At 40.0% G+C, this 138904-nt stretch overlaps 4 protein-coding genes across 6 annotated transcripts in view; 1 reads left to right on the forward strand and 3 right to left on the reverse strand.

Moving 5' to 3' along the window:
- LOC104347696 (monocarboxylate transporter 13) overlaps positions 1 to 1548 on the reverse strand; it is an 8098-nt gene extending 6550 nt beyond the window's left edge. The window contains exon 1 of the mRNA XM_009952804.1: positions 1347 to 1548. Coding sequence (XP_009951106.1) covers positions 1347 to 1548 — 202 coding nt within the window. The remainder of the gene's footprint in view (positions 1 to 1346) is intronic.
- Positions 1549 to 18403: 16855 nt separating this feature from the next.
- ERMP1 (endoplasmic reticulum metallopeptidase 1) lies at positions 18404 to 41171 on the forward strand. Its single transcript, XM_086479831.1, has 15 exons — positions 18404 to 18708; positions 19667 to 19968; positions 23387 to 23514; positions 23873 to 23978; positions 24839 to 24985; positions 26352 to 26444; positions 27832 to 28044; positions 28972 to 29192; positions 33137 to 33311; positions 33933 to 34123; positions 35256 to 35408; positions 35947 to 36149; positions 36880 to 36995; positions 39711 to 39874; positions 41007 to 41171. The coding sequence occupies exons 1-15, from the start codon at positions 18404 to 18406 to the stop codon at positions 41169 to 41171; spliced, it is 2682 nt and encodes an 893-aa protein (XP_086335957.1).
- A 6130-nt stretch (positions 41172 to 47301) lies between these two features.
- Positions 47302 to 98392, reverse strand: RIC1 (RIC1 partner of RAB6A GEF complex). Of its 3 annotated transcripts, none has more exons than XM_086478956.1 (26): positions 98252 to 98392; positions 87317 to 87424; positions 84904 to 84980; positions 73477 to 73584; positions 71211 to 71353; positions 70835 to 70971; positions 69733 to 69824; positions 68598 to 68686; positions 67486 to 67630; positions 66897 to 66945; positions 65616 to 65768; positions 65030 to 65233; positions 63771 to 63809; positions 63391 to 63501; positions 61514 to 61603; positions 60764 to 60924; positions 59645 to 59783; positions 56892 to 57008; positions 55282 to 56010; positions 54804 to 54962; positions 54560 to 54693; positions 53254 to 53540; positions 52243 to 52437; positions 50156 to 50333; positions 49838 to 50026; positions 47302 to 49479 (listed from the first exon to the last, which is right to left on the reverse strand). In XM_086478956.1, the coding sequence occupies exons 1-26, from the start codon at positions 98390 to 98392 to the stop codon at positions 49194 to 49196; spliced, it is 4260 nt and encodes a 1419-aa protein (XP_086335082.1). In that variant the 3' UTR covers positions 47302 to 49193. The 3 variants fall into 3 exon arrangements, with proteins under 3 accessions (XP_086335082.1, XP_086335083.1, XP_086335084.1); XM_086478957.1 differs by having other exon boundaries at positions 50156 to 50345; XM_086478958.1 differs by lacking the exon at positions 63391 to 63501.
- Positions 98393 to 121799: 23407 nt separating this feature from the next.
- On the reverse strand, positions 121800 to 128631 carry LOC104349617 (programmed cell death 1 ligand 2). Its single transcript, XM_086480090.1, has 6 exons — positions 128577 to 128631; positions 126900 to 127262; positions 125531 to 125815; positions 124839 to 124979; positions 124048 to 124089; positions 121800 to 121896 (listed from the first exon to the last, which is right to left on the reverse strand). Exons 1-6 carry the CDS (start codon positions 128629 to 128631, stop codon positions 121814 to 121816), a joined length of 969 nt encoding a protein of 322 aa, XP_086336216.1. The 3' UTR covers positions 121800 to 121813.
- Between the last annotated feature and the right edge of the window lie 10273 nt (positions 128632 to 138904).

Raw genomic sequence — 138904 nt, forward strand, 5'->3', positions numbered from 1 at the left:
AAAATAAGATCACAACAGGTCAGTGATAAGTCTAATTTGTAAACCAAATCGATAGATTCCCATTTACTCATGTCTGTAATCCATGAAGTAGGTGGAAAAGCAGAACTTTCATTAATTTTTAAATTAATTATTTCTGTCAGAATTTAAAAAGCTCTAATATTGCAAATCAATCATGAAGGATAGTAGTTTATGGAAGTGATAAAATCTTTTCAACACGACTTGCTTTTTCTTTTTTACTTTGACTTTGAATTACTATTTTATTCTTCTGAATATATTTTTCAAAGAAATATCAGTTGCTCGTGATCTTCAGAAGTGCTGAAATTACAAGCAATAATATGGATAGGCATGGATTGAGTGGGATGCATATGATTTTACAGTGTCTATGCAATGAAGTGTCTTCACAAACAAAATTATGATAGCATTTATTATGTAAGGGTACTTACCTATGACAACTCTTTATCTATATGAGAATATGTACAGTGGATGTCACAAATTCTGTACAGTTCATGCCTGGAATCCTGAGCATAATGTTGAAGGATCATGCAGTTTACAAGGGCACAAAGGACACTCTAAACAAGTAAGAGTCAAATGCAGTATGTCTGATATTATTCCCTCCTTCATTTGGTGAGATGTGGTATTTGGCCTGATCCCATCACTCATTGCTTTTGACTGGGATAGTTCTCTCTCTCTTCCCTTACTCTCTGCTTGCATGATCTTGTCTTCCTTACGGCCTCTATGAGTGAATTGAGTTTTTTTCTTTTTAACTCAGAGAGTTTTCTGTTAGATCAATGACTTGGAATCATTCTAAGGGGGAAAAAGAAGAGCCAGAACTGGCAATGCATGGAAGGAAGGGGGAATCTTGGTGAAGACAAAAAGGAGAAGTGGGGGAAAGCAGGACTGAGAGTCACTATTTTGGTAGCAGATAGCTTATCTGCTACACAGGGTCACAGTCCCTGTCTTAAAGTACTGTTAAAAAGTCACAGTCGCTGTGAGATCAATGAACATGCACAAACTGGTTTAAGAGCTTGATCCAACAAGCTCTTCAGTTCTTTGGATTATCTCCAAGGAGTTTGATTCAAAGCCTGTCGGAAAATTGAATCATGAATCTAGGTACATGAAGTTCGTTAAGGCAATCAGATTCCTGTGTATATACATTCACCCGTTCCATATCTGAGGCATGGATTAATTTTTATAAGAGCGAGCAAATGCTAGTTTTCTGTAGACGGAAGAACAAAGTATTTTCCTTACATGTTTTGATTTTCTGGGGTTTTTTTAAGGAAGCTCTTCAAAAATTCTTGAGTGTTTAAGACATTAAAATAAAGTGCTAAAGGAGCACTTCTACCTACCTCCTAAATGAAAGATGGCAATAGTTACTGATGTGATCCAGGAAGTGGTGCTTGCAAGTTCATCAAAGTGCTGCTGGATTTCAACAAAGAACAGACCAAAAGTCTTGAGGACGGCAACAGTGAGGCCCATCACCATGAAGGCTGACACTACCACAACCCATCCATAGCCACCGTCTGGTGGACTGATGTCTTTGGCCTGCATCTTTTCTAATTCTTAGATCTTCTCTCAGGTTTTTTGCTGGGGTGGTAGTGATGGTGGTGAGGATTTTTAACAAATCTGCAAATCAGTAGAAGGCTCAGTGTCAAAGAAATTAATTAAAAGATTCTAGGAATGGCTTACACAAGTAATTACGAAGAGAAAATAGAATATGCGATTCAGTGGTTTGATCGAAAATATTACCTGGGAAACAGATGCCCTAGGTAATTATTACCAGGAGACAGAAGGCATAGTAGAAAGTAAAACAAAGAAAGTTTAAAAATGAAGAAAGGAAAAATATTCAGGTAGGGAAGGCAGAAAACAGAAGCATGCAGATGTGAAAATCAGAGGGAAGACAATGGAAAAGAGATGACAGAGACACCAAGACTTTCAAAGACAGGCTCAGGAACATACCCATTCTAGGAAGTCCAAGAACCTTATCCCACCTACTTTTCAAACCAATACATTACAGTATATAGTTAGAAAATCAAACGCTGGACAGGGTACCATACTTTCTAACACTCTCTGGGCATTGCAACAAACTTCACAAACAACTTCAAAGCCATCAAGGCAGTTGTTTGTACGCATCAGCCTCTCATCATAATTGTGAGTATGGGTAAAGCATAATTGTATTTGCTAAGTTGCTCCTGCGGGTGGTATCACTACTGTGATGGAATAAGAGGTAGAAAAAAAAAAAAAAAGAAAAGATTCCTAACCTTAAAAGGGCAGAAAATCTGTCAGTTTCAGTCTTCTGGGTATCCATGTGAATGGAAATAAATGGAAGCTACTTCACTTAATCTGGAAGTCTGAACCTAGTGAACTTTCCATTCCTGAAATGGCAGCCTCTCAAAGAAAGACTTCACCTTCTATTTGGCAAATACCAAAAGGACATTTATAAACAAAATAATTCAAGTTGAAGGTATTGGCTATGGGATCCTCTCAACCTTGATACTGTCTATTTAATCATTGCATAACTTCCAGGAATACTGCAAATCTGTTTTTCCTGTTTGTGTTTTGTCTCTAAAATCCCATGTGAAGTGGCCACTTTGACTAAAGGGTGGGAATGTATAAACTTATTATTAACTCTTGCTGTTGTTATAAGCAGTATTCTAATTCAGAACCATGACGATAATTTCTTAGTAATTCCAGTGGCAATAGGTCTTCTGCCTGTGTAAACAGTATGTGTGCAATCTTGAAAACAATATTCAGCATGAAACTAGTTGTTACTCTAGTCTCTGAGGAGTGTATTGGGGAACTAGTATTAGATATAGTACTGGGTGTCTGAACACTACCTGTGAAACTTTGGAGCTCCCTGCCACATCATACTATGGATACTAAAACTTTACATGGAAATATTAGATAAATCTGCGCTGTACAAAACTATTGAGAATTACCAAACGCTTAAAAATGGTCCCTGGCTCGGGAAGTCTCCAAGCTGCAAGCAGTCAGAATCTAGGAAGTATCACTGTATGCTCAGTCTATCCTTAATCTTAAACATCCCCTTTTGGCCTGAACCAATATATCCATTTTTCTAGTCTGAGTAACTTGCAAGGAACACTGCATAATTCTCAGCATTTGAGAATTTACAGACATTCATGTCTCCAGCACTGCAAAGCATTTTTGCCAAAATGGGTCACATGCTTCCTTGTGAAGGCACCGTAATAGTCAAGTACATCTTACTAAATGCCTAACTGAAAAGCATATTTCCCTTTAGAAGTTTCATGACAAACTTGGAGTAGTCACAGAGTGCATGGAGGACATAGGATCTGGTTGAGCGAGGGAAACAGTCCTACTTTTTTCTTGTTTCTTCATGGACACTAAATTCTGAACAGACATGTTGTACAAAATGCAGGAGACCAAAAAAGACATAGCACAGGAAGCAGTTTTGTTGTAAGAGGGAGAATGTGAGCTAAAGATGGCTAAAGATGTACTATACTTACATTTATCTTCCCTGTGTGCAGCTGGGGAAGATGAGGGTTAAGGGAATCCATACCACTAGAAGCCATCCAGTACAGAGCAGCAGTCACTAGTCCAGTGATTTGCTCCACTGAGGTACATGACCTCAGGAGGACCTAAAACACTGCAGGGTGGGGGAAAGAAGTTGTCAGAGCCTTGTAGGGATCAGAATCAAAATCATTCTGCTGCCATGTGTCTGGCTTAAACTTCAGACTAACATGTCGCTCTGGACACATTTGCATGGCAGACATAGCCAGACAGATTACTGAGTTGCACAAGGTCTCAGAAAACATCCTGAAAATCTTAAAACTCAGCTACAAGAGAGGGAGGAATGCCTTGTGCTTAAGGTCAATATGAAGGAATCTGATTTTCATCACCACAGTTTCTGGGTGACCTTGCGCAAGTTGTTTGATCTTTCTGTGCCTCTGTTTTCTCAGTTGTCAAATATGGTTAATACTTTCCAAGGTCCTGAATATTGTGAGGTTGAAAATGTTAATACTTGTATTAGCGCTCAGATACTATAAGAAAATACAGCAACTAGATCGAGCTGTGGCCATGTCTTCTGATATGGCTGGGCTCAAGTGGCATGATCATAATTTCTTTTGAAGCACTGAAGAACATAAAAAAGGATGCAACGCTCAGGCTAAATGAGCCTGCCTAGGCAGAGTGATATTGCACTCTGCATGGACATGCCTGGGCAAGGGACTGTGATTTCTGACACAAGACAGATAGAAGAAATCCTGCTACTGACCAGGCAGCACCCAGACTAAAACAGGCATGATAAAATCTACTACTTCCTGACAACACCCAGCACCCTTCACCTTCCTTAGGCAAACTCTGCCCTAGCAGGAGTATAAATCAGGCCCTACTTCTCACAAGACTTAAATGAACAGTCTTTTTCCTGACCATACATACATCTTTCATGTCACAGCTCAGAATTCAGCCTCCAGACTCTTTTAGTGATCACAGTTTTACATGCAACTCCAAAATGAAATTACAATTTCAGTTTCATGACTAATTAATGAGGTAGTTGTCTCCCAGGAGCCCTATAGATTTGAAAGCAGTGCAGCTACATACTGTAGGGGAATTGCTGGAATGCAGAGTAGAAGAAAGTGTAGATGTTGCAATGGGTGGACATGTTGTTTCTGACACTATGCTCTGCTTTCTTCTCTCCTTCACTTGCAAATGAAAGTTTACTACAAACGTATAATTGAGAAAAAACTAAGCTGGAAAAACCACCCACCCAGGATCTGTTTTTGCTCTTAGCTATTGAGTAATGCTAAATGGTAAGGTTTTACTGTCTCCACTTTCTCCTCTTGCCCCTGAAACTAACCTTTTAAAATAAAGGGGGAAAAACCTGTAGCAAAACTGCCCTTTCTGTTGTACTTGGCCACACACAAGATCCCTCAATGAATGTAAAGCTATGCCTGGAAACATTAGGATTTTGCCTAGCATCCCACTCCTCCTACCTCCAAGCTTTCCCCTGGCAGCTGGAATGGATGCCCTGTGAGACAGGGGCTTCAATCGGGAAAGCCACAATGCTGTCACCTGTGCTTGGCGTGTGCATCAGCAAGAGCAGACAGTTCTGCCAGTAGCGGCATTCCCTTTATGGTGAAATTCACCCGCAAGAACATGCAGGCAAAAGAGCCACCTTTATCTTTGCAGCTGGATAGCTACAAAGGCACTTTCTTGGCACTGGAGGTGTTCCTCTGTTCATGCTCTACAAGTTGTCCAAGCTATTTCTGCTTTGATTCATGCCAATGATTCAGAAGATTTATCAGACAATAATAATAAAAAAATATATAAAGCATGTCTGAGTGATGGATTTTGGTGTGCCAAATAAACTTGGGAAGACTGATCCTTGCATCACATGGTTATCTTGTGTTCCATATTCTGATTTGCTTTTTACAGAAGAGCAAATGAGTTGTAATATATTTGCTGCACATTGAAGAACTTGCTGGTGGAATCAAGAAAAGTCTGTTGTTGCCATGAATCCTAATCTTCTTGTTTTCATGCAACTTGTACTTAAATCTCCCCAAATAACTGTATTCACTGTCTCTTAGAGGTTGGGTGGACTCCTTGTGAGCTGGTGATACTTAGCACTTTGCAGAAACCCTTTCCCCAAGAAGACAAAAAAGGCAAGTATTAAGTTTTTCCATGCTTAGATGAAGAACCGTGGCTTGTTAGTGGGGGTTTGATTCAGGTTTCCACTACAAGCATGGTGCTTTACCTTGGATTTGGACTTACCAGAAAAAAAAAAAAAAAAAAAAAAAAAGAAGAAAAACACACTTGATACACTTGATATACACAAAAGCAAAACTAGTTTTACCAAAGACTGATACTGGGACAGGACCACCAAATAGACTCACCTTAAAGTAGGAGTTATTCAGCAAAATCGACTACATAAAATTAAATACAAAGTAGACCTTTAATGAATTGACAACAGATTAACTAATATAATCTTGTTTTAATTGTTGTATTAGAAGAAAGATGGAAGGAAACATGGAAATAAATTGTAATTTTTGCTGAAACTTCCTTCACACATATGCCTTCGTACACCGGCAGGGAATGGGTACTTACTACATTTGTCACACTCAGATACCTTCTGGTCTTCATCTAACACTCAGACTGGCTCTGCTGTTTCTCTCATGCTGCCACAGTTTTAAATACAATAGAGCCCTGCTAGTTATTGCTCTTCAGACATAAATTCAAGAGAATTTCTTAACAAAACTCTCCTTTCTAACTTCAAGAACACCATTTTATTAAAAGCCAGTCTAATGAATATGATCTATAACACAATTTACTGACAAAGCACATCAGGATGGAAAAGAGTGGCTGAATGAACTGAGCAGCCAGTTTGAAGTAAAAAAAACATATCACAAGGAAATTACCTTATTCAAGTAACCCAGGCTTGTATGGGATATGAAGCTCTTCCTTCACCTTCCAGTTGTATGTAAGTTCTTGAGTTGTGCGGCAAACCACCAGCTCATCTTGCTCATTGTTCCTTGTATGCAGTCTATCTGAATAAAGCAATCTGTCTTGTTTAGGATATGTAAGCCATCAGATTTTATAAGAATCCCTCCTCCCCTCCCCAAAAGACATTTGACTCCACCTACACTCAGAAAAACAAAGTTCTGTCCTGACTAGAGGTCAGAGAAAGCAAGATCAGGGATTGGTGGAGGGAATGAGAGAAGGAAGGAAAATTTTATAATATATCTGCACTGTACTTGTGCAGATATATTATACTTGCGAAGACTTGGGCTGCTGTCCACAGTTTTCATTGAACTCAACTATTGGGTCAACCAGAAAGTTCAGATGTGTCGGCCGACCTCAAACTCCCCAGTGTTCTGGGGCAGTTACTGCCAGCGTTTGTTCAAATATGCAATTCATTTGCGGCTTCTCTAAGATCGTGCTGTTGGGCAGATGTTGGCTACAGCTGAGCATCACGTGGCCTGCAGCAGCTACAGAAGTTGTAGGAACTTGAATGGGCTTTCCATGTCCTGAGCCTGCAGCATGGACGGTCAGAACCTTTCACCGTATCAGAGCAGCACACACCTTTGTTTTGTGATTTGTTTTTTTAAGGGCCCCCAATTACTTACACACTGCTGGATCTCATAATGCTTTTATCTCTCAGCTTTCACTGCTAGTTTATTGTAACTGATTCTGTGGTTCCTAACAATATGCTTTGCACTAAGCTCGTGGTGGCTGTAGAATGCTATTGGAATAGTTGGTGGGGGAGGGTGGGGTGTTGCAGTAGCATGTCGCTTTTTGTAATCCTTTTATTTGCATGCTTGTGTGCTTACCTTATGACTTGATCAGTCATTTGCGTAGTTTGTGTGTGCTAAGGTGAAGTATGAATGTACGGATTGGTCATCTGACTCGCATAACTAAGAAACAGATATATTTCATAATTTTTGCCATTTTTGAAGTGGGAAGTCAGCAAGCTTGTGTGGGGACATTCTAATTTTCTTTCACTGGGAGGATTCTCTAGGACTGTTTTGTAGGGCTGGAGAAGTCAAAAGCATGGCGAAGAAAAATTATGGGGTAGTTTTTGAGGTGTGTTTTAAGTGTGCACTGCTGACAGGAAAGTTGCTACCATCCCTTCTTCACCATCCTGCTACCATGTGGGCTTCTATGCAGTGAACCAGACTGGTGAACTGACCCAGCTGGGCAGAACACTACTCTGGGGCAGATCCTCAATTCGGAGAAATTAATTGTGTGGCTTCACAATGCAGAAGGCAGGAAGAAATGTCCAGGAATGAAACTTAGCATATGGGGCTGCTTAATCCAGATAAAAATCACATAGCAATTATAGCACAATTAGTATATTCACACAACCTGTGAAGCTATGAGCCTAGAAATTCTGCCTAGAAACTCTGACAAGGAAAGGTAAGTGACTAGTGGTGAGGAACAATAACTAACCTGTGGACTTACTTTAACACAAAGTTTCAGAGTAACTTTTCAGCAGTGACACTGCTCACGTCTCACTTCTTCCTTCCTCCCCACGCTGCAGGGAGTTATGTGCTATGCTGCTGCACAGCTTCTGTCTGAGAAACCTGGGAGGCTGTGAGACAAAAGATGATGATGAAAAGATCTTTTTATGCTTGATTTCCTTAGATCCTGATATATACAAACTGGATCAGTAGGTCTGGTTCTTTCACAGGCTCATTTTCCCTCCTAAGTCTGTAGGCCTGCATTACCTTCTGGTACCCCACTGTGAAAAAAATAAACTGTAGCAATTGTATCTGCATAGATGGATGACACTAAACTATATCGTCCAGACAGATATGCATATATCAGTGACAGTGATAAACAAGACTCCATTTCTTACATAGTTAGAGCTGTAAACCAGACAGAGACGAACAGCAATCCAAACAGATTTTGTTAACTCTCGCAGAGATGAAGTCTCTCTGGACAACCTGTGTGCCAGTATTGTAGCACTCTTATTCTGATTTTTCCACTGATATCTAATTTGAATTTTCCTTGCTTACGGTTTTGGCCTTTTGCCCTTTTCCAATGCCACTCAATGGAAAGCAAAAGACAATTCTTCATATGCCCACTGCAGGCCTACAGAGGGTTTTGAAGTCTGTTTTGCCAGTTGCACTGAACTTCCAAGTCCTTTAGGAAACATGGAAAAGTAGAAAATGAGGTATAGTGCATAGCCTATTGAATGAGGAAGAATAGCTGCTTGAAACTGCCAGGCCTAGGAACTACTAAATAGGGATATGCCATGTAATCAAAATTAGAAGTTTTCCATTAAGAGTTTGTATCCATTTTTTGGTATCTATTTTAAAAGCATGAGATGTGTTAGTACTTAGGAATCAGTAAGTCAGCAGTCAGAAGCCTTTAAAGATTAACAACCTCAAAGGCTTTTCTTATATCCAGTAAAATACATGGGACAAGAGCAGGATTCTTTGTAGTAAAGAGTCTTGGGAAAACTTCCTTCCCATTTTGAGTTTGTTATTTGCGAAGAATTTTTCATTATTCCAGTACTTTGTTAATTTGTAGTCATGGAGGTTCAAGTCTATAGACAAAATAATGATCTCTGGAATAGTTCATTGGCCAGTCAACCAGATTATTTTTTAATATTCTATTATTGGAGATTATGTGCAAAGGAATGTTGTCATGGCCTGTCATGACTGTGGCTTAAAAACAGAATAGTCTTACTCATAGTAGGCTGAATATTCACTTTCTACAGTCCTTCCTACTACATACATTTAATCTTTAGTCATATCGTTTAGCTTGGGTTATCCAGAACTACTATTATGAATTACCACCACAGCAGCTTTTGCTCAGCTGATCAGGCTAAAATATTATTTTCACAATTTTCTGTCAATATATGGAATCTTCATGCTATACCTGCAGCTTTGTACAGTACTTCTCCCTAGTCATTTACTGTTTTTCTCTTAATTTTACATTTCAAATTTAAATCTAAGATTCTCACAGTTCTCTTAAGAAATAAGAAAAAAATGTAGACTGCATTTCTAGCAATGTCACTTAGATTATTTCTTGTTTAGCATTTAAGTGTTTTACAATACTCTTAAGAGAGTTTTCAGGTTCCTATTCACACATTGGAGAAAAAACAGTTTATTCCAGGTGGCAAGAAGAGTCACTTCTGTTCAGATCTAGTTTGTCAGCTCAGCTTTCACCAAGTCCAAGGGCTAGCTTCCACTTTAAGTGCTTGAGTAAGCACAAAATATGTCCATAGGTAGATTGTTACATGAAATATTTGGTGTGAAGTGAAACGAGAATCTGCCTGGAACATCCGTACTTCAGAGAATAACAGTGATTCATGATTAGGAAGAGATTATGCTTAAATTCTGTCCAATCAAGTCATAAAGAATTATTTAACCATTCACGAGTTAGCTGTGCCTTGGCTTTTACTGTCAGGCTTGTAGAACAAAATTTGCAATGGTTTAAACAGAGGCTGGTTATACATGCTTTTTGAAATGCCGTTTTCTCAATAAACTCAAAAGTTAAATTAGTCACCGTGCTATCTGCTGCTGTAAATGATTTCAGCTCCAATGATTTTGAAGTTATTTCACCCCTTTCACCACCAGAGATCTTCTTCACTGATTTCTCAGTTGGAACTGGGCTGCGTTTGAAGGAGGTACAATGTATCTATCTAGTGGCTCTATATTACTCCTGTAGCATACAGAACATGTGGGAAACAAGTCTCTCGTTCTCTTGTTCTTATTTAAATAAACTGCACAAATGTAAAAGGACAGGCACCTGGCAAAGTCTCCTAGCAGTCAGTGTGCTCAGGTGGAAGAACAGACAGCTCATGAAACATGCCTCCGCATTCAGCAGTCCTTGGTGGAGATCATGCTTGTCCCTCTACCTGGACCAACCAGCTCTTACCACATACACACGCCTTTTTTACTGACCAATGCTTTCTGAGAGCATTATACAAACAGATAGCAAGCCAAGATAAAAAATGGCCAGGTCACATAATTTCTCAACAAAGAGAGTATTTATCAAAATGACTGTATCTTTGATTTGTGGTGTTAAATGATTGCTTATGTAATATGGGTAGCCTGAACACAAGTTGTCTGAGGCCTGTGCATAGGAGAGATGTCGGCATGGAAAAAGACTGGGAAACTGTTATGGAAGAAATAAACAGGCTGACATCACTGCCAAAGCAGCTGACATGGGATGCTGAACCAACTGGATAAGAAATGTAGAGAGATTTGAGATCTTGAAAGAAAAAAAGAGATTAATCTTGCTGTGATTAGGGAAGGAGAACCAGGGAGGTGGTTCAGTTGCATGTCATTAGGATGATGAAGGAGGTGATTTCTATGCTTGTGTTTTGTGAAGATAGCATAGCTGTCACGGTAGCTGGTAGACATGAGAGGGACTAAAGAGCAGAACGAGGAAGCAATCAACCAGCTGAATGTTTAGGGTTTGGCAAAAGCTGTCAGACTGTACAAGGGAAGATATTTAATAGATAAAGGAAGAATAAATGGCATATATTTGGACTGAGTTCCGGTTATCTTGTTATCAGCTTAACGAATTTTTCTTCGTTTAAGATTAAAGCTTTCCAGGCTTGGAGTGATAGAAGAGAAAGCCTTCTGTCCTGAAATCACAGCAGGAGGTGCTGACGAACTCCCCTCCCCTCTCTTCAGAGTAACACCAAGCCCTGGCCACCCATTAATAACAAAGGGAATGCTGAGCCCGCCTGCAAAAGGAGGCAGAGTATCCACAGGAAAGTGGGTGACATAGAGCCTGGATCGGCTGTGAAGGGAAGATATGTCTACCTGAAGAAAGGTTGTTTGTTTTGTTTTTCGACAAGCAGTAATCAGTTCATTTTCTCTATGTAATTATTGGTTGTGATTACAGCTCCCATTACAAAATAACAGGGTAAGAAAGAGAGGGAGCACAGAAAATGAGCACTGCTAAACAAGGAAGAGGGAAAAGCACTGCTTAAGCTTATCAAAACAAAATGGTTAAGAACAGTGCTCCTGCAAACAACAGTCTATCCGTGCCCTATCAATCTAGAACGTGTGGGTGGTTCCTTCACCTCCAGTTCTGAAATCAGTGACCAGGGCTTAACCATTCTGCTTTAATTACAGCATGATGGTGGAAATGCCCAATATTCTCTGGTATGTCTGAGGTGTTAATGAGGCATTTTCTGCCCTTGTATCTTGGGAAAGAGATGGATATGTTTGGCTAAATGAGCCCTAAATGTCCCCTGGTTGATGTCTGGGAAAGATCTTTACCAGGATTCAGCTAGGAGCACAGACGTTGAGGGATATAGGCTCATCAGACTCCCTGTGCCATACACAACTAGACTACCACACATAATGCCATCAACGGCTAGATGCTGTGTTGTAGAGTTACATGATAAAGCGAGGCAAAAAAGACTGAGAAGAAGAGATGCACATTTCCTTGACAACATGAAGTGTGCCTGCATAGAAGAGTTCTCAAAGTGAACAGCTGCTTGTATCTGAACTGAATACAGGCTACACAACACTGCCCTGTTTTTTTACAAGGGTGGATTCTTGCACCAAGTTCTTACAATATTCTTCCTAGTTTCATTTTTAAGATGAGGATAGCTACAGGTAATGAAGAACATCTGTTGATTCAGGGCAATACTGAAAGCAAACATTTTCAAGGTTGTAGTATAAAAAATCAGAGGTGGGCCATAGTTAAGGGATGGGGATCAGGCTGTGGGTAGTAATGATGAAAAAAACCCGCTCAAAGATAGGGTAGAAGATTGATTCAATATGATCTTGCAGTTACAACACTGTGGCTGTAAGAGTGAAGTGTCTGATGAGTATATGACCAAAGAGAGGATAAATCCAGTGCCTGAGGGAGGAAAGAAGATCCAGCTCCATTGCAGCAGGAGGGCTCAGATGCTCATTGGTCCAACGCTGGCTTCAACACAGGGAAGATATTTCTAAACCCACAGATGTCACTAGGAAAGGCTGACAGAGTAGGCCCTGGAAGCTCAGGGTGTAAAACCTCGTTTCTCCTCCTCACAGGGTTTCCTGCTTCCTGCTGAGTTCCAGTTTCACTGAAAGCTAGTGTGGAAGATCCTGCCTGTCAAAGAAGCTAGGGGACACTGAGTGCATGGCTGAAACACTCTGTAGTGACAGAAACAGATTCCCAAGACAGCTGGACAGAACTGACACTTCAAAACTGTGGCAGCATGCTTATGTTAAAGAAAACAGACAGATCTGCCTCCCTGCAGGGTAGCCATTATTTTACCTCTGTATTTGGCACTGGTGTAGGCAGTAGAATACTACTTCTTTTGGCTCAGCAATGCAGGAAAGTTACTGAAAAACTGGAAATCACCAGAGAATGGTTAGGAGGAGGATGAAAGGACTGGAAAAGTAGCAGTTTATATGCCTCAAGCTTGAAGACGAATGTAAAAGGAGTCTTGATCACGATGTATTAATACCTATGGTGGACCAGAAATCCCGTAATGAAGGTATTTTCAATTTATCAGGCAACGATATAAGAAGAACCAATGGATGGAAAACTGAAGCTAAGAAATTAGTACCACAAATAAGTCATGTTAGAATGAGAAAGAAGACTATGGGAACAATTTACCAATTATTTGATGGATGTTTCATCATTGTTTATTTTTAATCAAAAGTAAGTAAATGCTTTTCTGAGGACAGTGTTCTCTTATCCTAAATAGCTGATGGTCGCCTTAACCTATAAAACATTCATATTTGTATTTATTTCTTAAGCAAGAACGTTATCCTGACATCATTTAACTTGGTTTTCCTACTAAGTTAGAAAACAAAGCAGGCCCATAGTCCCCATGGATGAGAGACAGGATTTTTACTTCTTCTGCTTAAAACATAGTTTACAAGTATAATTTGTACTCAGTGAACAAGAGATTTCCCTCTGTTGTGGGCTGACAAAATGATGCAGCATGGATTGCAAGATACTAGGTTAAGCATCAGCCTTCTTGACATAAAGTCAAACCGAATCTATGCAGAATCATTTGTGTTGAAATTAGATCCAATTATCGTAAGTCGGTCATTCCAGACTAACAGAGCAAGGCACAAGGGCACTGTACTTGTTGATGTATTTGACCCTGACGTTCCAGTCATGTCAAAACGTGTATGTACTATACTTCTAGCTTAATTCACATCACACAGTGCTCTCCCAAATGCTGTGCTCAGAATATACAATAAAAAGGCTGTTGGTATTCCAAACATGAGAGGTCTTTCTTATCTAAAGCAGAAAATTGCTTCTGATTTTTGAATTGATAGTATATTAAAAATTGTTTTGACCTGTAGAGTATGACTGTCACCAAAATCAGTATCATCAGGGGATTTTCTTAACGGAGGGGTTTTTAATGTTCAAATGTTGCCCAAAGAATGAAAGGAAAAAAGACCACTAAGAAAAGGATGGAATTATTTTACAATTCTAATCCTCAAGTAAGCATAGAGCCAAAATAAATGAATGATGTGTAGCTCCTGTTTTCTCAAATTGTGTATTACCCTTCAGGTCAAAAATGTAGGGCCTGTTCTGACACTGTCAAATTGAAATGCAGCAAACTGTGTTGCTGGAGAGGAACCGACCCTGCACAAAGCTGCTTAGATGAGCTTTTCAGGAGTGATGGCCCCCAGTACTTTAGCACTGATGATATTTACATTAAATCAAAATAGAAGATGAAAGTCCATACTTGATTCCTTATTTGACTTCTCTACTCAATTTTAAGACCTACTTAGGAATTTCAAAGGAGAAATGCAGATCTACACTGAGTATCTGGCTGCATCTTTCTTTAAAATCACATTTTCTTATGTGTATCAGTAATACTACCTTACCATCATACAGGTTATCAATATGACATTTTCAAAGGGCAGCTTCCATTCCATCACATTTTGGGAGGCTTACATTTAGTTAGCTTTGGTTATTTGTGTTGCAAGCATTTCACTGAACTAATTATTCACTTGTATTTTTAAGGAAACATTTACATTGGAATTTTTCATAGTAGAGCTGTTTCTAATGTAAAAACTACCTTTGAGAACTAGAACTGGGGGTATATTTGTCCCTTGTGAAGAGGGAGGTAACACAGGTAAATGAAACAAAATCAGAAAAGAAGAAAAATGGAACAAAACGAAATAAAACAAAACTCTGAAAAAGTAAACAAAACAAAATAAAACAACAACAAGAAAAATATTTATAAAAATCATAAAATAAAATAAAAAATAAAACAACAAAATTGAACAAAACAAAGTAAAACAACAAAAAGAGAGCCAAGGAGAATCTCCATCCTTTATTGGATGCAGGGGGGAACATTGCCACCATGGATGAGGAAAAGGCTGAGGTACCCAGTGCCTTCTTTGCCTCAGCCTTTAATAGTCAGACCAGTTATCCTCAAGGTAATCAGCCCCCTGAGCTGGAAGACTGGGACAGAGAACAGAACAAACCTCCCACAATCCAGGAGGAAGCAGTTAATGACCTGCCACGCTACCTGGACACTCACAAGTCTATGGGGCCAGACGGGATCCACCCGAGAGTACTGAGGGAGCTGGCGAAGGAGCTGGCCAAACCACTCTCCATCATTTATCAGCCGTCCTGGTCAACAGGGGAGGTCCCAGACAACTGGAGGCTTGCCAATGTGATGCTCATCTACAAGAAGGGCTGAAAGGAGGATCCGGGGAACTACAGGCCCGTCAGCCTGACGTCGGTACCAGGGAAGATTATGGAGCAGTTCATCTTGAGCTGTGCTCACATGGCATGTGCAGGACAACCAGGGGATCAGGCCCAGGAAACATGAGTTCATGAAGGGCAGGTCCTACTTGACCAACCTGATCTCCTTCTATGACCAGGTGGCCCATCTAGTCAATGAGGGGAAGGCTGTGGATATCACCTGCCTGGACTTTAGTAAAGGCTTTGACACTGTCTCCCACAGCATTCTCCTAGGAAAGCTGGTGGCTCATGGCCTAGACAGGTACACTCTGTGCTGGGTCAAAAACTGGCTGGACAGCCAACCACAGAAAGTGGTGGTGAGTCCAGTTAGCAGCCAGTCACAGGTGGTGTTCCCCGGGGATCAGTATTGGGGCCGGTCTTGTTTAATATCTTTATTGATGATCTGGATGAGGGGATTGAGTGCTCCCTCAATAAGTTTGCAGATAACACCAAGCTTGGTGGGAGTGTTGATCTGCTTGAGGGTAGGAAGGCTCTGCAGAGGGATCTGGACAGGCTGCATCGAGGGGCCGAACTCAGTTGTATGAGGTTCAACAAGGCCAAGTGCTGGGTCCTGCACTTGGGTCACAACCACCCCATGCAGCACTACAGGCTTGGGGACGAGTGGCTGGAAAGCTGCCTGGCTGGAAAGGACCTGGGGGTGCTGGTCAACAGCCGGCTGAACATGAGCCAGCAGTGTGCCCAGGTGGCCAAGAAGGCCAACAGCATCCTGGCCTGTATCAGCAATAGTGTGGCCAGCAGGAGCAGGGAGGTGATCGTGGCCCTGTACTGGGCACTGGTGAGGCCGCACCTCGAATACTGTGTGCGGTTTTGGGCCCCTCACTACAAGAAGGACATTGAGGTGCTGGGGCATGTCCAGAGAAGGGCAGTGAAGCTGGTGAGGGGTCTGGAAAACATGTCTTATGAGGAGCAGCTGAGGGAACTGGGATTGTTTAGTCTAGTGAAGAGGAGGCTGAGGGGAGACCTTATCGCTCTCTAAATTACCTGAAAGGAGGTTGTAGTGAGGTGGGGGTGGGTCTCTTCTCCCAAGTAACAAGTGATAGGACAAGGGGAAATGGCCCCAAGTTGCACCAGGGGAGGTTTAGATTGGACATTAGGAAAAATTTCTTTACTGAAAGAGCAGTCAAACATTGGAACAGGCTGCCCAGGGAGGTGGTGGAGTCACCATCCCTGGAGGTGTTCAAAAGACCTGTTGATGTGGCCCTTGTAGACATGGTTTAGTGGGCATGGTGGTGTTAGGTCAACGGTTGGACTCGATCTCAGAGGTGTCTTCCAACCTTATCGACTCTATGATTCTCCATCTAGAACTATGTTTCTGGGTCTTAAATATAGTAGCACAATCTGTAGTTGTAATTCATAAATCATAAGCAATAATCTTGTCCATACTGACGGTGCAGCGAAGCAAATGAGAAAACTCACCAAGCCAGAATATGGAAATTTACTAAACACCTGAGGTGTGCAAAGAGCATAGTCACCCCATTTTAGTGCACCACTCCTTCAGACTTTTTTTATACCAACGGGTACTGCAGCTCCTGTTAGCTTCCATGTGGCAACACAGAGAGGGTAGAAAGCAGCAATGTTGAGTATTCATCTACGACACTGGACATATTGAAACAGCCATTTGTCTAGATCATGTCATTACATATTTTGCTTCCACATTATGTCACCGAGGACAAGAGACAGGTATGTGTTAGGATGTCTTCAGGAGCAGCCAGGTAGATGGCAAAGCAGTACGATGAAAGCAGGAAAAGTGACCGTCGCACAGCTCTGTCCCACGGCTCACAGGCCCCGCCAAGGCAGGCAGCAGCGTGCTCCGCCGGAGAGAGGCCAGAGGGGCGCCACAGCGGTGGCGGCCCGTGTCACAGCTCGGGGCTCTCCTTGGCACGGCTTCACGGGGAGCCGCTGGCACTGGCACCTCCAAGAGCTGCTGCAGCTCGCCCCGGGCTACCCAAGCTCCAGCCAGAACTGCACTACAGCTACGAAACGCCAAAAGCGTAATGCAGCAGGGGGAAAAACCCAGCAACCCCAAGCGGCACCCACGCCCGTGTGGCCTCAACACCCCCACCCCCCCCCTCCGGTCTCTGCTGTGGTGGCTTGTGGCCCTCCCCGCTGCGCCCACACTGTTGACGAAAGGTCGCAATCACAACCAACTTATCTACACAGTCGCAGATAAGCAGATATTTCTTTATTGCAGTGCTGGGAAGCACACAGGATAGCTCCACCTTACATGCTTCAAAGTTACATTAAAAAGTTCAGGATTTTATATTATTTTTCTGCAAAGTCATGGTCTTTAATATATTTTAATATAAGCATGCATGTTATGCCCACTATTAATTTTGACATTTACAATGATTGGTTCACCTATTAACTAACTTCATTAATATTCCTATACTAATATAATCATTGGTTATCTTACTGATCAAGATCTCTGATACACAAATTAGGATGGGGAGGAGGTGAGGGTCTTCACCTTAACATTCCTTAGTTTCTCTGGTTTCATCACATAAGATGACACGCCAAGAACGTGTACTTTCACTCCCTGTACCTGTCTCCCTGTTCTGTTCTGGACAATTTCACAATTAGCTGTAGCTTTAGCTTTGACCTTCTTCGTAAGGCCTGCATCTGTTGTTTCTCAGCATAAGTGAGATTTTGTATATTTCTTACAACAATGTAAACTAATATCATTAATACATAGTTAGTTATTCCTTAAAGCAATTAAGTCGTTCATTAAAAGCAATTAGTTATCAACGAAAAGTAATTATCTATTCAAAATCCAAAGCTGATTATAACAGCACTGGCACCACCGCCGCCACCCCTGCTTTAAACAGAACACCGCAAAGCAAGCCGCGGGAGCAGGAAGGCTGGTGAGGGAGGTGGTGCTGCTGTCCGCAGGGCATAGGCCGCCGCTCGCCCAGGCGCGGCGCCAGCACAGGGGCTCCGGCTCCGCCGCCGCCGCCGGGCCGCCGCCCGCCGACAGCCGCCGCCGAGAGCGCCACGGCCTCGCTCCTGCGGCGAGCGCACGCCTGGCCCCACCAGCCCGGTGCCGGACGCCACCGCGCGCGGCCCGTAACAGGCGCCTACGGCCGGCGCGCAGCAGGGCTCCGCCTCCCCGCGGCCACGCCCCCGGCCTCGCCGTACCGAGCCGGGGCTCGTTTTGACCCTCGTCCCGTTCCGTATCGCATCTGCCCGGCGCAGCTCGGGGCGGCGGCGGCCAGGGCTGAGCGCGCGGCCCATGGAGCGGAGCACGGCGGCGGCTGCGTGGCGGCTCCGCGCGGCCGGCGGCCACCGCCACCGCGACCGGCACCAGCACCAGCACCCGCCGCCGCCGCCGCGGGAGGGCGGCGACCGCGACACGGGCGGGAAGAAGCGGGGCGGGCCGCGGCGGCGGCTGGTGCTGCCGCTGCCCGAGTCGCGGGCGGCGCCGGTGGTGCTGCTGTACCTGCTGGGTTTGCGGGCGCTGGTGCACGTCTCGCACCGGCAGCTGCTGAGCCAGCCGTCCGCCGCCGGGCCCCGCGACTTCAGCGCCGCCCGCGCCAGGTACGGCGGGCCGGGTCCGGGGCTGGCCCTCCCGCCCGGGGCGGTGGCGGCGGAGGACGCGCCGGGCGGGCGGCGGAGAGGCGGGAGGCGCTTCCCTGCGGCGCTTCCCTGCGGCGCGGCCGCGGGGCAGAGTCCTCCCGGCGTGACCCGCGGGCGAGGCTAGCGGCGGTGGCCGTTTGCTCCCCGCAGGGGGCCCCGGCGGGAGGCTGGCGGCGGCGGCCCGGCGCTGCCTCCGAGCGGGCGGACGGACGGACGAGCCCGGCTCGTCCGCGTTCCGTTGGTAGCGTGGGTGCGGCGGGTGTGCGCTCCGGGCGTGCGGCCGGCCGGCGAAGCCGCCGGGATCTCTGCCCTTCGCAGCGTGCTCGCGTCGGTCCCTGCCCTGGCGGGGACCCGGAGCTCGCTCGGACGCTTGCAGAGATAGTGTAGGGGCTCCAGCGCGGGAGTGGGCTGCCTCTCGAAGGTGTTGCCCTGGGCTGATCGAACAGCAGCGCATCCTCCGTAGTTTAATTCTCGTGGTGTTACAGAGTACTTAGTGTCTCGGAAAGTTTCTTTGCAAACTCTTAGTTGGTGTAAATCTCACTGCTAAGGGTGTGCTTGTTCAGACATTCAGGGAAGAGCATGTATGCATATGCAGAACCTTGCCAGCGATAAAATCTTTAGCTTCTCCGTTCACCTTTTTGTTTCTTTTTGGATTGATATGTTCAAACCAGAAAAGCAGCAGTTTGGTTTAATATCGTGACCGGTAGGACAAGGAGCCCTGAGTAAAGATGAGTATAATGTGCCTATTACCATAACGATCTTTGGCATTGACTACCATAACTGTCTAATTGGCTTTAGTCTCCTGCACTTGCCTGTGAGTTTTGAAATAGAACAATGTACAAAAACGTTACAGTTCTAGATAAGTTACGTACTGAATGTTGAACATGTTGATGCTGAATGTGTGATTTATCTCTTACAGGGGATATCTTGACAACATAACAGCAATTGGGCCCAGAACAGTTGGAAGTCCAGAAAATGAAGTTCTTGCAGTTAACTACCTCTTAGAACAAATTAGGGCAATAGAAAGAGAAAGCACAAATGCTCATAAGATATCTGTAGACATACAGAGGCCCACAGGCTCCTTCAGCATTGACTTTTTAGGAGGCTTTACTAGTTACTACGCAAACATAACCAATGTTGTAGTGAAGCTGGAACCCCGAAATGGAGCTGAGCATGCAGTGTTGTCCAATTGTCACTTTGATTCCGTACCAAATACCCCGGGTAGGTCCACATGTTCATTCTGCATTTATATATATTACATGAGCCACAGAGCTTGGCTTGCTGTCTTTTCATACCAAGCAGTGTTACAGCCACATGCTAGAATACTGTGTGTGTCAACTGGTCTGCTAATTTCAGTGAGATTCTGTATTTAGAGTGACAGATTTGCCTTATTAAAGTCAAGATTTCACTCTCATTTTCTGGTAGGCAGCAAATTAAGAGATACTATATTTAAATTTCTAGAAAGTTCGGTCGTATCTGCCTTTCTTGTAATTCACTGCTTATGCATGTAGTTCATGTGCTGCTTCCACCTGTCATTCAGGTCTTTCCGTACTTCTGTATTCTGTACTAATTTAATCCTGGGTTTCCTTTCACAGGATGCTTTGTGCTAGAGACTGTTCCCACCTGCACTAGCCAGTCTGTGTTTTCCCCTCCCTTTGCTGGTATCATACTTTATCTGAATTTTTTTTAGTGTGATAGCCTTAAACTATGCCAATTTTTTTTTTTTTTCTTCTGTCCCAAAGACTGTAGTGGTGAAAGATTAAGATACTGTTGTGTTGGTAGTCCGTACATCTCTCTCGCTGCTACTTTCACTGTCAGGGTTGCATACTTTCTCATTCTTGTCTGTCTGCATTTTTATAAATCTAATCATGTTAAATAACTATTGCAGCAAGGGTGTAAACAGCTTCATAAATACATAGTTTCAATGGTGCCAGGAAGGTAGGGAACTGAAAACCGCATGAAAACATGTGTTGTCACACTGAGCCACAGGTGTGTGCCTGTTATTGCAGGTGAAAAATACCTGTGGTTTTAATCATGAACAGCATAGCTTTTACTGAAGTTTCTTCGTTTACACCCCACAAGATATTTTGGTTTGGGGGATAAACTTTGTGTTCTTTAGCACATGCAAGTTGTCTTCGTTATTGGGAGAACAGTTGAGTATTAGCTAGAGAGACAAAGCACTTGCCATACTCTGTGCCTTTTTTCTGTCAACAAATAGTATACAGAACTTCTCTTTCTCCTCAGTCATATTTAGGCAAGATGAGTTTCCAAATTAAGGTTAATAACTGCATGATTATTATACATGGTCTGTGACTTAGGAATTGCAGAGATGCTAATTACTGTATTTATAGTCTAAGTGTGGCTGCCTAGACTTAGAAAGAGTACTTCACAAGCATAGTAGAATGGTTATTGAAAGCTATCTTTAAATTCATGCCCTGTATAAACTGTGTTCACTTCTATGGGCTGTAACACAGGATTATGTCTGCATCGATTACTTTCTTTACAGTTACTCAGACAGTAAAATATTTCACCAATCTTGCATAGAGGTGCCAAAAATGTTAGTGATTTGTATAGGATTATACAGAAGTCTCTGGATGAGCTAGAAGTCAGCCGGTGTGCTTCCCTTTAATCACAAAGCTTAGCCCTTTACCGCAACAGTGAGGAACTGCTCTGTCTTTTGTTAGTGTGAAACTGTACGTAACCTGAGCAAGAGCCCTTTGTTTTTTGTTCTTCTGTATTTCTGTAAGTTACTTGCTTACAGCTTTTTTTCATTACCAAAACCATGTTATTTACCCAGAAGGAGCAGCACTCTGTGATCAATGATTAATATATTTGAAAATCAGATAATAAACCATAATCTGGTGTTGATGCTTGTGCATACAAAACGAGTAAAGCAAAACTCAGTAAACCATTATAGCTTCAATGTTAGAAAGCTTGAGTTCCTTGCGAAGGAAAAACATAAACTGTAAACTCCTAAAACGTATCTCTTGTCGTAATGGCACTAATTTTCAGTTTATATGTCCTATTTGATTCTTTTCTAATAAATCTGAAGGCGGAAACATCCTTGAAATTATAATCACAGACATAACTGATAACGTGGTTTTCTTAGGGTACTGATATTTGGCATAAAATCTGTTTTAACCTCCCATCAGTTTTGCTTACTGTGTATGAAGTTATTTGAGGATGATACTCTCTCTGTGACCTTGCATCATAGTCTATGGCTACATGGCTGCCTTAGTCAGGTGTAAGTCTGTGTGTCTGTTGAAACCAGTAACTTTTGTTTTTCTTAGCTTCGCAGTGAGGCACATGAGTGATTAATTTCACTGAAAACTATAACCACTTCTCTGCTGAGTTTTCAACACAGCATGTTAGGTAAAAGAACTCAGTGTGGCTAAGAGTAGACTACTAATAAATTTGAGTAGCAATATAATCAGGGCTTAGGTAATTAGATAATTTGAGGGGCTTTTTGGAAGGCTTTTGGCAGAACAAGGCATTAGTTTCTGAGAAATAGATTGGAGAACAGTATAATTGAAAGATTTGGGGGGGGTTATTTATTCTGAAGTACTTCTATACAGTAAGCTAAGGCTAAAATGTAGACCGAGATTTGTGTTTGTATCAGGAATATGCCCTTTTCATGGAAGGCGCAGATGTATCTACATTTTGCCTAGCTGCAAGCTTTGGAAAAGACGCTTTTTTTTTTTAATGTGTAAATTAAACAGTTTTAGCAGTCTGCCCTAATAACATGCTGAGGCCTGACCACACTGTTGTCATCACAATGCCCAGCAGCATCATATATGCACACCAGGCCTAAAGGAATGAGATTAAATTTCTCTCTTTGCTCCTAATTTTTATTGATTAGAATGGGGTAAGGAGATGCTATAGCTTGCACCAAAGTGAGGGAAATGGGGCAATGGCTAAAAGATGAATGCTTAATCAAGATAAAAAAATAGCAGGGCATGGGAGGAGGTATGAGGAAGTGAGAGTAAGTCTAGAACGGTGTTAGGTGAGGAACTCAAAAGGGAACAGACTACTGAGCTCAGAGCAAAAGGGGTTTTCTGCAAAGAAAGAAGGGTGATGGGAAATATCTAATCATGAAAATACTGTATTATAATGTATACTTTCATTTTAAGAATGTTTTAAATGTGTGAATTATGGTGTTTCCTTTGCTTTATTTTGCAGTCATGGCCTCATGTTACTTTGAGGTTTTGTCCAGTTGAATGCATTTTAACAGTATAGAATGCTTTAGGGTGACTTGTGTGGGAATGTTTATTTTTTAAAATCTGAGTATGCTGTAAGTGGAAAATTATGTCTGTTTATGCATATTGTTCTTAGAAAAATAGGTGGCAATCACTTTGCTTGCTTAGTAACCTGGTTAATCTACTTTTCTTGAGTCGTAGGATTGGATCTGGTATCTTGTACTTCACTTGCTGAGCTTCTGAATGTTATTTTTCTTTCCGCTGTTGCTTTTAACTAGTATAGACAGGGTACAAGCAGTAGCAGAAAATATAGTAAAGCTTGACATAGTTGCACCTCAGTTAGATTAAGTGACTGAGATAGCATAAAGCTTTTTTCTTCTGTGGTCTTTGTTGCAATTCCGTGTGTTTGTTGTAAGCTGTACTATTCTGCTGATTATTTTAAGGTGCCAGTGATGATGCTGTTAGCTGCGCAGTGATGCTTGAAATACTTAACACACTTGCAAAATCATCAGAGCCCCTGCAGCATGCTGTCATATTCTTATTTAATGGTGCAGAAGAAAATATTTTGCAGGTAAGAATATGCCAGAATTATAAAATATACATCTAGGCTGTGTATTAAGACTCTGACAAAGGAAAGGGTAACTGCAAATGCAGCTTATATTTAATCTGTTAAAGTATTAGTTAAATGCCACTCTTAACATTCTGAGGAAAATATATTTGATTTCAAAGGGAAAAATATACTTAGATTAAGAATATTGTCCGTATTAGTTTAATTCGAAGACCAGGATTTTCTGCCTCTGTTTGTGTTGTAAGTGATCTGGGTGCCTTGTGCAGTCTGAGTTATGATCATGCATGATGGAAAATAACATTTAGGCTGGTCTGGAAGATATTTGACCTATATTTTTGTTTTAATTTGTTTTCACATGAAGGGTAGTCACGGCTTCATTACACAACATGAGTGGGCCAAGTCAATTAGAGCTTTTATTAACCTGGAGGCAGCAGGTGTAGGAGGAAAAGAACTTGTTTTTCAAACAGGTATGAACTTGCATTGTTTCTACACTAGGATAATTTGATAATAAACAATGTAGACTTGAAGTACTGAAAGTGAGTCGTAAGCAAAAGACAGGAGAACCGCTGTGCCTCTTTGCCAACCCTGTGCAGCAAATAAGTTGCTCTCCATCTTCAGACACATGTAGGCTAAAGCATTGCCACAGAAGTTGCCTCACAGGTGGAAAGCCTGTGTATTACAGAAGTTGTATCTCCCTTTTACATCAAGGTAATAAGGAGAAAACCAGATTTGGCTATCTCGTATATCTTGCATACTCATACTTTAATATGCTTCATTTAATTTTCACAGCAGTTCTTTCAAAATCTTTGCAGGGAGGTGTTTGCATTAGAACTCCATCTGCTGCTCAGGAAGCACCAAAACTTTTGTGGTTTGTAGGCTACAGTGAAACTTCTGCTCCATCCTGTTTGGACTGCAGACTTCCCTCTGGTGCTGGAGCTGCTTAATTGTTTACTTGCATTGAATGTTTTAGTGGAGAGACTTTTCTCTAAACAACAGTTTTGAGGCATGATACATAGATGATAAATTGGAAACTCTGCTAAAGGTTGTGATGTCTTCATTAGTGCTGGGTCTTTTAAGGGAGATGGCTTATTTGCTCTGCCACTGAACACTCAAGGCACCAATGTGGGTTTTTTCCCCCCCAAGTGTAACTAATTCTTCCTCTCAAGTGTGAGTCATTCAGCCAACACAAATGCATTTGGTATATATCCTGTGGGGCAACAGCATTAAAACTAGTGAGTTCCTCTGCATTATTTATTTGTTACTACAAAGATACATAACTGAAGTTCAAAAAGTGTTTGTTGTGAACTTTCTGCTCATCTTTTGCTAGGACCTGAGAATCCTTGGTTGGTACAAGCGTATGTAGTTGCAGCCAAACATCCCTTTGCTTCTGTGGTGGCACAGGAGATATTTCAGAGTGGTATTATCCCAGCAGATACAGACTTCCGTATCTACAGGGACTTTGGCCATGTTCCAGGTGTGTTATAAGACATGTCAATGCACGTTATGCAACCATTTATCTTAAGTTTATAACAAGGAGACTGTTCTGCGGTTCACTGTGTGAAGGTCCTCAGATTTGGTTTGTCTTTCAGTTTGGAAGCAAATTTTCCTGCTTTTTTTCTGAGGCAAGAGCCTTTAGATTTGGGTTGTCATGTAGGTTAAGGAAGTTTTTTGGATACTGCTGTTTTCCTGTAAGAGATTACACAGTAGAAAAGTTTCTTGAAGTTCAGGAAAACACCCCAGGAATTAACAGTACGCTATTGAATATTCTATTTTGAAACATTTTCATAATGATTCTAATAACCTGCTTGTAGGAATTACATGTCTGTACCTAATGGACGAACCAAAATGATCTAGTAATTAAAGCATTTTCATTACTTTTTTTTGGTCATAATTAAGCACAGGACAGCAGGTTTTGGTTTTGCTAATCTGTTTACAATTTGCTACCCATTCTGCACTGAATGGCCAGTGGGAAAAAGTGTGAAACACACAGTGCAAACACAGTTCAAAGGAATGTAAACTTCTGTAAAATCCTTGCTGTCTGGCACAGGTTGGCATTGGAGTGTGCTGAAGGTTCAGAATTCAAACAGCGAGATTTTTGCATATGCAGCTAAGGGAATGTGGCTTTAGGATACACTGAATGTATAAAGAATCTTGCAGAAAACCTTTTTTTTTTTTTTGGTAAAATGCTTTTTGTTTATTTACACAAATTATTTGGACTTTTAAATTAAGAGTTTTCAGACTAGCTATTTGAAAAGCTGTTTACAAATTAGAAGTAAAAACACACCTAGTATTTTGAGAAGGTGTTTCTATAGTTCCACAGTGCTGCTTTTTATTACTTTTTCAGTGTGGCGCTCTTTGTTTTACTAGTAATGTTTGGAAAGTGCCTTGTACATCTTTTCTGAAGCTAAGATTAAGAATTTTCATGTGTTTCTCCAGTAGAGATCAGTTCGTGTACGGATGTCATGCAAATCAGTACATTAGACAGGACAGATCATATAGTCATAGAATGTATTGGGTTGGAAGGGACCTCTAAAGTCCATCTAGTCTAACCCCCCTCGCAATAAGCAGGGACATCACTAATTAGGTCAGGTTGCTCAGAGCCCCATCAAGTCTGACCAGATATCTTAAAATGCTTTTAAAATGTCCTTTTCTAAATACATATGGAATTCCAGTTAGTCTTCCTTCTACAAGCAGACTATTTTTTTCATCTTTAAGGATAGTGAGTGGACTGACTACAGAGTAGAGTCATGTTTTGTGTGAAATTTACTGGAGGCTTTCAGACGTTCATTTTGAGGTTTTAGGTTTACGTAATTTCAAACATGCTTTTTCTCTCTCTGTAGGAATTGATTTGGCTTTTATTGAAAATGGCTACATTTATCATACAGAATATGACACATCAGATAGAATTTTAACAGATTCCATTCAGAGAGCAGGTTGGTATTTCAAGAATTAAGTAATTAACGAAGAGTAGTGTTGCAGCTGCTTTTTCATTTTGTTGTTAAGACTACCATCACAAGAAGTTCATAATTTTAATTACATGTTTAGAACATGCTAGACATGTTCTAAAGAACAAAGAATTAACTGAATGTATGTCTTTAAAATACAAAGGAAATATGTTTGGTCAACTTGGGAGGATAAACTTTATCAGCATCCAGTGACAATTTAACAGTAACTGTGCAATCTAACTAAGGTTATAATCCCGTCTTTGATATCTGACTGTTCAGCATTCTGTGTTCCTTTTCTCTCAGTAAGTCCCCTTATTGATTAATGTTCATCACGAAATGTTTATGGTTAAGCTGGTGGCATAGAGACTGATCTGCCAACAGAGGTTTTTCTTTTAGAATGGATCTCAGTCAAACATACGTGGTAGCACACAGGCTGTGGATAAACACAATTTCTACTAACAGGTTGTGCTCATAGCAGGCTATTTGACAGACTGCAGTAAAGAAAATCACAGGAAGACCTTCAGTTTCCCAGGAAAAACTAACAACTCTTGAATGCCTCCAGGATTTTGACCGTTTCCCTCTTCAAGCTTACACAGAAGCCAACTTAGATGACCACCATGAATAAGAGTTTTACATACTTTGTTACGCCGCCGCAGTTGCAAGATGGAAAGTAACCCTTCTAAATTCCGTTTGAAAAGAGGATTTTACTGGTTATGGTGGTTACACAGAACATCTCTTGCTAAATGTATCACAGCTAAAAAAATAAGACAAACTTTTCATCCAATAAGCACTTTTATAGTAAAAAGCAAAATGAAAGTTGAGAACAGTTGTTCTCGTTTGATTACATGTGTTTTGGCTGTACTGTGGGAAAAGAAAAGGTGGTTGGTACCTGTAGGCTACAAAGGAAAATAGCCTCCTTGTCTCCTGTCTTACAGTCATGTGGGAAAAGGAAGGCAGGTAATTCACAGTCATTGAAACATGAAGGGATTACTAGTGGCAAGGAGAACAGAAGGAAGATTAGGAAAGCATAAGCTCTTCTGTGGGTTAGGCTTGGAAGTCCAATGCTTTAATATCAGACCTGAAGAAGGGCTTATGGTCTGAAAACTTGACTGATCCCTTCATTGCAAAAGTGTTTAAATATATGAAGCTTCCCAAGTATAGCTATTTTAGTAAGAGCTGTATAGATAATCTTGTGAAAATACTATCCTGTGTGTACCATCGAATACCTGTTTCAGAATAATCAGTTGTATATTCATGTCTTTGGGGATATTTCAATACAGTTTTATTTTTAAGAACACTTAACGTTTAAAAGAATGCTGTGTACTAATTCATCAACCTATGATGTGGCTATGTTGTGTATCTGCTTTTTTAATAGGTGACAATATTCTAGCTATCCTAAAATACCTAGCAACGTCAGATAAGTTGGCTAAATCTTTTGAGTATCGACATGGAAATGTTGTGTTCTTTGATGTACTTGGTTTGTTTGTCCTGGCTTATCCTGCTCGTCTTGGCACCATCGTGAACTATATTACAGCAGCAGTTGCTTTTCTTTATTTAAGCAATAAATTATTACAGCCCAAAACCAGAGGTAAGTTGAGTTCTTAAAGAAAAGTCAATCACATTACGCTTTGGTGAATATCAAATAGTAGATGAAGAAGTATTCAGGCAATTAAAGCATCTTTTTAGATAAACTTCAGAAATAAATTTTAGGTGTGCAGCATGTCGTAGGAGTTGCGTTGTGTTTAAATCCGTCAACTGTGAATAATTATAATGAAGAAAGGCTATGACAGGCCTAGATGTCTAGCAGTTATGATTGTCTCTTGTCCTTTCATGAAGATTGAACTTAAATCTTTTAAAGATCTGCAAATGGGGAAAAAAAATCAATTTTGCTTAGTATCTATGTGAACTCTTTGTTCCATTAGCACAGTTAGGGCTTCAGAATCATGTTTCTTTAACACTTGTCCATAGGCAGGAGGAAGTACAAAAACAACAAATGGGGAAACAGGTAACAAAGCTTAATAAAGAGTGTAAAGCAACTTAAATCTTCTAGTTAGACTTTTTCAGATAGGTGTAGGAACATACCTGTTAAAAACTAAACCAAAAAAAAAATATCCAGCAAATTTTTTGGAGTAAGAAAAAGATACAAGAAAAGGAACTCCAATTTGGTTTGTTTTGGGCTTTGTTTTTTTGGGGGGTTTGTTTGTTTTTAATTGCTTGAGAGTTTATAGATGGTAGAGTGGCTTCTCTGGTTCCCAAGAGATACTTTTACTATGGGGAACATCGTAATATGCAAAATACACTAGTACTCTGGGAGTAAACCTTGCAGTGGGGAAGACTTGCAAAGAAATAGGCGAAGTGATTTAGACCATGCTGTTAAGAAATCTTCAGACTGGGCTTCTCGTGCAGTTTTATTTTTGTCATTGAAGCAATTATACTGCAGGTAATTACAATCTTGATGATAGTCTGAAGTAGAATACATGACCATTGAACGAAACTTCTTTTTTCTTCTTCATAGCTATTCATAACCTGAAGAAATTCGTTACTGCATTCGGCTTAACACTGATAAGTTGGGTCTGCACACTGGTGACGGTCCTTACAGTGGCAGTGTTCATCTCTGTCATTGGACGGTCTCTTTCTTGGTACACTCATTTCTATGTTTCTGTGTTTCTGTATGGCACTGCAGCTGCAGCTGAGCTTATTCTTGTGCATACAGTAGCCAAGAAGTTCTTCTACAAGGTAAGCTTGACTTTGTTACTAATGTTGAAGGGTGATGTAGTATTTAGTCCGTGCAAGACTTAATTTTTGAGTTGATTAAAAAGATGCAAAAAGTTTAATGTATTGGACAGAAGTGTTATGTGTTAGCTTGTCCGAATAATTGACTGGACAGAGTTAGCTAAAATCCAATTCAAGTTTTATTAAATTCAAGCAAGCGATAGCAAGCAAACAGCGCTGGGCGGCCGGGGAGTCCTCGCTCCACCAACGGCTCGCGCCTTCCCCCCTGGAGTCCTTGGTTTTTATACTCTTCTACTTCCTTGTACCACGTATACTTCTGCTGCTTTCTGCGCCTGTGCATTGTGTTGCTAGGGGGTCTTTCTCTGCCTCCTGGTAGTCGTAAGGATGAAGGCTGAAGGTCTTCCTCGTTGCTCTGTGGGTGAACTTCTGCAAAAATGTGATTACTCAACTCCCCTCAGCTACGGGTCTTGTTTATTTTGCCGAATGTCCTTCGGTTAAGCTATCAAGCCTTGCGAGCACATAAATCTTCCATACATAAATTTTCCATACATAAATCATCCATACGCTCCCATACAGGTTTAATGAACAAAGCACAATATGTTACCTATTACAGAAGTATTTAAAATGTTGCTATAAAAATTAGTTCATTTAAGCATAGGGATTGCTCTGCTAAATCAGACTATTAAGAGCTTTGTGATTTAAAGCTTTCTATTTGCTAATGACCTTTAGGAGCTGCTTCAGGAAAAAAAGGCAAAAGCCTAATAGAATACAGTATAAGGTACTGTTTCTTTCCCTGTTTGCACCTTCCCTTCCTGCCATCACTTTGGTGATAAGACAGAAGAGCAACATCTGGAGAATTTAGGGGTTTTGATGCATTTCAGTGTTCTTGATAATTACAGAGTCTCCATATATACTCAAATGTTCTTTGAATCTTACCAGGTTCTTACCTCTGAATGTACTTGTGTCTTGGTTTGCAAGACAGGTGTCTGCAGAGGAAGGCAGGAGCCTCCCTTGAAATGGAAAATGCAACCCCCTTCCCTCCAAATTATTATAATTTTGAAATTAATGGGCCTTCAGGCAAAGATATGGGGAATAGGAATAACAGTTCTTTACTAATGTGTGTATATATATATATATGTAACACAAAGCAGGAAAAAAAAAACAACCCACTGGTTTACACTGACAGAGTCAGAAATACAACCTGACACCCTGTTAGGGTGGCAGTAGCAGTCCGATCAGATGCTGGCTGCAGTCCTCCTGAAGCGATGGATGTAGTTCTGTGGAAGCAGCGATCGGGTAAAAGGGTCTGGTCTTCCTCCGAAGGTCCAGTGGTAGGTAGGTAGCTCTTGTCCTCTGGAACTCCAGTGCAGGGTGAAAAACTCCTCTGGGAATCCAGTGGAAGAAGGCTGCTAGGGTGTTCGAAATCTCCGTTTTTATTTGGCATGGACTGCTTGGCTCCTTCCCCCCCCTCCCCGGGCGGAGCATCTCACAATGGGATGGGGAGTCGTGAGGCAGTTCCTTGATGGGCCATTAACAGGAGATAGCCCAGGAGCGAGTTATCGATGGGTCAGGCCATAAGGCCTTGTTGTGCCCAGTAACAGGAGATAGTCCAGAGGGGGGAGGCAGGGAGCACCGCCCCACCTGGTCTCAACAGCTCCTGAAGATGGTAATAGAATACTTTTTTTTTTTTTTTTCCCGGGCACATTTTACACTGTAACCTAGGACAACTTGTATGACAGGTTGCCTAAATTTAATCATTTATTTTGGTATGGTACCTCCTTATATATTTTTATTCTTTATTTAATCTAATTTATCATTTACATTTTGTTGTTAAACGTGGAATTCCAGTTCTCTCTGTTTTATTCTGTCTTTTTTACACGTGTTGCTTTGGTGATGTCATTTGTATTCATAACCTTACAATTTTTTTTTTTTCAGATGGTTCATATAAGAGCCTTTTTCTTACATCTATCAGAATTTCTAGTTCTGTCATGCCCTCTTCTAATACAGTAATCTGTGCTGTACAGAGGTTTCTAAAGGAAGCTGTTGTAAAAACTCGAATAGTCACCCTTCCCTGTATGATTATTCTGATTGTCAGTTGTTTTGATCACAGCTGGAGATGGAACAGAGCTCTTGATAGTCCATGTTCTTTTCTGCAACAGGTGAAGGTCCTTTAGGTCCCTGCAAGGCTTGGTGAGGTTTGGGTGTGTGTTACCTTTCTGTTGCTGTCATTTGTCATAATTACTGTCTATCTACCTTGTTTGCTTAGCGTTCTTTTTTGTGGACTAACCAACATGATTTAACCTGCGTAACAATGTCATAATTATAGCTCAGAACAATCCCGTATGTTTAGATAATAGTTTAATGATTTCGCATTAGAAAAATAGGGCCTTGAGGTGGTGCTTTGACGTATCTGACAGATGACACTCTTCCAGGGCGGAAGTAGACTACTTCAGCCTGTTAGGTGTAGGTTTTAGGCCCAGTAATATTTAGTCATTTAGCTTGCTGTTACTTCTCTTTTTGGCCATTTGTACAAGCTTTTGGGCAAGGCAATTTAGGAAACCTAAGTTGTCAGCTTTGTCCAAATATATGAAGAAGTTTTAAGAACTTACTGAAATTTGATTTATGGAAAAGTTCTGTGGACCCATCATGTCTTTATCTGGAAGTATTTTTTTTAATTGTTTGGGGAAGGGGGTGTTAACTGGTGTGTGTATATATATGCTAACAAATATATGTATGTGGTGGTGTCCTTTTGTGGAGAAGATGAGCCATTTACAAAATAGATACGAAGGCACTGTTTTCTAGTCTTTTGGAAGAGCTAATGTGAGAGTGTACTTCTGCTAACTGTTCAGCCGTTTCAGGCTCTGGGTCTGCTTCTTCCTTGTTGATTGACTGATCAGCAGATCAATCAACTCGCTATCATGAGTCTCTTAATTTTCTTGCATGCTGTAGTTTGCAGTACACCATACAGTTTATACTGCTTCTGTAACTTACATTGTACTTTAGAGTTGCATAAAAATTTTGGAGGCTAATCTCTTCCTTGGCTGTCGCAGCCAGTGCATAGGTGTTTTCTGTTAATGGCTCAAGAACATGTGAATTAATAAGGTTTTTGTTTTGCAATAGGTTTGGCAACTCATGTGGTTTTTTCCCCCACTTTTTTTTTTTTTCCTCTTCTCAGGCTGAAACTGAAATAGGTGCTTTCTGATAGCCATTGTTCACACAAACAGTCCTTCTTGCTACTAGCAGGATTTGCAGTTAAGAGTCTTGCACTACAAACACTGCAGCTTTGCCCATGTAACTTAAAAAAAACCCACCGAAACACATAAACAAAGCACATTTTTGATAGTTAACCTTCCTCCTTTTTGAAAACATATCTGATATTATCTGACCCTATACATGTCTTTTCTTCAAAACAAAAAAGCAGACTTCTGAAGTGACAGCTGTGGCATGACGTATAAAGGCACCAGTATAATAATAGTTGTGCAGTAACAACAGTGCTTGTATAAGAAGTGTGTTAACAGCTGCTGTTCAAAAACAGGTTTAGAATATCAGAAGATACATTTCATACGTAAGTACTACATAACGTTTTTATATGCCTCACAAATAGCAATTTTTTTTTTTTTATAAAAAGGCCCTATTTGCCTGTGAACCTGAAACATTAGCCTTCCATCTTCTTGGTATTGTCATTTGTACATTCCCTTCCTCCCTCCACCGCAGATCATGTAATCTTTTTTTTTAAGCTATATCAGGGCAGATTTGAAAAATAAAGTATCTATACTGTCATGGATAACTCTACATGGTAAGAGAATGGTGAGGCGATGCTTGTCAAAATTGTTTTGTCCAAGGAAAACAATTATATAAAAGAAATAAGGATTTTTCTATGTGTTCTCATGAGACATGATACATGGAATATGCTTAATAACGAGGGTATTTACTTTTTTTTCTTACAGAGTGTGAATGAGCAATACCTGGGAGATATTTTTTTTGATGCCTCATTGATGATTTGGTCTATAGCATTGGCCATGATTACTCAGATGGGCCTTTCTTCAGCATTCATTTGTACATTATGGGTTGCATTTCCTTTACTTGCTAAGCTGATGATTCATAAAGAATTCAGCCAAAAAGGTATGAACTTGGTGGTGGGGGGGGGGGTTGTATTTCAAAACCTCTGCCCCTACAATTGTATATTGAGTGTTTGCCTCCAGACTGTATTATTTAAGCAAAAGAAATCCCAAACTTGAATAGTCAGAGTAACCATGTGACATTTTTGTAACAGGAAAAAGTGGTCTTGAACTACAGACAGTTTGGGAGTATGGATAAGCTCTTAAAAAAACAAAAACAAAAACAAAAAAACAACAACAAAAACCTGAGAAACATCCTGTCTCTCGGGCAAAAAAGAACAATAATATGTGGGGTTATTAATAAGTGAACAAATACTTTGAAGGACAGTAAAGGTTGTTAAAAAATACTATAATATTTAAACAGTGTTTTGGACGGAACACCTGTTTTAATTCTTTTTTCTGTAATATAAGAATAGTTTTGTAGTGTTTTTGAAAGAATTATTTTGGTATTGGCTATGCAAAATGAGATCCCCATTCCCCATCCATGTCAGGGGTGAGGACTACTTTTGTGTATTGAGCCTTGCAGCAGGAGTATATGGATATGTTAGTAAAGCTGTGGGGTTTATGTCCTTTTAAGCTTTTACAGTCTTTTGTGGTTTGTTTTTTTTTTTTCTGTCCTCTGTAGGTACCACAGTGAAGTTTGTCATGATGTACATGCTGGGAATGTTTGTTCCCTATCTGTATATGATGTATCTTAGTTGGACTGTATTCGAAATGTTTACACCTATCATGGGACGAAGTGGTTCAGAAATTCTACCAGATGTGGTGTTGGCAGGGTTTATTGTGGTCATCACTATGATCCTGTCATCCTATTTTGTAAGTAAAATTTGTAAATGTTGTTTAAAACTTTTACATTTTCTCTAGAGTATAGAATAAATGTTTTTCAAAATTAATGCTTGAAGTTGATGATAATTTTACAGTGTCTTAAATGTTACAGGAAACTTCTAGGAAACATGTCAAAGGTTCTATGATTTGTGTTAGTAAAAGAAAATTCACTGAAACAGGGGTTACAAAAATATATCTGCTCTATGATGATGTAGTAAAGATTTTTATAAAATATCCAATTCAATGCTGGAGTTTGAACAGGCATTCATTTTAGGTGAACAATACATATACTGAACTTATAATACATATACTACACTTAAAAAATTCTCTCTATGGGTTTTTTTTTCTGCTGCCCTTGCTACAAAGGTTCTAGGTTTTTCTTGGCAGATGTTCTAAAAAATAGGAAAATTTTGAAAGCTCTAGGATGGTGAGGCCACACCTGGAGTACTGTGTCCCGTTCTGGACTACCTGGTTCAAGAAGGACAGGGAGCTGCTGGAGAGGGAACAGCAAAGGGCTACGAAGATAACAAGGGGGCTAGAACATCTCTCTTAGATGGGAGAGGGGCTCTTTAGCCTGGAGAAGAGAAGACTGAGGGGGGACCTTATCAACACTTACAAATATTTAAAGGGTGGGTGTCAAGAGGATGGGACCAGGCTCTTTTCAGTGGTGCCCAGTGACAGGACAAGGGGCAATGGGCACAAACTGGAACACAGGAAGTTCTGCCTCAACGTGAGGAAAAACTTCTTATATTAAGGGTGACAGAGCACTGGAACAGGCTGCCCAGGGAGGCTGTGGAGTCTCCTTCCCTGGAGATATTCAAAACCTACCTGGATGCAGTCCTGTTCTAGACAAACCTGCTTTAGCAGGGGAGTTGGACTAGATGATCTCCGGAGGTCCCTTCCAACTCCTGCCATGCTGTGGTTCTGTGATTCCTTTTGATTTTAAATACTGAGATTACAAAGAAGTGTCTCGTGTCAGGTAGTACTTGCAATGATATATGTAATCAAATACCATTTTAATTATGGTGCCTTCAGTTCCATAGTTGGATTTTAGCGTTAATATGAATAGTCTTATTTATTAAGTCTTGCAGTTTTATAACTGGACTGTCTTTTCATTCTCTAGATTAACTTCATTTACCTTGTCGAAAATACAAAAAAGACGCTAATAACTTTAACTGCTGTGTTTGTAGTCACTCTGATTCTCGTTTGTAGTGGAATCTTCTTTCCGTACAGTTCTGATGCAACTAATCCAAAGCCTAAGCGAGTCTTTCTCCAGGTAAGAAAAGCCTTGCATATCATGTTGCCTCTATTGGTTGCAAGAGTGTTTGGTCTTTTCAAAGCTTAACCCCACTCCACCGCAAAAAGAGTTACCTTCCCTTTCTTGCTTGATTTAAAAGCTCTAACGGTTATTCCTGGATTTGAAAGACTTGCTAATGTTTCCCTTGTTCAGTCTCTGTGTTCAGTTCATCTGTGTCAGAAGAGCAGGGTTTTTCAGGGGGTTTGAAGTGGGAGAGTTGAGTAAGCAATGATAATTTTAAAAGTGAACGTGATGGGAGATGAGAAAATGCTTATAGGCACAGTCATCTTCTGAATTTAGGTGGTGTTATGGTATATTTCTTTCATCTGAGTAATTCTACATATGTATTCATATGTATTCAGATACGTGTTCAGTGCATACTGAAAATGCAGTAGACCTTAAGGATTGACATGGAGGCTGTTTCAGAATCACATCACTTCTGATTCTTGTGAACTGCACAGGCTCAATCATCTTTCCACTTATCTCTTTTTGTTTTGTTTTGTTTTTCTTCTTCTAGCACACGAGCAGAAGATTTCATGATCTACATGGAAATGTGGTTAAAAGTGACTCTGGTATATGGATTAATGGATTTGATTATAATGGAATATCTCACATAACTCCCCATGTACCTGAAATCAATGACAGCATTAGAACTCCATGTGAGGAGCAGGCTCCATTCTGTGGCCTTCCTTGGATTCTGCCAGTGCATTTCATGTTCCGGTTGGTGTAAACACTGCTTCACTTGAGCACTTACCGCCAAAGCACAGGTCATTTATGCAGTCTCACTTATGTAAGGGAAGAAAAAGTAAGGTTCATCTTGGTCTAAAAGTAAATCATCCTTCCACTTCAGAAGACACTTCAACTTCTGTGTAGGTGCAGTGTCTTCTGCCAGAATCTCTGCAAGAGATTGCTGGGTCTGCTGCAGGAACTGTGGAAGTTGATGTGTGGAAAATCAGTGTCGGCACCAATGGACAAAAAGGTGAAGGGGTTCTTCTAAAGGGCAATTCAGAATAGGAGTATGTATGTTTCTTCCCTCCTTTTCTCCCTTCACCCCAGCTGACAGCAGAGGAAGTCCAGAGTAGGTGGTCTCCACAGAAGAAAACTATCTGCTGTGACTGTTTCTAATATCTCAAGAGCCTTGTGAGCAAAAGCATAGCAGTTTAAAGATGCAAATGTTCTTATTTATTTTATTGTTTTGTAAATTAAGGCAGATGAAGGTAATGAATGAACACACCAGTGACTATTTTTCTTTTTATATGCCCTTTAGCAGCTCATGGCCAGACAAGTATTTAATTTTACCTGCCTTCTGCTAGAATCAGTAGCTTTGCAGTATTTCATTTAGTAACAGCACAGTCAGTTATACTATATAAAAACTGTACCTGTTTTTATATAGTACCTCTGAGTGTTGCACTGAGAGTAAGTTAAAACTTTTTTTGTTGTTTTTTTACAGGAAAAACTGGTATCTTCCTGCTCCGGAAATTTTTCCAAGAAGCCCCATTCACTTTAAAGTTCTGTCCAAGGAGCTGATGCCTTGGAACTCTGTGAGGTTAAGCTTTGAAGTATCTGGTGAGTGACTGAAGCTTCTGGTTTGTGATTTGTGTTTGGTTTTATGCTCATGATAAATAAGGCTTTGACTCCAATACTGGAGATTCTAGTGCCATTCCAAAGATAAGTGAGCTTTGTGAGATTAGCATGAATAAACTCAGTTTCATAACACACTAGAAGCTGTGGGTGTTGTGTTGCAATTGTTATTTGGGGGACCTTGTCTATTTTGAGTAAGCCTTGGTCATCTTACAGCAAGTACTTTCTTGAAGTCCATTTTATAGATCTGTGGCTCTCCTACATCATCATCTCATTTATCTCCCTGCTTAGAAATAATTGAAGCTTCTTCTGTAGACCTATTTTTTGTGGTGGAGGAGGAGGAGGGTGGGTGATGTGATGGTTGGAGTCCTTATTGGGCGTAGCAATCATAAAATGATAGTTTTCGATTCTTGGAGAAGTAAGGAGAGGGGTCAGCAGAACTGTTACCTTGGACTTCCAGAGGGCATACCTTGGCCTGTTTAGGAGCCTGGCTGACAGAATCCCTTGGGAGGCAGTCCTGAAGGGCAAAGGAGTCCAGGAAGGCTGGACATTCTTCAAGGAGGAGGTCTTAAAGGCACAGGAGCAGGCTGTCCCCGTGTGCTGGAAGGCGAGCCAGAAGGGAAGAAGACTGGCCTGGCTGAACAGAGAGCTTTGGCTGGAAGTCATGGAAAAAACTCGAGAGGACTACAAGGATGTCATGAGGTTGTGCAGGGAGAAAATTAGAACTAGAACTTAATCTGGGTACTGCTGTAAAAGACAATGAAAAATGTTTCTGTAAATACATTAGCAGCAAAAGGAGGGCTAAACAGAATCTCCATCCTTTATTGGATGTGGGGATAAACATAGTGACAAAGGATGAGGAAAAGGCTGAGGTACTTAATGCCTTCTTTGCCTCAGTCTTTAACAGTAAGACCAGTTCTTCTCTGGGGGCCCAGACCCTAAGCTGGCAGACAGGGTCAGCGAGCAGAATGAAGCCCCCATAATCCAAGGGGAAATAGTCAGTGACCTGCTGCACCACTTAAAACCACACAAGTCTGTGGGGCTGGATGGGATCCACCCAAGGGTGCTGAGGGAGCTGGAGGAACTGCTCACCAAGCCACTCTCCATCATTATCCGCAGTCCTGGCTAACCAGGGAGGCCCCAGCTGACTGGAGGTCAGCAAATGTGACACTCCTCTACAAGAAGGGCTGGAAGGAATATTTGGGGAACTACAGGCCCGTCAGTCTGACCTCGGTGCTGGGGAAGGTGATGGAGTGGTTCATCTTGAGTGCCATCACACAGCACGTAGAGGACAACCAGGTGATCAGGCCCAGTCAGCACCAGCATATGAAAGGCAGGCCCTGCTTGATCAACCTGATCTCCTCTATGACAAGGTGACTTGCTTAGTGGATGAGGGAAAAAATGTGCACGCTGTCTACATAGACTTGAGTAAAGCCTTTGGTACCATTTCTCACAGTGTTCTCCTGGAGAAACTGGCTGCTTACATCTTAGTTGGGTGCACTCTTCGCTGGTAAAAAACTGGCTGGATGGCCGAGCACAGAGACTCACGGTGAATGGAGTTCAGTCCAGTTGGCAGCCAGTCACAGGTGGTGTTCCGCAGGGCTCAGTACTGGGGCCGCTCTTGTTTAATATCTTTATCAATGATCTGGATGAGGGGATTGAGTGCTCCCTCAATAAGTTTGCAGATGACCCTAAGCTGGGTGGGAGTGTTGATCTCCTCGAGGGTAGGAAGGCTCTGCAGAGGGATCTGGACAGGCTGGATCGATGGGCTGAGGTCAATTGTATGAGGTTTAACAAGGCCAAGTGCCGGGTCCTGCACTTGGGTCACAACCACCCCATGCAGTGCTACAGGCTTGGGGAGGAGTGGCTGGAAAGCTGCCCAGCAGAAAAGGACCTGGGGGTGCTGGTCGACAGGCGGCTGAACATGAGCCGGCAGTGTGCCCAGGTGGCCAAGAAGGCCAACAGCATCCTGGCTTGTATCAGCAATAGTGTGGCCAGCAGGAGCAGGGAGGTGATTGTGCCCCTGTACTGGGCACTGGTGAGGCCGCACCTCGAATACTGTGTGCGGTTTTGGGCCCCTCACTACAAGAAGGACACTGAGGTGCTGGAGTGTGTCCAGGGAAGGACAACGAAGCTGGTGAGGGGTCTGGAGCACATATCCTGTGAGGAGCAGCTGAAGGAACTGGGGTTGTTTAGTCTGGAGAAGAGGAGGCTGAGGGGAGACCTTATCGCTCTCTACAACTGCCTGAAAGGAGGTTGTAGTGAGGTGGGGGTGGGTCTCTTCTCTCAAGTGACAGGTGATAGGACAAGGGGAAATGGCCTCAAGTTGTGCCAAGGGAGGTTTAGATTGGGCATCAGGAAAGAATTCATTACTGAAAGAGCAGTCAAACATTGGAGCAGGCTGCCCAGGGAGATGGTGGAGTCACCATCCCTGGCGGTGTTCAAAAGATATGCTGATGTGGCGCTTAGCAATGTGGTTTAGTGGTGGACTTGGCAGTGTTAGGTTAATGCATGGACTCTTATCTTAAAAGTATTTTCCAACCTAAATGATTCTATGATTCTTTACTGTGAAGACAGTTGTATCATATTTTGGAAGACTTTAATATTAATACACAGGTAACATGCTACTATACAGGAAAATAGATAGTTATTCTACCTCCACCTATTGATACATCTAGATACATATCCCTGTCTCCGCAGGTCCAAGTCACATGTCTCTATATGTTCGGCCCCATGAAGGGTCAGCTCTGTCCACGTGGTCTCTTGGGGATGGTACGCCGGTTGCTAGCTTAGGAGGAGACTACTTTGTGTTTTACTCCCATGGGCTGCAGGCTACACCGTGGCACTTCTGGTTAGAACTGACAGTGAGTATGTCACTGCTGGAAATCCAGCGATCCCTGTGTCTGGCCTGTTGTCACCATTTCTGTGTTCTTACGTGAAAAATGTCATAATAATTTGTCTTATACTTTGCTTTATTTGATAGATCCTAATTCTAGCTTCCGTCTTTTAATTTGTCCCTCAACTTTATATATCAGTTCACATATATTTTTTTATGCTTAGTCTACTAACTTGCCAAACAGCCAAAGGGAGAATATTTCCCTTGTCTCCATGGTCTTAGCTCCTAAATTTGGATTTCTCTGATCTTAACCTCCATAATTCTTGAAGTTTTATCTGTATTACTGTTACATCAGAGTTCTTTTTTCCTATTGTGAGTAGTTTTGTTTTCATATATTTTCTTTGCTTGGTTTTGGAAAATTACAGGGAGTCCTTGGTGGGAAACTTAACTGTCTTTAAAACTGTTTTCAGTTTCAAAGTTTTGTTTCCTAAATTTTCTTTTACATTATTTTCAGTTGGAAGAAAGGCTTCCAGCGTTGCTATTCAGTGGGATTTATGATATCACCTCCCCGTTAACTTGCCAGTGAAGGACTTTTTGTAGATCCATGTGTCTTTATTACAGATTTAAGTGTCTCAATGAGTAAATATTACAAGACCCTTTGAAAGTTCAGCAAGTCCCTTGTTCCTTCCTGGCTAAGTCTAAACACTTAAAAAATACTCCTCTGAGGGTACCTGACAAGGGCAGGCAGGAATCTGCCGTGTGACAATCTTTGCAAGATTGATAGTGGCAAAGCTAGGCAGAAAAGGCTTTTCATCGTAAGGATTCACAACAGAAGGATCAGCTACTATGTTGGAGTCCATGTCTTGATTTATCAGCAAAACAGATATAAATGTTGACGTTGGAGCATGTGCAAGCTATGTAACATGTCAGAAACGCTGTGATCCGAATACCTAGTGGCAAGTTCAATTCAAATTCAACTCATTGTGTAATCAGACCGATACATTTGATGATAGGAAGTATTTTAACATAGAGGGCAAAGAGCTGCAGAATGAAGTTTGTTGCATAGATATTAAATGTGTAGAAAAGTACATCTGGATTGATCTTATGTTTAAAAGCCATAAACAACCGTAAAGACCATGTTGCCCTTTTCTCACTTTCAGGCCCCAGAAAAGCATTCTGATGGAATGGTCTCCCTTGCCATAGCAGCACATTACTTTTTTGGGGAAGATCAAAAGTCGCCTCAACTCCATGCCTTAATGGAGAGGTTTCCAAGCTGGACATTTTCTTCTGGTTGGTCCTGCACTTACGACCTTTTCGTCTTTTAAAGTTGACAGTAATGCAGCACTAAAAGGATAATCTCTCTGATGCAGAATGCTGTGGTAGCAGCAAACACTTTCTGATAAGGTGCCAGAGACTTTCATCAGAATTTAAATACTGCGGTGATAGATGGTGTTTCTTTGGCAGTTTGACTATTTAAAGACTACTGCTTTCTTGGGGATATAGTGATACCTCGTATCAACTTGAATACAGTTCATCTTGGTTTTTTCACTGAAAGGGCGGTTTGATAGTGGGTTTCTTAAAGTGGAAACTGCATTTGAGGAGGTAAGGTTAGCATAATACAGCAATTGTAATGAAAGGGCCTCATGATACTATTTTGATGTTATGTAAAATATATCCGTACTTCACGCACATACGGGGACTATTGCCTACCAGTCCTATCCGTCCTATTAAAGTAAGACCTTCAGCTAAAAGATGCCTTTTCATGTGGTGGGGGTACAGAGGTGGCAAATTCCTAAACATTACTTTTTTAATGATGAAACATTACTTTACTTCACTGGATGAAGTCACTGAAAGCTATGATGCTTGTGTAGGTTGCATTCCCAGTCCTTGGAAAATGCACAATGCAGAAAAATCGATATTATGATGGAATGTAGTAATTATTTATCTAGATTATCTTTTCCAAATAGTACGTTTCTGTTAAAAAGTTAGTTCATACTCTTTTGCCTGTCTCTTCAGTGTTATAATTTGAGTGGGTAAGTTTGACCTATCATCTTGTGGTTTTGTTCCTGTTGGGATCTTTCAGTATCAGCATATAAGCTATGTGACTTGCTCTCTTGTATGTAAGAGTGCTAAGTCCCCATTCCTTTATGTGGATGTCTTATTAATCTACTCTAAATTTCAGGTTATCTTCTAATTTATTAGAATTGGCTAATTTTTGGTATCTCCTCTGGAGACACTTTCGGTAATGCGGCAGTATTGCACTTTGCTAATACATTTAACTGTGTCTTCAAATACGGTTTGCTTTCCATAAGGAAAAATACTAAGAAGAGTCATCTTTAAAAAGATGCCTAATATCTCTGGATTGCTCTTGTTTTATTTCCACAGGATGGGTTTTTTAAATGACTTTGAGTGATTTAGAATATCTTCCAGTTCTAATTGACAAGCTTTGAATTCAGAAGCCACTGACCTCTTTTATACTCCCAGGGTTTTTTCAGTCAGTGTAATAGTTAATGTTAGTTTCAGAAATTCAAAGAACGCTTGTGTACCTGAAGAAACTTCTTCATGCCTTTTTCCAAACGATATATAAAACATTCTTTTACATCAATACCATGCTACAAATTAGTACAAATAGTATTTTATTCATCTCATGAGTATTGCCAAATTGCATGCAAAGCAGATTTTGTGCACGCATCATCATTTTGAATGAAAACATGCTAGTACTCGGAAGTTTGGAGGGCCCGTGAAACAAAATTTTGTGACACTTTAATTTGTGTGAGCTGTGATGGACAGCAGCTCTCCAATCAGGTATTTTTCCTTCAGATTGTTCTGTAGTTGTGTATGATAGTGGCAAGAACCAGTTTCATTTGTTATAAGATTGTTAACTGACTTATGGACCAGGGTAAGAAGTTTAATTACTGGAATCATAACGAACTGGCCATCAGTATCTTAAAACTAGTGGGTCTTTCTACATTAATATATGCATTAATCATCACTCACTTGATTGTGTCTGATTTGAAACTACAATCCCTATATTACATGTTATTTTTTTAAAAATGCTATTAATGATTTGAAAAATGGAAGCTTGAATTCATGACTCATGTGTTTTGAATATCAACAAATGTTTTGTACTGTACTCTAGCTGATGCACAGCTAGTTAACTAAAGCTGCACTGATATTTACCGTCTTCCTCAGTTTTGATTTTTGTGTTTTGCCTCTGATTTAAAGCTTTAAAAAAATGCTGTGTGAAGAATTCATACTGGGAGCCAAAAATATAAAAATGCCTGTTGGCAATTTCTGAAACTTCAGTGAAGCAATAACTTTTGCTAACTCAGGATTTAACCTTTATTAAATGATTTAATTGAGGGATATCCAGTTTGTTGTAAATTTCTGTCTTTGTAAATAAAAGCGGAACTTAATCAGTGAAACTTGATTTTCAGCATGATTATGGGCATATTTGACTTGGTTTTATTCATTGCCCTAATGTTTTATTTAAGCTTGGGGCAGAAGTACTGCTGGAGTTAGACAGCTAGAGTTAGAGCTGCGTGGAAGATGTGCATGGACAAAGAATGTAAAAATTATCTGAGCTGAGAAATGTTAAAATGAGGGCCCTGGCCGGTTGCCTGCAGAGGAAGATTATTCTTGAAACAAGGCCTGGAAGAGTCACTGGTAGAAAAGCTAAGTATTTTATGCAAAACTGACAGCTGAGAGCAAATTTACTGTTGATCACAGGTAGAAAAATGGGATAGAAAATTTTGCTAACTGTTTCAGTGTCCATCTTCTTCCCCATTCAATACGAGCAGATTAGTCTCCTGTTACTGTGGTTTATTATTTCTCATAAAAGTTATTGTCTTATTCTGTAAAACACACAAAAGGCAAGCAGCTATCGATTTAAAGGATAGAAAGGCATGGGAGTAGGAAGGGTCTTTATTCTTAGTGGGGGCAGTAAGCCCCTAGTTCATTGGAATTCCCCTATGTTCATCTGAAACAATTTACATGCATGGCCTTTTCTAAATTGCTTTACTTTTCCTTAATGCTAGAGTTCTTCCCTGACTTTTGATGGCTTTGAGAATCTATTATGTTCTCTACTAACATAGATAGTACTCTGTTACATACCTATAGGTAAAAGAGCTTCAGAAATAAGCATTTTATTAAGCATGTGGTTGCAAAAGAGGCCTGTACATGTTGTGGTTATACACAACATTTAGATTAATGCAGCATTAGAGTGTGTCACCATACCTTAAGATTGCCTGCCAAACAGAAGTATGCATTTGAAGAAAGAAAGTGTTGGGATAGGTGCAATGAACAGGAGAATTTGAGCTATCGTACACAAAGCGACAGACTGTTGAGCTAAGCAGAGCTGTTCTGTGTTAGCAAGACCTGTCTTTAATGTTTGTTCAAACTAGGTTGGGTTGCAAGCGTGTTGGAAAACCACTGATCGAATAGACAACATCTCACAAGTCTATACAGAGCTAATTGTAGCATCTAGGTCATTGCTGCTGAAGAGTTTGCCTGCATGGTAGCACTGTTCAGTACGTTTTTCCTTGAGGGCTAAACCTAGGCTTGTTCTTGATAATAATTTGGAATGAGCCTGCAGGATGACCCATCTTAGAACTGGATATGTGGTCGTGGCAAAGGACTGCTAAAAAGCCATGCAGGATCAGTAACCCTGTCACAAAACTGTGTGGTTAGACAACGTGAAGAAGTTGCGTAAGTGTGACTTCTGTTTTGAAGATAAACATGGATTCTCAGTCTTCATGAAAATCTGTTACAGTCTCCAAAGATAAATTAGTCAGGCAGAAGAGGTTCACTGCAGAAGAGGTTCTGTTGGGCTGCAACACCTTATGGTCCTGTCAAAGCTGCAGATGCAGCTTGAGAACGTGCCAAGAATAAAGCTGAGACTTGAGCAAGAAGTATAAGCCAATTTAGGTAGCAGTGACTAGGTCTCCCTATATTTCACACAGGATGTCAGGTATCACTGGCCATTAACAAACCAGTTTTTTAAAAAATTTCAGTTTCAGTAAGCTGTAAGAATCAATCCTGAAAGTAATCAGATCATCTGGATGTGAACAATTCTGTCAGTCTGGTCTAAGACTCAGGAAAGAATACAAGCTTCAAAGCAAATAGGTAGAGGTGAATCGAAGTAGCTGTCTTAGAAAGCTGTCCATGCACAGTTTATTCAGGGACATTGCTTTCTCTGTGTGTGGTGGGGGGGTGGTTTTTTTTTTTAATAGGAAACAGTAGTTTGAAAAAAGTTATGAAAGAGTGGTTAGGTGCCTTACGTCTGAAGAGTTTAGCTAGCTTCAGCCTCCAGTTGTGGGATTTTGTAAAGTCTCTTAGTGCTTTCCGGTAGGAAACTCTTTTGAGTTCACTTACTTCACTTGGTACACAATGATAGAAAACTTGGCAAGAACAAGTGTGTCTTTCAGAGTGTTTAAGCACTGGGACTACTTTTGGTGTTCATCTTGCTGCTCACTAGAATAGCTCAAGTGTCTTCAACTCGAGGACTGGAAACTATGATGAGGCAGTAAGTTGGGTATGTGGCCGTGTTTTCTCTTGGGACTCTCCTTCCTTGAATTGAAGCCAGCTTACCATCCTCAACAAGTTACCTGTCATCTGTTATAGTATCATTATAGCTGTAGACAACTCCCTCACTTTATAATGAAGGAATCTCTTTTTTACAGCTTCTGGCTAGATGATGCATTCATGTATTTCTGTTTACTTAGCAGTGGATCTCAACCTGTAGCTTACAGACACTTCAGCTCTTCAAACTGTTCAGATTGGTTGCTTTGGCCTAAAACATGAGCTTGCTTTGTTTGACAAAAGTGATGGTGAAAATTATCCTCAGACGTGACTTGACTCAAGCAGTTTTGCAAGTATACCCTGTGGGAGAGGAATTTTTTTTAAATAGCAAGGAATCCAGCATTGTTGCTCTTTTTTCAGAGGGAATTAATTTTGTGCAGGATGACAAGAAAACTTCATGATATGCAAATACTGGTAAAGGAGGAAATCTGGTGTCTTTCTATGCTATTAAATGCTAAACACTTAAGTACACAAGGCTGGGAAGAAGCAGGGCAGCCAGTTTTATGTGAGCTGGATAAGCAAAGTGAGAGGAGAGACAGTGAGTTGAAATTCCACAGAAAATGTTGACCCTCAACTAGTTAAATGGCCCATTTTCCCATGTTGAGGTTGAGGTAATAGTGCATCTTTGTAGATAAATAAACCTTGCCTGGCTGCCAGGTGCCCACCAAACTGCACTCTCACCCTCTCCTCAGCAGGCCAGGAGGAGAAAAATAAGATGAAAACCTTAGGGGTTGAGAGAGGAAGATTACTCACTGGTTACCATAATATGGAAAACAAAGTAGGACAGCAACAAACAAAGAGAAAAATAAAAACACCTTCCCCCAACCTCCCCTTTCTTCCCAGACTCAAGTTGGCTCTTCTGCCTCTTCTTCCACAATGGTGCAGAGGGGTCAGGGTACGGTCTGCTCCTCTCCACTGCTCCTTCCTCCTCCTGTTCCCCTGCTCCAGCGTGGGGTCCCTGCCATGTGATAAAGTCTGACATGAACTGCTCCAGCGTGGATCCTCCTCTTGGTGGGGTCGTCCTTCAGAACAGACTGGTCCAGCATGTGGCCCCATGGGCTACAGTTCCTGCCAGAAAACCCGCGTGGGCTCTCCATGGGCTGCAGCTTCCTGCAGGGCTCATCCACGTGCTCTGGCGCGGGGTCCTCCACAGGCTACAGTGTGGCTAGCTGCTCCCAGTTGCAAGGGGACAGCCTGCTTCACCACGGCCTAGAGATTTAACTGCTAAACAACAGTCGGGTAAGATACTACGAGCGTTAGTTAATGTATGTGTTTACTTGCACAGCTCCACAGGCCGCAGCGGATCTCTGCTCCACTGTCTGGAGCACCTCGTTTATGGGCCTGTCTACCTGCAGGACTGTTCCTTGCATCTTTTTTTCCCCTCACTCAACTCTCTCACAGCTGCTGCACAACATTTTCTTACCCCTTGTTAAATGTATTACAGAGAGGGAACACCAGCTTGGCTGATTGATAGGCTCAGCTGTGTCCCATGGTGGGTCTATTGGAACTGGCTGTGTTTGACATGGGGGCAGCTCCTGGGCTCCACTCACAAGGCCACCCCTGCTGCCCACCTTGTTACCACACTCTTGCCACCTAAACCAAATACGCCTCTTTTCAAAACAACAGGTGGCTGTAACTTCAAAAATGCACTAATAAGCCAATTTTTAACTTAGGAGCTTGATACCCCTGTGGCCTGTTTCACAGGATGAAGGTAGGACATGGCAAACTAAAACAATCTTCACCAGGTAGTTTGTGTGTGTTTTTTTTTTTTTTTAATGAGCTTTGTTTCTCTGAGACAACCTACTTGAATTCTGGAAATTTACTGTCAATGGCTTGAAGTCAGAAACAGTTATATTCCACATGAGTAACTTCAAGTAAAGTTGAATACATTTTTCTTTAATGTTACAGGTATAACAGCAGTGAAATTGAAATACAAAATTAGGACATAAGATTTGCATAGAGATAATTACTACTAAAGAAGTACAAACTTCTAAAATTTCACAACTAAAAAGATTTAACTGCTAAACAGTAGCACAGTAGTAAGATACTAATATTAAGAATGTTAGTATATCAGTTAATGTACGTGTCTTCTCATACAGATCCAAAACCTGAACAGCAGAAAGCTGATCAGGATGGGCTTGGCTTACATCATTACCACAGAACCACAGAAAAATATTAACTTGAAGCACAGTTTTTATTTCTTTTAACATAGATTAAGCAGTTTTTATCATAAAAAAAAGCTTTAAGTATCCCCTTATAACAATAATGGATTCTGATGTCAGCTCATAACAGGCTTGTAGGTATGATAGACATTATCTGTAACCAGTAGCTACAATGCAGACTAAGCTTAATGCTGGGATTCTTGAACTGGATTTCTTTCCTATAACTTCAGTCTTAGTTTCAACTCCTAAATGGAAATTCAAGCTTCATTCACTAAAATCTCCAGCTTTCCAAGTAATACTTGCAATTATTGCACTTGTACTGGTTGTACTGGCTTAGTAAAGCCATTCTAAAGCAACAGTTTAATATCTGTACATTTTAAAGCACTTGATCTTATCTACAAAAGAAATAAAGATAAAACCACAATTTATTTCAACTTCATTGTCAATATTCTTAATTTTCAGAGTTTAAATGGATGTGCATATAGTAACTACACTAGAAAAGCAACAGATGCTGTAACTACCCTCTGATGACTAGTTTGGTCCATGTCAGTAATCAAGTGATGTTATAAAAAATAAACTAGTTTATTTTGTATAAAATGAGTAATGTTGCGTTTTTGTTCAGATTGCACAGTACAAACAAGCCAATATCTAAATTAATACTGTTACAGGTAGTTATTACATAGGGACAGCAGCTAGAAAAAAAGTAAGTACCTCCAAGCAACAGACTTCTGCAGCCAGCTTTCCATAACATTGTGTGAAAGTTAAATATGTCTTAGTTACAAGTACGCATATTATAAAATGTTTGAAAAATGTTTAAGTATGAGCTGTTAAACTAATTTTCCATAGCAAGAGTGTATGATGATTATTTACATTTAAAAGATCCATTTTTCAGAAAAGAATTTACAATGAAATAAATAACCTTCAGCAATCCCTCAAATCCAGCTATGAGATCTGTAAGTGGCAGTAAAAAAACAGGTAAGCCACCTTGTGTCAATGTTAGGTCAATACAGTATGCCTCATCCAGAAAGAAGTGCAACTCTGCTTTAACTTTACTAGTCATCTAGAAACATGCACAATACATGTAGGTACCTTCAAATACGGTACAACCTTGAATATTTGTACAAGAGTATTCACAAAAACATACAATATATATTTTACAGTCCTTTAATACAAAATATTGATATCAAACCAATCTGAACTGCATTGATCAGACATTTCTTAGGCAGGCAAGCTGCAAAGCATAACAGTTTTTAAATTTAATCCCCTCTTTACCTTTGAAACTCAAGCAAGAGAAAGTTTCTTCAGAACATGTCTTGGTGATGTAAATGTACGGACATTAGCTGAACCTGTCTCCGTATGTATTCACTGTCTCTCAGCACTATTAAGTATCAAAACCTAAAGCTGCAGTCTGAAGATTGCATCAGAAAAAAAAAATCTTGCCTCCTTCTGAAATTATTAGATGAAACTGCTGCTTAGTTATCCCCACTAAAGATTTCAAAGATTGAAACATTAAAAAAAAAGTTCAAATCCAAAACATGGAAGCATGTCTAAGAGCTGGTTTGCTTCCTTTCACACCTGATGCTTGGGAAGTTGTTAATCTTCCATTTAAGACACAATACAGTCATAACTGCCTTCTTGGAATGAATCCTCATCCTCCATCTTAGACTTGTCCTCTTCATTCCTGCCTGCATTGCTGTTGCCAGCGTCACTCTGAGGATTAGTGCCATGGCTGGATGAAGTCCTGCTTTCCTCAGCTCTGGGGTTCACTTGTTCAGTAACCTTAGAAGGATTCACTGGCTGAAAAGCTTCAGGCTGTACTTGCTCTTCTGCTATTTCACTTAGTTTCTGGATCTGTGGTTTGATGATATTTAGAAATGGCTTGTACCCAGGGCTAGGAAAATAATGGTACAGAACACCATGAGTGAATTAAAAAATAGTATTTCTGTCGCGTCCCTGAAAAGCAGCTTTTCTTGGCAGATGTTTATGAGTATCTTCCTGTACAGAAACTCTTTTGTTTTTTAAACAGAGGGGAAAAGGCAACCATAATCAAACAATAAAAGTTGGGCCACTGGTTGGTTTGGGTTTGGTCTGTTTCCAGTTTGATCACAACTGTATTAAGTGACTGTCCTGAAGTTTTCTGCAAAAGTGCTTTTAAATAACTGTTTCAGCTAGGGCTGAGATAACGTTATTTTTTAGGTAACTAAGTACCTACAACTGGAATGAAAATGAAGGTGGAAAACAACACTTACCAATCTGTAGAAGCCCATTTGTCAACAGCATATAGGCCAGTCTTAATATTCTGACAGATTTCTCCATCAATATCAGAGGATTGCATTATACTGAAAACCTGGTTGATTACTGAAGATTCTCTGAGAATAAGGCCTATGATAATACACCAATCCAGACATCCTGCTTCCATGAAGATATGTAGCAAGTACCTACATGGAAAAACAGCCTACTTATTTCTTTTTCCACTCTAAAGCAAAACCCCACTGTGATTCTGCAGAGTGTTTCTTTCTCCTAATGCTGCATACCAAGTCTCAAAATGCAAAGATTATGTTACTTACCGCAGCTGGACCTGTGACTTGTGCGGCCCTTTACTAGCCAGTTCTAGAGAAAGGTGTTCAAGCTCTGACTGAGTTAAACTTAGACTGGAGAAGTTTTCATCCACCATGGTCCAGTCACCATCCACCATAGAACTTGTTTCAGTCAGGTCCGTTGCTGAACCAATGCTGCATTCGTCACCTACCAAAAACACTCAGAAACATAAGGAAAAAAGAAACTACTTACTTTAGTAAGACTCCGAACTTCAGAACTACTTCCTATAGAAATTGACAAGTTACACAGTAATGCTTTGCTGTGTATCGCAGTCCTAAGAAGTTACTTCAGGCATACTGTCCATCCCACTTCAGCATTCTTCTTGTCACACTATATGGTAGAACTATTATTGCCAATAAAAATAATTCTGCAGAATAATATCAAAAGAGATCCTAAAGATCTATTGGCAATCACTGTGAGAGAACAGCGACAGTCTCTTACATACTATAGTCCTAGAATTAAGTCTGTAGGAAGGGTTGCAGTCTGTCTAAAGATACTGCTTTCTTAACCTTTAACTTTGTTAAAAATGAAGATGCAATAGCAAGTTTTCTTCATAAAACCCCCAAGATTCTGAATGCTTCGTAATGCAAATATTTACCTGCACTAATTACAACAAGAAATAACTGTTTCTAATAAAAACATGAAGAGTAGACATAGCCACAGAATTTTCACAGGAACAGTAACAGCAAAGCTTAAACCATTATAGAGGTGAGTCATGAAGGCACACACCCTCCACAACAGTTTCCATATTAAAGTAGATGCATCTTTTCTGTGGAGAATGTTTACAAAGACAGAAAGTTATTTTATCAGCTTCTTGCCTGTGACTACCACTGCTGTATTAGTTATTTGTGAAATTACTGTTATTATTAAAATTCAGCTCACAATGTTTTAAAGACTATTAATTTACTCCCACTTCAGAAATAAACTGCTTCAAAATGCATACAAAAGTCCACTGAATTCAAAGGTCTTCATCCAGCTCAGAAAAAAAATGAGCTACTTGTTTATAGAAACAGTGGTGGTGGCAGACAGCAGTACAAGATAGTGCAATGAAAAGAGAAACAGATTTTCCCCACCGAAATTATGCTTTTTCGCAGAGTTCTATAACAAGCTTACTTAAACCTAATGCATTCTTGCAGTCTCCAGAAGTAATAAAAGAGAAACAGGAGTGAAAATAGAATGAAGCAGTGTTGAAGCAGAGGGAAAGAACCTCAATCTTTCTTCAGTTTTTTAAAGCCCATCAACTTGTTAAATAGCAGCTCCAAGTGCTCTGACTCTCGCAGGAAGCCCTAGCATCTTAGGGAGATGGTAGTTCAAACTTAGGTCTTTCCCCTAATAAAGTAGAAATCATATGACGACACTGTTGAAAATGTTGCTCTATGCTTGAGGACAACAAGGAGTTTGGGAAAAAAAAAAAAAAAGAGAGATATGAATGGTCTGACAAACATCCCATCTCGGATTGTGGTCAGAAAAGATGCAGAGAATAAAATTCCCCTTTGTATTTTCATAAGCTGATCATACATTTGAGATTTTAGACAAACTATTTAAACAAAGCCATTGGAAAAAAGAAAACTATATGGGACTATAATTTTCTCAACTTCCTCAATACAGAGTTTATCTAATATCTTTCTAAAGAAATCCAAAAGCACAAAGTTCATGCATTTGAACAGTGCCAACCTGCGCAAGAGGCTTATCTTTCCTTTTGCACAGGTCAAAAGCATAAAGCACTCTTCCCAGCCAGACTGTAAAAATAGTAAATTTCAAGTTATTGCCACAGACAGGAACTTCAGCAAATACCAATTTAATATTCTACTTCAAGTACTTCAAATACTTGAAGATGTACGACATGGGCATGATCTTTCTGTTGTAAAAATTTCAGTTCACTTTTCAACAAGTCCTCTTTCTTCCCGCCGCCCCCCCCCCCCCCCCCCTTCCTTCTGAATTATGCTTATCAGCAGTTGAGAAGCAACAATACAGCAGTGGCACGCAAATATCAAATACAGGTACATACTTCCAGGTGCATTTTTCCAATGAGCAGACAGAAGGAAGGGTGACTAACCTTTACTTAGCAAAGGAGAAAGGAATGCATCTTGCATGTGTGGTCCATGGGATGAAATGGTGTCAATCTCTCTCTGAGAGGAGCTGATAGTGCCAAGCCAGCTGCGACTCCGAGGTGTGTTTGAAACCCCTGTGTCCATTTCCATGTTCACGAAGGTGTCTGCAGACTGAGATTTTAGCAGCTGCTCCCCCATGGCTAAAAAAAAAAAAAAAGGCAAAAGATTCCACCACAGAAAAGCCTTGTAACAATCAAAAAGGCAATTTGTAAAGTTCTCTCCTGGCATTTCAGGAAGCTAAAACTTGTATCTAAATCAATATGCAATTAGTTTGCTGAGGGATCACCAAAACCAAGGGAATGCAGCAAGTTTAGGTATTTCAAGAATTTCTGATCAGCTTTTTATGTCAGCACTGGCACAGAGAAGTATCAGCTGACAAACTGTTAGCATCAATAGAACTAAATAATGGTGCTGCTACTACTACCAAAAAGAGGAAGACTTGGCAGCTAGTATCAGCTTTGCCCTAGAGGGCAAAGATGAACTAGTGAACTGAGATATTAATAACACAAAGGAGGTTTGCAGCAAGTCCTCAAAAATCTTACCCTTTAACATACAGCAAATTTCAAATATTAGGAACATTACTTTTTCAATATAAAAAAAAGTTAATCAATTTCATCTAAAGACTATATAAGGATGTTGATTTTACTAATTTTCTGTAGCAGAATTTATATCAAAGAGCAATATCCATGTTCAAATCAATGTCTGCAGAAGCGATACCCAGTTCAGTGCACCTGAGAAAGGAAGAAACCTCAACAGAAACAGTAGTGTCATCAGACTACACAAGCGACACTACACAAAATCCCTTCAAAAAACACACCCTCTGTGAGAAAGCTGTGCAGGTGGCATGCCTCAGCCTGTTCTTTACTTGGCTGAACTGAGGAAGGACAGATTCAGACTGATGGGTGTAGAACTGTGGAAGGGAAACCTAGCCCAAACCAACTCAGATGTTACAGCACCTGTCTTGTACTTTCCATTCTTGAAAGGTGAATTAATGGACGAAGCCGGTATGACTGGAAATGGCCAAAGGAAATCCTCATGTAGCTTTATCAGAGCGAACACAAAATCATCCACGCGGGCAGCTCTGGCTCGCTCCTTGCACAGCCAGCCAATCAGCTCAAAGCCTAACTGTGCAGCAAAGCAGCCAAGGTCTTTCAGCTTGACTTCTTCTAGCAGGCGCCGAGCATGCCGCCAGAGCATCATGTCAATGTACATGTTCTCGGCACAGTCGCTGTCTTTACTCCACCTATACACAGACCAGAGAACAGCGACATCAAGAGTAATAAAACAGTCAGAGGCTTTCGGCCACAACCACAGTACATCAGGTAACCAGAGCAGTAGTGAGAGCTTTCTATATACCAAAAAAAAAAAGCAGTTTCCACCATTCCTTCCTATTTACATTCTGTAAAAGATCCCACTGCCTCAACAGGTAAGTGAAATAAGGGAAGGCAGTTACAACAGCAGCAGCGTCCATTAAACTATTAGCGATGCAGAAAAAAAGTAAAGATGGAGAGATAAAAGGCAGATGCCATTGCAAAGTGACTTCTGAGAAACCAGTTTAGAGAACAAGTCCAGTATTACGTTTAGGAGCCTTCCTATCAAAACTCTTAAGATAGTACTCTCTACGGAAAACTACAAAATAAAAGCATTTGAATTTGTACTAGGACTGTTTTGAAGGTCCTACATGGGGAAAAAAGCCAAAGCTAAGACAATAAGCCCAGCTCTGTGCTGCTTCTGAACATTAATACTGCTCATATGAATGCTGTATACAGCAGTTTAAGAGGGATTCACCCCAAGGTGTAAAAGGCTCTATTTACAGCTTGGCAACACACTGCTAGATCAAGATGTGCACAGTATCACAGTGCGATGCATACTATGATGCTGCAGCACTGCGAGCTGTTCAAGACGTATCTTTCAGCAAAACAGATCCTTCAAATATAAGGCATGCAGTCTCACTAGCTACCTAAATTAGTACATATGCATCCAGTGAATTCAGAGGCTTTTGTTCAACAATATCCATCTAAGTGTGCATGTGTATATATACATACACACACACACACATATTTACATGTGTGAGAATATATTCTTCCAAGACAGAGGGGCACAGACATTACAAGAAGTGGGAAAAGAGGAATGCAGAAGGATGGGGCAGGAGACTATGACAAATCTAACTATCATATAATGTACTTCTGTAACTTAAATTGGTAAGAGAGTTAGTACGGCACCTAACAAAGTGGGGAAGGAGAGGACATTACTACCAATTACCTTTTTCCAGATGGGCCAGAGGGCATACTCAGTGTTTTTGTCAAGTTAAATTTGCTATGGAGATTCTCTGCTGATTGAGATAAACTAATGCTGCGATGTCTGAAGAACTCAAAGCCACTACTTGAACTAGGTTCCTAAACACAAGAAAACCCAAACAAACAGTCAAAGGAGCAAATATGCTATATAATACCAAGATTAATCACACAAGGTTTGACGCACAGTATTTACTATTTTCATCACACACCTGAGTTGTTGGTGTAGATGGAGGAGTCTCTGTTTCTCCAGAGCCAATGGCTTTAAGAAATCTGATCATATGACGACAAAGATCCCACTTTCCCTGCTCTAAGGCAGTATTAAATAAGAGAGTAGCATGTTGTCTGCTAACTGCTGGAACTTCCATATTCTGCAAGTTACAAAGCATAATTAAGCCATTTGCTCTTGCCATTGAGCCACAAAAGTCATATTAAGTCAAGTCACATCATGACACTCAAAGAGTACCAGAGATTAGAAGAAGCACATTTCATGCTATTATTTTCCTTTTTGTAACAGTAAACTAACTACTTACATCGCATTATATTCCCCCCCTTCATAACTGGATATAGTCTCAACAGAAGACTGTTAAATTAGAAATTTGATATGCACAACTTTGGTACGACAATATTTTTGAAATGCGACAACATTAGTAAATATCACTTCTCTTGCAATGTATGAGGTACCATTACCTGTAGGATAATAAGATAAGAGGCAGCTGTGTCCAAGTCCTGGGCCATTAAGCACTCTTCAAATAAATCCTTCGGGTTTCCAACAGCAGCAAAAAGATAATTCCACAGGGCATATTCTGTCTTCCTAGCACAATGAACAACTGTCTGCAGGAAGAGGGGGAACTCTGTAATGAACTTCGCCACAGTGGGAAGCAGGGGGTCGGGAATGGGTTCCCGCGAGGTAGCTTCTTCTTCCAGCACTTCATGAAGCATCAGTTCTAGTACGTGAGGAAAGTATGGTAACGTGGCACAGGAATGGGCCAAAAGCAAGGCTTGTTCACCGAGGTTCCTAACCAAGAGCTGGCGTAAAATGTGATGGAGGTAGATCTGAGAGGTTCTCTCAACAATGGAGAAAGGAAAGTGAACCTCTAAGTGTTCTCTAGCACTGGTTTGAGTGTATAAACAGTCATAGAGCACAGTGTCATTAACAGCACCAAGAACCAAGGCATCTTCAAACAAAACAGCCAATGGGTATATGTTGATGTGGAAAGGCAACATGATCCGTCTTGACAGAAAGGAATGCGGTTTTCGATGATCTCTGGGAAACAGGGGAAGCCAGACTTTCATACCTGCCCCACCACAGCTGAGCCACAGAGCCTCCAATAAGTGGCGTTTCTGTTTGTTGATCCTGCAAGTAGTCCATACGTTTTCAACAGACTGAGCTAAGACAACTGGAGCACAAAAAGGCAGCTATATAAAAAAAAAAAAGAAGGAAAAAATAAATCAGAATTCATTATTCCCTTTTTATTTTTTAACCCTCTTCACAAGAACTTTTTTTTCAGCTACATACGACTCTCTTCAAACATGCTATTCTTCTAACAAAGAAGAAACAAACCCGCTTATCCCTGAATTGCACCCTAGCACCTGGGAAAACACCACTTATTGCTTACATTAACTCAAAAGACATTTCTTTCCTTTTTTTTAACCTCTTTACACTTAGTCAGGAAGCCAGAGGGGTGAGAATATAGAAGGAAAATAAAAACCTGCTCTCTACTTCTTCCATTAGCCCAAGAGTCCAACCTAGAACTAACAAAATTACCAAATTTGCTAGTGTTTGATTGAGCTGCAAACAACTCTTCATCTAAACTTTTCAGATTTCACTCTCCCGTTGAGTGAAAATGTTTCATGTAGAAGTGTTCTTCATCAGCACAGAAAAACAGAGGAGTTCACTCATGGATTTCTATTGTTGTCGTTTTTAGGAACTTTGTAAACATATCCTGCAAACAGTGATAATTTTCGATACAGAAAAGTTTTAGATAGAATAGAGTTTTTCCTGTCATTAGTGCATACCAAATTTTGCATAGCACTTTTATACTTAAAACTCTTATCTTTCACTGCTAAATACTTTGGTTATTCACACAATTAAGTATCACAGATTCTTAGAGGAAAAAAAAAAATTAATCATAGGAGTAGTGATTTACTTCCAGCTAACAATTCAGCCTTTAAGTGCAGACACTGCCATGAATTATAGTCCGCTCTTCTTTATGCCTGGACTACTCCCTTCCACAACTTCTTCAGTCACTGACAACATCTTTGGAGCCATATACAATATTCCACATATATTTACTCACATGCTTCCTTTGATTAGGATTATTATCCTTATCTCGTATCTGGGGTCCAGATCGATCCCTTTGCAACATGATAAGTTGTCCTGCTAAGTTTAGCATAATACTTTCAGCCTCACAAGCCTAAGGATAAAAGAGTATTACGCAAATTATTTAAGCTTTTTGAATGCATCACTTTACCCATAATCACAATACAAATCCAGAACAAAAAGAGGAAAATATCTGCACTGCCGTACAGAGATGACTAACAACTAAATTAGGCTGGAGAGGTGGGCCCACGCAAACCTCATGAAGTTCCACAAGGTCAAGTGCAAGGTCCTGCACCTGGGTCAGGGCAATCCCAAGCACAGATACAGGGTGGGGGATGAGTGGATTGAGAGCAGCCCTGGGGAGAAGGACTTGAGGCTGGTGGACAAAAAGCTGGACATGACCCAGCAATTTGCACTCGCAGCCCAGAACACCAACCACATCCTGGGCCGAGATGTGGCCAGCAGGTCGAGGGAGGTGATTCTCCCCCTCTACTGTGCTCTGGTGAGACCCCACCTGCAGTGCTGTGCCAGCACTGGGGCTCCCAGCACAAGAAAGACATGGACCTGCTCAAGCAGGTCCAGAGGAGGGCCACAAAGATGATCAGGGGGCTGCAGCACCTCCCCTGTGAGGACAAGTTGAGAGAGTTGGGGTTGTTCAGCCTGGAGAAAAGAAGGCTCCGGGGAGACCTTACAGCCTTCCAGTACCTCAAGGGGGCCTCCAGGAAAGGTGGGGAAGGGACTCTTGATCAGGGAGTACAGTGATAGGACGAGGGGTAATGGTTTCAGACTGAAAGAGAGGAGATTTAGATTAGATATTGGGAAGAAATTATTTTGTGTGAGGGTGGTGAGACACTGGAACAGGTTGCCCAGAGAAGCTGTGGCTGCCCCCTCCCTGGCAGTGTTCAAGGCCAGGCTGGATGGGGCTTTGAGCAACCTGGTCTGGTGGGAGGTGTCCCAGCCCATGGTGGGGGGGGGGCCCTGGAACTAAGTGATCTGTAAGGTCCCTTCCAAGCCAAACCATTCTATGGTTCTACGATTCTATGAAATTCAATGCAGAAGGACTCAGAAAAATCAAGTAGACTAAGCACTTAAAGATAGATTCATTTATGTAGTTCTTGTGCAAAGAAGTACATACTAGAAGGTTTCTTGTTCACTAGACTCATTCCACGTATTTATTTCATATGGGCTTTTTCCAATATGCCTCTTGGCATAGGCAAGCCACCAGTATTTTAAGAAAAATAAAGCTCTGTATTCTTATCAGCATCACCACTGTATGATTGCCAGCATCTGACTGCAAAGACTAACACTGGTACACAAGCCAAAAAGAGGCGAGCCAAAAAAGAGTTTAGCCACACTTGTACAGCATCTTGAACGTTCAGAAGCTGCAGTTAGAGGAAAAATCTTTCTAGTTGGGTATATCAAGAAAGCAAGGTATTCTTTCTAAAGATTTACTTAAGAACTGTTTCATGGCTAGAGGACCTGTATGGTAAGTTTGCTGCATCAGCGGTGAAGGTCACCAATAGCCTACAACACTGAAGAGGCTAATACACTCCGCTAAGTCAGACACATTGCTTTGTCTACAGTGCAGTATCATACTCAGTCCTAACACCAATACTTTTCCTTTGATCAGGAAAGAAAAGGGGTAATATTTTTCAGTCTGAAGCTAAGTTTAGAATATTACTAGTGCTATAAGAAGTTTCAGTAGCTTTTTCTCAAAATTAGGAAACACGATAGGTCAGATAGTTCCAAAGTAAGGATGCTGTCCCGCGACCTGATGGACTAAACCACAAGAATGTTGCCTTTTATGCCCTTGTCCAAGATAGTATCAAAGTCTCAGGACATACATTGAGCATTGTTGGACACTAAATTAGAATGAACTGAAGGAAGCAAGCGCAAACCTTCAGATTCTACATCTGTGCCACTGCTTTCATACCTGCCAGTGGTTTTGGTATGTGAAGAAAAATACGCATCTTCACATGCCTACAGGCCTGCCTGACAGACAACTCAACTTCCAAACTATCTTAAGGTAGCTGCTCTGATGAGAAAACACACTTCATACTGCAGCTGCTTAAACAGTATGCTTAATTTGTTTACACCACAGACAACAAAAATCCAAGTTCTCTTTGCACTGTGCTTTCAGTGGCCTCAGTCATTTCCTGGGGTTAAGACAAGGCTTCACCTTCACTCCCTACTCATTGTTTGGCTGTTAGCCCGTCTCCTGACTTAACTAGCGGGAGAGATTATCTTACTTTATTTTACTGTAGTAGGAAATTGACCAGAAGTAACCTGATAGGGTGATATGCCATCTTTTACTCTTTTCTGTTTATTCTTTGAGTAATGGACGTGTTGCTGCAAGAAAGGCAGTTCCTAATGCCACGGATTGCTCTGGTGTTCAACTTTTAATAGTTGAGTAGTAATAACAACACAATAGAGAAACATACTCTTGACATAGTTACGTTTAATTTGCCCTCCAAGATTTGGCCCCAAACTTCACAAGATGAGAAGAGAAGATATGATATAGAAGTAAGAGTTTGGATTTTATTTCCACCCCCGCCCCCAATTCATACATAAAACGTCTATCTAACAAACATCAGAAAAAACATGTTCTGCATTTGGCCACATAGAAGAACCACTGATTTATGATTCATTTATCAGCCAGGCAACATTTGAGGACCAAGCTAACAAATACAGGCACCAATTCTTTTAAATTTTGAGCACTAGACCTGTTACCTGCTGAGGCATCTTCAAGGTGATGCCAGTCTCTGTCCTCACCGATGTCAACGTAACAGACACTACAAGAAAAGGATGAGGAATGTACCGAGACATGGACACTTCTTGAAGAACTTGGATACAGGCAGTAGGGTTAAGACTGAAAGGAAAGATGACTACATTTAGCAATTTTAAAATAGTATTTAACATAAAATTAGTATCTTGAAGTAAACCCATGAAAAATGAAAATAGGTAACAACCTCAGCAAAATTACTTTCCTTTAACCAGGAATCCCACAGACCTACTCTACATAAAGTTACAAAATAAATCCAAGGTGGGCTACTTATCTTGATAGTTTTGGGTAATACAGCTATGAGTGGATAGAAGACAACATCAGATACTTCAGAATAAAACTATTCACCTTTCAACAAGACAATTCCAAGGTCTGGATTTTGTTGGAAATTTCTTTGAAAAGCATTGAAAATATTTTCCTCTAAAGTGGACCAAGAGCTTGCTTTCTGCTAAAAATGAAAAGGTCTCTTCTTGCTGAAACCAAGATGTCATGAATGTAAGAAAAATCACCTGCTTAGGCACTTTGAAAAACTATCTGGCAATCTTTATCTCTTCCTTAGGTTCACTGCTCTTAATCTGAAAGTATCTGGCTCTTATGTTGCTACTTCTTTTGCACCAAAATAGCTCCCCACCATCACATCACAGACCAAAAACTTTTTCTCTCTTCATCTTTGCTACTCCTCCAACACCCTCACCAATTCCTACTTCTAATGTTAGAAACAATTTTTTATTAAAATTATTGAAATATGTGGGTGCCTTTTAGTACCTTTTTCTTCTATTTACATCCAGTTTTCAACTTCCTATCAGATAGAACATGCTTGTAGAGACAGCTGGAAAGGTGCATATCTCAGTCACTACCTCCACACCTAATGTGTGTATCTGCATGCATGCAAGTGACAACACTCATGAACTACCACTTGTGCATACAAATAACACCTTCCCCTCCTTATTTTAAAAATCTGACTCCAGAAGTTGTCAGACACCTCTACATTATCATTAAAATTTACGCAAACTGAGAACAGATTTACAAGTAAATTACTGCAAAAGCATTTAACTACTGACACTCACCCTTCAGGCCTTCTCTCAATACTGTAAAGGCAAATGGAACAATCTGCTCTGAACAATATTACAATGTCCCGGAAGACACTCAGTAGTAATGTGTCTGCTTGCACTTTGGTGATGTGTGCAAATGCATTGTCAAGATTAGACGTTCGCAGGTAGATTCTCAGCTACAAGAAAAGGAGTAGTTTGAATACAGGCTCTGTTTACCAACAAACTATTAGTAATTCCTTATTAAATTATTTTCTTTTTTTTTGTGGAATGGCTGTCAAGGATTTCTGGCAAGACACACTACTGTGTATCTACTACACACACACTTTGTGTTTTATCCACTGCATTACATTATTGCATCTAAAGTGGTTAAGAACAAGTACAGCCAAATCTGAAGTACTGAACAACAAACAGAAGGAGGGAGTTTTATTTATTAGTTTTAAAAAGCAAAGAGTAAGTAAAGCTTTTCTGCTCATCTAATTTAAAACCTTACAAAAGTGTCCCAAAATACTGTAACTACATACCTCAAAACAGGCTTCATGCTAACATGCAAAAATGTCACAGTTTTCAGAACAATGAGTAGATTCATAGTAGTTAGCAGAAATGTTTTTAATAGCAATAATATATTTCTGTAAATTACTTACATATTAATAAATAATTTCTTAACATGACAAAAAGCCACCTATGTATGAAGCTTTTCATAGTTGTAATACTACTGTAGAACAGATCCTAAACATGACTTATTTACTTTGAAGAAAAATACCTCACCTCTTCCTGATGATCATTTAAATTATAACATGCAAGAACAATGAAGTCATTCCACCATGCTAAGCCACCTGTTACCATCATATTTTGCTCCTGAAAAAAGTAACCAAATTACATACATTTATGTATTTTTATATACTTACACACACATACATTCTATGTGTAATTTCTGAAAGCCATACATGATCTTTATAAGCTTTACTGATAGCGGCAAGACAATCTATGTATATGAAGTTTTTGTTGTTTGAAAAAAAAGGTACTACAGAATAATACGTGAAGGACAAACACCATCTTACAAAACACAGCTACAGAGTTCCTTACATTACTGGCATCCCTGAACTCTCTCAAATTAGGTTTCTGTTTCTAGCCAGAATTTACAACCTTGGCATCCCAAGCTACATCTCACACAAACTCTCAGATAAGATATATGGGAGTAAGTGGCCTTCTATGACGAAGTGACGGCATCGGTGGACAAGGGAAGAGCTATGGATGTCATCTGTCTGGACTTCTATAAGGCCTTTGACACGGTCCCCCAAAACATACTCCTCTCTAAATCGGAGAGATATGGATTTGACAGGTGGACTGTTGGGTGGATCAGGAAATGGTTGGATGGTTGCATCCAGAGGGTAGGGGTCAGCGGCTTGAAGTCCAGATGGCAACTGGTGAGAAGTGGTGTTCCTCAGGGGTCTGTACTGGGACCAGTGCTGTTTAATCAATGACACAGACAGTGGAATGAAGTGCACCCTCAGCAAGACTGCAGACTACACCAAGCTGAGTGGTGTGATTGACGCGTCTGAGGGAAGGGATGCCATCCAGAGGGACCCAGACAGGCTTGAGAGGTGGGCCCATGTGAACACCATGAGGTTCAACAAGGCCAAGTGCAAGGTCCTGCACCTGGGTAAGGGCAACCCTCAGTATCAATACAGACTCAGGGATGAAGGGATTGAGAGCAGCCCTGCTGAGGATGGCTTGGGGGTGTGGGTGGATGAAAAACTGGACGTGACCCAGCAATGTGCACTCACAGACCAGAAAGCAAAGCGCATTCTGGGCTGCATCAAGAGAAGTGTGGCCGGCAGGTCAGTGAGGTGGTTCTGCCCCCTCTACTCTACTCTGGTGAGACCCCACCTGCAGTGCTGCATCCAGCTCTGGAGTCCTCAGCACAAAAAAAGTGTGGACCTTTTGGAGCAGGTTGAGAAAGGGCCACAAAAACAATCAGAGGACTGGAGCACCCCTATGAGGACAGGCTGAGAGTTGGGAGTTGTTCAGCCTGGAGAAGGCTCTGGGGAGACCTTATTGCAGCCTTTCAGTACTTAAAAGGGGGCCTGTAAGAAAGATAGGGTCAATCTTTTTCGCAGGGCCTGCTACAATAGGACAAGGGGTAATGCTTTTAAGCTAAAAGAGGGCAGATTTAGGCTAGAAACAAGAAAGAAATTTTTTACAATAAGGGTGATGAAGCACTGGCACAGGCTGCCCAGAGAGGTGGTAGAAGCCCCACCCCTGGAAACATTCAAGGAGAGGCCGGATGGAGCTCTGAGCAACCTGATCTAGCTAAAGATGTCCCTGCTCACTGCAGGGGGGTTGGATTAGATGACTTTTGGGTGTCTTTTCCAACCCAAACTATTCTATGATTCTAAGTGTCCGACTACATGCACTCAGATTTGGAAATGTTTTAATAATCAGACACACATTACTGTGCCAAAACCACAAGATAGTTGTTTCAGCCATTTCATGAAAAACACATGCAAAACCAGCACCCCTAATCCCAAGTATGTCTACAGGTTGTTTATTTGAAAAAGATATTTTTAAATTTTCTCCAAGAGTCACATTCTAACAAATTAAATCTCCACAGTATACCCGAATAAAGTACCATAATCTCTCACCTGGGTAATATTTCCAAACAGCTTCCATTTTTTGGTGAGTAAAGAATAATGTGCAAAACCAAACTTGCCAACAACAGCTACATTCTGTCCAAGCTTGTCAATAGCTGAAAACTGCTCAACGAGAAAAAACACAGAACCTTAGGAAGAAACTTATTTAAATGACATATCCTACCCAAGTACATCACTACAAGGCAATATAATGTCAGAGTCAAAACTTGTAAAGTATCTTTCATGTTTTCTACTTTACTGCCCAATACATATTCTTCTTGCTGTAATTTAAAACAACTATTTCATCTTCCAGAGCTCATCCAACCCTAAGGGCCAGTTATAAATCCCCAATATTTTTAAAGAAGCAAGAACTTATTCTTAAAATAACTCACCCTTATAGGCCAGTTGCTCTCTAGATACGTACTATGAATCTAAAAAAAAATAGAGAAAATGGAAACCACGTAACTATACCAAACACCATTAAAGCAGTAATTAATTATAATGTTCTAAAGGAATTTGTACAATGTCCATGTTTTTCAAAACACTGGCTTAAGAGATTTTCATGTTGGGACTTCTTTTTTAAATACAATTATATGGGTTCTTCACCCTCAAGAAAGTTACTGAAGCCTAAATGTTAGCCTGTTTTTAACACAAGAAATACAGAAATGCATTAACAACATTCAACTGCTAATATTGTGTCAGAGATTAACAGTCAAAATTTGCTCTTTCCCCACCATAGGTACTTCTCCTTCATCAGAACCTTTCATGGGAACATAAAACTTTCAATAACATAGCATTCAGGAGGGACTTTCAGTGTTGGGATTAAATTTCTAATCAGAAATACACACCAGCACATCCAAAGGACTTGTTATGAGAGTACTCAACTGAGATATGACAAATTAAATCTTGATCCTGGATTCTTCATGTTACATGGGATGATACAAATCCAGGTTCAAACTCCAGTCCCTTGGTCTGATACAAGGCAGGTAAGTGCTCTCATTACCCAGCCACTGGCTGTTCTCACAGGTATGTAATCCCCACAGTAATTCCAACTGAGTTAGTTTTACTCCTACACAGACTTTGCCCTCCTACACCAGTTTCGGAAAACAAACGAGCTACCTGGCAGCTAAAGTGCTGCTAAAATTCAACAGTATCTAGAACCTGACATACACGCCTAGAGTCAAATGCTGTTTAATAATAGCGATTCATGTACTATATGAAAAACAAAATCTTGGGGACCTTTCAAAAAACTTTTATTTAGAAAAATATCTACCACTTAAGTGTAGAAGAACACACACTAGAATTACAGATTAAAAGTTAAGTAATTTTTCCTCTATATTACAGAGAAAATAGAATCTGTCCCATTACTACCCCTGGAAATAATTTAACCACTCCTTCCAGGAGTCAAAAAGACATTTTTTTTAATTAGCTAGGATACAAACTCATAGCCACAAGGCTGAAATGGCCAACATTCCTTTATCACCTGGCAATAAGAAAAAGCTGTACCAGGGGAAACCCAAGAGGCAATCAAAAGGCATTATCTCATACTAGAGGAAAAAGGGAAGGCAGAGAGTGATGAGATCAGCTGCAAATTCCAGTCCTATAAATTCTCACAAGCACAGAGCACATATGGGAAACTATCAGCAATTACCTGTACAACATGCCAATGTCTGTGTCCTAGTAAAGTGCTTAAACCCTGAGAATCTAAACTGCCATCTGAAAATGGGCCTCTTTCCCTGGCAGGCTTATGTTCAGAGTGTGCTGAAGTATTTCTGGGACTCTGAGCCTGTGTTGCATCTCCACAGTTCAAATACAAGCGATCTTCTCCTTGAAGGAGGACTTGTTCCTGGTTACTCTGTATTAAAAACAAAAGAAAACAACAAAGAAACAAAAGCAACCTTGAACTCCATGTACAGAAAACAAAGGAAAACATAAGGTCAATATATCAACAGGTTCTACATAAACAACATGAAAATAAGTGCTAAGGCTGTTCTCGGTTTTTGTATCACTATGTACCACTAGGTTTTATTTTACCATATCGCATAGCAGTATTTTCAAAGCACCATTTTAAAGACTGTGTGATAAAAGTACCGTTTTAAAGACTGTATGATAAAAATGAAGACCAGTCTAGTGGCTGCAAAATAGACTTAAAACCTGTTAAGAGAATAACTCAGAGGTCACCTGAAAACCAGAAATATGCTCTAAAATAAGGATATATTTATCAACAAAAATCTTACCATACAAGGATTAACAGTGAGTGCACTCTTGATGAAATGAAACTGCAGAATACCAAATTGGTGAGCTTCATTATTTGCATCTCTTTCAGGCTTCATGTTTGAAGAGGAATTCCCATCAATAACCCACAGATGATATCCTTCTGACCCCCAGGTCTGAAAGTAAAACACAAACAGCAATAAAACCACAAAACCAAAACCATACATTCTCAGAAAACAAGAACTACAGAAACTTACTGTAACTGTTCTTACGATAGACATGAGTCTAGTAAAAATACACACCGTTTGGTATTCTAAAATGTATCATCATAGGTATCATAACTAACCCATAGCAGTAAAATCCACAAGGAACAGTAAAGAATCTAACCTAAATTCTTTTTTTTTATGTAAAAAACGTTGGCTAAATGAAGAGTAACTATGCAAGTCATCCACATAAGCAATGACGGCTGTTTGGTTTGCAGTTTAAAGCAACTAATAAAAAAAATCCACAACCAGAATCAGGTATGAAAAAAATTCTGATTCCCAAAATTACATTGGTCGTTGTTCATTAAATTCAATGGTATTAGAATTTCGATCTTTGGGGTTTTTCAAAACTTACATTTTACTGTCTTTGCAAATATGTACGTGCACTTGGGATGCATGTTTAAAATTGCCAATCTTCATAGCAACTAGGCTATACATAAATAAATATATAAACCAAATGTTTTGGAAGTATTGTACAAAATTCATCATGGTTTGTAAAAGAAGCCTTGAAGACTATGTTTGATATTTATGAACATCTACTGATTTGACAGACTAGCAGGATTTCATGTTAATTAGTTTTATTAAAACAACAGCAGTTAAGTTTCTCTTGAATTCATATTCTGAGTTAAGTTCCATCAAAGCCAAAGGTAAGCTAGAAATTTCAGGGAAGTAAGTAAATTTACAATTAGTGTTGTTCTGTGCCTCATTGCACAGTGAAATACAGCACCAGATTTAAAAAAAAAAAAAAATTAAGGAAAACCGTAAATGTTCATTCTTAATATTAAAAGCAAAGCCAAGAAAAGGCATGTCATGCACACTTCATGAGCAGGCATACACATGAAAAAAAAAATCATCAGTTGGCCTCTTTTCCCTCTTCCTTCAATGTAACATTGGTGTTAGGGAGTGTTGTAAAGGCATCTTACTCTTTAAAAGTAATAAAGCTAACGAAAGCCAGCTTGATTTTCTGAAAATCTGTTTTACTAAAAATAATTTTTAAAATTAACAGCCATCTTTTTACAGTACTTTTAAATCCATATTTACCATAGAACTGATCTTTAGAGGGTCCTTTTTGGCACCATCAGACTGATACCTTCAGAACAGAAAAGAACAAGTTTGAGTTTGGAAGTAACTTCATCAAAATAAAAATTATCTTCCTAACTTTGTCTTGTCACGTGGTTCTATATTGAATTTCACCTCAAACTATAAAGCCTGTTTGATCCAAGACAGGCATAGAAGGCAATGCAACTGTCAGATGTCTAGCATAAACTGCTCGAATTGTGATTTCAATTGTGATTGAATTTGTGATTCAACTGATTGAATTGCTAGCACATTTTCAGCAAATATATACTGGCACTGAGGATATTTTAAAATTTGCTTGCTAAAGCCTGCCTTTAGGGCAATTTGCTTTTATGGCCAAAAAATCCACTACAAAAAGAAAAGAAAATAATTTTCATTAATATTCAAATGATCCCCTCCTAAATATTACTCAATGATTCCAATACCTATGGAATTATAACAGAAAAAGATTTTAAAAAGCTAATTCTGAGATTTAGTTTCTAATCAAATGCTTTTCATTAGAAAAGCAAAGGTTTCTAATAAAACATTTTACAATTTCATTAAAGATACTCACGCAAAATCACCTCCTAAAGTACAGATAAGCTGAGCACCAAAAACACTCCATAAGGACAAGCCTCCACATTCCCAGGTCACCATCACAACACAACTATCAGGTGACCACCTGATTAGTTTAACAGGTCCTGTTTTATTCCAAATATCTGATTAAAAACAGACAATAAAACACCATGTGAAAAAACGCCAAAAAGTCCTTCAACTGCTTTCACCATAAGAGTAGAAACAAAAGTATATGGAAATAAATACTTCTTCGGTGCATTCAAACTCACCATCTCAAAACGAATAAGCAGCAAATGAAGAAGCCATGTTTTCTTTCCAATACATGTTTGGTTTCATAGGAAACTAAGAGTACATGAAAACAGGCCAGAAATACACTATGCTATGACACAATCATAGAACTGAAATTCTGTCCAAATGATTTTTAGGACAAAAGAAGATTTTATATTCGCCCTTGAAACCTCTTCCTTTGGCACTTAGTACAACTGTGAAATTCTGTTATTTACAGATTTGATTTCTTTTATTGAAACTTATAGGCACATACATTTTCAACTGAGGATGCAGTTTACCCACTTAATGTGTTCCTTACTCTCAAGCCCGCAATACTCATCACTACTATATTGGAAAATACAACCGAGCTTTTGTTCACTGCAGTTCAGGCTGGATTACTCAAAGTTTTTGGTCAGTTTTTCAGATTAATTCACACTTCTATTACATTTAGTATCAGTTTTGACAATAATCTCTCATTTTCTCAGGTGAATAATGTGAGCATAATCTCGAGACCACATGTGGGAACTACTAAGATCTGAGACACTTAAAAAGGAACAACCAGCAGCAGCACCATTAGCTGTTAACTCAGATTTAGATTTAGTTAAAAACAAAAACAACAAAAAAACCCCAAAGCCCAGATCCTCATATATGAAACACATACAAAAGTCAGTTAAAAGCAAACAGCTAAAAGAAGAAATGTGCAAGAGTAAATTACTACAAACATGCAAGAGTAAATACCGATACATCAGTGATAATACAAATATTTGTTAACTAGCCAAAGATAAAAATACTCTTTAATACCCTAAAAACAGCTGGAAAATTCCAGTAATAAAAGTAGCTCACCAGGATATTGTTTTGGTGTCAGCTCCAATTTATGAGAAAACTGCATGGCGCCAGTGGTGGTATCAATTGTATAAACCTGCACAGAGCCACTGGAAAAGATTACACACGCTTTAGACTACAGACCATTTGGATTTCTCATCAGTTTCAAGAGGTTAATAAAAGCTGCTTTTTTCTCACCAATACCAAATTCATCTATATCAGAAGCATTATGTCAAGTAACACTCAAAGAACTTTATGAAACAAAATCATAAGATAACTTTCCAGAAGGCAGTGGAGGACCCAAAACACTGGCCCTATACTAACTAATGCACTAAGACTATTTAATTCTCTGAAAATACACATGCACACACAACCCACATATTTATGGCTTCCAACTGCTAGACAATCCACAAAGGAAGAAATCAGTATTCATTCAGTGCTAAAACTTCATCAGGAGTATACTAATGCATATCAAGATCAGTGAATTATAGTAACTATTCCTGTTTCAGAAGCAAACACCAACACACTGCATTGTTACTACAACTGACAATACTATTTCTTAAGATGACAATTGAGGACTAAGTTACCCAGATCTTATGAAATACTCTAAAAAAATGTTTAGAAAAAAAAGCTGCACTCTAAATCAGCTAAAAGCAGTATTATACAGGAGGAACCGTCTTGAAGGAGCAATAAGTAAAACACTCCAACTAAAAGCACTTTTGCAACATTTAGTTTATAAATATTTACAGTTACTCAAACAGGGAACACTTTTCCTGACCAAATCTACACTTTACACAGCATTTTCTCAGTTGGGTAGGAAGTGCTGATTCTTGTTCAAGATAATTATAATTAACTGCTTAAAACTGACTTTATAATCCTGCTTTGAGATTAACTGGGCCAGCAGCACTTTCCAATCCTGGCTACTGGTCCAGCCACCTTTCAATTTTTTTTTCCAGAGCTGAAGAGCAAGCATGAATTTCAATTGCAGTTCAAGCAGGCAACCATTTATTTCCTCTTCCCTCCCACACTCTGATGTTGGACAACTGATCATTTTCATCTTTACCACCCTTGCAACACAACTTGGGAAGAAGAAAACTGTGTTTAAGCTTTATAACGAAATGCCCCCCCCCCATTTAACAAGCCTTACAAAACTTACTTGGCACATCCAAATGCCATTAGCCTGTACTTGTTATTTACTGCCACACAAGTTCCATCAATCACATCTTGTGCCCAAATACCATGGAGCTGCTGTAAAATAAGGAATTCACAGAATTTTGGGTTAAACAGTGCTTTTATTCATGATAGTCAGCTTCTATGCGTGTGCCACCCATGTGCACTGCATTACAGATCTGCCCGTTGACCTTCATCACCTCGGGAAATTTCTGTTGCAAATGTCAAGATTAACTGACATGACTCAGGTAAACAAAATCCAGCATACGTAAAACTGGTTTCACTGTTTTTAATAAAAATTATAGAGAGATGCCAGTATGTAAGGAACTGTTTATCAGAGCTCTGAATAACCAAAGCCAGTCAACACCTATAAGGCAAGAATATCCCTGATACTGCATTAAAAAAATAATAATTAAAAAAAATCAGTAGATGGTGCTAAGGATGAAGACAAAACTCAAAACAGGAAAATAAATTCCCATCTGCAACAGCTGAAATCACAGGTATTGTAAGTGTGTGAAGGAGTTTGGGACAGGCTACGCAAATCCTCCTGGGTTTTCTGTAAGTAAAATAAAGACATCTAATGGCAAAATGCAGTCAGTTTGTAGGCTGAATTACAGGTAAGAACACACCTAACTTGGAAAAGATTCCTTTAAAACAAATTCTGAAGTATGCCTGTTACTATAAGAAGAGTCAGATTTGACTACAGCTAAAAGCTAGAAACAGTGCTTATGATATCTTGCCATAGGAGAAACCACTTCTCATCACCCCACTTGTAACTAGCAACAGGAAGTCTGTTGCAGGGACAGTAAGAAGACCTCATAACTATAATAACCTTTTGAATCAATAAAGAAAAAATAAATCTACTATCAATTATGTTCTCCCATAGACATGTACTAGCCGTAGAACAATCTAGTTCAAATTACGGTATAAAATATAATCCTGTTCTTACGTTATCTCTTAACCAGTTGCTAAATTTTAATTTCTTAGCAGGTGAACAACACTTAAAGTAAAAAGCTAACTGAAACGCCGAGACCGAGGAAAACACATTTATTTCAGAGCGCATGCTAGAAACACTAAAGGAAATATACCTCAGCAGTGAATCTGCTTGACATTGGTGTAATGAAACCAACTCTGCCATCGTTAAAAACAACAGCAAAACCATCTAGCGTGGCACAGTACTCCATATCTCTGACGTAAACATCTTCAAAGCCCAAAAATGAACCTGCTGAGAAAATATCAGTAATTTAAAAAATATGTGAACACAGTGATATTGCAAGACAACAGACTTTTCAGTTGTTTACTTACTACTTTACAGAAAAAACGAATTTAAACAGGCTATTTTGTTCACATTTACAGAAGGCACATTCTTCTCATCTCTGCTTGAGATCAGAGATAATATTTTATATTAGATGGTATTTCACCAATAGTTAACTATCATAAGCAATAAAAAACCCCAAAATCTACCTCGAGAAGACTGCAGGTCCACAGAAAATGGAACTGTACATAGGTTGATGGCCTTCCTTCCGTTGGTCATACCATCCCAGTGAACGAGATGGAGAAATCCATCAGCAGTAGCAACAAGTAGATCCTCTAACATGGACTGCAAACTAATAAATGTATTTGTCATTTTCTAAAAAACTGCATCTCAAATCCATGTCACAGAAAAATCAAATAATGTAACAAACACCATATTACTGCCTCAGTATCAGCAACTACATTGAGAAGTTACATCAAATAAGTTACAAACTAAGTGCTTAAGTCCTATTGACAGTAAAGGTACCAAGCTGACAAAACATGGTACGTCCCTACTTTTCTCCAGGAATGAGAGTTCATGAAGAGGTGTGTATTGTTAGAACAATTGTTTAACTGATATATGAATTACTGAAGTTCATTTTAATACTTTTGACTAAACATAAGGCATTGCTGTCAACAACCAATTATTAATCTATCCTAGAAAACTACCAATATTGCCTAGGCTGTAAATGATCCACAGCACTTTCTAATCCACGGACTAAGCCCACGATGAAGCAGAAATTAGAATTCTCCTAAATCCTTCCCCAAACACCTCCAAAATTCTGAAAGCTATTGTTAATCTGTTTGTATGCAGGTAACAACCTGCAGCTTCCCGGGAAAGCTTTTTCCAGCATATACCGCACTTCTTCCAACATCCATTTTCTCCTATGGGGCCTCTTCCCAAACTGCACTTCCTTACTATTTGACCCGTCCCCAATGCTTCACCAACTTTTCACACTGTGGTGGTTCGGTGTCTGGTGGGGTTTTGGTAGCAGAGGAGGGGGCTACAGAGGTGGCTCCTGTAAGAGGCTTCGAGAAGCTCCCCCGGCTCCAATGTCGGACCCACCTCTGGCCAAGGCCAGACCAATGGCACCTCTGCGAATAACTATTTAAGAGCGAAAGAAGCGGCTGATTGTGTCTCTTTGTTCTGTTGGTGTTGGTGAGCGAAGGGGGATGGGAGAGAGACAGCCCTGCGGACCCCCGGGTCAGCGAGGCAGGACAGGGGGAGCTGTGCCGGAGCAGAGGTTCCCCTGCGGCCCGCGGGGGGGTGGCGGCTGAGCCCCTGCAGCCCCTGGAGCCCAGCGGTGGCCCAGAGGTCGCCCTGCAGCCCGCGGAGGGCCCCGGGCCGGAGGGGCAGGGCCCGGGCCCGGAGCAGCCGCGGCTCCGAGGCAGCCCGCGCTGGAGCCGCCCGTCGGTGGGAGGGCGGCAGCCCCGGGAGGGACCCGCCCCGGCGGGTTCTGGGGAGCTGCGGCCCCGCGGGAAGGACGCCCGTTGGGGCGGTGGGTGGAGGGCTGTCTGCCGGGAGAGGGACCCCGCGGTGGGGCCGGGGAGGGCTGCGAGGGCCCCTCTGCCTGAGGGGGAAGGAGCCGCGGAGACACCTTGTGCTGACGGGCTGTGACCCCCATTCCCTGCCCCTGCGCTGCTGGGGGGGAAGAGGGAGCAGAGCTGAGCCCGGGGAGACCGGAGGGGTGGGGAGGGGGGGAAGGTGCGTTGTATTTACGACCTCGTTGTGTATCTTATTGTCCTTGATGGTTAAATGTATGTTGTTATCCCCAAGTTGAGTCTGTCTTTTGCTCATGACTATAACTGGTGAGTGAGCCCTCCCTGTCCTTTGTCTTGACCCTCAAGCCCTTTTGGTTGTATTTTCTCCTCCCCATTGCTCAGGGGACAGGGCAGGAGTGAGTGAGCAGCTGCGGGGTGCTTTTGTTGCCAGCTGGGCAGGCTCAAACCATGACACACACACACTTATTTAGCATGTTCAAATCTTATTTATAGGGAAGGCAATCGCCACAAAAAAAGGAAGAGGTAAACGGTAAGTTTTTCCAGGACAAATGGGGACCCTCTGGAGGCAGCTGGAGAACTGCTGAAAAGCTATGTACAGTTTTGCTCTTCTGTACCTATGTCTCCACGAAATCTCTAATCCATACTTTGAGCCCAAGGACAAACACATCCATAGTAACATAATGTAATACTGAACATGCATGTGCTATACACTTCTATATGCCAAAAATATCAGTATAGGCAAACACAGAAAGAACAAACTCTTAAACAGCACTTTACTTTTTCACCTCCTCAGACTTACTATCAGTAACTTACTGTTAATAACTATTAGTTTAAAAACTTACCAGAAGCTTTTTTCCATCCAGTTTCCCCTTCACTTTTTAACAAGTAATCACTACATGCATAAAAATTCTGAAGACTTGATTAGTGAGCATACCTTGTGATAGAGGCTTGCAAGTCCAGCACTTTCTTCATTTCTAGACTTAATGAAGGAGCACATTGTTCTTCCTTATAATGTGGGGTTCCCTTCAGATGTGGACTTCCTCTAAAATAAAAGAGAAATACTACAATTAAAACAAAATGTCCCGCAAAAGAGGTAAGAATTACTGACTTGCATTCCCATGGGTTTTTCCCCCATACACATACACCAGACACTCACACACAACCTGTCACAAGCAGTGCGCTTAATACCTAGGACATAATTTTAGTGCAAAAGGTTTAGTCTGTCATATCATCCTATATGCCTATAAAAAGTACCTAAGCAAATCAAGACAATAAACAGAGAACGAACATTACAATAGTTGTGTAGCCCGCCTTAATAATCCTAAAATAAGTTATATATATGAATGCAAATTCTGATTCAATAAAATGGTATTCAACTGTTTCCATTCATTACACGTGTTGAATTTTTAAGTATGTCCAATTCATTCTTTGCCAAGATGCATCACAGATATTATAGACTGTAAAATGTTTGTGTTTGTTCAGTTCCTTTTGCCAGATCAATGTTTATACTATTAATTCAGCATGCATAATCCAACAGGTAGACATTTATTAAAATAATTCATAAGAATATATCTCCCTATAGCAAATTAACAATACACCTAAGACCTACTAAAAAAAGAGGTGACTGAGCACCAATTCTCTTCCTTTAAACAGACCGTTACACAGTATCAACTTCTCGATATAGAAATCTTCCCATTTTTATTTTCCTCATTTTAAATTTCACATTTCATTCTCTAATGAAATGCAGTTATTTTAAAACTCAATACAGCATCATTGAAGTATTCCTTATTTGTCTGGCTTATCAGATGTGCCATGTTTTTCATTAACTTTTTTTTTAATGAGTACTGTAACATGTCATCCAGCTCATCCATGTCTCGAGTATTATGCTAGTAAACAAAGCAAACTATGCATGAAACAGGCATTGCAGACAAGTCAGAGTTTAGTATACCTTCATCAGTCAGCAACAGTAAGATACATACACAAATCGATGTAATCGTTACCTGGATTCTAACTGACAAAACCCTTATTTTACACCAGGGTAGATAATGCAACTGCCTAAGACATGGCAGAAACCAAAGCAGCTGCAGTTTTAGATAAGTTTGACACCACAAGGATACCTCAGTCTTCTTCCTGCCTTGGTTATCTCAGTTGATATCAAATGCCTTAATTCCATTACCATTTTATAGCAAAACACAAAATTCTTATCTGTTATTCTTCGATGGATATGACACCTTTCCTTATGCAGCAAGGACAAAGACATATGCTAGCTAAGCTAAGGCCAAGGCAACCTTTGCCATTCTGGAGTTAGCAGACGGAAAGCAGTAACATGTTTCCAGAACAAAACAATGGTGACCATGAAGGATTACAGCAAAAAATGAGAAAAATTACTGTAAAGTAACTTAATCTACCACCCACAGATGGTAAGCTGTATAAACATTCAATTATTAAAATATTTGTTTTGCATTTCAAAAGAAAATTAACTAGAAAATACAGCTGTCTTGGGAAACAATAGCCCTCCATGTAAGCTAGCTATCATGAACTGACAGGAAGTCAGGATAAAAAAAAGTAACTAGTTAATACCAGCATTGTGGGGTTGTTGGGTTTTTTTTTAAATAACAAATGACGCTGCATTTCTTGAAGTTCATGAAGCCCAATCCATGTGCTTTGGCCTTGTATCTTTTAAGAGTCTGGGATTTCAAAAATAATAATAATTTTAAAAAAATCTACCATACAGGGTTAATTCCTTTAAATCTCTATGTCACTATCAGCAATGCAGCATCCTGAGGGCTGCAGAAACACTTACAAAACCCCAGGTGTTTGGAGTCATGCCTTTCAACCCATGTGCACATATGTATACTCCCAACCAAGATGAAAGGACTCTGGGTTACCAAGAATCAGTGGTACAACTGAATCTTGTAAGCAAACAACTAAAATTGAGAGAAAAGGGTTGTGTAATGCATAAACATTATTGCTATACACATATAACACACCATATAACAGCCATGCTATATGGCAGTAACCGACTGAGGAACATAACCAAGCATACGCACAGTGTTTCTGCACAGCACAAGCTATAAGGCCAGAATGAGAACAACATGGTTTAAAAGGCATCTTTTGCTGGAAGGGAAATTTAAAGTCTCCAGGTGGGCAGGCTTCTTTTTCTTTAAACACCTTTGATTAAAATAGTTTGGAAGCATATTTGAATATTTTCAGTTTCACGAGCTAGTTTCAGCAAGTTCATTACCATCTACGGAGTATATCTTTTCCCATTGAGGCACCATCATCACGACTGAAACTCCAAAATGTCAGTATTTTCTTTCATTCATTGCCTGTGGTTACTTCAAATTCATGGATTCAAAAAGAAACCCTTACTTAAGGTTGCAAAAGGGGCACAATCAAAAGCACCCTGCATTCATATAGTCCACATCCGCATGAGTCAGCCTTACTAGTTAAGTTACTTTGACCTTTAAACTAAGAATGCGCACTGCTTCCATCAGCAGGAAAGAATGTTTGGTCTGGTTGCCACATCAGCATCTGCTACAGTTGTAGCCAAACTTTAAGTAACTCACTTTCGCACAAGAATCCAGAGGAACAGAACATTCCAGTGACCAATCAGCTGTATGTCAAAACAAATATAATTACTCCACTTCTATTCGCATGGCATCTGTTAATGTAACTAATAAGCCTGTGAATAAAATCTCTTAACGCTTAGAACTGAGAAAAATCACCCACTACATCCACCGTCCAAGAAAACCCCAAACATGGAAAGATTTGGAACACCAGGCTGCTGTTTTGTTGTTTTGTTGGGTTTGTCTTTTTTTTTAAAAAGTAGAATACAAGGTTTACGGGGACGTTTCAGACCTTGACTTGAAGATCAAGGTGCATTTTTTAAATCACTCGGTTTATTCTCTGTTCCCCATTTAGCATGTCACCAGTGATATCCTTGTTCACAGAAAACAGAACGCTATACTGTGTAATAAAATGTCTTTCAGATGTTCAAAGCCTACATAAATGTATCTCATGAATCACTATTTAAATAAGAGTAAAGAGGAACCTTTACAAGTCGACCTTAAGGTCTTGCCTCTTTCTCCAAACTCCAATTCTCTCAGCTTTCCCCCCACATTAACCTTCTCCTGCTCTTCAGTTCTAACCTGACTTCCCCAAAATGAGAGAGGAGCCTATAAATAAGTGAACTGCTAAAACGCTTAGCATGAAGTCGTAATTTTTCATATTAATTTAACCATCTTATAGGGGAAGAACTGGCTTGGAAAGTAATACTTTGATTGCATTAGAAGAAAAATCTGTAAGCTCAAACCATCATGCAAGATGCAACAATGAGAAAATGGAGAAGTGTATTTAACATCCCCCCCCCCAAAAAAAAAAAAAAAAACAAACCACAAACACAAAACCAATGAACCTTAAGCATCCTAAATTCAAGAAAGAGACAGCTCTATGCAAAAGTGTAGTCATCTAGCCCCCCTGAACTGGGAGGAAGAATTTCCTTGGAGTTAGTTATCTGGGGTTGGGAGTTGGGTTCAGGGAGGAAACAGGACACCAGTCAGCTAATTTTTCTAGCAGCACAGTACTGCACTTAGGTCCTCCACTACATGCATAGCAGGTAAGAGACACAGCATGATCCATGGACAAAACTCATTCAGAAATATCATTGCCAGACAGGCACTTACTAACAGAAGCAACTAAGAAATACTTATGAAGTTAGTTACAGCAGAATCTGAAGGGATGTACTTAAGGGCTTCTTTGTAATTTGCAATTAAGGTATATCACACAACATCTTTTTTTAGTCTCAGTATTTCAAAATAATCTTCAGTTTTTCAAAATAATGTTCATTGTTTTATGCTTATAACTGGAAAATTCCATTCCAGAGGTAGAAATAGCGTTAGATTACAATTTAAGTTTCCACTTTACTATCTGGGGTAATCATAGTAATATAGGTAGCTGTTACAGCTGGATAACAGTTTAGAAAAGTTCAGAGATGCTCTCACATTCAACTATGCTTCCAAAAAAATCAGCATAGTTAATGGCAGACAGTGCATTAATTAAAAACAAAACAAAACAACAAAGAAACACCAAACAAGTCAGTAGCATCCATTCCCACTAGTCAAATCACAGCTGCTTGGGAAGTAATGGAGATATTTTACTGAAAAAAATATACTCCAGACCTGTTCAGCAGTAAGTATCTTTAGAACAAATAATTTATACCACAAGGTAAAATATTTTTACACTACTTTGGAGCTATGATATTCTTAATAGTTGCTGCTTAAAATGGTTTCTTCAATAGTACTTGGGGGAGGGGGGTGTGCGAAGAGAAAAAAAATCAAAACATTTTGATGTTTCAACTACTAAAGAGCCCTGCACATGCGAGAAAAACAATGTTTCTAAATTAATTTACACCATCAAGAACTGAGTTGCTCTCCTTGAAGATGCAAAGGCAAAAAACTGACAATAACTATTATTGTTGCACTAGCACAACTACAGAATGCTTATTAACTGTTTCAAAATGGTTCATGTGAAGACTTCAGTGAGCGAATTGTCTGTGCAGCTGAGGACTCAATTTTGTTTATACCCGATTCAAAGAGCCTGCATCACCTCCTCTAAACATGTGATTCTTCACTAACAATTCACTGCTCACCATGCTTTTTAGGAATGGTTCTTAAACAAGTAAACAAGCTACACTATGAGCTTTGATTTTCATATGACCAGTCTCGTCTCACCCTTAAACCTGCATCTCACCACCATACAACTCAGCCACCAGCTGAAGACAAAGTATGTCTGTCTGGATCCAGAGCTACACGCACACAAATTGGCAAAAGCTGGACGAACAAGAATTTACAGAAAGTCTATGGAAACAACTATAAAGAATGAATAAAGGTTTAGAAAAGTAATTAGTACAGCCTCTTCTACCCAACTGAGTAATAACAGGTTTCTGTGTTTTGAGAAGAGAAATAACTAGCTAGCATATTAATCAACTATTCATGCAAAAAAGCTAAATGGTTTACTGAATTATTATTGCATTTGCAAAGATTTCTGGATGACATTTTAGACCTCCTGAACCACATCAAGGGCTAGCAATGGTTAATATTGGTTATTAATTGTGGTTAATGTTTAATAAAAATTCTACAACTAATCTAGTTTTAAAAGTACTCTTTCCAACCAATGCCAAAAACAACTTACAGGGAAAACCACAGTGTTAAAGTTTAGCTCGAGCTTAATTCTGAACAAAAATTTTTTAGGAAGTTAATTAACTGTGTACCTCATCAGTTACCCTCGCAGAGTTTGAAGTTCAAAACCTTTGTACACACTAATCTTAAGTCCACTGAATCAGGACAGAAATGCCTACTGATGAGGTAATTTATGGCACCCATAAACCATCTTGTTATAGAAATAGGAAAAGCTTTGAAAAATGCCAGAAAGAGTAGGACATGAATACAGTAGCCAGACACGTAAGCAACAATACAGCATTTTAAACCAGGATATAAACACTAGCTTGTTCATGTGCCCATATTAGTCAGAAAACAAATTCAATTTTTAAAGCATTTTCAGGTACTTAAAAATCTACAGCATTAAGATCTCATTCTAAATTTACATCAACATTCATATCACTTCCCCCCACCCCACCCCACAAATGCAAGCTCCACTTGAGGATATGAAGAAATCAGAGGCAAAAGAATCTCCAATTACCACATTTAGTTTACTAGCCACATGAAGTTGTTTAGGTTTTTTCTTTTTTAAAGGCAAAAATATCCTCAGCATTAAGTCACTGTATGCTGTCTCTTCAAGTGAGAAATCTTAAGTCGCTCTCCTTGCCAAAACTCTAAACAGAAAAAAATACCAGTTCAGTACAGGGAAGGCTCTACTATGATGGTGATATACAGCTGTTCGCTGTGAAACAAAGGAATATCTGCACAAATTCCTTTGAAAACTCCTCAAAAAAAAATATTACCATTCCTTGTGTCAGCTTACAAAGCTACAAGTTTGCTTGCATGCACTGCCCCTTTTCTTAAGTGTACCACAGGTGGGAATTGATTTTATTTTACCATTCTATTATCTTACCATACATACATTTTCTTCATGTTTTATCTTGTCATGACTTAGTAATACGGTGGCAAAATTAGACTGAACTAATTGAAGCGGGACTTTGTACTTGTGCTCACTGCAGGAAAGTATCCCAGAATGCGGGCTAATGGCCAATACTGATTCTCTTCCAAGTCTGCTCTGAACTGGAGCAAAGTCTCTAAGAGCTGCAATGAAGCTGCAGACTATTCTGGCTCAATTTAAAAAAACAAAAACCCACACAATTACTGGCTTTTTTTTTTTCTTTCCTGTTTTTAGTCTAACAAATTAAGTAGGATACTTGTTTTCATTGGGCACAAATGTCTGTTCACTCCAAGAACAGACTAGTAATTCCTAGGCAAACATCAACAGAGACAGAAATCTTTAATTCAACAGAACAACTGCAATTCATAACATTCCTAAAATATTACAATTTGACAAAAAAACCTATCAATTGCCTCCAGCAAAAATTTAAAAAGCTTCCCTTTTTATATATAAATATAAACAGAATTCATGACAGAATGCTGTGCTTATGAGAGTATAGCGCACTTGTTTTATTACATTAATCTAGCAATAGATTTTATGTAAAATGTATGTAATGTTGAACAGGTCAGTTCCTTAACCCTTACCATATCTACATAAGTATATTTTAAACTGATTAAAACACTAAAGGTATAAAATATCTAGCATTTAAAAATAATTTCCCATTCAATCTCTTAAAGTATTTCATATATTCTCAATTTTATAAGAGCTATACCCTCAGTTATTGATAGAACCAACTTTAAAGGTTTTGTGCGTTCCAGCCGCAAACATTGATAATCTTGAATTCCAGTACTTCCATTACAACACCGAATTTCAGAATATAAAGTCCATTACAACAGGTTGATATGAAAATGAGGAAGTCATGCCAAATGGGCATTTTTAAACAGGAAACCAATTTTCCTAGACTCTGATTCTGTCTGGTTTTAAACCAACAATAGCAGGGAGCAGGGGGTGTTCACTCAACCTTACTTTCCAAAATCTGGTTATTTCACACTACTAAGAAGCAAGGGGATGCAGAAACTCCTGCATGCAAACACAATGACAGCTTAGCCTCAAACTCATGCTTTAGCTCTTCTACCAAACCTGTGATGATTAGATTGGGAGAGTAGACAGAGACTTGGCCCTAAAAAAAAAAAATCATACTCTGATTAGATATACTGCAATGTGTATTGAGTTATAAACAGCGAAATTGTTTGTCACTTCCCATGCAGTTTTGTCTTCTGTGGGTTTTTGGTTGGTTGGTTGTGGGTTTGTTTGGTTTGGTTTTGGTTTGTTTTTTTTACCTTGAGGCATTTAATTCAAGCTGTACCAGCAAAAAACTTTCGCAAGTATAATTACAGTTTACACAATAATAGAATAGTTCTGTTAACAGATCAAATACAGGCAAGTTCTTCTGGATCATCTTGCTCAACAGCCATATATAATAAAAACTCTGTGTAATAACAGCTATTAAATGGAAGGACTGTACTTTTTCTCCACAAACATCCCTCTCCCATACAGACAAATGAGGAGTGATTTTTATTTTCAGTAACTTTTTTCCATCCTTTTCTTCAAATCAAGGATAAATCATTATCAAGTAAACTTTAAAGCAGTTCTTTTAAGAAATACCAATACCACATAAAGTTGTAACTTTACTGCAGCTACCCGTGCACCAATCTGGAAGACTGAAATAATAAATAAAGTCAAGAAAGTGGCTGTCGATTATCATACACCTATCGCCTGCTTTTCTGATGTTCTTTTTTTACATATTGTAAAATACACACATTTCATTTAAATGAGAGCTAAGCTGACAGAAGAATTTAAACACAAGCTTTCTCAATGTTTCCGCTTGTATGGGATCAAACCCAGCCACCAGTTCAACTTGAGGATACTGACTAAACTAGAAAAACTTGCACCAGGACTTTGGTGCAGCTGAGGGCATTACTGGTGTGTACTCCGGGTGCCTGATCATCTCATTATGTTGACCTGTACTGCTTAAGAATTCTGTTCAAGCTTAAGTTGTATTAAGACAGTTTTCCTTTATTTTAGTAGTCACTACATAGAAGTTTTGTTTCTGTCAGAACTGGCCATTGTTACTTAAAGAAAGGATATTAGAGAATAGGCTTCATTTTGCTTACAAAAAGTCAGTAGATATTGACACTTCAATGATATCAAGAGTTAGTCATAATTTTAAAAAGCAGAGTAAGTCTGAACTTTTAGGAGCACTGACATAAGTGTGCTCGCTAGCTAAAAAAGAAACAAAACAAACCAAACACAATTAACGATACTTTACATCTCTTATCTTTCTGGTATGCTGTGGAGGTGTCCAAAGAGAAGAATGGTAGGCAAAAAAACCCTTTACTTTAAATATGCAAAGTGTGGAGCCCCACATTTAAACCTGTTGTCCATCCACTTCACTGTTCTTACTGACTTGTTTCTAGCACCTGTCCTGTCACACCACTAACACAAGGACAGCTACTCTCTGCAAAAATCACCACCCGCTCACTCACTTTGCCTAATACAGGTAAATAACCACATAAGACAGAGCTGGACAAGTTCGTAATTAATACTTGCATGAGAGTTAAAATGTTGCAAGCAATTGCTTTATCATGGGCTATCAGGTGAGAATTATCATAGAAGTATCACTGAGCAGTCACTCCAAGTTTTCCAGCTTCCCAGGGCTGCTACTCAGTGTTACTTCAAGGTCACCATTTTCTAACACCAGCCTCTTATTATATGCCAACTTGCAAGTTAAGCTACTGGAATCTGGGGGGAGGGGACGGGGAGAGGTAAAGAAGGGAGATAGGCTGGTTTAGTTTCACCATTGGGTCAGTAACCTGACTTAAGGCACAGCTGCATAATCACTGCTGCCAACAGAGGAAGGAGCCAGGAACACACTGTCACAGTGGGAGAAAACAGTAAGATGTCCCCGTTCAAGCACAAGGCAAGTCACATATGAGGCCTTTCACTGATTTTTAATGGCTTCAGAGCTAACAAAATTTGGTATTGTTCAGTCCAGCAGAAATGAAATCCAAGCATTTCAGTGAAATAATGCCTTTGGAAAATGAACATATGCTAGAAGAAATTTAAAAGTTTGTCTGTTCATTTGGGGTTGGGGTGGGTTTTTTGGTTTGGTTTGGGTTTTTTTAGTATTTCATCTACAAAGCAAATTGGTGAAACTGCCTACAGGCAGTGCACTGTATCTGCACCAAAAAAGTTCATACCACTATAATCGCTTACAGAATAATTTGATGTTAATCACAGCAGGCATAATTCGCACACAAATGCTTGTGCCTTACTTTTCATCTAATATAACCAGAACAGTAGTAATTTCATGGAGGTTTTCAAAATTGAGGGCTAAATATAGACAGACTAGTAATCCCACTAAATTCAGTGAGATCTTTCATCTTCTTAAAGTTAAGCACATGTATTAGTCTTAGGAGATTTTGAGCAACCTATCATAAACACTCTAGGGACAAACACCTTGTCTTATTCATCCACAGAATCAGCATTATACCGTTTTGGAATATACAGATAGATCTTAAAATCTAACCATTCAACACACAGCTAACAGAAAGACTTTTTCATAAAACGCACGCTTTATGTCGACAACACAAATCAATTACCAGTGGTTTATATAAAAGTTAGACTGGTTAGTCATTGACTGCTTAATAGATATTTTCAAACATTTCTACATGTGGCATTTTTAAACAAACCTTCCAAAGCTTCTTTTTCAGCTCTTACTGCATATTTTAAATGTATTTCCATATATTTTCAGATTTTGCCGATCAAAAAAACAACTTCCCAAATAGAAGAACATACCATAAACTATTGTTTAGTCTTTTGCATTATGTACAGCTGAAGATATACTATCCTTTATTTATTTCAACAGGTTGCAGCAACAGGTTGTCTGGGGTTTTTTGTTGTTGTTTTTTGTGATGACAGTAAGTCAGATGTGAAAAGTCAGTTTGAAAAATGCTATTCAGGTTTCAGAAAAGGCAAGTAAAGTAATATAACTGGAATATATTAGTCCTAAGTTTTTAGAAAATAGACAAGTAAGTTGCAACAGAAAATTCTGTTTAATTCCAGAGCTTTGAAGGCTATTTCAGAGGCCAAAAGATGCATTATAGTAGTAACACATACAAAATTTTCCACTCAATGAAGCAATAACTCACTTTGAAATCATTTACTACCTGCCTGGTCATTTCTTCCTATACACACTTGAAAAATAGAGATTTAAAATCTAAATGTTCATGAAGATCTGATTACTTTTTTTTTTTTAAACGTTCATGGTTTAACAGTTACGGTTTAAAAAAACGAAAATGTTTTCCTTTTACAAGACATCATATGTTATCTGATACTCCTCATAGATGTCCATTTGGAGACACCCCCAGTCAACTTTAACTAGTCTTATGAATACGAAAAAACCTTAAAATTAAGTTGACTAGCATTATGATAATGATGAAGGTATATATAGAGATATATCAAAAAAAGCAGTTTCTAGCCAATAGAAATCAAAGTTGGTTTATTATTCCTGTGGGCAAATTTGACCAAATCAATGAATACATATTCTGCCTCTCTAAACACACACAGACACACATAAATACACCCCTTGAGGTTTTAATTTGTCCTAAATATTTCACAATTTTGCCATATCCAAAGTCAACTAAGTCACCCAGAAATAAACATACAGTCACATTTCAACATATAAAATGTATTCTGTCGTTCACAATAAGGAAAATAAAGAGGATAATGACAATGTAACACACTGCAGCTAAAATACTTGTATATTCATATTATTTCCAAAATATTGAGTTTATTCCCCATTTGTTTCAAAAATCTCAAAGTTATTTCAAAGGTGGGGGAGGAATCTATTAAAACATTGCACCCTAAGAAGTGTTCCTAAGAAACATGAGTTATTCAACTGAGTTACTGGAAAGGAATTATTAAAGCTCATTTACAGATCATGAATTCAACAGACTACCTCAAATTATGAAATCAGACAATTTTAATGCTGCTATTTAGGATTTTGAGAGCTTGTAAGATGGACTGCAGGAAACTTATCAGCGTACAGCAAACCAATTAGACCAAATTCTCCTCTGAATGGACTCCAGCTCAGAGGAATAATGCTTCATATACTCATCAAGTTTCAAAACATACTTTAAAAGGAAGTATTTTTTAACATAAAATCTGCTTAGGACTTGTCTAGTCTTTTTTTTTTTTTTTTTCCCCACACTGTGGGGATGCAAAGAAAGTTTAAAATACTTACTTTGGATACATTGGCTCATAAAGATACTTGTCCCTTGCAGATGGGATTTCAAAAAATAAGATGTATCCATTTGCAGTCTGAAAGAGAAACGCTGATAAGATACATATCTAGACTATGTGCATGGGTAAAATCTACACAGACTTTTACGATTTCTACATCTCATATATTGAACACAAATACATACTCATCTCAAGTTTCAGATATATTAAAAAATTGTGTCGACACTCATTCTAAGTAAAATCCATACTAGCCCTTAAAGCCCATTGAACAGGTCACTCCATAGGTAGAAAAATGGAACCACATAATTGCTGATGCATGTGTCCAGCAGAAATTTTCCTCTCATCCATATAAATACATAAAACCAGACAGCTACATCAGGTATTTAGAACCTGGTCACCCAGTTCCCACCAACAACGGGAATCAATGCAAGAAGCATGTAGTAGAAGGTAGCAAGCATTCAGAACAAGACCTCCAGGTGTTTGAACACTACAGAGTGCACAGAAGCTAGGCACTGCCTCTCAATGTTGATCATTCAGGTAGTTTAAAAAGCATCTTCATGTCACACAGTATCTTTAAATGCCACAACACCTTTTCAAAATCTTCCATGTCTGAAAAAGATTCTACTATAATTCAATCTCAAGTCATGTTCTGTCATTCTGTAAGACTACAAACTATAACGCTATTCAGAGAATAAATATAAATCATTTAGTTATCAGATGTTCCAGTCATGACTAGAAGCTGATCCAGTGTTTATATAAGCACAGGAGAGGCAGATGGCCAATAAGGTTAGTAGTTCAAAGAAGTACGATTTGTTTAAAGCACAAATTTGTCCTTCAGGCAAATCAGCAAATGCATTTTGATTAAACAGTCTTTCCATCCAATCATTTTAATATGCGCTGGGCACATACCCAAAGCACTGTTACTAGAGACAAGCAGTACTGAAATGAATGGTTGCAAGTTGCTTTGCTAGGTTGGTTTCTTTTTCTTTGAATAAAGGGGAAAGTAACACTCTTATTAGCTTAGTTTATCCGTTCACAGATGACATTGTTTTCTCCAGTCAAATATTTTGCTTTATCATGAAAGAAATTTGTGTTTTGGCTTTGAAGTCCAAGAAACAATTCTTCTCATTCAAAGTGAGTATCTTTCTCATGCATTTTCTCAATGTGCAGTAATAGCATGTTCAGGTATTATGTGATAAAGACACATGCTCATCTCTAACTTCTTTACAGGTTCTTTCCATTACATCATTAAATATTTAACCTGCAAGTTATCTTACCCTGTAAAACAATACTGTGAAGTATCTTTATACTGATATTAAGATACAAAGGGCCTTACTGAACGCTATTTAAAGCACAAAGTTGCCATTGTTACAGGTTCATTTCTAAACAGAACCTCAAATTCCATGAAGAGCTGGATGAAACGCAGAAGCATTCAACCATATGCTTCCTGCAAATTGATCATATTCATTCACATAGGTTTCTAATTGCTTTAGAAATGTGTTGCAATTAAACTAATTAAAGTAATCATCACCGTCATCCATTCCCTGATCACCCTCATCTCTGTCAGTCAAAAGTATAAACATACAATACCCTGCAAGGGATTTCACTTGTATGTTTCGTGTGTGCTACGATGTTTAACGAAGCTCTGCATTAGCTATGGGAATGTACACTGAAGAGCAGTCTGTATCAGAGGACTGTCCGTAGCAGGGGAAGGCCTAAAATGCCTTGAATATTTCTCTATATTGAAGCATCTTGACCTAGTTCACAAGTTCGTTTAACTTTGCTACCTTGGGTGTATATACTAATCTAGACGAGAAACAAAACATTTCCCAGTAACACTGGAAAAGTTACAAATGCAGCAATGTGAAAGATGAAACTACAAAGTTATCAGGGAAAAAAGATCCTATCACCGACATGTTCTCAGCGCCTTGCAATTTTTTTTAACCACCAAAATATACTGCACCTTAATAAAGCCACAGTTCCATCCTCTTAAGACTCACCTTTCTGAAACATCAGTAAATCCTATTTATCAAGCTAAACATGCTCAGTCACCTAACTCCTCAACTATTTCTTTCATTCACATGTCTTGAAATTGTGACGAGATTACAAAAGTAATCAGATGCCGCATCAGCCCTCACCACTACGTCTAAACATTATTTTAATACAAAGAACTACAGTTCCTTCTTAAGGGGAAAAATGAATGAAAACTACTAAACAAAGCTTCTATCATCCAAAAAACCCTTGGTACTATTATATATTTTCAAAAGATAAACATCAATTAAATGTATATACAATCTGCAAGTTTGTTTATACGTGTGCTTATACATACAATATGCGTAAGCACAGAAACTGGTAATACAGAACTCTCTTTGCAACAGTTTAACCACAGTAAGAAGTAAAAAAACTCTACTTACTGAAACAGCTATCATGGTGCTGTCAGGCCGCCATTCTGCTTGTTTATACGGTCCAAATTGAGAAGCTGCTTTTGATAGTTCCTTGTAGCTTACAATTAATACACTGGGCTGGAGGAAAAAAGAAAATAATTACATCTCATATCTACAAGGAATGGGATGCTTCTCATATTGTGATACAACTGTAAAAAACTATGTTTCCTTAACAGCAACAACACATTTCCCTTGAAGAGGGGGGTTAAAAAATTGGTGTATATTTGACAATACATTACAAAACGATGCTTTTAAAGGGAGTTCATGCAGAATTCCTACCACACTGTTACTCCTAATCCCACTCACTCAAACCCAGGACATTTAAATAACACAAGCCATTTGCCCAGAAAGGAGTCATTAGAGAATACAGGAATAATTTCAAGTTAAACAAAGGGTGACTGACGCTTAAGATGAACAGAAACATCTTAAACAGGTTGCTATAATGAAAAGGACTGTGAAATTAACTACAATGAAATATTCTGTAGAGTATTTGGCAAAATCCATTTGCTTAGTTTCTACTAAATGGATTTGCCATTGTATTAAAGAGAATGATAATCAGGAAATCTGTTTTATATCTCTTCAAGAACAGATTGCCATAAATTGTGCAGAAAATCCACCTCTACAGATTGCTGAAAACATCCTGCATATGACGAAATGCACCAATTAGCACCTTTCCTCCTGGAAATGGAGAGCAGCTGTGGGGTGACTAAGCCCAGACAAAGCTACCACAGGCACTAGGTCTTCATTCCCTTTCACAAAAGCAGTTGAGAGCTGTGGCACGAAAACCTAAGGGAAAGTTACCCTTCCTTGCTCCAGTGCTTAGAAACATTCTTCCTCCTCAAATATATTTAAGAACTGTTTGTACTTTCTTGCTCTTGAACCAATATGAACTTTCAGCTTAGACAGGTATTCCACCTTCTGCTACCCTCCACCACTGGGACGAGGGGATGGAGAAATATGTGCATATGTATTAGTTAGATGACAACTGTACTTCCTCAGCCTTCAGCTAAATTGAACAAGCCACACTGTTCTTTTTGAGAAAGTTTCCCCTCATCTTCATAACAGATGCTCTCCCTAACTTTATCACTGCCAAATTTTCTTTAGCGTTGTAGCAGCAAATTGTACCGAAAAGAGCACACTTCTTCAGTCCCTGGAAGGGAACAAAAAGGTTTAACAGTAACCACTGTTTTCGCTGAAAGTAATCATGAAACTATTTGGCAAAGCTTGTAATCCACCACTAGGACCACAGGTGGTGGCAACTTACTACTGTTGTTAGTTTACTTGCTCAAGCAGCAGAAGCTGGTACAACAAACCTAGAAACATTCATTCTACCCAGAAATCATGTGGGTGTCTGCTACCCTACAATTTGGTGGGTATCTACTACCACAATGTTTGGAATCAGTTGCTTCAGTTTCCCTTAAGAAAAAGCAGACTTACAAATAAATTAATTTAAAAGGAAAAATACTATAAAATGAAGTAATCAAACGTTTTCACCATATGTATAAGTAAGGAGCTAAACAGGCAGTCTTAGCCTCGGTAAATTCATAGTATGACTTTGCATCCTGTAAACAGCATTATTACTTAAATTTCACACCCACACGGAATCGCATTATCAAAAAATTAAGTTAAATATTTATACTGTACAGTATAACAAGCAAACTAATCTCTACCTTAAGAACTATTTACAACAGCTTTTGCAATTCATGTGGCTTCTTTTGCAGATTCTTGCAAACCAAATTATCTAACATTAAATAGGTAACTAATTATTCTTAATAGATTCTCATTGATTGTTCTCATGAACTACATAGCCATTCATGGCTTGGCTTGGACACACCTTAACTGCCTCAGACTTACGAAAAAAAGAGTGCCTTGTGACAGTATAGTCTTGGTAATCTGCATCATTACTGCAGATTTGGAGACTGATCTTAAAGCACTTCTGCACTTCAAGCATTTTAGCAGCAGGCAAAAAAATGTTTTAGAAGCTCATTAAAGCACAATTTTCTTTCTATATTGATACTTTTACAGAACATAATGACACTATTTAAACTGAAATGTTCCTGTGACATTTATTCATGGGAAAGATGCTATTACACCTTAGAACCTAGAAGAACACTTTCCATACACAGCAGTTACAGAATTTATACAAACGGCTTTCTAGACTGATCTCATTTTGTGCCTTACAGATGAGGACTAAAGGAGTTAACATTAAGACTGCAAGCAATCATTTTTATCTTTTTGCAGTTTAAGTAGCTTCTTTTCCTATTAGAAAGCAGAGCCACTTCCAATTCAATAGGTCACAAAGGCTACCCTACCTAACGGTTAAACCATGAGTATTTCACTGATACAATTTATTTCCACATATTCCACAACTCAAAAGCATTATTCATATGTGAGGAAAGCCCTAACATACAAACTTTATCCCCCTGTTTACAAGCTTCCCGCAAAAGCGTGAACTGCTACAAGGTTAACAAAGCTAGAAAGGCAGCTCGATATCCTGCTCTGCTCATGCAAGAGAAAGAGAAATGGTTCAGATGAGGTAATTTATTACACCTGAAGGGACCAAAGATATGTAATAGCACAGGAGTATATTCTATAAACAGGCATGTATCAGCCTAATTTTATTCAGTTGCCCCAAGCAGCACAAGCCATTAAAACACATTTTAATAGAAATAAGCACCTAGTTAGTACAATACTTTTCTCTGATTAGTTTTAGATATTTAACTCATAGCCTGTACAGAAACAGTAGGGGTTTAGATTCTATTCCATAGAATTTTCCCTAAATCTTTACATCTGTTTCTGTTGGAAAAACCAACTCTCCATGTCAATTTCATGAAAACTCCACGTTTTTTTTTCTCTTCACAATTCTGCATGCAGCTACTAAAATTATAAAGAAATCTGGTTAAGCACAACAAATGGAACGCGCACACTGTCTTATATAAGACAAGATACTGATCCTCTTCCTCTTTAATGCTTAAAACCTGCTTGCAGAAATCTTAATGGTAGAGCCACAGCTTTTGGAGAAACTCATGAACTCATGACTCCAGAAACATAGCAAATGACCTAACAAATAAAGAGTTGGTAAAAAAAAAATTAAAAAAAAAAAAACACCAAAAGAACCCACACAACAAAATAACCCCACTTGTCCACAGAACAAAAGTAAATGTCCTCAGTTTTTAAGGAAGAAAGAACTAAGTAAGCAAATCTCTACTCAAATTGCAACTTAAAACTAACAAAACCTTCCCAAAGTAGGTAAGAAGCATATCTGGCATTTTATAGTCTGCTGCAGAGAAAATCTAGCATTTTGATACAGTAAATTTTGCATCTCAGGAGGAAGTTAAGGTCAGGCAAAACAGAAGCTGCCACTCACAAACAGAACAGTGGATGTGGGTACTCATAGGATAACAAAAACTAAAAAAAAAAAAAAAAAGGGGGGTGTGGTGTGATAATCTTAAAAAGAATAGAGCAGTATAATTACCAAAGAGAAAAACAGAACTTCTTGTTCCCACAGTCACATATACTTCACCTTCCCTTCTTATATATTATTCGGCTACCTTGGCTACCTTTTCGCAAGACCGCCTTCCACAGGAGGTCTTGTTCAGCCTGGAAAAGACAAGGCTCTGGGGAGACCTTATAGTGGCCTTCCAGTACCTGGAGGGGGCCTACAAGAAGGCTGGGGAGGGACATTTACAAGGGCCTGCAGTGATAGGATGAGGAGTAATGGTTGGAAGCTGGGAGAGGGCAGGTTTAGACTAGATCCAAGGAAGAAGTTCTTCACCCTGAGGGTGGTGAGACAGTGGAACAGGTTGCCTAAGGAAGATGTGGATGCTCCATCCCTGGCAGTGTTGAAGGCCAGGTTGGATGGAGCCTTGAGCAACCTGGTCTAGTGGGAGGTGCCCCCGCCATGGCAGGGGGGGTTGGAACCAGATGAACTTTGAGGTCCTTTCCAACCCAAACCGTTCTATGGTGATTCTATGAAAACCACCACAAAACAACACACAAAACCAAACCCATGGTGAAATAATTTAAAATAGTTACTATTTTACTTAATTCTATCTGACCAAATACAACATCTTTCCCAGTACCCTTTTTTAAGCAGTAACTATGAACAGCAATAAGTAGTGTCAGAACACTGAACTATATAAAGTAGTTTCTATGAAGAAATCTATCAATAGCTACAAACCCTGCATCAAATTCTCTCAGCAAGTTTAGACATGAGATATTACCACTTCACTTCTATGAACATTCTACCACATTTGATGTAAATGCAAATCACATCAACATTTAAACCATAAACAAAGAGCTGAATGTTGCTCTGAAGAGGCTGTCTTTAAATAGGACAAGTAGCACAGACTTGAACAGCAGCCCTCACAGGAGCGTCTCTGTCCTAATTGAGATGTTTAAAGGGCTTCGAAGAAAATGGTACACTAACCAATTAGAAAGAGGTACAATCATAGTTTGCTTGAGAGAATATAAAATAATGAAACAATTAGTTTTGTTTCGATTCTGTGGCTTGACTGCTGCAGGTTAATAACAAACCATGCATATAGTGGATTTTACAAGTTAAGTAGGTCAGGAAATAAAATGGAAAACTACTGGACTAAGTTTGAGAAGTAAACACCTTACAGCATGTATGCATTCAGACACTGAAAATTCCTAATACTCCTTTATTTTTAGTTGCTCTCTTACCATTAATTCACTAGAACCCAGAGGGAAACAGAGCAAGACAGGAACACTGCCATTTACAGTCACCCCAAAAAATTACTAAAAATATGCAGCAATACTCTTGTCCACGCCTGTGGATGTTCCTGCAAGACACCAGCACTCCCATAATTTTTAGGCAAAACAAAGAAGTAGTTACTATATCTGTATTAAATATGAACAGCAAAATCATATCCTTGCTCAAATTCTAAGAACGTTGCATCAAGCAGTTGATACAGTCATACTAAATTCTTAGGTACTGCAAAAAGTTAAATTATTTTTTAAAAAATACTTACAAAGTTGCCCTGAAACCAATTATGTCTGTCCAAATAATACTGAAGAATGTTAAGACATTCTGAATGTTTGACCTAGCCTATTCATAACCAACAAGTTCAGCTCTGAACACGATTTTTATTTTGCTCTTTTTATTGTAACTATAAATCCAAAGTAATTTGAATTTTAAACCCAAGTAAATTTCATAATCCTTAATACTTCTTTCTCTCTTTTAAAGGATTCTCATCTTTAATGCCATCAATTCACAAATTACTAATTTACCTTCCAAATAATTTTTTTACATTTAATTACAGCTTTCAGGCAATGAGTATCTGGAAGACTAGCAGTCTTTTCACAATGGCATTATGTCTAGGAAGAAGATTCTTGAATTTGCTGACAGCATGTAACAGTATGAGCAGCTGACAATATGGTGTTATGTATGGGGTTGGGTTTTTCAATGTAACATCAATACAAGAACCTGCATGGCCATAGATAACTGTTAAAATCCTAATATTCTCATCCCTATTCTAGACATCAAAAATTAATCTCGTTTAGAATCAAGAGGCAATTTCTTTCTTTGAAAACCACAAATGTTCTATTTAGTTTTACAAGGCAAATGCTTCAACACTTCATTAGGCTGTAGGCACAACACAAAAATAAAACCCACGCCATTCTGAGGAGCTTATGATCTAAGTGACAAAGACAAGGCTGGGAGAAAACAGAACAAAAGCCTGGTGACACTGTGCACTTTATTTTGTCATTAGATGGTCTGTGCTCTATTTTTAAGGCTGAAGCTTTGTAGGTTTATAAACCAATAAACCAGAAAGGTTAGACTGAGAAAAGAAAAGCATGCATAAGGAAGAGGAAAATTCACTAGTAAGGACCAGAAGAGAAAAAAAAAGAAAGACCACAATTTCGTCAGAAACAGATAAAAGGTGGTGCTAAAATTTCTAAAAGCAGGGTTAATTATAAAAACATAACTCCTTTAATTCAGTTTTAAAAGCACCTGGAAAGCTTAGAATCAGCAGAGTATCCATCCAGCAAACACAGAGAGACAGCTCCCAATACCGCTTCATGTAAGCTACTGTGAAAGTGTTCAAAAAAACCCCAAGTGCATCAGAACTGTCAATCACTACCTTTCCCAAGTGAAAGTTTTCAGTTAACCTACTGCTCAAAAACGTTGCAAATAAGAAAGGCCACATTCTATAGATCTTTGCTGCTTCTTAGCCCCATGAATTGCCAAGTGCTTAAATTTGGATTAAATGAAATTGCGTGTGACAGAGAATAGACTCTAACTAACCTCATCTCTGATCTCATACTGGCAAACAACTCTGTTATGTGCAACTAACTGGACAGCCAAAACTCATAACTGAGGATGCTTTTCTCTTCATGCAACTACTTCTGAGATGTCTTTCAGGGGTCATCTATTTTATATTAATAGAGGAGACACTGAAAACCTAGCAAGGCCTACTGAATACTCACATGACAATTTAACATTTCACAAGACAAATCCACCAGTCTAACAGGCATTTCTCATTTCTCTATGTTGCCACAAACAAGTCTTTATAATAGAACCAATAGCTCAACTGGTACTGCTATTGATGTATAAAAAAGGCCTTCTCAGACAAATGTCTGACGGGTATCAGCAAGAGGTTAGCATCTCAGGGGTTAAACTACTAAGTTAAAAGCACACAGGAGAGGCAAGACATCTTAATTTGCACTGATGCTATCTGTGGCATATTGTTCACAATACACAACTACTTACATCATTATCAAGAGCCTGTTGTCCATTTTGCAATCAAATGCCAAATAAAAATGCTACAGAGATTGTATCTAATCCTGTCTAGGAAAAGGCCATATACAATAATTCAGCAAATTATTCTGCTTACAGTTCTGAGACGAAAGCATAATTCTGAAACCACAGTGAAAATAATATCTTTTTTTCCCTTTTAATGGACACCTGTAATTAAAAAAATTACAAAAACAACCACATACTTTTTAATATATTTATTCACATATCAGACGGACTATGACCACTGGTGTCACCAGTAGTTCCTTTTATAGCATGGCAAAATTCCAGGTTACGGTGATCACTTCTCTAACAGAAGCACAGTCCCCCATTTTGTCCAATTTGTTTAAATAACACGCACGCTTAGATTTAAAGAACATATGAAGTTCAAGTCTATAGAGACTGAAAAGCACATATGAGTGAGTTATGAGAGCTGCCTGAATATAGACTTACTCAGCATTTAGAATGAATACAGATTATTTGACAACCTAAGATTCTGACATGCATGCTTTCCCATAAGCTTATAGCTAATTTGGGTGATCTGATTCAGCATCAGATCACAAAAAAAAAAAAAAACAAACCCTGTGAAGGGTAGATGTAAATCATAAGCTGATAAGCACCTCGGTAATTAAGAAATGCTCCTCAAAATGAGTAGTTGGGGCAAGCTACTCCTGGCTTCAAAGAGCTTACAAAACTGGTTTTGACTGGCAGAGTCATACCACAGTCCAACAACCTCCAGGAGTTTTCACTTAACATTCAAGGCCTGTACTTATTCCTGTCATTGCCACAAGTTTCTCAGAATTAAAAAGAAAGGAAATGCTGAACTACATTTATACATACAACTACGTCATCAGACTATTCTTGCTGCACACAATTCACTCTTCAACACTTACAGGGGAACCCCAGTCATCTATCACACCTCCTTCCTCAGTTAGATACATCTTCCCTTAATATCTAAAGCCCTGTGAGTGCATATCTAGAAGTTCCCTGTACTGCCTCAAGCTCTTATTTCATGAGATAACCAAACCAATTTAAAATTAAAAGCCACTAGTGTTAAAGGAGAAACACCTTCAACGAGCCAACGACAATGCTCTTTTGATCCCTCCAACAGCTAAAAAACCAGGCTTCTACCTGTTCAGCAAGCTGAATGACCCTATAAAAGCCATCACTATATTCCACCATAAGAGCCACTAAAAATACAGCTGCAAGCAGGAAAGATCATAACACTCTGGACTGCATAGCTGCCTTGTGAAACCTCACCTCTAGCTCCCAAGTCAATCTACTAAACATCAATTACTTCATTTTAGCATTTCAGAAAGTTTCATGAATTGAAGTTTCTCATTTCAAGCATCCAAGTACTTAACGTTACCAGAACGGAAGCAAGCTTAACAAGCTTTCCAATACTGTCAATGAAAACAGTTTCTACAGCTCTTAGTGTCAAGGAACCTTCTGAGGCACCCAGGCAAAAAGATTCGTTCTGATTTAAGAAAAATACTTGGAACAGTGATCTCCAGTGGAATGCATTTAATACAATCCATTAGAGTGCAAGAAGAAAATATTTTTTGTAAAGTTAAAATTTTTAAACGTGTTTATTTCAGCTTTACCACATTCTTCTTTCTTTTTTCTTTCAAACACTGCAACAGGCTTCCTAGAGAGGTGGTGGATGCTCCAAGCCTGTCAGTGTTTAAGAGGCATTTGGATAACGCCCTCAATTACATGCTTTAGCTTTGGTCAGCCCTGAAGTGGTCAGGCAGCTGGACTGGATCATCATCGTAGACCCCAGCTGAAATAGCCTATTCTACCGTATTTTTTAATTTCTGTGTTGTGTACACTTGATAATACGCACACTAGTACAGTAGCACATGAATCTTTCACCCACACTGGTGCACGATCAAAAATATTCTCCACTGATCAGAGGTCTTTTCTATCCACAATCCAATCTCTGCCTACAAAATAACACGTAAAATAGTCAAGGATTTTTGGCTCAAAAACACTAACAGAATTGCATCTGGTTTTATCTACACCATTTACCCCAGTTTCTAATCTTAATACCTATATTGTTTCCAAACCAGAAAACAATCCACACTTCGGGATAAACTTTGCTTAGTTCCATTAGTTCTTAGCACACAGTAGGTGAAAAGGAGCTTTAAACATTACCACCTCGCTTGAAAAACACACATAGTGAATGTAAATTCACACACCTGGAAGTATTTCAAAGAGCCTCCTGTTCTTGAAAAATTCAAAACAGAACTTCACCAGCCTCATCATTCTTACATGAAACCTTTCATATATAGCTGAGATAGTAATAAGTCGAACAAGAACATTAGCCTGAAGGCTTTTCTATTTCAAGAAACTGAATTAGTTCAACTTGATCAGAACTTATCCTTGTTCCAAAGAAGATACTTCTGACGAATGAAAACATGTTAGAATGTAATAATTTTAGATTGTTTTATAAAAGTCCAAAAATACAATTTGAAGCTTCACCTTCAAAAAGAAACACAAACTAAAAAAACGACAAAAAAAAAAACCACCCAAAACCCCAGCTATACGCATAAAAATAACCCAAGATTATTTTTTTTTTAAATTCCCTTAAGGGAAACCTTTGCCTTACAGGATTTTGCTAATGGCTGGGTGTCCACAGAGGTGGTGAAACTGCAATATACTTTTTAGTCTAAGATCGGTCAATGATCAAACCTGGCGCAGTCAGCACCTTCCTCAAAAGCACCCATTACAACATACTGAATTAAAATTAACAAATTGTAACTATCTCTAAGTTTTTTCTGCATCAAGTGAATTCTTTTTTTTTAGTGCTCTGTCTGTAGCCAGTTATACAACATTTAACATCCCAAAACAAGTCCAAGCATGTAAGTTAATGAATGTCGTCCTCAGCAACAGACCATAAAGTAAACTACATTCTAGACAACATGGCACATCTTGAGAAGCGTTCTACAAGCCTGTTCTTTTTTATGGATTTCCCTGGAAAAGAAGATCAGTTGTGCTCTGTGGATGAACTACAATTACAGGTTTAACAACTGGCAAAAGCTAGAAGATCATACAATTTATCTGCACTATGTACCCCAAACCTAAGAAAACAGAGGCCACATGACAATGTTCACACAGCATAGTTACTGGGCTGGTATTGGGCAAGTTCAATACTTGCATAGGTTAAAAAGACAGCATCAGCACCCCACCCAGGAACTAATGAACACCCATGCAGAGCGCAACATGAGGTAAAGTGATGAAATCTCAGCATAACTCAAAACAAGATTTTAAGGCTATGACTGTCATTCAATAACTTTTGTTATCATCTTTCTAAAATTGGATTGTTAGTTTTCTTCTGCAATCTGAGATGAACTCTATAAATCATCTGGAGTTGGAGATATTTATAGACAGACTTAGCGTCTAAGCTAGGCAGTATTTAAAAGGATCCAGCATCAAAGTTTAGTCAGTTTCACAGCTGTTTCATTGACTGCATCAAATCAAACTGACCGACAGTATTTTTGTTACCGCGCTAATTCAAAGTTACTTAAAAACAAGGCATTTAATGTCAATTAATCACGCAGTCTCAAACTGGACATTGCTAGAGCAGCAATGTCCATGCAAAAGCAATGACCATTCTTCTGCTTAGGGACACAAACTTTTGAACTTCTCACGAAAAGAAAAGTTTGTGAACATCTGTGTTATATCATTACACAGAATGTTATAGTCTGCTCTGTGTTTCACAAAAAATGTCTCATGTCTCCTACACTCATGTGGGTTTTTATATAAAACACACAACATGACGGCAGAAGACATGAAGCATATTTGCAAAAAAAAGCATTGCTATAGACACTCTCCATACTAAACTTAAGAGCATTTTTAAACAAAAGCAAAAAAAAAAAAAAAAAAAAGAAAAAGAGATAGAAGACTCATTTTCAGGAATAAGAGGTGTTAACTCCAAGTAGACTGACTTTACGTACTTTCTTAACACTACATTGCTATCAGCAAACATCGTGGCTTAACCACTCTTGATTCAAAAATAATGAAGCATTCTTTGAGTTTACAACTCTTTCTGGAACAGGAACGAAAAAAAACAATTTACAGATGAGAGGGCTTTTCAGCTGGGAAAGCAGGGTCTGAGGGCTAACAGCAGGATAGATACTCACTCTGCAGTACCAGATGCTTAGCTGAGATGGGGCTAACACAGCGAAGAACGCTCTCTGGGGATCTGTCTGGATGTGAAGAGGTTGCTCCAGGGACTCCAGAGGACACAACAGCCTCTTGGGCCAGCCGCTGAGAAAATACATGGCTGTCGATTTCCCTCCTCCCGAGAAGCTGGCTCTCAGCTTTCTCTAGCCTAAGCGGGGGACGGCGGAGACATCAGTCGAAGGAGAGGTGCAGAGGGGTCGCTGTCCGCTCGACGGCCTCCGGACGAAGGGATCTGATCACCGCCCCGGAGCCGACCATGCATAATCACCAGCAAAGCGATGGGACCCCTCGCCTTACCACCACCGCCCGCGCCCGGGAGTGAGGCGGCTCAGGCCTGCCGGCCGCCGGGGGCCCCGGGCTGTCGCCCCAGCCGCCGCCACCGGTGCTCTCGCGCGGGTGCGGGAAGCGCCGCCGCCGCTGAGGCAGAAGCGAGTCCGGGGAGGGGCAAGAGCCAAGCGCGCCGCGGCCTGAGGGAGGCGGCGGCGGAAGCGGCCGGTCACTGCTCCGAGCGGGCCCGCGGGAGCTGCGGCGGCTGCAGCGGCGGCTCCTCCCTCCTGCGGGTGCCTCGCCCGCCCGCTCTCCGTGTCGCTGCCGTCGTCGCCGCTGCCGAGGCACCCGCCGCCATCTCCCTCGTCCTCCTCCTTCTTCTTCTCCTCCCCCCCACGGCGCCTGAACGCCGCGGCCCCGAGCGGAACGACGGCCCCGCGGCGGAGGGCGGAGGCGGGGCGGAGCCGGGCGCGGAGGCGCCCATTGGCCCCAGCAGTTAGAACGCGCGGAAGTGACGTCTCAGGCAACTAAGGCTGACGCCCCCGGCCCTAAGAGTCTCCGCGTCAAGGTTCCGGGCGAAAATCCGCTCGCTGGCGTCAGAGGCGGGGAGGGAATGGGCGGGGAAGCGCATGCGCATCCGGGGGCGGAGGAAGGACGGAGCGGGGCGCTCTGCGCAAGCGTGCAAAGGCGCTGTCGCTTACTCCGCTGGGTGGTGGTGCCGGGCAGCAGTCTGCGCATGCCCGGGCGGCGAGGCCGTGGCTGTCGCAGTGCGGTGGCGGGCCGTGAGCGGACTCGGTGTCACAGGACGTGTCCGCAGGGCGGTAAAAGCCGCTCCGAATAGGGAAGCCAGGAGCTTGCGGTGGTCGGGTAAGGCTCGGCCTCACGCCCCCGCCGCCGGCAGTTGGGCTCCTCGTGCCTCGCAGCCCTAGGAGGCTCGGGCCCGCTCCGGGGCTTGGTGCTGTCGCGGCATTTGCACGAAGCAGGTCCCTTCCGCACCCAGCCTTCGGCTTAGGAGGTGCAGAGGTTGTTTAGTGACTGACGTGTGCCAGGGAGGGCTGCTGTCGGTGTAGGTGTTAGGTTACAGGGTGTCTTCTTGTAACTGGAAAATTAACAGGAGGTGGAAGAGCACTAAAAGGTACGTGTCCACACCATTGCAAGGGCACTGACAGTGTTGGAAGGAAATAGCTACTGGTGGAATTAATCGGGAAAGTTTACTGAACCAGTCCCCCAGCACTGCTTCTTAGAGGAGTTCTGTGGACTAAGCAGTCTTGAAATGGGTCTAGCTGCATGGAAGTTGCCTTCAAAGATCATGGTCTGACCCACCACTTAAGTCTCTCCTGACATCTTTCTGGTAAAATGTTGCCCTATGTATACCATGTTCCATCTGAAGTATTTCTGTATGAACACAAACACAAAAAGAGAAGTGAGTTATAAGGATGTATACATGAGAATCCAGACAAAAACATAACATACTTTGAAAAAATGTAGTAAAGGAGCAAAATACAAAGATATTTTACAGAAGCTTTCACAGAATTTTAGGGTTTGGAAGGGACTTCAAAAGATCATCTAGTCCAACGCCCCTGCCAGAGCAGGACCACCCAGAGTAGGTCACACAGGAATGCATCCAGGTGGGTTTTGAATGTCTCCAGAGAAGGAGACTCCACAGCCTCTCTGGGCAGCCTGTTCCAGTGCTCTGTCACCCTCAGAGTTAAAAAGTTTTTCCATATGTTAATGTGGAACCTCCTGTGCTCCAGCTTGCACCCGTTGCCCCTTGCCCTGTCATTGGCCATCACCGAGAAGAGGCCAGCTCCATCCTCCTGACACTCACCCTTTATGTATTTAGGATCATTGATGAGGTCACCCCTCAGTCCCCTCCAAGCTAAAGAGACACAGCTCCCTCAGCCTTTCATCAGAAGGGAGATGTTCCACCTCCTTAATCATCTTTGTGGCTCTGTGCTGGACTCTTTCAAGCAGTTCCGTGTCCTTCTTGACCTGAGGGGCCCAGAACTGGACACACTATTCCAGATGCGGTCTCACCAGGGCAGAGTGGAGGGGGAGGAGAACCTCTCTCGACCTACTGACCACACCCCTTCTAATACACCCCAGGATGCCATTGGCCTTCTTGGCCACAGGGGCACCTTGCTGGCTCATGGTCATCCTGTTGTCCACCAGGACCCCCAGGTCCCTTTTCCCTACGCTGCTAACAGCTCAGTCCCCAACCCATACTGGTACATGGGGTTCTTCTTTCCCAGATGCAAGACTCTACACTTGCCCTTGTTGTATTTCATTAAATTTCTCCCCACCCAACTCTCCAGCCTGTCCAGGTCTTGCTGAATGGCAGCACGGCCTTCTGGTGTGTCAGACACCCCTCCCAGTTTTGTGTCATCAGCAAACTTGCTGACAGTGCACTCTGTTCCCTCATCCAGGTCACTGATGAATATATTGACTAGTACTGGTCCCAGTACCAACCCCTGAGGGACTCCACTAGATACAGGCCTCCAACTAGACTGACCTATTGACCACAACTGACTTCCTTCCTTCAACTAATTCACAATCCACACCACTACCCCATCACCCAGACCACACTTCCTCAGTTTAGCTGTGAGGATGCTGTGGGAGACAGTGTCAAATGCTTTACTGAAATCAAGATAAACCACATCCACTGCACTACCATCACCTATCCCCCTGGTTATGTCTTCATAAAAGGCTATCAGGTTGATCAAACATGACTTCCCCTTCGTGGAGCCATGCTGACTGCTCCTAATGACCCTCTTATCCTTGATATGCCTAGAGACAGCACCGAGGATAAGTTCTTTCATCACTTTTCCAGGGATGGAGGTGAGGCTGACCAGTCTGTAGTTACTCGGGTCCTCCTTCTTGCCCTTTTTGAAGACGGAGTGACAGTTGCTTCCCTCCAGTCCTCAGGCACCTCTCCTGTTCCCCACGACTTAACCAAAGATGATGGAGAGTGGTCTAGCAATGACTTCTGCCAGCTCCCTCGGCATCCGTGGGTGCATCCCATCAGGGCCCATGGATTTATGTATGTCCAGCTTGCTTAATTGATCCCTAACCCAGTCCTCATCAACCAAGTCAAACTCCTCCTTTATCCTGACTTCCTCTGGGGCCTCAGGGCTCTGAGGCTCCTGAGGACAGTCTCCAGCAGTATAGACAGAGGCAAAGAAGGCATTCAGCAACTCTGCCTTGTTTATATCCTCTGTCACCAGGGAACCTGCCTCACTCAACACTGGGCCTACATCGCCTCTAGCATTAGTTTTGTCTGCAATGTATTTGAAGAAGCCCTTTCTGTTGTCCTTGACCTCCTTTGCAAGGCTTAATTCCAAGGAGGCCTTAGCTTTCCTAGTTGTCTCCCTCCATCCTCTAACAACAGGTTTATAGTCCTCCCAAGCTCTGTGTATGAGCCCTGCTAATTGTTGCCCTAGAACCCTTTTACTTCTACAAGATAAAAAACAGCCATTATCAAAGAAACCAAAACCCTGCCTGTAGCACCAGTCTCGGAGCCAGGTAGTTACAGCCTGGATCCTTCTATTGCTTCCCATATCATCACCTGCAACAGGAAGGAGAGAAGAGAAAATAACTTGCGCACCAGACTCTTTCAGTAATTGTCCCAAGGCCCTGTCTCTCCTCATTCCCCTTGGACAACAGGATGCAGCTTCCTCCCCTCCTGTCTGGAAGACCAGTAGCAGGTACCAGTCTGATGATTGCACTAGGTTGAGGAGTTTCCTAGCGATATCCCTCATTTGAGCTCCAGGAAGACTACAGACTTCCCTGTGATGAGGGTCAACCCAACATATTGGGCCCTCTGTTCTCTTCCAGCCATATAGCAACCTCCTCCACCAGGAAGAAGGCCTACTTGACTGTGGTGAGACATATACTCCAGTATAGGTTGTCTATCATTCACATCCTCATTAGACTGGCCATCCTCCAGCAGGGCCTCCTGTCTGTTTCTCAGAGGCACTTGGGGAGGTGAAGCAGGCAAGGAGGCTGCTCACCTGTCACAGCCACAAACTTGCCTGCACTCACCTCTTTCATGTAGGCTTCCATCTTCCACCTAACAGGGGCAGGATACAGGGGCCCCTTTATCCTGGATGGTATCTGCTGGGTGCTCCCATTTCCGTTGCAGGGAGGACAGAGCCTGGTTTCACCAGCCTGTCTCCATTTCAGCCTCCCTAATGCCTCTAAGCCTTTTCATTTCACCTTGTGACCTTCCAACCTCACCTTTCAGCTGTGCCGCTCGGCTGAGCAGACCGTCCACCCGCTCACCCCGCACACAGCCGTACTCGTGGCTGCCCCCTGCTGCCAGCGCGAGGCTGTGGCATTCCCCGCAGGCTGTGACCCGGACACCTGCACGTTTATCTGCCACCTCTACCTGGGTCGCCACATTTCTTCGAACAGGTCTTGCCCGCGTTGCCACCACAGCTGCCCGCACCGCCGACGGCTCCGACCGCCGCGGCACCGTCAGCGCCCTTCCCGCGCAAACCCCCGCGCCACGTTGCTGCTGACGCACCCCTCTCTAGCCGCGGGCCACGAGCGCGCCCCAGGCCGCTTTTATAGGCGGCCGAGAGGGCGGTGTTGCTGTGGCAACGCCCAGGTCTCGCCCTCGTCTCCCGCGAGAGCTGCCGGCTCCAGGCGGGACGCCCCGCTGTCCTGCCGTCTCCTTCCCTCAGGCGACCGCTGTGCGCTGCGGTCTGCCGCTCCGGTGCGGGCTAGGCCGGGTCCGGAGCAGCTCCCCTCAGCGACTGAGCGTTACATACCCTAGACTTTTGAGTGGGCAACTTGGGAATGTTTTGCCATCAAATTCCATGCTGCCAGACAGATGCAAATCAGTGCTTCTGCTTACTATACTCCCTTCTCTGAACCCTTTTTGGCCTGACAGCTAGCCTTCTAAATTAGGAAATGGAAATGATATTCAGGAGTGTAGCAGCATCTCGTCAGTTAACTCCCCTTCCATTCCTCATATTATGAAATAAAATGGCACAAAATACATCCTGAAAAATAGATACGGCTTTTAGAGTCGTCCTTCTTCTGGATTAATTACATTTTGCCAAGTTCATCTTACTTGACAAAAGTACAGAGAAATTTCTCAAATAAAATCCATGAAGCGATAGTGGACCTGCGTGTCTTCCGTACTTCTTTGTAGCTTCCTGAGTTAATGCTGCAGCATCCTAACACGTACATACACGTAAGAGGTGAACATGTTTCCAGCTACTGCCATTCCTGCAGAACAGTGGCAGGTGGGGTGCTGAGAGCAGCATTAATGAAGGAAACAGCTACTGCTGTTAACAGCAACTACATTGTAGGATTTTGTTGTAACTACGTTGTGCAAATAAGTAAAGAGAGCGAAGTCTTTGTAATGTTTGCATTGCTGCTGTTGTTGCTTTCTCTGTGGAGCCGCGTAATGGAAATGAGAAATAATGATGGTGCAGTATTTCATTAAAAGTATGGCTATCAAAATCCTCACATCAGTGACATGAATATGATCTAAACTGTGTCATTCTTGGTACACTTTCATGGGCTGAATCAAGAATGTATTTAGATGCCTAGAATGGTATTCTGGTAATAATGGATTTTTAAAAATCACAGGGGTTTTGTATGCATTCAAAAATGTAAGCGTATTTCTCAGTGTTGTGGTATAGGAATGTAACTCGTAATAACCTGGGATGCAAAAGTTGTGTAGAAATTAAATGCATTCAGGGGACCAAGCTCACAGAGTTTCTTGAACAGATCTGGCAGTGGCTACCAAGGCACAATTACAGGACATAGCAGCGAGACTATGATAACAAAGCTCGACAGAGTTCTGAAAGCCCTTTGTGCACAGAGGTCCAGTTGTCAGTTGTCATCAAGTTCACCTAGATAGATAAGACTTGCTTGCAGCTGCCTACTCAGTGACAGCCATGTTGTTTTGGAAACTGCACTCTTGAGATAGCTGTGTCCTGAAAAAGAGCTCATGCAGAGCTGTGGGAACATCCAGGAACATTGAAATGTCACAAGCCTAGATACATAAGTCTTGATATTAGCAGGCTAGTGAAAGGAAAGAGGGGACACTGCAGGTGGCAAAAGTGGATCCAGGATGAAAATGTGCCCGGGGTGTATGTACTCTGCATAGCTGCCATGGTTAAAGACTCCTGGTGTTGATTTGCAACTATTCCTGTGAACGGTCACTTAGATTGTGCAGCTAGCTCTACCTAATCTTGTATCTGCAGCTGTTGCGTGAACAATTACAGAGGGTCCATCCTTGTATGTGAAATTAAAAAAAAAAAAAATACCCCTCTCCCTACTATTTTCAGTACCAGCAACACAACTCAAAGCCAAAAAAGAACTTGCAGAAAGACTTAGTGAGGTGTGGTCATAGTCAATGACAGAAGTTTTTGCCGTGCTGCCTACAGATGCAGGCATTATGTCATATAAACCACAGAAGGTATATGACGATGCATGGGTGTCTGTTACATACATCCAAATATCTTTACTAAGTCATTTTGACTTCGTAAAACTGGTCATGGAACAAACGAGTTGTTTACCTTGCAGTTTTCTGCTGCTGCTATGTGACAATTGCCATAGACTACTGTCCTGGTTTGGGCTAAACCAGAACTAATTCTGTTTTAATGCTTTAACTTTTCAGTTAAGTCTTCTCTAACTAACGGCATTTTCTGAAACAGCAGCATGTTTTTCCAGACAGTGACTGCTTCTAGCAGTGGTAAGGCCTGATGTTTATAGTTCGTACCAAGGAATGGTGTGCAGAGAGGCCCTTGCTTATACTTGTTCTTAAAGCGACCAAGGTCACTGCTGAATCTTGTACTGCATGTTGGGGTGCTGGGAGTGAAAAGGGTTGCACCTACAGGGAGGAGTGAACTGGACAGGTGACCCAAACCTGACCAACAGAGTATTCCATCCCATATACATCATATTCAGTATAAAGCTGAGAGATCACGAGGGTCTCTCTCTCTTCTTCCATGGCCGACATCTGAGGAGGACGCTGTCTGCTCTTCAGTCGTCGATCCTGACCCGTGCATCCCTGAATCCAGTGCCTGAGTCCAGCTCCTGCATCCCATCCCTGTCTGCTGCTAAGTCCAGCCTGGGACTGCCCCAGTGCCAGCCCTGCAGCGTGGTGGGGACGTATCATCACCAGGGTGGGGGGAGTTGGGTTCGGTATTGGGTTTGTATATAATTGTACATATTGTATATATTTCATTATTTCCTTATTCTTATGCTTTCTTTTATTGTTATTGTTTAATTAAAGCTGTTTTAGTTTTCTTTTCCAAACCATAAAGTCTCTCTCTCCCTTATTCTCTCTCCTTTTCCCTTTTGGGAGGGGAGAGGGGTTAGTAGAGAGCGTCTGTCATTTGTTAGTAGCCAGCCCAGCCCCAAACCGTGATAACTACTGTGTTAGTTAAACTGCCTGTTTTATTCGTTATTCTTTGACCCATCAAAAATGGACTTTTTCATTGAGAAGAGATCCACTTAAACAGAACAAGGTAGGGCAAATAGTCAACTCATTTTCCTGTGGATCATCCTCAGAGATGATTTCAGAGGGTGAATTATAATTGTTTACCATCCTTAAAGATTAAATCTGAAGAAACACCAAAATATTCATATCAGACTTTAAAAAAACCAACCAACCAAACAAAAAACCCAAACAAAAACCCAAAACAAAACAAACAAACAAAAAACCCCAACAGAAAAGAGAACTTATTTGCTATAACACCACTGGAAAATCTTACACGGAAATGAAAAAAATAACAGCAGATTGAATGCTAAAGCTAGTGAGCTGCAAAGCCATGAGTTTTAGTAAAGCACAGAGAGAAACCTGGTTATTGCAGACATTTTCTGAATTCAGCCAAGAGAGATGGGAGGAGTATTCCTGTGAAGAGACTGTTAGAAAGGAGGGGAAGAACAGTTTATTCTGTTGTTACTGCAAAATCAAAGTCGGCAGTCTGTGCTTATATACAGTATATGACCTGAAATACTGGGACAATACTTATTTACAATAGCTAGACTCCATCATTTTACGACACAAAACAATCATTCTGGAATAGGCCAGTATAATTCTTCTGGATTAATCATTATGTTTATACTCACTTTCTGTCAAATTCTTCTTTATTTTTATACTCAGCTGCAGTTAAATAGAATACAAAGCTAGTTCTGCTCAAAGAAAGTGCAAGTAATAAAATTAATTGGATACATTCCACCTGTTTTTCCTAGCAATCAATTGTTCACAAATTGTCACAAAATCATCTGGAAACATTATTTACCATTTGATAATTTCTAAATTTAGGCAATTAATAATTATTGTTTTCAGATAATTCTCTAATTACCTGTAAATACCATCCATTTTATAGTGGTATGTCATTTAACACAAGTCACGCAGTACTGTTTTCAGTTTTTCACTGGAGAAATTATGTCTTCTGCGTCTCTTCATTGTAGGCACTTGTCTGGATTGAGATGCGTATTAAATAACCTCTGGCAGTGTGTTAAGGTGCTTACAGCATTAGTAGTGTCCTCTGCAGGCTTTTATTTGTGGAGCAAAGCAAGCTCTAGCAACTCCACCCTATTTTGATTGCATATTTATATGGTTGAGCTAGTTCTTTTTAAATATTTTGCTAGCAGAGCATAATCTGAACTTTGGAATTTTATTCGCGAGCCGCTTGGAAACACACGGAGTGCTGTACATGAACATCCACAAAGTGCTACGCAAACAAATTACGCACTTGTTTCAAGAGCCCGGTTTCCTATCAGTCTGTGTGTTACAACCATACAGTATCCTGGGCAACAGGAATTCCAGTTTCCGTCTCTCTTCCCCTTAGGAGCTTATCTCTGTCTATACTGACCTGGCTGTGTTTGAAAGGAACAGGTGATCAATTCAGTTTCTAGTTTTTTGTGATCAGTGACTACACTGAAAAAAAAAAAAAAAAAAAAAGAGTTTTTCTGTAAGACCCTTGTGTCAGATTCAGCCAAGTGGATACTGAGATAGAGCTGTACCAGCATACCTAAAATATAGCTGCAAGTACAATGTCAGAGAAGGCATCATATTTTAAGCTTTTTTCTGTTCAAGTCCAATGTAAAAGAAATTATTTGAACTTTGTTTTTTTTTCCTATTTGTTAATGACCAATCTATTGCGGCTTAAAATATCTTCCAGTTGCAGGACAAAACTTGGAAATCATTTATCTTATGGTAAATTACATGAAAACTGGTTGCTCATGTCAAATCATCATTGATTAAATGGTAACCCATTCAGTGCAAGAATATCATTAGCATGAATTAGAGCCTTTTCATTAATGTATTTATGAGTAAATTGCTCTTCTTAATGCCTATCCCCTGCACATACATTTTCCAGTCAGGAAGCTCAGAGCAGTGAGGACAATTATATGCCAAGCATTCTGACTTCTGCTCTGAGACCATGCAGGGACATCTGTGTGGTCTCCAGGAAGTCACCTAAGTCTTTGTTGTTAAAATCTTGCTAATAATATGTGCCTCATCAAACTGTTATGTGTGTAAATTACTTAAGGAGACAGATTCCAAGCTGTTTGTCAAGCAGAAGCTTGTACTTACTTCTGCTGAGGGGGCAAAAGATGCAATATCAGGACTAGCTGGTAATATACATGCACACAGAAAGTGTAAATACTGTCATTTGTATTCTTAGGTGGACCACACAAATATTAAATAACCTTTCAGAAAAATAAACCCATTAAAAAAGAATGCATTAGAAAAATTACAGAGAGTTGGTTGACTTCATCCACATTTAGAAAAGTCTCTGATTAACTATCCTGTGGCCTGTTTAGAGATTTGATGTTTGTAAATAAACACTATGTGGAGCTATGGAGCTTGTTCTTCTGGAGATGTAAATTAGCTAGTATCCGAACAGCAAAATAAAAGTGCTACATGAACTTCTGCTTTTAGGCTACACCCCAGTAGTCACATTTTTTCAGTCACTGAACCATGCTGACCTTTCAGCAGTTCCTTGACAGAGTTAGATTAAATGTAATCAAAGCACTTGTTTTCAGTGATGTCATCTTAATAATGAAAAAAAGAGAAACATTTCAGCTTTGTAGACCATACCCACAGAACTATTGAGTGGGAAGCAAACTAGTTGGAATGCTGGCAGAACAGAACAAACTAAAATTCTGTACATCAACACTTACTTGTTTTGGTAAGTGTGTTATGTATCATTGGATGCCAGTTTTCCTTCTTGGATACAGCTTTATGACTTGACTTAATATGTATAGTAAATAAAGGACAATTAATGCAAAATAAGAACATGCTCAGGCAGAAATGTTTCCCTTACTCATCTTTTTGGAATCACATGATGAAATATAGCACCAATTGTTCTTAAACAATCCTGGGAAACACAGGTCAAGTGTGACTGTTGTATTTATAGTCTTACTAAGAATAATTATTACATTTTACTAAGAATGGTGTACTTCCATATTAAGAGTTATTTTTCTGTTTTACTTATGTTGGTCAATGAAAATTGCTGGCCAACCCTGAATGTATTGAAATAATCTCTGTGACTGATAGAGGGCTCACGCAGCAAGATATTTAGTCAGAAGACTCCAGTTTAGCAAGCGTGTGCTTTAAGTGCCTCAGTGACTCACATTGGCTTCAGTGGTAATTAAATACATTAAACACTTTAGTACTTTTACTGTGCCGTACTGTAAAGATGAGGTTTTTATTCACACATTGAAAATCAGTGAAGCATGTTTTAATGCACTCCTAAACCAGGCCTACAATATCAACTCTTAAACACTTTTTTAAAATCGTTGATGTTTTGCTCTAACAAATGCCAGTTCAATATTACTCTACTGATAGTAATGAGAACATTACTTTGTCAGTGTGTGAGTTTGAGGTATTCTTGTCACTTGATCACTGTTGGCTGTTCTCACCCTTTCATGTCAAAAAGGGCACCAAAGGCCTCAGGACTGCAAGCTGCTGACTAGGATCTGACCCAGGGTTAGGCTCAGTCAAGAGGCTGTGGAAAATTATTGTATGTGACCTGAAAAAGACTGCAAATGTGAATGTACATATAAGATATGTGAGTCAGGGCATGCGTATATTTCACTATTGACCTCCAAGAGTGATCAGCCAGCGAGGAGGAACTGGATCAGGCCACCTGCATTGCCCATGCTTATGTGAGTGTGGTTTGGGTTTACTTGGGAATCGCAGAAGGAAGAGGTGAGGGGGAAATGTTGCCAAATCTATCAAACTCAATGGTATGAATAAGAACCTGGTGTTCACTGTCTCCCTTCCAGTATAAGGCCTAGGGAGTATCATAGCTTGCCTTTGGGTAGGTACTGAATATACAGATGGAGGAGGGCAGTGGGTCCACTTCGTGAGTAGGCTGTTATGTTACAGACAATTTCATGGTCTCTTCCAGAATCAGTGCATCATCCAATATCTATTGTTCCTTGAAGAACATGAAGAAAAGTGCATAAAGGATAAAAATCATAATGCCCAGAATCAAAATCACTTGTAATTTCTGTGTCACCTCCATTTGGGATGCACAATACATAGTCCATGAGCAGTCCCCATGCTTCATCCACAGTGGTATCCAATGATCCTCCTTCAACTTTTACTCAGTTAATGCATCCCAAAATGCTATGTTTGTGTTCTTTGACAGAATATCCATTTTCTACAGAAACTGTGAACAAATAGATAGAATTCTAGTTAATCTCTGTTGACATAAAAAAGGAACCTTAGTGACTCACCAATTAAAATTAATTTTTAATAGATAGATTTGCAAAATTTTAATTTCTGTTTAATTCCTCTGATAGACATCTGAGAGCTTATGGGAAGGCACACGGGCAAAACTGCTCTTGCAACCTGTGCTTGCAAGGCTTGTAAGCAAGTATAGGATATGCAAAACTGAAGTCAGTACAAAAATAAAATGTATAGATGTAGTCCTTGAAACTGTTCAGTTTTTGCAGCTTCCATTGAACATAAAAGGACTTGCAAGAGTTTGATGCCCCTCAGGATTTAGCTCTGTGTATACGTGGGAAAACCAGATATGCCATTGCTCAGCAAAATCTGAAGAAAAGATAGATTTAAAAGAAGTACTTGTTTATGTGCATATGCTGTCTTGAGTCATGTGATATTCTTGGTCTTGTGAGACTTCTGTCTTGTGATCCTCTTCCCTAAATTTTATAACAGTCCTTGAAATATTCACATTTCATCCCTGCTTCCTTCATACTCCTGCTAAGAACTGGATTTCAAAATAATAATACCTCTTTGCTGAGCCAGCAAAACAAAATGCCCATATTACAAGCAGAGTGCTGCGCTGTGTTGCAAATGTGCTGTAATGGTCTGAAGGGAATTTTCCAAATGTGATGTGAAAATCTGAATTAAGGAGCTGAAAACTGAGCTTCTGCCACTAGAAGAATACAAGAAGTGTGGAAATGCAGGACTTTGCACCAAGAACAGGGCATTATAATTTCATTATTGATGAAACAGGTGGAACCACTTAGCAGTCTGGTGTTTCAACCTGTGAATGACAGGTAAAATACAAGCCTCTCTCATTTCAGTAGCAATAGAAGGTACCCATGTTATGCCTCTTTGCTGCGGGCTAGATGTCATTAAAACTGTAAGAACACTAGAGCTGGATTCCAAGTCTCTCTGTTACAAAATGCATGCGTGCTGCTAGTGCACAGCAAATAATTTTTTAAAAAATAATAAGAAAGAAAAACAGATCTCCCAGCAGTATTTTTGTTTTCCCTCCATGTTTCCTATAAGAAGCAACTCAAGCTGTTTTTCTCATGGCATTCAGAAACATAGTACTCACACCCCCCAACATCCCTGGACAGAGCACAGTGCTTAGGCATCAGACAGCTTGTATTTATTTATATAGTATTTATACAATATAAATATTTTATTATATTTATACAATACTCTGATTGTATTTATAGAGTCTGATTTCAAATGGCACCTTAATCAAATAGCATAAAATATCCAGATTATATGTTTTGTAAAATAAAGCCTTTAGAGACCAGCAAAAAGGGATTATTGGAGGCATCAGCTAGACAGTGGTACTCTGACTCAGTTGATGTTTGTTATGTAGGTAAAAATGTGAAGAAATGTATTGTCATTTTATTTTTGCTTTTTCTGTGGCTGTTGGCACATACTGCTCAAGCAAAATTTGAAATATAAATTATGCAAAGGAGGGTGGGGGAAGAGGAGCCAAACAGAAAATAGAACTGAAACCCTTTAGTCTAGCATACATATTTGCTAACGAATTTCCCATCAAAGTCCTGTTGCTACCATGAGACACACAGTATGCCAGTGTTATGTGCCCAACCACCAGGACGAGGGTTAAATAACTGAATAGAAACACAATTTGCTTAGCTATGAAACTAATTTATTTTCACATCCTCAGGGCTGCTTAGTAAAACATGCTTCAGATTTTTAGCAGCCTATTCCCTGTTTTGGGGGGAGGAAAAGTATCATATTTACCATCTGTCATTGTCTTGTTTTAAAAGTACTTTCTTTGTTTTTGCATTTTGCCATGTTTTTTTCTGTAAGTGATGGGATCTTCTTATGAGATCTTGTTTATAATTCTCCATTACCCTATTTGGTATTAGGTCTTTCTGCAGTACTTGAACTGACTATTTATTCAACCGAAAATCACTTTGCTCCATACCGTGGTAACTTAGATAATATACTCATCAAGTTAAAAGGCTTTGCGTGTTGTTCAGTAAAGGAGAACTAGTGCAAGGAAGGTCTCTACCACTTGCTATTGCATTATCAGCCCTTCTGATCTTCTGGTCTGCTGCGTTGTGAGAAGTAGCAAAGTTGCAAAGTCATGCCGTATAACTGTGGCAAGCATCCCTGAGATGGCAACTCCTTAGATTTAACCAAGTTTGTTTTGAAAAAGAGAGAAGTGAATAGGTCACTAAGGCATGTAACCAATCCACCTAACCTGAGATAAGATCTGGTAGCAGCGTTGTGGCCAACTCAGCAGAGCTTAGCTGTAGAGAAGCTGGGACAACTTTTATTTCTTGATTACTATTTTCTGGGAGAAAAGGCCATTTGAGTGGGTACAAGGATCAAGTTGGCTGTTTTTCTGCTCAGTTTTCCAAATCTCTGCTTGGAGCTCAGACTTTCTGCTTTCCTAAGGAAAAAAACTATGCCGCTGTGCAATGAAGAGCAGTTGGAAGTTAATTAATTTTTAATTTTTATTAAAACAGCCAGTTACATTTGAGTATGAATATAATAGCTTTGTGCATCTACGCTTCCCTATTGCAAAAAAAAACCCTTTAATTTCTAAAAATAACAACATGCAGTGTTGTAGTTACATACGGCAGTTAAAGCAGAAGGAGCATAGATACTGCAGAAGTGGCTGCTCTAACAATAGGAGTCACAGGAGATGTCCTGCTCTTGTACAAAGAAGATTGCTGTTAAAACTAGTAATAATGAACACGGGATGTTTTACGGAGGGCAACAGACTCTTCATTGCCAGGGGACTGCGTGCAACAGTGAGCTTTAGCTGCCTTGTGTTCCCACCAATACACCCTCTTCTCCTGGGCCCAGGAGCCCCCTTTAAGCTCATTCCCTGGCACCAAAGCCTTGCCTGAGCTGAGCTGTACGTAGGTCTGTGCCCAGCCCTGTCCCCTGCCATCCTGACTTACTGCTTTTCCTGGCTGGACCACGATCCCATGCCGTAGATTGCCCTGCCTCCAGGCCCAGCTGGCTGTGCCTAATCAGATTCCCTGGGTGGGCTTTGGACCTGACTCATCAGCTTGCCTGGCAAGGGGCTTTTGAGAGATTGTGTCACCAGCCCTGGTCCTTTTTAGGCACTGTGGGGCTGTGCCCTGTTGGGGAGGGCATGGTGCTGAAGTTGCACTCCACTCCTGGTTCACAGACCCTCATGGGTCAGCCCTGCTCTTGCAGGTCACTGACAGTTTGCCCTGCGAAAATAGTAAAACTAGTTATATGGAGGTGTTATTGAAACCTCAAGAGATGTGGCTTTTATTCCTTTGACATCTTTCAGTCTGGTTTTATTAAGGTACCTGCTTGCCTTATCCATCAGTGAAATAGTATGATAGTGCTTACACACACTTGGAAAACACTTTGAGATTCTCAGATAGGAGATACTGTGTTGATGCTTCACTAGCTTACAAAACCATTAAGTCAGCTAATTAAATCTCTTTCCCAGGAAATTCTATGCTTCTTATGAAATATATCAGATGACAAATATCAAAATTCAGTGCAAAAAGTTAGTCCCTATCTTGAGTCTTCTTATGTGAACTCATACCCAGGATAGAAAATGGGTCCAAACTAGGCTGCCTTGTTCCTTCTGAGAGTAGCCATCTGAGTTTTCAGTGCAGTTAATCCTACTTTTTCAGGAACTTAGTCAGCTATTTTGCTGCTGCTTTTAGCAGCAACTGTTTTCCAAAGTTAGAAGTTCAAATAAATGTGGTACTGTGACACTGGGGTGTATGGCCTGCTGTTTGGGCAGGCACTCATGAAAGCAGGTGAGTACTTACCCGCATTCAAGTATATTTGCTGTAGTACAGTCTGCTGTACTTCAGTGCGCTTCTGTAAATATTTCACATCTGCTTATACAAAGCAGCTTGCAGCACTGAGATCTCCAGTTACCAGTTTTTGGAGGAAAACAAGTACCACCTTATCCTGTTGTCCCAGACTTCCAAAAGACAGAGGAGGAACAACCTCTCTTTTCATGAACAAAAGTGGGTTTTTAAAAGACACTGCATCCTGTTAAAACACTAATAAAAAGAAAAGTTCAATTCAAATCTACTAAAGTTTTAAAAGTCAAAGAATTAACCTGAAAATAAAAGCCAAATTCCCTAACTCATTCCAGTTTAGTTTCTCTCAGCTCCCTGCGGCTTTTTGGATTTAGTTAACAATTTAAAAGACTTCCAGGGACATTCATAGTCACAAGGAGGGGTTTAAACCAGGTTTAAACTTGGGTCACTTTTGCGCCCACAGGCTGGCTAGCACAATTTGTTTCAAATGCTTTTATAGCTGCCTTTCACAGAGTGTATCTTCACGGCCCAAAGCCCAGTTCTGCAAAAAGCCATGCCATATTGTGCCTGTGAATGGCACACACACAGTGCTGGCCAATACCTGCAGAATCAGAGCAGCAAGCAGGGCAGTAACTCGTAGTTGTCCTCTGTATAAGTGCTTCCAATGTCAGACAGCCATGAAGTGAAAGGCTGGTGTGGACTAAGCCTGAGCATCTACCTATGCGTGGGAATGACTAGCTGACAGCGGTCGCCACATAGGACTCAAGAACAGTTTACCTTATTCCTGCTGTGAGTCTTCTGGTTTCTAGACCAGCAGCAGGCTCCTTTACTAGAGTATGTGCCTCATGACACTGCAAGATGAGAGCTGTTTCTCATGTCAAGTGAGATTACAATATATATCAAAGCAGTGCACATGTTCTTGTTCTCCTGGGAAAAACCCAGGTTTGAACAAGTGTCTGGCCAGACACCAAGGGCAAAACTTTTTATTAAAACAGACCCTTTGTTTGTTTAGGCTTAAGTAATCAGAGTCTCTGAGTAGGAACTCAGTAGTGGATGACTGCATCGTTACACACGTTTATTAAAGGGGGTTATGAAGGCAACACTTACTGAGTGGGAAACAGTGTCTCAACTGTTACAGCTCCAGGAAAGCTGGTGTCCTCACAGGTATAGACCTTAGCATGTAATAAAAAGGGTTTGTGTGGTCTTTAAGACAGGAGCACAGACTTGGAGAAGGTGTCCAGGACCCCAATGTCACAAGACCCACGTACAATCCCTTCCATAAACTTACTGAGCTCTAGAGGTAAAAAAGTTTGGGTTTTGCTCTACTACTTTCACTGAAAATGTTCTACTGAGCCTCCCTACTCCAAAATGCTCAAGAAGCCTAATCTCTACACTGCACTTAGCACAGAGCCACTTTATACCTTTGTTTCTATGCCACTATCGACTTTTAAACAAGTCCTTTCCATCCTGGTGGACTATACCTCCAATAACCTAAATGAGTTATTTTCCTTAACAGCAATCCTGTCTTCCTTCTCAGGCAGGCAGGCAAAATCCAAGGAGTACTTGAGTACTACAAAAAGCAATGACAAAGAGGACAACTATGCAGGCTTGGAAACAGGATGTTTAAAAATATCACTTATGATCTTGTTTTGAAATAACATATCAAGGAGCAAGTCATATGTGTAGCCCAGGACTGAAGCTAAGTTATACATGCAGTTGTACTGCTGCAAGTGACAGGGTACCTGAGGCAGACCAATTAAGAATGAAGCTGAAAATATGCAGATCAACAAAGGATGCATGGCACATCAAGACCCAGCAGAGAGAAAATGCGTAGATTGATGAACTTTGACTTGAGAAAATCCTTGGGCTTCTCTACGTGGGACTGTGAGCCCATCTGTCTAGTTAATTTTGCTAATTGCTTCCTACAATTCTTCATAGCTTTCCTTATTGAGTCAAGAACCTTTCAGCTTCTGCCCATTAGCAGTTCTCCTTTCAGGCAAGATGCGCAACTAAATCTCCATGTTTCAGACTGTAGCCAGTCACCTGGAAGCAGCAGGAACATTAAGTTATTCCTAGTGCACAGTTTGGCTTTCGGCATTATAGTGCCCTTGTCTGAAGTATCAGAGGTTGGGCAAGGTCAGCAATGACTAACAGCAGAGTTGGCTCGTGACTTAAAATGGCTTCCAGAGCATTTCTTGTTCAAGACTGTCTTGACTGATGCAAGAAATTTTTTCACGGCCTTGGGCTTTTTCCACTTTCCTCTCTCCAGTGTGGGGTACAATTGTACAACTCAGCATTGTGGAAGTCCTGGGAACACCTGACCCAACCAACCTCCTCTCAGTCGAGGCATCTTGTGTTCTCTTGCATCAAGTCTCATACACATTTTCAGTTTTGGAAAACTGAACAATGTTGCAGAGGTGAAGTTTGAGGCTTGTTACAAAGAACCTGAATAATCCTTCATGAACTGTAACATGGAGGCAATTAAAACAATGGATCCCATGGTCTCTTCTGAAGTTAAACTTAGATCTATGTCAACAGCAGAATGTATGGGAAGGTGGAAATAGTTCCCATTCACAGCATATAGTAATCTTTATCCAGCTCTGTGAAATTTAGACTCTTATGTAAATAAGCTTCTCAGCTGGTAATTCACCAAATTCTCCATCTCTAAGTTTGCTGAATCAGATTCTGCTCCTGGCTTTGGGCACTTAACTAGTCCAGAAACAGGCTGTCACTCTGACATCTTCCCCAATATCTTAACAAGGTCTATACTCTGTGGTTTACATTGTACTTCACAACTCTTTAGGAGCCTGAGGTTACGTTCATGGCAAATACACAGAAAATCAAAGACTTTCCATGGAGGTATTAAATGTGTTGGTTTTGCTCAATAAATTTACAGCTGTCTCGCTGCCTCAGTTTTCTCACAAGTCTGAGACAGCTCCATAGTCTAGGGTTGCAATGTTTTGGGGATGTACAGAAGCATCCCTCAGAAATTCATGTCTGCTTATATGAACCAGGAAATTCTTTGAGCTCACAGTGCTTCATTTGATTTTATTATTCTCACAAAATTTCTGGGTTGCTCTTGAAAAATTGTTGAGCTTCTCCTGTTTCCTCTTCCCACCAAAAGCTTCTCCTTTCTCAGCGACATTCTGAAGTTTATATGTCTCTTCACCAATATCTGGCTTGTTTGTTCTGCCAGGTTTTACTTTGCTGCTCCATGGATACAAGCTGGAAAGAGCTATTTCACCATTTGTCAATGTAGCAGTTTGGTATAGCTGTTGCCAAGCTCAAGCATTGTTAAGACTGACAATTGCCTGTTTTAGATCTGGGAAGAGTGTATTCATCATTTCATCTGAAAAAAGTTGGATTTCATACACAAATGCAGTCATCCAATAGCACAGCAATCTTCTTGCTGCCAACATTTCCATTGCAATTAGAATTCTAAATTTCTGACTAAATAGATTTCCCATCTCACCATAGAAAGCCCTGTCTTCACCAGCCAAGACTCGTGTATTTGTCTTGCCCCACTGCTTGAAAAACATGTGGGTGTAAAAATTGCACTTAAACTCACTCTTCAAATCCTTACTGTATACGGTTTGTTTTATTTCCTTACATAAAGTGGTTTCTAACCCAGACTTTGCATGAAAGACATTTCACTTCTCACTTGGAAAAGCCCGTTAAGGAAAGGGAGTTGTGAGTAAACAAACCTCAGCTGCAGAAAAAGGGCAGTAAACATAAAAGCCAAAAGTAAATACATCTGAACTCTATTAATGTTACTTTCAAGTCAGCTTTTAACAGTGTTTGCACAGTGCACTTACCTTTGTCAGCTACTTTTTGCCATATGGCTGCATATTGAAATTGAGTGAAATATTACAGTGCACTGGCTATAAAACAGTATTTCAGGGCACACTTGACAACATGCTGAGAAAAAACAGGATATCTTGTCAAAACAGATGGCAGTCATTGATCTGGGGCTATGTTTTCCGTCCACGTTTTCATCAGAGTATAAGAAAAGTCAGATAATTACAAAGGATAGGGAAGTTAATTTGAACAACAAATTAACAATCAAAGGTCACTTTGGGTTAGAAGGGACTTAGAAGGAGGTCACTTAGATGACACTCCCACCCCCCTGAAAGAAAAGGCAACCTTGAGGTTCTGTTCCAGTAACGATGATTCTTTACAGTAGAGAGATGGTTTGTAAAACCTTCCTCCTTTGTTATTTTGTGAAGTAGGAAGCTAGCGGTTTTGGTGGCAAGCACCATGTTTCTGTCAGGTGAAGGAAGAAATTGTGTCAGAGAAGATGACAGCACCATTTCTTTAGAAATACATAGAAGTTTGCTCATTGACCAATCCAAACCTCTAAAAGGCATTTTGAACTGCTCCCAGTAAGCCATGGTCAGAATCAGCTGGTAGTTTTTTGGTATGCAGAACTAAGTCTTGTAAGGCTTACATTTCAACTGGCCATTAGAAAACCCTCTTGCACTTTGGTCTTTTTCCAAAGATACTAACATTCTTGACATTATTGCTTTCAGCTGTGTCTGTGCTAATGGAAATCAAGTAAGTGGAGTGGGTTTAGGCTGTTGCTAGTATGAAAGTGAAGGTGGTACAAAACAGAGCTAATCTTATTCTCCTCTGTGCTCCTAATCACACAGCAAACTGCAACTCACAGATCCTAAAAATGTTGCTGTGGTAGAAAAGCCCAGATGAACCTACTGCAAACCCTTAAAATCTCTGGTAAATAGCAGAGGTGAGGAATGAGCAGGAAGACTAATCACCCAATTTGCCAGTCACTGCTGTGCTAAAATGGCAAATATCTCACTCATAGTAAAGCAGGTCAGAAGATTGCAAAAGCAGTGTTCCTTAGCCAGACAAGAAGAATTAAATACTTAAAAACTATTTTTTTACACTTTCTTGTGAAAAATTAAAATTCAGTGATGTGTTTTTCATGACTGTAAACCAATGAGTAGATTCTTTGCACATCTTTTCATACAAACATTCCACCAACTTTAACTGAATCCATATGTTCACACAGTACACTAACATGCTATTGCTTATGACATTCTCCTAGTTGGGACAAGCATATGGAGATGAATAGAGATACATATCAGAAAAGATAACGGAAGCTTCTTATGCAAAGTATCCACTATGCCACTCTAAAATGCCAGTTGAAAGTGTAAGTTTTAAAGCCAATCCCTACAAACTCATCTTTATGTTACATCTAAAAATATGTAATATTTTATGGTCTAATAATATCGGCTCTGGCTCACTGGAAACTTCAAAAAAACCCCAACGCAAACCCTTCAAACATTTTGCAGGCAGTTTATCTGTATCTGAAAACTCTTATTTCAGCTGTTGCAAGATAACAGCGTGTAAAACAGTAGCTGAAGCAGAAAGAACAGAGACTCATCATATCACACACATATCATATGCTCAATGGTTTACAGCAAAAAATAACTCATGCATGAGTTCATAGACACATACCAACTGGTCAAGCTGCTGACAAGCTAACTTTCACATACTAAGATGTGACAGTCATCCTGATTTATTTTTGTTGCAATTCGTAAGTATCCAGTGAAAGCTGGTAAAAATAGAAACTTATAAACCAAAGTACATTTCTGGGTTATTACAGTAAATAGCACCATTGCTCCTTTCATATGAAGTGGAGTGGATGGGGCATACGATTGTCGTGCGAAGCTGAGCTGCCTGTGCTGAGGGAAGTCAGGTGAAACCTTTCAGTGCACAGACCATTAAGAGGGAAAGCAGGGTAGTGTTTGCTATGCCTGTAAAATGGGCAGGAAGTGCTGGCCACACCTGTTCTTCCCTGCCCACGCCAAGGCAACATTTACTCAGCAGCATAAGATACTGTCAGGAAGACTTCCCTTTCAGTAAGAAACAATGGTGATCACCATAATCTAATTCCAAAGGCTGTGACATACTGTTTATGTTTATCCACATAAATTCAGTTTGAATGTTTATCCACACAAATTACTTACATTTTATGATTATAAGGAAAAAAGAAATAGAAAATTGCAAAATGAAGTCCTTCCAGGAACACAGTGGGTTAGATTTTTCACTGTCACTTGCTATGAGAAGGGGCTCATAGTTCCCAGCGGAGTGCACGGGGAGAAATTTCTTGACCTTATGCACTGACCCTTAAGTATTGCTAGATGGTGCAAGCCACGGCAGTCCCCAAGCTGCTATTGCATCTGAAGCTAAGCAACGCTTCAAGAAGCTGCCTCTGATTCTCTGACATCTACCTGATTTGCCATGTCAGCGAGGACATAGCAAGCCTAGTGCAGATTTGACTAAGCTGAATCCAATGGCTACAAATGAGTATTTAAAGGTACAATACATACATGTCAAAGTAGAGATGATGACAGAGAGAGGTTTGTTTTTCTCTTCCACAAGTAAAATCAACAGCAGCTCTGCTATTTAAAATCAGCTATCTTGGTGAAACAAAGAGGGTATGAATGCTGTCTTTCTGGTCTTATAGCAGCACTGTAGGTCCACTTCGTGCTGGAGTATATAGCTGCAACATGACACTGGAGAAGCAGCTTCCATCTAAATCCAGAGCAAGTGCTATGAAGAAAACCTTCACATTACTGATATGATATTTTTTGTGAAACAGATAGCACTCTTCCAAGTGAAAGATCATGACAGAAGTATTTTCCATGTGAACACCTTTCTTCAATCTTGTTACGTCTATCTTAGGAGAAAATACAGCTCATCAGAGCCAGTGCTCTTTAAAAACAATGTGACAAATCCTACTCACTTGCCTCACTATCCGATGGCTAAGATGCGAAGTTGTTTCCTTGGGGCCTTTTTTCAAAACTGGCACTGTAGAAGCTATCCCCAGCACACACCATATTCAGAGTTGAATGAGGCATTGTTAGGGATTCCAGTAATAGGAAGTAAAACAGATAAGTGCCTGACATGGAAAAGACTCATCTGTTCCTCTAAGAAAAGTTAGAATGACTGTTTAAAATAATCAGTGGAGAAATCTGGCTGAGCTTCATTTTCACTTTTGCTTCCAAATTCCTCCTAAAGAAAATTCTGTTGAGTAATCAGTTCAAACGTACAACTTCTTACTGTCATGTAGCATATGTGGTTCGAGGTTTTTTTACCTGGCTTACTTATGGAGCTTTACATAGACTGTGCATTAAAGTTCTCTTCTGTGACATAATGTTGATTTACTGTTGGTGCTGGGATTTTTTTCTGCCTGTCCTTTGATTTAACTTCACCCTTTAATTGCTTTTGTGACATGAAATATCTTCCATATACAGCCATGCTGGTGGGTACTTGTAGTAATTTCCAGTTTAATGTACTGGAAAGTTTGGAAAGGAGATACGGGCATGTAATGAGATCTTTCCACCTGAAAGATAACTGTTTAGATATAAGATAGCATGTACAGCTTTTATTCAAATTTCCACAAGATGTTTGAATACAAGCACCATTCCTGAGACTGGAACAGTTAATAAAGGCATTCTTAAACAAAAATACTTTGAGCAACAGTAAGTCCAAAAGCAAAGTGTATCAAAGGGACTCAGAAAACCTCTTCACAGTGGTAAACCACATTTCACCACACCATAATTCTCAGTAACTTCAAGATACAGTATCTGAAGAGGCATAGCTTTCCATTGCCGCAGTGCCAATAAATCCCCATGTGTTCACTGTTCATCCCAAAGCTAAAGTGCTGTAATTTTCCTTGGAAGTCCCCACAAAGAGATACAAAAAGTGCAAATTACGGCATGTGAGATGAAGAGTTTTCACAGACCCACGCTTCCACTGTCTCTTGAAGCTGTGACAGTTGACAAGTATAAAGCCTCAGTTTGAGAGTTAAAATCATCTCCTTAAAGAAAGAAAATGGAATAGTATTATTTTAAAAATCTGCAATAATTTAAGCAAATAAATAGCATGATTTTAACAACTGAGTGGTAAAGCGTGAAAACCTTGTCTTCACTGTATGCAAGCTTTAATGGGTTGTGCTGAAATTACAATGGCTCCTTAAAACTGCCATTAATTACAAAGACATCCTGTTGCAATCTTTTCAGAGGGAAGAATTCTCTCACTCATCTGTGGCCCAAATTCTGAATTTTCTGTTACATCAAAGCTGTCACTGACTATCAGCCATATAAATGAAATAACAAAACTGGAATCTGGTTGGATAGCATCCACGGGAATGCTTGTCAGTAAAATCTGTGCATCTGAGTAACAGTTTGCAGAACTGGGACTTCAGTGATGAGGTCAAATGTCCTACATCTTCAGTGCTGATACAGCTTGAGCTGTAAGTTAAAATGATAACATGAACAATCCTTGTTCCTGTAACCAGGGCCCTGTGGGTCATTTCCAAGGCTCTCTGGTAAAGTATCTGTGGCTTTTATGCTTCACCTTCGTACTCATCATGGAAAAAAGGTTCTTTCCAGTGTTTCTTAAAAATATATGATGCTGAGAAATATAAGTGTTTGTCATATGACTTACTGCATGTTGCACAAAGATTTTCGGTCATTAAAATGAAGAAGTAAAACAAAACCACAAAGAGCAGCTACCTCTCCTTTGATTTCTTCATTTCAGTAAGTGCACAGAGGAGGCTAGGGCCTACAAAGTGAAAAAATTCTGCAACAGTAATACAAAAAGCCACATCGTGCTCAGACAACATGCATTGGAATTATGTCTGGACATGCACCAACGCTGTCCTCCGGATTGTTGCTTGCCTTGAGCTTTTGTTCATTTGCACATGGCATAATTCCACTGAAGTTTCACACCATCACATGAAAGATAAGAAAGGGCCTTTGACTACAGCAAGTCCTGATTTCTGAAAGGTGAAAATGTTTTTCTGAAAGTGTCATTTTGACTGTGATATTTACTGATGGCAGTGGATTAGACAGCTATCGGTAAGATGCAAGCACTGCAATCTGAAGCGTTGGGGAATCAGTGAATTCATCCCCTCTCTGCCCAATCCCTAGTTTTCATTTCACCTACGGAAGTTATTTTTTAAGCTGGTGACTTCTTGATGTGTTTTTTTTTAGCAGTGAGAAACATGGTTGCCTTCTCAAATAAATTGGGTCCTTGGAAAAGCCCAAAGCTGCCTGTGTCCAAAACCTATGTGTTTTGTCTTCAGGCCTCTCGGTCAGCTGCATCACAGTTTTGCTCAGATTTTGCTCCTTGGGAGAGAATAATTCATATTCCAGGAGCACATTAGGCAGTCTCGGGGCTGGCCTCAGAAGACTGTGTTAGGGTCTGCTTGGACACCAAGGAATTACTGCTGAACCAAATACCACCATACCTAACACTGGCCACAGCCTCTCTCTTGACAATACATTAATCTATCAGACTTTTATTTATAGGTAACAAAACTTATTTATATAAGTATCTGTTTTAAGAGCTTTCTTATCATATTGCTTTATAGTTTGCTATGGTGGTTTCTCTTTTTTCAGTTCAATTTTAGTACAGGACAGTTATATGCATCTTGATAAATTCTTTAGTCATTGCCTTCCCTCTTCAATGTAAAAATTCCTGGATGTCTAGGAAAGTCACATACTTGTAAGATGGGAAGCTGCTTAGTGGATGATCTAGTATTCCAGATAAATGAGGCATCATTTTATTTGTTGTTAAAACCCATGGCCTGAGCCAAAACTGTAACAGATTATTACCACAAAAATCTTGATGTCTTCCAAAACAGCCAGCTTTCTGTGTGTATCCCACTCAGCCAAGGCTACTAGAACTGCACTTAGTATACAGATGTGTATACTGAGCTACACATGCAAGCTATTCTGTATCTCAGTGAAAGGGAACAAACATTGACATATTTTTACATCATCTGTGAGGAAGTCATAACATTAGATACTGCATTTTTAGAAAACTGAAGAAAAGCTGAATTTAAATTCAAATCTAGCCTCTACTTTGATGTAACTATTTAAGTTGACATCTACAGATTTATCAAGATTTTAGCTGTAAGAAAGAAAAAGCTGTAAGCATAAATAGAGAAAACCCTATGACTTACTGTTCTCATCCTTCAGGTTAGGGTTCACTCTTCTTTTCCTGTCTGTTAAAGTAAATATATATACAAATTTAGCTTAAACATTTCTGGATTTGAAAGAAAAAATACAATTCAACATACTTTTAGATTAAACTGAGCTTTAAGCACATTTAAGTTTATTATTAACTCATACCAAATACATAAACTTCTCTACACTTCTTTTACAAATTTTGAACCAAATTCTGAAGTCCTTAATAGCAAGACTTTCATTTCATGACAATAAATATATTTGTCTGAGTTTACTGTTCATACGCAAGAAAACACTAGAATAATAGCCTGTGTGCTTTATTACTTCCACTCTACTACACTTGCAAACAAGGAAAGAAACACTATTCATAATAGTCCAGTACAGCATACCATTTTAGTTATACATCCTTAATGGAGATTAAAAATAAACATTCTGTGTCATATGCTGTAGCTACAATGTCTTTGTAGCCATGAAGAAAAACACCATTCAAACTCTGTTTTTACAGCTGTTCTTACCAAGCTGAAGCTTGTTTGTATTCTTTACAGAATAGTAGTTAGTCAGGTAAAAAAACGTGTCTTCCCATACACCTTGTCTCATGTAAATAAGGTGAGGAAAATAAAACCCAACTCAAACAATTCAAGATCTCATTTTAGAACAGAGCACATCTGGAAATATGATGTGACCAAAGTCACACGAGCATGCCTGAAGTTACTAAAATTTCCAAAATGTTGTTCACAGGAAAAATAAAGAATAAGTGAAAAGATCCACTATCTGAAGTAAAATATACCTTTTTTGGGTTGCCCATTCTTGAATGATTTTCTTGTTTGAAAGATTATTAGTGCAGAGAGAAGGACAGCTATGATCACACATGTGGGGACGATAAATAAGATCAGGGATTTTTGTCCACTGTACTGTGTACTCATTAAAGCTGTCAAAAACATGAAAAGAAAGTAAATCTACAACTTACAAAACAAGCATCGTTATCAGTTCTGGTTCTCCAAAGTCTTGCTCTGATTGAACGAAAGATTCTTAAAATTTATCAACATAGTTTTTTACACTCATTTTGTGAATACTTATTCTGCAATATTACTGTTAGAAGCTTTACAAAAAAGGAGTCAAATCTCTCATTTGTATGGCATTTGAGTGAGCACTACTGCAATTTATCTGTATCCCATTTGAAGAACAATTAATTAGGAGTCTAGATCAGCGAAGACAGCCATGCAAATTAAAGAATTTCCTGTGTACTGACAGCCAAATAATGGGAGCTACCCTAAAATTAAGATATGCAGAAAAATGACAGACTGGCTTGTTGAAGTGTGAGTTAGCTGAGGCTTCAAATGCATAAATAATCCTGACTTGTTTCTTTCCCAGGGCATCAATATTACATTGTTTTCTAGAACTGAATTCCAGTGATGGCTCATAGGACACACTGTGTGTACAAACACTCTCTGTCTTGTACAAGTTCAAGGTGATACGAACCTAAAGTGGAAATGTAGGCTGAAGTTTCTCCATTCAGTTCTTTATTCCAGAACACACAGCTGTAGTTCTCACTCATATTTGGTTTGAACGTCAAGATGCTGGTGACATTGTAGAGGCCATCTGTGGTCAGCGTATAGGTGGTATTTGCAAATCCACTGAGATTGAAGTTCTTCTCATTTTGCCAGAAAACCTCTGCCAGAGGAAAGCCTTCTGACTGGCACATAAAAACAAACTTGTCTTCACCTGGTTTTCTCATTACTTGAGTGTTTATTCTCTTGTAGGATGCTGCATAAGAAGTTGAGTGAAATTACTTTATGCAACAATAGTCATTTTCCCACTTCACTGTCCCTCCTTCCCTTTAATGCCATATTTTGTCTATGGCCATATCTGAGGTACACTTATTTGAAACGATGGTGTTCTGTAGAACAATTCAATATTTGTTATTCAGTCCTCCTCATGGCTACAGTGACAGGACTTACTCTACTACTTTCCACAAGGCAGCAGTTGATGCTGAATTTATAATTTCTCAATACAGATGAAACAAGTGAAGTCTCATGGGACTCTATTTTCACTTTTTGAATATGCCACTTCAAGAAAAAGGCTGTTTGTAATGTTTGTTTTACCATAGCTTATAAACAAGTGTGGTACTTTAATGATATTAGAACAAAATCAACTTAAAATTTCTGTAAGGACAGTTCAGAGGAACCAGTGTGGGTCTTAAAAATGGCTACATCTGTTTTTGCATTTGACAAATCTCATTATTTAAATGCCTGGGTGGGAAATGAATGCTACCTTTTATCACAGACATACTGCAGTCAGTGTGAAACTGTCCTTTCAAAGGACTGGTCGATCACACTATCCCATAAAGTACGCCTTTATTACTAATGTCTATTTGGCTTTGATGGACACAGAAGATCCCATGTCCTTGGTCTGGGAGCTGCAGTCACTCAGGGAGTTCCCAGCCACTTGGGCAGTTGCAGCAGGGCTCTTAAGTAAATTAAAGCACCTCTGAGACATTTTTGGGAATGGCCAGAGATGGCCCAACAGGGCAGGGGGTCAAATGAGAGGCAGGGGGTGGGGGCACTGGAGAAGAGGATGTTGGAAGAAGGAGGAGGGATGAAGGATGGAGGGGGAGCAGTTGCTCTCCTCTGGCACAGGCTGCACCTAGAGAATTCTGCTCAGCTGGTCATTGAACGGAAGACTAACCAGCACCAAGACAATTGCTTTTGTTCACCTGGGGGCTGAGCACAGGGTCTTGGTGAGTGAATTAGCAACAAATTCCTCCAGATTAATCAATTTCTACAAGCTTGTAGGTATTTAGGAGAGACATCTGAATGAATATGTATCTACATTCAATTCAGTCATTAACCTTTTACTTCCAAAGTAATGTACTTGTAGTCCACGCCCTGGTAGTCAATGAGACAAAGGTATGATCCCGCATCTGTGATCTTCACGCTGGTGATCTGAAGGACAGCTCGTCCCAATTTCAGTTCACTGTGCAGAAGTGCTGCTCTTCCTATGTAATCGTGATGTTGGGATGGAGGGAATGCCTTCCCATTGTGGAGCGTATACACCTCTTTTGATTTCGACTGGCCCTGCCTTTTTTGCTCCCAAACAACAGTCAGGAGTCCTAGGTTTAATGAACCATTCACAGGGAATCTGCATTCCATGGTCACATTGCTCCCATACTCCACAACGTATAGCTGTTGAGGAACTTCAACTGTAAATAAAGCTACATCAGGAAAAGAAAACAGTTTCATTTGTTGTATTAAAACATGTTCTCACTTTCTTTAAATTTGGGCAAAAATGTGTCATATAGTCAGGCATATATATGGTTACTGGTTTGACTAAAAGTTGTAAGCATTTTCTGTTCATACTCACACTAACATTTTTACCATATCAGTAGTATTTATAGCAGATCATCTATATTCTGTATTGATTACAGAGGCTGAAAGACAAGGACAAAATAAGCAAGGGATTTTTTTCACATTTTAGGCATAACTTTACACAGGTAGTACACAGGGAGCCCTTCTATGAAACTATGATTGTATCTTCTATGTCCCGAGCTTCTAGCAAAAGCAACAGTTGATTGTGGAAGTAATAAATCTATTTTAATTATCCTTTACAAAAAGAAAAGTCAGTGTAACTCATGTGAAACAGAGCTGCACTGGATAAGCACATGTAATTTGAAGAATTGCTAGGTAGCAATAACAGTCTTCCCCAGGCCTGGGACTATGTGAGTATCATTTGATGCCAAGCTTCTTCTTACACACATGTAACAGTATTACAGAAAGTATATAAATCTTCTTAGCCATTACCAAATCTGAAATTCATATTGTTATGAATGGTTTACCATTTTAAAGTGTACTTGATAAAGCAGAGATAATTATGATACATCATTCAATATGCTTTGTTATTACTTTCTATATTGGATGTACCATATACTGGTGGATTTAATGCAGAAGCACCTGGAAGTATAGGGACATTCAAAAGAGAAGTTCATGCAATTGTTTATGCATTCCTTTTATTTCATGTGTTTGTGAAATACTTACAGGGAAAGCTTTAGTTCTTCTTAGCAATGTTTGTCTATTAACTTTATGACAACCGTAGTAAGGGACAAAATGATACGAAAAAGTGCCAAGCCCCTTCTGGGTTTTAGCCAAGCTGCTCCTGCAACAGGCATGGACAGGGGCATGCACGTGATTTTACTTCACTCTGCCTCACGCTAGCATTGTGCTACTTCACAATTGGCTTCGGTTGCTTTGGCCACCCTACCCCTCATAGCCATGCCTGCTAATGCCAGACGTCTCCACTGTCAATACCCTTATGCTTTAAAGAAGCCTGATTGTAGAAAGTGATGGACGTCTGTCCTGTGCTCAATTAGTACACAGTGCCTTCTGTAAGATGTTGCAAAGCAGAGGCTCCAGACAGCACTGGCTTTTTGTGCGAGTATTGCTGGAGGTGCTGAAGCCCACGTACTGAGGGTGTAGAAGTTATCTACTGCATTGGTTCTGCTGGTGGAATTGAAAGGCACTTTCTCTCTCACCTGAAATCGTGCAGAGCCGTGTTTCCAGCAACAGCATTGTGAGGATCTGGAACATTTTCTTAGGTGGATCTGAAACAAAAGCAGGATTGCATCAGAACTTCCAACAACTACCTTCTCCTGCTGAGGTGGATTAGAGCCATGCTAACATTTAGAACCCATCACAGCTAAAAATCAGCAAAAAGAAAAACAAACACTAGGCTACCACAAAAAATGAGGAAAATCCTGATTAAAAGAAACTGTGCACACACATGGAATATGTGGCAGTGGCAGTGAAGGGGAATAAAACATTTTCACAATATCACCCATGAGGCTTTCAAGATCTGTAGCTTTCAGAGAGTCTTAAAGTCTGACAGGGCAGCACTTTTACAACAATATCACATTCAAACTCTACCCGTGAATAACAAAAATCAATTGCAGTTGGATTCTCACATGTGGAGACCTTCATAAACATGCACAAGCAGACTTTTTTTACTGCCTGCACTAACACCTGTTCTAGATTTTGCTTCAACTCTGCTTTGCATACTTTTTTGAGGATATTTATGGTCTGAGTTCTTTAATGTCGAGATACCTCAGTGTGAAGTACTGGAAATCTTGGGGTGAGTAAATTAAAGTTTGCTTCAGAATGGATTAGATACGAAGACTTACTGTTGCTAATTCTTTCACTTTGCACATGGCAGTGCCTGACATGTACAAAGTACGTTGTATTAGTGACAGTAAACCAACAGCCCTGAAATAATGCAAAAGGAGAAAGTCCACTTATAGGGTACCTTCCTGTTCCAGTAACAAGCAAACTACTGTTCATACTTTTGTATACAGATCAACATAACTAAAAAGCAAAAAAAAAAAAAAAACCACCACCAAAAACCAGGGACAACATTTATTACAGAGCTAATGAGATAATAGAAAAGAAGGAAGAATTACTTTGAATAAAGTGTACTAACATATAGTATAATCCGAAAAATTAGTGAAGGAGATCCATAAATAAGCATAAGGAAGTAAAGAAAAGAAGGAACAATTTTAGACTTCTCCAGAGCTAGACTTACTGCAGAAGGTTTTTAATTTTACTTCCCCATTCATTTGTGACTCTGCTTGAAACATTCTGGCTCTGATTTTCTCAGGTGCTGCATTTCTCTGATTGCTTTCACCTTTGAGCTCTCAGTACCTCAGAAGGTCAGGCTTAAGCTTAGCAAAGTTAGCAGCCAAAATTAGAGGACTTTTCCTGAAAATTTAGACCTGAATCTTTTGATGTCACAGCTAAAGCTGACCTTTATGTCACCATAAAGGTGCATATGCAAACCACAGTAAGCAGACTATTACATGTAAATGAAAGCTGATTACCTTTATCAGAGAATTTTCTAAGTTACCACTACTTAATGTGTAATAAATTGTAATTATTTTAGCTGTATGAGAAAGGAGTTAATAAACAGTATCAGCATCAGTGTCTCAACTTCTTGGATGCAGAAACAGAGATCCTGTACTCCCCTGACATACAGGTTAAATTTCACTCATTATGTAGCCACCGAAGTGTTTCACAATTAATTCACTTCTCCCCACAGCCTACCTAGAAGCAGGTGGACGTAGAAGAACTGAATGAAAAATGGAACAGCATTTCACATCAATGTTTACATCCCTGGATTAGCCTTATGTGGGACAATCGAGTTAATTACTCTTTTTTTTTTATAGATTGGAGTACATTGAGAATGCAGAGCATGTAGCTTGCATAATGTAGGGGATTGGACTTTTTAAAATATACGTGTTACTGAGGGTAAACGGATAGAACAAAAATAAGCAGATGCATAATCAAAGCCTCAGCAGATAGCAATCATAATTATTAAATATCAAATAAGAGTAAATCTTGTCTGAGCAGATGGATTAATGTGAGAAAAGCACGACATATACCATAAACAAACAGAAGAACCCAAACAGGGAAAGATTTTCACTTGTGATACTGAAATCAGAGTCACGGAATGTTTGTGGGGATCAGCAAGGATCTGTATTAGAAGGATCAAGGATCCATTAGCAAGAACCAGTGTTAGAAGGATCAAGGATCTATCAGCAAGGATCTCTGTTGAAAGCTATGCTTTATATCCATGATCTTACTAGTGGACATCAACCTGTTGTGCAACTTCAGTGCAATCTACCCATGCAACTTAATCCTGTGGCTCTGCCAGGCATCCTGCTGCACATCCGTAAAGAAGGTCTGCACCAGCATCTGGAAGGTGGTTTCTTCTGAGCTTGCAGTACCAGCCATTCACGCTGCTACAGAACAGCCCTCATTTTCTCCCTGCCTTTTGTAAAACATATGCCATGCCCTGCTGTGCAGTAGTCCTTGTACACAACTGTCCTAACAAGTTCATGCACAGCACTGTCTTTTTTTTTTTTTCCTTTAAGCAAAAGGCCATTTCTAAAGCGTACTCATCACCTGTCTGTTACAACTTCTTAGGGGTATAACAAAGGAACACTGCACTATAAAAATCAGCACTTAGTGGTCCTGGTAGCGAAGTCAGAAATTGAAATCCACATCTGAGAACATGAGGAAGTCGCATGACATTTCAACAGCAATTCAGATCCTACCAGTAAATTAATTTCCCAGACCAACCTGCAGAAGAAAAAGCAAGTTTTCACATAGTGCTGTGTGATTATGAAAATGAAGCTGAATAAACTTTTCAGGGTTGAGGTGATGAAACCATAGCATCAGGTGTCTAAAAACTGCCACAGCTTTTTATGAGTTGTAACAGTTCCAATGAGGTTGTAGGGCCCAAGACTAAAAATTTGAATGGGAACAATGAAAACCAAAGACACGAGAATACGACTAGAAAAAGGGAGGAATATAATCTTTTCTTTTTATACAGCTTTTTTATTTTACTGAAAGTATCAAGTTGAAACCCATACTTTATTTTCTTTGGCCAAAAAGGAATATATTCTGCTACTTTTCTTAGTGAATGCTGAGAGAAATCCAGAGGGCAATGATAATAAATTGCTAAAATTCCCCCAAAGGTCAAAACAGCATTATGTATAGTTTTCCTCCTTTTGATTCAGTTGAGCATGTCTATGACTTTAGTCCTGGCCACAGTTCACATACCCACAGGGATTGTAATATTCATCTCAAAAAAAAAAAAAAAAAATTTTTAGCAACGGGATGCAATAGTTCACATAAAATCTCAAGTGGTTACCCAAAATTCTCCTGGTAAGGAGTGAGAAAGATATTCTCACTCAGCATTCCCATTTCAAACTGCACAAGCTTATGCACCAGGCTGCAATATTATTTTCAACATTTTATTCATTTTTCAACATGAAATACAGACTTCATTCAATTCTACAGACAGCAGGGAAGACATGCTTGTCCTAACAGAGCTGTATATTGTAAGGATGCTCTCAAAGGTAAAACTGGCAGCAAAAGGGGAGCATCAAACTCTGTCATACGCTTAAACCATGGAGATCTTGAGCAATAGCTGGGATACTTCTTCTAAGTAGCTGTGCTTTGTATAGATCTCTTTGGCATGTGTTTATTGTTATGGCTACTGGATTTGATTTTTGGGGAGCACTCAGGTTGTGAACCACAGTGAGTTGATGAGGTAGGCTGGCACTAATCTGGTCAGAAGTATTAGGACAGATTTGACCTCAATTAGTGACAACTCCCACAACATTGACAATATTAAAGAGTTTGGAAGAAGCTTTGTAAGCAAAGGAACATGGAAATCAGAGAATATTTCGCAATCTACTCCTTAGTAATAAAGATTGAAACCCACATCTGAATGATGTGAACTATGAATTCAATTCTATTCCTTTCATCCATGTATCTTAGAATAGAATCATAGAATTGTTTTGGTTGGAAAAGACCTTTAAGATCATCAGGTCCAACCATTATCCTAACACTACCAAGCCCACCACTAAACCATGTCCCTAAGCACCACCTCTATACGTCTTTTGAACACCTCCAGGGATGGTGACTCCACCACCTCCCTGGGCAGCCTGTTTCAAGGCCTAAACACTCCTTCAGTAAAGAAATCTTTCCTAATATCCAATCTAAATCTCCCCTGGCGCAGCTTGAGGCCATCACCTCTTGTCCTGTCATTAGTTACTTGGGAGAAGAGACCGACATCCACCTCACCACAACCTCCTTTCAGGTAGCTGTAGAGAGCAATAAGGTCTCCCCTCAGCCTCCTCTTCACTAGGCTAAACAATCCCAGTTCCCTCAGCCGCTCCTCATGTGAAACATCACAATGCTTTTCTTAAATAAAAGGAGCATCTTAGTATAAGACCTTAGTACAAGACCCTCTGGCACTCCCCTTGGTTAGTAGCCTTGCTATGATTGTCTGGGCTTATTGCAGGGGGGCTGGACTAGATGAGCTTTAAAGGTTCCTTCCAACCCAAATCACTCTATGATTCTCTGATTGCTGCCAACACAAGGATAACAAAGGGATCTTCTTTATGCTGTCCACTAAACGAAAAAAAACAGACACACAGTCACTGATCCAGGGATCTTATAGTCTAACCAATCATGGATAACCATTTCCTGGAAACGTTGTTTCAGCTATTGAAATATACGTATTCTGGTGAATGGACAATTAAGAACAGTAAACACATTTAGCATTTACATAATGACACTTAGCAGCAGTAAGCAAGGACAGTTTTGTAGACCAAGAGCGTTATCTTCCACTAGTATAATCAGAACTGCTGGAAAATCTAAACAAGCTTCCAAGCCATGGCTCTTCTCCAGGTTTAAAGCAGAAGTCAAACATACATAGAAGTTCACAATAATCACTCATACTTCAGTCTGAAAGATTAAAGGACTAAGCAAACGGTAGTTGGGCTTTTTAAAGTTATGTAGGTATTGTACAACACATCGTCCTCTGGAAATATCCCAGAAAGACAAACTCATCTGAATACCAGAAGCAACCAAGCCATGTTAACATGGCATCCTGCTTGGCTTCATTCGGCCAAAAGAAAGCACCAGAGCAATACCAGGATAGTGTGACTGTACACTCCTTCTGATGCCTAAGCTAGTTTGTTTTGGGGTAATTCAGAACTTCCTGCATGAAACTGTTTTATGCTCATCTTGTCGGAAAACAGACTATCTTCTCATACACATATGTATACTGCAAACGACTGAGGGGTCCCAGTCACTGTTTGCTTTCTTTTTCTTTCTCTGTTACTGAAAATTCTTCATCTTCTGTGCATCTTGTGGTTTCAAAAGCTTCCTTCCAACACTCTCACATGTACAAAAAGACACAACCTTTACAACCTCCTCATGAAAGGACTAAATTGATTTTCCTTTCAGTGAAGAATCCAGTTTACCAAAAAAAAAAAAAAAAGTTTTTAAAAAAGAAGTTCAAAGGTCAGAAAATAAACAACAAAAAAAGCAGCATTAGATAAAAACTACATCTGTTTTATATCTCACCATCAGAAAGAAGGTACTTTGTTTCCATTTCAAGGATTTCATAAAGAAACTAGCAATGCATATTAACATTTGTTCAAAGTCCGTTTCTCAGGCCTGTCTCAGTATGTTCTGTGGCCATAGCCTTCTGCTCTCCTCTCCAACCCACCTCACCCACACACGCTCTCACCTGCTGTTCCTTCTCTGCTCTTGCACCTTTACTGCACTCCCTTGTTGTCCACCTCATTATGCAGTCAATCTTTTGTTGGGTCCATTGCTTTATATCTGATGTTCACATCACCTCTGACAGCCTATTTGCACCGTTTCAGTCTGCTCTCCATCTCACTTCGGCTTTCAGGTGAAGAGATATCATTTCTCACTTCCTTCTTTGCTCACCCTTGCTGTGAATTTTTACTTTCTCTGCATTGTTTAACTGTCACCTGTTGTATCTTTTTCACTGCCCCTTTTTTTATTCAGTGTCAAACACAATGATTCTAAGGCAACCTCAAATAAATATTTTTTTTGCCACAGATGTTGGAAGATTGGCTTAAAATTTTGTTACAGAAAATGTCACTACATTTACATGCAGCTGTGTATTCTAGAGAACACAGGCCTTTCAGCTCCTAGCAGCAGCACTGTACAACACAGGCTAACAGTTTGGTGTGATACACTGCAAATTTTCTTTCATATCTCTAGCTTCTACAGAAAGAAAGACTTTTCAGAGAAGCACAAGAAATTCTCCTTTTCCTAGCCTGTGCTCCTCCTGGGAATGCAAAAGGTGGAAGTCCCCAGACTCAGGGGGTACTTTCATCAAATTCAATCAAAACAGCATATCGCCTGCAGTTGGGATTTAATAACAACCAAAAGAAAGTACAGAGGAACACACAGATACAAGTATATAGAGGGTTTTTTTCTCCATATAACTCTTCCCTGAAATTCAGAATGAAAGATTTACAAACTGCAACATCCCAATGCATAAGCTGAAGAGGCTTGCTAGCACCACACTTCTGCCTTCACTTGTGACAGAAGACTGAGTTGCAACAGGTTCAGCTTCTAAAACTCTTTATTCCCCAGGGTTTTAATTGATATGGACCTGTGTTTTAGGATCTTGGACTTATCCAATCTCTGGTTCAGAATCAGAGTCAACTCCCTACAAATCATTGGAAAACAAATTCAATTTAAGTAAATCTTAAGAATACAGGGAAAAAAAATCTGTCAGAAATACAGTAAATATTGGTTTGCATTTTAGCAGCATTATACTCACAGATCCTTATGCGGTCATTGGAAGAATCAGGTTCATATAACAGCTAAGATTTTCCAAGTTTTACAAAGTAGCTCCATCCTATTTGCATGATAGCAGAAAATGTCCAACTCTCACGTTCAGATTAAAACATGCACCAATAGCACAGCTTGTAGGCTGATCTTATTCAGGCGTTATGTCACAAAACAACTGACTGTGTTAAAGGAAACCACCAACTTTCTTAGGAATTTGTGATCAGTTCCAGTTTCATTTTGATGTTTCATGCTGAACATCTCCAAGTTCAGTGCTCTGCATTGCTGAGAATGTGCATCCAAACAAGTTTATTCAAAACATTCCGTCAAATCTATATGCTCAAATTCTGGTTTTGATTATACCCATAATTTTTTGCTGGATTTATACCCTTTTAAAGCAGTATACAGCCTTGGTATCTGAACTTGCATTACTAGGACTGTTCTGCATTCATAAAACTATCAAGTCACATTTTCTTAATTTTCACCAGATTAATTTTACAAGAATTCCTTGAGAGATTACCTAACATTTGCAGAATAAATTTCCTGTTCTTTTATCTATATCCATATTATTTTAAAAATAAAACAAAACAAAACCTCACAATGAGGGTAGTCAAACACTGTGGCCCAGCGAGGCTGTGAATGTCCATCCTTGCAAACAGAGCAAACTTGGCAGGACAAATCTTGGGCAATTGGGTTTAAGCTGGCCCTGCTTTGAGTAGAAGGTTGGACTAGGTGGCTGCCAGAGCTACTTTCCAAAATAAAGTATTCTATTTTATTAAACAACCTGATCAGTGGATGTCTCTCTGCATTTTACTGTTACTAGGTACTATTTACTTCCATGCTGCAGTTCATCACTCTATCTTTTAATTTATGACCGCATCATGAGTGGGAGACATAAAAGAGGATACAGTGGTCTCTTCCCAGGTTTCTTGGATGCATTGGTGCTACAGGTGGGGACACACATAATCTTTTGTCTCCAGTTAGTTCCTCATCACTTGAGAGAACTGTGCTCTAGCTCCATCAAATAATGGTTGTGGCTTTAGTCCCATGAATCCTGTCTGGTTTGGGACGGTGTATGATGGTTGCCTGCCTCACAGTTCAGTCTGACTCAAGACCATGGAATCATGTCTCCAGCTGCCTAGTGCAGAGCAATCCATCTCAACAAAACCACTGTTATACTTTTTTTTTTTCCCTCAGTAAACTTACCCTGTGTAGCCCTATCACATAAAGTAGTTCCTGGGTAGCCTATCCATTTTCCAGAAAAACTCCAACGACCTCTTTGGCAGCTGTCAGAAGTCAATGGTTTGGATGACTGCCACTTGGAGGAGAGAGAAAACTCCACAGGGCCAGAGTTGAGCTTGATCTATGATTTACAATTAAAATCAAGTTTGCCTGACATCCTAACACTTTCAGTAAAAGCAGAGGGGAAAAGACAGCAGCAAAATGAGATCTGTGCTCTTTTTCTAAGAATGTGAGAGTGGGGGAATTGAATCTTCCTAAGGCGCTCCTTCCTGACTGATGCTTATACCTATGTTTCTCTTAACTCCATCTTCACCCTTCACCTGCCACCAACTCTCAAAGGCCTTGTTTGCTTTGTGGCCTTCCACACTAAGACAAATAGCCTGTTTAAGGAGAAGTATTTATGCAACCACATCTTGCAATTAAAAACATTTTTAAAGGGTTTCTTGGCAAATGAAGGCAGAAAAAGATGAATGATGTGCAAGTTGTGCAGAGTCTATAGGCATTTTGAGGTGTGAAAGGCAGAAGATAACCTTCTGCCAGAGACACTGTAAAAAATGGATGTCCAGCTGGAGTCATGGTGATTCCAAACAAATGCCTTTGCAGAATACCAGTGTCCTACCAAGGAAGACACTCCAGATGCATTAAGTCCTCAGGGAAGCCTCCTTTTACTGATTGCTTCTGATCAGCCCTTTGCTTGCCTACCCCATACACAAATTCCTCACTTGTTGAGGAAACTCTACCTCCCCAGCTTCTAGGTGTCCAGTTTCCCTGCAGGTATTGAGACTTCTGGAAGAAAACAAGTGTGTTTCTTGTTCTCTTTCCAACTGACAAAAAAGGTACGCCAAAGTTACTTCACAGTCATCACCTTCTACTTATTCTGAGCCAGCTCTGGCTACAATAGGTTTTCTTTAATTGCTCCTGTTTTGGGATAGGGAGACAGAAAGCTGAGCGCCATTGCCCAGGAGTCAGCGACCTGCTTGGGCATCTCATGAAGCCAGCAGTACATGGCAGGGACTTGGCTGGGCAGATCATCTAGATTTCAGGACCAGAGAAACACAGAGAGGGAGAAGGGGAATCAGGGAGAAGATGCTGCAAAACCAGAAGTCCCACTGTTAACATCTGCAAAAGCAGAAATTCCACTGTTAACATCTCTGCCATTTTGCTTGGATGATGCACCATCGGTACATGTCACTCAAGGACATTAAAGTTACTTTTTTGGCCAAAACAGAAAAGGGACACACATCCCATACGCTGCTCCATGAAAAGCCCTGCAGGTCAATAGCCATTATTCTACTTTTCTTATCATGAGTTATTCTTTAATGTAATTGTTATTAGTCATAGCATTCATATTCCACAAAATTAGATACTACATCAAAAAATGGGCCACTAGACTGGTTCATAATTACATTTTTCAAATTAATGAGTCCCGAACTCAAATACCAATATGCCAGTTTAGATTGTGCACAAGAACCAGCCTTTTCTGAACACTTTTGGGCATCTAATAATGCTTGGTCATTAGGAAGCAAAATGCAGCTTACTGAAGCTGAGCCTGCTCTAGTTTCCTGCTGAATTTTATTTTCCAGATATACCAAAACACTGAAGTAGCATGCAAGAATTGTTAACTGAAGGAAAAAATATTATTACAAATACTGTGTTTAACTACATTTTTTATGTTAAGATAGGAAGGATTTCCTCTTACCTAGTTCTTAGGACCTAAATATGTCATATTTTCTGTTAGGTGTGTATTCTCCCTACCACGAGTAGAAAGTAATTGTGCCAAAACAACTCATGGCACCGGAGAATAAGCATGTGGGCCCATCTCCCTATATTCATAAAAACGGAAGCCAAGAGACTTTATCCTAAAAGCCTAATTTGTAAAGTTAACAAAATTAGATTAGCCAAGTCCTGGTTTGGATATCACAGAAATATAAAGTAGAGCTTCTTTAGAGGACAGGTCTTTTCATGCCATCTGTTATCCACCACACATCCTGCTTTTGTAATGAAGCAGAAAAATTTCAAGCTTCCTGTCAAATACTCAGGAATTCAAGCACTGGCATTTTGGACAGTAGCTACAGGATGTGAAAATACATTTACATCCCCTCATTTCATTATCTTATCTGACATACAGCACTGTCAACAGTAACTCACCTTTTCTCCTGCTCGGAAAAGATAAATGTAACAGTTCCTGCTGCCTGGTGGAGCTTAGTAAAAGACATCAACTTTGGTTCCATGATATGGAATGCATGCACTAATAGCACTGGCTTGCAAAGTTTGTTAATAACTAAAAGGTGTAGACTTTTCACTTTTACTTTAATATGCAAACAGCTGTTGCAGTTTCAAAGAGGAAGTAGAAAATGAAGAGATTGTCTGGAAGGGGAATTACTTATGTGGTGATACGAAACTACATTTGTGTGCTGAGGAAAGCCAGTGCTTTTTC

This window comes from Leptosomus discolor, chromosome Z, assembly GCF_034619465.1.
Source record: "Leptosomus discolor isolate bLepDis1 chromosome Z, bLepDis1.hap2, whole genome shotgun sequence".
Taxonomy (NCBI): domain Eukaryota; kingdom Metazoa; phylum Chordata; class Aves; order Leptosomiformes; family Leptosomidae; genus Leptosomus; species Leptosomus discolor.

Coding starts and splice junctions, on each gene's coding strand:
- ERMP1 (XM_086479831.1), top strand. CDS start 18,404: ATGGAGCGGAGCACGGCGGCGGCTGCGTGGCGGCTCCGCGCGGCCGGC. Junction 19,969..23,386: donor TTCCGTACCAAATACCCCGG/GTAGGTCCACAT, acceptor GATTATTTTAAG/GTGCCAGTGATGATGCTGTT. Junction 39,875..41,006: donor ACTTCTGGTTAGAACTGACA/GTGAGTATGTCA, acceptor TCTCACTTTCAG/GCCCCAGAAAAGCATTCTGA.
- LOC104349617 (XM_086480090.1), bottom strand. CDS start 128,631: ATGTTCCAGATCCTCACAATGCTGTTGCTGGAAACACGGCTCTGCACG. Junction 125,816..126,899: donor CATTACTTTGGAAGTAAAAG/GTTAATGACTGA, acceptor CTTCTTATGCAG/CATCCTACAAGAGAATAAAC. Junction 124,090..124,838: donor GAATGGGCAACCCAAAAAAG/GTATATTTTACT, acceptor TTACTTTAACAG/ACAGGAAAAGAAGAGTGAAC.
- RIC1 (XM_086478957.1), bottom strand. CDS start 98,392: ATGTATTTTCTCAGCGGCTGGCCCAAGAGGCTGTTGTGTCCTCTGGAG. Junction 63,810..65,029: donor GACATTGGCATGTTGTACAG/GTAATTGCTGAT, acceptor ATTTTTTTTTAG/ATTCATAGTACGTATCTAGA. Junction 52,438..53,253: donor GAATGGAAAGTACAAGACAG/GTGCTGTAACAT, acceptor TTTTTTTTTTAG/CCATGGGGGAGCAGCTGCTA.